This window comes from Anopheles merus, chromosome 2R, assembly GCF_017562075.2.
Source record: "Anopheles merus strain MAF chromosome 2R, AmerM5.1, whole genome shotgun sequence".
Taxonomy (NCBI): Eukaryota; Metazoa; Arthropoda; class Insecta; order Diptera; family Culicidae; genus Anopheles; species Anopheles merus.
Genome location: NC_054082.1, coordinates 16,017,457 through 16,153,248, shown reverse-complemented (window position 1 = coordinate 16,153,248; position 135,792 = coordinate 16,017,457). Strand labels below are relative to the sequence as shown.

At 46.7% G+C, this 135,792-nt stretch overlaps 9 protein-coding genes across 20 annotated transcripts; 5 read left to right on the top strand and 4 right to left on the bottom strand.

Annotated features, from left to right (window-relative positions):
• Positions 1-17,989: 17,989 nt before the first annotated feature.
• LOC121591090 (hormone-sensitive lipase) lies at positions 17,990-23,462 on the top strand. Its single transcript, XM_041911465.1, has 6 exons — positions 17,990-20,628; positions 21,252-21,529; positions 21,605-21,742; positions 21,811-22,048; positions 22,125-22,250; positions 22,336-23,462. The coding sequence occupies exons 1-6, from the start codon at positions 18,901-18,903 to the stop codon at positions 22,444-22,446; spliced, it is 2,619 nt and encodes an 872-aa protein (XP_041767399.1). The 5' UTR covers positions 17,990-18,900; the 3' UTR covers positions 22,447-23,462.
• Positions 23,463-23,987: 525 nt separating this feature from the next.
• LOC121591095 (probable N-acetyltransferase san) lies at positions 23,988-26,200 on the bottom strand. The gene is made up of 2 exons (XM_041911471.1): positions 26,017-26,200; positions 23,988-25,821 (listed from the first exon to the last, which is right to left on the bottom strand). The coding sequence occupies exons 1-2, from the start codon at positions 26,022-26,024 to the stop codon at positions 25,119-25,121; spliced, it is 711 nt and encodes a 236-aa protein (XP_041767405.1). The 5' UTR covers positions 26,025-26,200; the 3' UTR covers positions 23,988-25,118.
• A 244-nt stretch (positions 26,201-26,444) lies between these two features.
• On the top strand, positions 26,445-28,998 carry LOC121591094 (serine incorporator 1). 2 transcript variants are annotated; one of them, XM_041911469.1, is made up of 4 exons: positions 26,445-26,645; positions 26,937-27,951; positions 28,216-28,366; positions 28,429-28,998. In XM_041911469.1, the coding sequence occupies exons 1-4, from the start codon at positions 26,610-26,612 to the stop codon at positions 28,562-28,564; spliced, it is 1,338 nt and encodes a 445-aa protein (XP_041767403.1). In that variant the 5' UTR covers positions 26,445-26,609; the 3' UTR covers positions 28,565-28,998. The 2 variants fall into 2 exon arrangements, with proteins under 2 accessions (XP_041767403.1, XP_041767402.1); XM_041911468.1 differs by having other exon boundaries at positions 28,207-28,366.
• LOC121591092 (probable glutamate--tRNA ligase, mitochondrial) lies at positions 28,803-30,884 on the bottom strand. Its single transcript, XM_041911466.1, has 3 exons — positions 30,588-30,884; positions 29,339-30,523; positions 28,803-29,268 (listed from the first exon to the last, which is right to left on the bottom strand). The coding sequence occupies exons 1-3, from the start codon at positions 30,790-30,792 to the stop codon at positions 29,018-29,020; spliced, it is 1,641 nt and encodes a 546-aa protein (XP_041767400.1). The 5' UTR covers positions 30,793-30,884; the 3' UTR covers positions 28,803-29,017.
• An 87-nt stretch (positions 30,885-30,971) lies between these two features.
• Positions 30,972-33,446, top strand: LOC121591093 (adenosine 3'-phospho 5'-phosphosulfate transporter 1). Its single transcript, XM_041911467.1, has 2 exons — positions 30,972-31,402; positions 31,497-33,446. Exons 1-2 carry the CDS (start codon positions 31,371-31,373, stop codon positions 32,899-32,901), a joined length of 1,437 nt encoding a protein of 478 aa, XP_041767401.1. The 5' UTR covers positions 30,972-31,370; the 3' UTR covers positions 32,902-33,446.
• Positions 33,447-33,726: 280 nt separating this feature from the next.
• On the top strand, positions 33,727-35,712 carry LOC121588351 (integumentary mucin C.1-like). The gene is made up of 8 exons (XM_041906176.1): positions 33,727-33,845; positions 33,931-33,966; positions 34,051-34,101; positions 34,200-34,232; positions 34,311-34,340; positions 34,410-34,448; positions 34,524-34,692; positions 34,780-35,712. Exons 1-8 carry the CDS (start codon positions 33,783-33,785, stop codon positions 35,349-35,351), a joined length of 993 nt encoding a protein of 330 aa, XP_041762110.1. The 5' UTR covers positions 33,727-33,782; the 3' UTR covers positions 35,352-35,712.
• A 6,766-nt stretch (positions 35,713-42,478) lies between these two features.
• LOC121588452 (GTPase-activating Rap/Ran-GAP domain-like protein 3) lies at positions 42,479-121,339 on the top strand. Of its 10 annotated transcripts, none has more exons than XM_041906407.1 (14): positions 42,479-42,608; positions 43,269-43,682; positions 102,533-102,602; positions 108,624-108,710; positions 109,885-109,966; positions 110,634-110,752; positions 112,946-113,177; positions 113,275-113,373; positions 113,555-113,658; positions 114,376-114,490; positions 115,087-115,196; positions 117,043-117,195; positions 117,513-118,428; positions 118,491-121,339. In XM_041906407.1, exons 2-14 carry the CDS (start codon positions 43,654-43,656, stop codon positions 119,753-119,755), a joined length of 3,381 nt encoding a protein of 1,126 aa, XP_041762341.1. In that variant the 5' UTR covers positions 42,479-42,608; positions 43,269-43,653; the 3' UTR covers positions 119,756-121,339. The 10 variants fall into 10 exon arrangements, with proteins under 10 accessions (XP_041762341.1, XP_041762339.1, XP_041762338.1 ...); XM_041906405.1 differs by having other exon boundaries at positions 42,479-42,630; XM_041906404.1 differs by having other exon boundaries at positions 42,479-42,634.
• LOC121588453 lies at positions 102,930-104,467 on the bottom strand. Its single transcript, XM_041906408.1, has 2 exons — positions 103,602-104,467; positions 102,930-103,510 (listed from the first exon to the last, which is right to left on the bottom strand). The coding sequence occupies exons 1-2, from the start codon at positions 104,116-104,118 to the stop codon at positions 103,476-103,478; spliced, it is 552 nt and encodes a 183-aa protein (XP_041762342.1). The 5' UTR covers positions 104,119-104,467; the 3' UTR covers positions 102,930-103,475.
• Positions 121,340-122,319: 980 nt separating the features above from the next.
• Positions 122,320-134,426, bottom strand: LOC121589220 (leucine-rich repeat-containing protein 20). 2 transcript variants are annotated; one of them, XM_041907958.1, is made up of 3 exons: positions 133,688-134,426; positions 123,891-124,034; positions 122,320-123,807 (listed from the first exon to the last, which is right to left on the bottom strand). In XM_041907958.1, exons 1-3 carry the CDS (start codon positions 133,941-133,943, stop codon positions 123,467-123,469), a joined length of 741 nt encoding a protein of 246 aa, XP_041763892.1. In that variant the 5' UTR covers positions 133,944-134,426; the 3' UTR covers positions 122,320-123,466. The 2 variants fall into 2 exon arrangements, with proteins under 2 accessions (XP_041763892.1, XP_041763893.1); XM_041907959.1 differs by lacking the exon at positions 133,688-134,426 and adding an exon at positions 124,133-124,579.
• Between the last annotated feature and the right edge of the window lie 1,366 nt (positions 134,427-135,792).

Below are 135,792 nucleotides of genomic sequence, written 5' to 3'. Positions count from 1 at the left end.
TATTGTACAGCATCTTCCCATCACCAATAAACCAACAAACTGTTAGAGTCACTTGAAAGCTGCCGCCCAATTACTCACACGCATAAAGAAGCAAAACCACACGCGTGACGCTGACGCTTGGATTGCTCCAATAAATCAAACATTCGCACACCTTTTCTGACTCACCCAGCTCGCCGTGTCATGCACCGTGTCTTGTGCGGAGCCAAAAGGTGCAACTGATTTGTTTATGACTGTTATCAATGCAATGTGCACATACCAAGAAGATACCGAAGCATAAATATACTAATTCGTGATTCATTGATCGCTCCTGCTTGCTTTAAGGGGTAAATAGCAATATTAAATTTTGAGTAATCATTAGAAGGTTTCCCTAATTGCCCTGATAACAATCAGGTATCAGGGTTTGTAAACAGTGATTCATCGAGCTCTACACATTCGAACGGAACGGATTCTAGAATTTCCATTTCCATTTTGTTCTCGATGGTTGTGCCACTGGGTAAAATTGGAACAAACCCTATCACCTTGTGACGGTGCCGCACAATCCGCACACTACTGCCAACGACAGATAACAAATTCATACGTCTCGAAAAATAGATCCACCCTTTTCTTATCAACCTTATCCTCTAGAGCTCTTGTACTGCCGGCTTTGGTTCTATCGGTTCAATCCCAATGCCGACTGTGACATCCCACCGGACAGCGCAGCTCGGTCTACTGACCGACTCTGAAGTTCAGAGTTCAGCTTATCAGCAGCCCTTTGTCGCAGCTCGCTCACGTGAAGCAGGTGCGTTTTTTATCGTGCATCGAAAATTAAGCTTCCGATAGGCGGTTTCAATGATTTATTACTTCACTGCAGTGATTTTGCTTGCATTTGTTCAATTGTTCGCTTTTTAAACGGCTAATGGGCCCCGTGTTAAAGGTTGAAGCGAGTACCCGTGCTCGTTAGGGCCCGGTGTCGTGCGTTGCGTTGATTACGGTACTGTTCTGTCAATAGAATTAATTGTCTACCGTTGGCGAGTGGCTAGAAGAAGCATGGAGGGAGAGAGAGAGAGAGAGAGAGAGAGAGAGAGAGAGAGAGAGAGAGAAAATAGCTAATGTCAACTGATACGTCAGCAGCTGCAGTCATTGTGTTTAATCGGATAAGCAGAGGGATTAATCCGTTTTTTGTTTTCCCTAACGAAATGTATACTCTTTGGAAAAGGTTTACTTCAATCGCTGCCCTTTACAAAAAAAATCCGTGCGTACGGCTTCTGCAGTTGATGACACGCATGAAATCTCTATCACAAATTTAATCCACCAAAGCTAATAATTTCCTGGTTTATAGTGATAGCTGTTCGGAATGAACTTGTATGCAAAAGGGCTCAACAAATGACACGTGGTAGCAGTGGGGGAATGCTACTCGATGGATAATCTGATTTGGATGACATTAAGTAGGGAACTGCCGCGATTGATTTCACTTTTATCGTGCACATTTGTGTAGCTTGTTTCGTTTGCATATGTATAAAAGGTAAATATAACATATTTACCCCTTTGATGTGGTATTGGTTTGTCCTTTATGTAATTCAATTACAGCAGCGTATAGTGGCTGTGGCAGTACATTGTGGCTCAGATGAACATATTGATTTTAGGTTTAATAATTTAAATAGCTTTTAAAGGTATTATTCAATCTGGACGTAAAAAATAGCAACACTGTCAAAGGTAAAAAAAGCATCTAGAAAAACGTGCACACCCAGCTGCACTTTATCCCATTTTTATTCATTTCCACCAAGCGCTAACCCACCTGCTAACCCACCTTTAGCGGTGACAGTGGAAAAACGATGTAATAGTTGTGCCGGAAAAGAAACGCACAACAAATCACTTCCCGCTCCGTAGAGCTACACGATAATTCAAACTTAAAGAATGCAACGTTGTGTTCAGGCGCAGGCTTCTAGCTGTCATCCAGCGGCAATGGTAATGAAATCGCGATTTCACAAAAAAAAAAACATTACCACATCCATTGTAGTTTCGCTGTCCAACCAACCAACCAACCACCACTGCCGGCACAAAACACGACTTGGGAAAAGCAATCCTCACAAGCTAACATTTCTTTGCACTTGCCTGCTTCACATCCCGTGGTACACCACGCCGCTCGGTTGCGTTACCGGGAAGCATTTCGTTGCATTTGTCATCTGCCAGATAATACGCTTTATTTCACCAGCTGCTCTCCCCATTCAACCCGCGGGCTGCCTTCCGATTGTGTGCTGGTTGTACATTTCTCCTCCAAAATGGAGCAGTAACAAACAAAAAAAAAAACGGCAACGAACGGAAAACCACGACAACATAACCCACACTCTAGCAGCTGCAAAGTCAGCTAGCGGAGTGGATCTTTCTTGAGCAACATATCCGTGTTGCTACACCAACCGCGAGCAGACAACAACAACAAAAAGTTAGGCGAAACAATTCACACAACAGGAAAAAACCATTAAATTGTTCTCCGTGCTTCGATGAACGGTGGGGCGACAATGCATTGAAGGGAAGCCGTCTAAGCTGGCGTAAATGAGTGTAAAATTTGAATTAATTTAACCGGCAGCTAGAGAGGCAGCAGCTGCTGAGGGAGCGGAGCGGAAAACGTCTCCCCCCGCGCACGTGTTAAGGTTTGCGTGGGAAATGGAAAATGAATTTGTTAAATTTCCCAAAGCTACTAAACAAAAACACACGAAGCGGGTGGGCGGAACAGCGGTGGGCAAACATTCGGAAGGGTAAATGAAGAAGCATTTCCAAATCGCGTATGGCGAAATGGTGGCTTATGTCTTGCCGGGAGTTGTCGCCTCGAACCACGCAGATAATGTCGTGCGAGATGCGATGGATCGTGCAAGGATTGGGCGAAAGTCAAAGTTCGTTCGCACTGCGTGAATTATGAACTGGCTAAATATGTTTGAAAGCGTTTTGGTTTGACATTCGGCAGCTGCTTTCTGGCAGTTTGAGGCAGCAATAAGGCTGCAATTCAATGAGGTTAGAAATGGTTTATTAATTTACGTACATTTTATAGAATTTCAATATAACTTGAATGAGAATGAGAAAATGAGATAATAACTAATCCCTAAACATTTTAGGAAAAGCAATTGAAATGATTTCTCAGCCTTTTAGCTCACTTATTTTACATCATATTAACTTTTCTTGGGTTAATTGTTTTACACAATTATCCTGAAATATTACATACTATATATACATAACTTAGCTAAACAAAAGAGTAAACTTGGTATATGTATTAGTATAGCTCAGGAAAATGATCGTATAAGAATTACTAAATAATTGCACACTTACCTATACTACGAATGTATAGTGGATATTTTCCACTGCTGCCCTCGATGTAATTTGAAATACCACATTTTTCAATGCAAAAAATCATTTTTGCGAAATTGTGTCAACAGGGAAGTCTATATAGCTACCATTTGGACTAGCGGAACAATATGATCGTCCCAATATCTTTGACCTTTAAAATAATTTGGCCACCTCTTTCCTGGAAAGGAACAAATAATTCAATCACGGAGACAAGTTTCCAATATTTGTACGATAGAGCGCAATTACATTTATTACGAACTTGGCTGGCAGTGGCATGAACCATGAAGAATACGCAGCAAAAGTGCGCCAAACACACGCACGCACACATACAGACACACATATATGTGGCACCGTTTGCGTTCGCACGAAAATTCCACCGATCATTTTTCAACTTTACTCAGCATCTGGCAGGTTGCTACGGGCAACAGACACACACTCCAGCCCAATCATGCAGGGCACGCTACTCCCCACTCCCATGCTCACATTTCCCACGTAACGCTGTGTTCATTGTGTTCCGCAAGCTCGCCTCTACGCCATTCGGTTGACATTCTCACCCCGGCCCGGTAAGCCCTCGGGGGCAGATCGGGGCGAGGTTTCCATTTGCTGTATCTTGTCCCTTCCACGCCCTTCCCCGACCCCCCCGACCCCACCCCGCAGAAAGCTTAAATGTTGCCACTCCGTTTCGCCGGCATTTCGGCACGGCGTCGTAGCCCCCGGGGTGGCATCTTTTCCTGCTCGTGTGGTCGGAAATGCTTTTCATCTCTTATCACGCTTCTCTTCGGCAAGGGGAGGGTGTGGTGGAAGGAGTGGGGACGTATGTGTTGCACGCCTCTTTGTTGAAGATGAAACTGCCGGTGGGTCAGAGAAAAGTCAGGAATATTCCAAGTGTAAGCTAATGTGAGAAACACTCACTTCACAGGCACAGAAGCGTCGACTTGGAGGAAAGCTTATTTTCCTTCAAGGTGGCCATGAGGCTGCCCGGCAAGGTAACCGCCCGCCTACTGTCTGGCAATGTTACCGTGGGCCGCATCAAAAATGTAGCCGATATGTTATGCTATTCATGAATTTTTCCAAGCTACGCACTTTGGCCCGCACTTGGTTTTTCTTTACGGCTGCTCTGTATGACTTTTGGCCGGCCAGCACGGCTGCGGCTGCTTTTCTGGAAGTGTTCATTGCGTGCACTTTTTGCGTGCTGGTTCAAATTAACGGGCAAAGCTGGCAGCAGTGGCGAGTGAGCTGATCATGTGGACTTTATTTAGCCTCGTGCAAAGGGACCATACGTTTCTGGCGTACCCCTCCAGGTGGCCAGAACGCTCGAAGAAAAGCGACAGGGCTGGGAGGTGTAATTTTACTTTCATTTCATTACACCCCGAGCGGCACCATTGCCAGTCCAGTGGCCAGTCGGTTACGTGCTGTGAACGGCAACGACGGACGGGACGGACAATTTCTCCCCGGCTCGGGGGTTTCGGGGACGCGAACGGGGCCAGTGTGCCCGTCCTATCCTCCGAAGGAATCAATCAATGCCAAGCGTTAATAATGTGCTCCGTGCGCTTATAGGTTCGTGATAGGTTGTGTCCGTCCACGATGTGTCCCGTCCCTGATGGTCCGCCCAGTTCCTTGACCGATGGAAAGGACACACGGCTCGGTACGGCTTGGTGGTCTCGCAAGAAATCAGCGAGCAGCAGCGGAGGGAAATTGATTCCACAACGCCTTGGTGCACAAACACTGAGAGACAATTAATTGTGCCGATGGGAAGTCGACGGGAGAAAAAGAGTGCGCTGGTACCGGGCAGAGTGCAGTCGGCTCGATACGTTTACTGTTTCCAAGGGCCTCGTCGTCCGCAGCGGACAGTGGACGCAAAGTGAGCTCAAGTACCCGCGGCAAGGGCATAAAACATACGGAGCAAAGTCAAGCCTTTGGCTTGGTTATGGTTTATCGCTTCTCCGGTTGACAAAAGCTTTTGCTGTAATCTTGTGCTTGAACGTGTGCGAACACTTTGTACAAGCAGATACAGATAGCATTAAAAGTAATAAAGAATCAAATTTAATTTAATCAAATATATTACAGAAATCTTTTTTTTAATTCCATTCTATTCCTTCAAAAAGTAGTTCTTTTAATTTTTCTTCTTTTTCTCATCTTTTTAGCTCTTTTTCAGTTTTTTCGCAATTAGTCTGTTTTTTTTTGCTCTTATTGTTTTTTTTTCTTTGCATTTTTCTTTTTTTACCATTATTATAATGTTCTATTTTTACTTGCAATTTCTCTGTTTTATTTCATATTGTTTACCTCTTTCTTCTGTTATCTTTTCATTTGATTTCTTTCTGTTTTCCATTTTCTTGTTAAGCTCATTTCATATCTTGTATTCCTTACCTTTCTTTACTGCTTTGAATGCTAAACTTCATTAGCTGTTTTCAATGAACCGTCTCTTTTACTGCTGATTTATTACAACTTTCTTTTTATCTCATCACTTAGTCGTTTAATGTGTGAATGGTGAACGCATGCAATGCATTTCAAACAATCAGACAAACTTTTTCCAAAATAAAAAAAGACTTCCCAACACAACCCACCCATAGTTCATAATCGGAAAATGACAATTGTGATCGTCCTTCTCACACAGTGCGCACTCGGACGGAGGACACCGACACCATGGCACTGCAAACGGTATGATTTCCCGTTTCCTGCACCATCACCGTCTCATTCCACCGGTCGGTCCAATCCCATTCCACCCCTTCCCCACACGTAGCATGATCTCACCGGACTGATTACTTGCCACACAGCGGGACCGATAAGTGAAAATGCCAAGAATGAAAAACATTTGCATTCACGCTTGTGTCAGCCTTGAACCTGTGGCAGAGAAGGCTGTTTCTCCGTTTCTTCCGTCGTTGCTTCCCATCGTGTGGCAGTCTTGTCGTTGGCCCTTTCGAAGCGGAGGGACGCAGAAAGTCAATCATGCTAAATCCGTCCAACGTAATGCAATCATTGCCACCATCGCGATGTTTATGAGGGATGGTTGGCAGGGGCGGCACACTTTGATGCATGCATACGATTGCGGTGCTGCCACGATACACAAGCCTTCAATTTGCATCTTTTGCTGGAGGAAGGCGGAGGGCACAAGAGCCGGGGAGGGGGTGGGGGAGTAGAAGATGGGCCCGTAACATTAAATCACATACAGTATTGCGCAGGAGAAGGCAACCGTTCGTTGCCGTTGCCGCCGTTGGCGAATGGCCTTGCATAAGTAGGAATGGTTCATTATTAGGGCAATGATAGGAAAGTGTGATAGTTTAACAGAAGTGTACGTTTTACTTTTCTTTTTTTTTGTGGAAAAGAGTTTGCTCTTCTCTTGTTAATTGTTTTTCCGCTTCGTGCCTGGGCGGTTTTGGCCACTTTTTATCACAAACTATACGCTGGCAACTGGGTTACACAAAATGACTAACTTTTTCAACACATCCGCGAAACCTATCAACCGTTTGCTTCCGTACATAATTCCAAGCCAAAAAAAAATGGAAGAGATGCAGAAGAAAATCCTTCCCAAAGTTTACCTCCCACCGTGGCACCGGAGCGTAAACTTTAATCCTCTTTCGCCCAGCACGGCGCAACGCTTCCGGTACCGAGCGCGTTCAATGCACGAGCATCGAACGAAACACTAACCCGCCGAAGCCATCCCAAGCCATACCTCTCCTTCCATTGGGGTCCCAAACCATACGGGCATAGCAAATAGATTTCTTCTTAATTTCCTCCCGAGATTCCCCCACAGGCCGGCGGGAGGTTGGGTTGAGGTTGGCACGCGCGGTGGTGCCTCCGCATGGCGGCAGACTATAACTTTCCCGAAGATGGGAGTTTTACGTTCAAACACGCAACGCACGGTTGCAAGGAATTTTCTTCGCGAAAGGTACATTTTTTGCCCGATTTGTGTTTGAACCGATGCACAGCAAGAAATCAATTGGTTGGTTGGTGTAATAAAATTTATGTTCGTTATTGAGTGAGGCGAAGCCGACTAACTTTGGAACGGTGGGAACGAGACATTCATTACATTCTGTTTGGTTCTGCATTGCTCAATGTACAATGTCAGGGGTAGATCGTACTAAATGTTATAGAGCTTACGAAGTATTACAATGAGGCTAGCTCAAGGAAAAACTTAAATATGTTTGCTTTTGCAAAGGTCATTGCTCAAAACGCTTCATGAATCTTATTATAAAAGCTAAGCTATTAACGTCAGTGAAATGACAACGAAAAGCCTAGTTAACTAAATCTTCTACTGCTGGGGCCCTTTCCGTTTGAAGTTCGTAGGCTGAAATTTCAGCCTGTCAGCTGTTTGCATTGTATAGCAGTTTTCGAGAAGCTATCTATGGGAGTATAATATACAGGTGGGCTTATCCCAAGGTTTATGAATTTAGAAGGCTGATTTTTATCGCTTCTGCTTCTGAATGAAGATTTTAAGAGTGTTTTGAGTATTCGTCAAGCCTCCAGAAAGCTCGTTGGAGCAAAAGTTTTCACTCGTTCTGTCAAAAAGTGATGTTCAAAATTGCTTATAAAAATGCTATGAGACCACCTGGACTACATACACTTTGATTCCAGATTCCACCACCTGATCTCTTTAATGCACCTTGGGATAAATGTAAACAATACCGTGTTTTCGAGCAGGTACCCGAATCTAATTCTAGCTTTGTGGCTAGAATACCCGCTGCGCAAATTCGAGCAGTTTCCAGCGCAGGAAATGTACCAAAATCTGCGCTGGCCAGCGCAGATTTTGGCTGGTCTCCCGCGCTGGACTTCAGCGATTCCTGCGCTGGGTCGAGCAAGTTTAGAGACATCTATTGGCGAAATGGACGAACTATTTGTGGCGGCGGAGCAAAAAAAAAACGGTCAAAAAATTTAAAAATATTGGCGCCCATTTTTTCGTCCGCTTCTTCTCCCTCCCTCACCCTGCCCTGCCTTACTTGCGCTTCTGCCCGTGGCTTCCGCCACCAGCTGATTGGGTGTTGTGGTGAATGCGTTGATACTTATATGTGCATTGCGGTTGTGTATTGTTATTGGTGGGTGTTAGCATTTATTAATTTGTGTGTGACCTTGAGACGCTGTGGGAGAAGCTGGATTGGGATTCAAAGTGTTATCGGTGTATTGATGGTTTATTTTATTTCGTGCCGCTGCTGATGAGACCATTCGATGCCCCTGCCAATCGAGGGTGAAGAAGCCTATTTAAAACAAGCGTGTGAGAACGTCTAACACTATTCTAATATTTTTTTTATTTGAACATGTTTGGTGCTTCAACGACCTTCTAAGCATTATGTAGCACAGTGTATAGTGGTTATAATTTATTTTTTAATTTGCCGAAATCTGTCTCCAGTTTTTGGGTCTCGACACACACACACACGCACACAGCGCGGGGAAAGTGACCGTTCACTCTATCATGTCGCGATTCCCCACCCCGCCCGGCGCTAGGGATGAGGATGCGATACATGATAGCTGAACCAGCCTTTCTTCCGATAAGGTAGCCGTACTCGCTCGTGCGGGAGGGGGGGGGGGTTTAGTGGAGGGAGCGTGATCGCGTGCGCGACTTCGGGGGTGCGTGCTCGCGAGAGCGCTTTCGTGGCTGCGTGCTGGCGTGCGCGCTTTCGTGCGTGCGTGCTCGCGTTCGTGCGTACGTGCATGTGTGCGTGCGTGCATGCGTGCGTACGTGCATGCGTGCGTGCGTGAGTGCGTGCGTGCGTGTGTGTGCGTGTGTGTGCGTATGTGTGTGTGTGTGTGTGTGTGTGTGTGTGTGTGTGTGTGTGTGTGTGTGTGTGTGTGTGTGTGTGTGTGTGTGTGTGTGTGTGTGTGTGTGTGTGTGTGTGTGTGTGTGTGTGTGTGTGTGTGTGTGTGTGTGTGTGTGTGTGTGTGTGTGTGTGTGTGTGTGTGTATGTGTGTTTGTGTGAGTTTGCGCGCGCCTGTTTGTGTGTGAGTTTGTGCGCGCATGTTTGTGTGTGTGCGTGCGTTTGGAAACCCCAAAATTATTTGATTCTGATGCGTACATTTTCATCCACTGCGACTACAAAGTCCATGCATTTTTGATCTCGCTACTTGAGAGACAACACAACCATTGGCATTGGCATCTTTGCGATCGGCTCTTCTGTTGGGGGTATTACACGATCTAAGCAAACGTGCGTGTGATATATTGCACGTTTATTTCTAATTCAGCTAGCGGACGCAAGTGGAAACAACATTTTTAATTGAATTCATACAAAAGAGGATTCTGGATTTGTTTATTACGGTGCGCGTATGGTGCTACACCTGTCCGTCCAGAATCTGGTGGCTTGTTGGTTTGGAGTAGTTATCATGACGCCGATTGACCGGCAATGCCTTGGAATGGGTTCGGATCGGTAGGTTCATGTTTTGATCGAGTGCATTCCGTGCATTTGTCGCGTCACAGCGGTAGCCCGGCAGCAACAAAGTCAAGACAAACTCTTACCCAGGTGTGCACTGCTATGCTAAGTTCTTTTTATTATTATTATTATTTTTATTATTATTGGCGTAATAGCCAACGCGATCATGCTGGCCTTTTCAGGACTTGAGTACCACGTAGTCGGAGCCGGTGACTAACCCCTTGCAACGGCGAACGGTTCATACGCGATTAGAACCCACGACGGGCATGCAGATGTGCGGAATGATGACGGTGCCACGGGCCCGCTCCTATCCAGTGTGCAACTTGCATACTGCCACACTGTCTCCTGCCCGGTGCATACGCAGCAGGCAGGGGGAAGGATGTACCTCCACGATAAAAAAAACACCGTCATGAACCAGCGGCGGATCTAACGGTAGGCGGACTAGGCGGTCACCGAAGATCTCTAGTCTGTGATATGGCGTATGTCTACAAGTAATAGCGACAAAGGCCCCTGGAAAAATGATCGTAGGGGTCCCATGGCCACCCCCCCTCCCCCCCATCCGCCCGCAATTTAAGTATACCGTTCAATCTTCCAACAGCTGTGTGCCAGTACCCCCTGCTCCCGGTCATAAGTTACCATTGACAGGGGCCTCAATTCGTCTTTCCGCCTTTCATGAACACCTTCCTTTCTTAGACCTATGGATCAGAACATTCCGGAAGAGCATAGATTCGGCGACAGTTTTGCATACACACGTACACTCACAACCATGCGCAGGATGCTTAGCATATCTATGTAATCCACAACAGGCGAAAGCAAAATCTTAGTGCTATGCTTACTGCTTAACACGTTCAGCACGATGGCAGGCCCCAGGGACTACCAGTGAACTTTCCAGTATACCGGTTCCACAATCAGCTTGCGTTCTAGATGCCGGCGGAACGGTAAGCTCATGAAAATCAGCGCCGGACTGAACGTGTTAATGCGGATTAGGATTCTGCGCGTTGCACAGCAAACCCTCCTGCGTAAACTAGCGATTCCTTAGTCATTTTTATATTGCAGTGTTTGAACTCATTGCGATTTTTTGGTTTGATTTGTGAAAATGCAACTTCATCGCCGCAATGTTTGTTAACGGCATTTTTAGGCGCCACAACAGCTCGCGAGCATTGACCACACGCGAGAAAGAGATGGCGCTATGGAGGGAAAAAGCACGGACGACGGCTGACAGCGATTGGCCGTCTGACGCACCAACACATCCAAACCTTCGGCAGCGCGCTCAGGCGAGGGGTATGAGGCGGAGCCAGGGACGGGTAGCTCGACGAGCTGCTTGACAAATTTGCCGTTGGAGAGAAAAGGAAGGCATGATAAAATTCTCAGAACTCCATGATTTCTTCCGTCGCTTTGCGCAGCGGGTAATCTGGACTGAAAATTGCAGGCTAGTTTTTTGAGTGGTTTTGTATGAAGTGTTTACATGATTTCAGCCTCCAACTGTCAAACTCCATACGAAAAACTAAATAGAATCATGAAGGCCCCCAATGTCCATAATAAGTGCCTAATCTATTGAAAATAGTTAAAATCATCACCATTAAGGTAAGATCTTCCGTTTGACGGTTGCCAACAAATAACTGGAATGTCTTGCACCAGTTGAACAACTCTCAACCTTAATAGCTTTAGTGTTGTCCTATACTATTTTGTTTTCTTTTAAATAGACACCACACGTACATCACATTCTTGCATCGTACAGTCATTATCCGATGTACGCTATGGTACGGGACCGAGCGCAATAGCGTATCTCGAGTTTTCGCGTATAGCGGATTCATATGGAAAAATAGTTTACACTACCGGTTCGAGGGTTGTAAAATATCGCCACAGAGTTTTGCATTAAAGTTTTTTTTGTTATAAAACAGGTATCTTTTGCTCAAATTTAATGCAACATGCATTAAGAACACTGCGGATAATTGCTGTGCTGTTAGAGGCCGAGTGATGGAAAGGGTAAATTTAAATAATACGTTGACGATTCCCTTTCATTTGAAGCCTGCAAAGCCTGCAAAGTTTCTCCCTTCCGTTGCAACACTACCAATAGCCTATAGCCAGTCTCCACGTGTGTCAGGCGCATTGGATCTGATACGCATTCCCTTTAAAAAGGAAGCCCCTATTCTCGATTGCACAATGAACCAATGAACGCTTACGGTAAAATTCAATTTCCCCATTCAATCTTCGCTTCACACAGCACAGCACAGCACCAATCACACCACCACCACCGCTAGCTGGTGCAGTTGCTGGGAAAAAGCCAAACCAACGCTCCCCTGATAAAGTGGCCCCGATGCACACCGATCACCTAGGCACTGGGCCAGTCCAGTGTGGCGCTGGATGGACACGGTACATAAATCAACAGGAATACTTGTGCAGCCCACCCATCCAGCAGTGTTGCGGAAGGTAGCACGTTGATGAAGAAACCATACCGCACACAATAGGACGGCGCTTTTGTGTCGTTGGCAATGGGAATGATCTTCACCCGGGAAGACGGGGAGGTTTTGTGACGGAAACGAAGCTGACCTGTTTAATGCAGCTCGTCCCTATGCCGGTCCTGTGGTTGAAGCTGTTTGCACCAACATACAGCCACATTTTACTATCATCATTTTAATGACGGTTCAACAGGACAATTCGCCCCGATTGCTGGCTCGTTCGGCACACAATGGTTCAAGTCACATCCTTCATTGAATGCTGCATTAAAATGCTACACCGTACGCTCACTCCGGGTGTGATAGATTATTCATCGAACCAAGGGAAAGGAAAGCTCGGCCGGTTTACGACACAAAAACCCACGGGCCACCAGGCTGCTCCATCGTGTCGGTCGTCGGCGAACGGTGTGTGCCTTTTCCTTTTTTTCCGCTCGCAATTGCATCCCCCAAGTGCGAACACTTTGGGAGCATCAATATGGCAAAATGGACCACTTTACACGGGCACCGTAAAACAATAGGCAAATTCGGGTTTTGAATATACAAGCGCCAAACCGGGATGACCTACCTCTTAGCTGGTCCGCACGGAACGTGACCCGTTTATGGTGGCAGCTTTTACCTTCCCTTCCCGCCGCTGGTGCGCTGTGTTGCAATTTGAGTGTTCAATTAAGCGTTCCGTTACGTGTCCGTATCGTTGCAGACACTCGCTGTGACACGATGGTGCGAGGTTTTAGTGGGCCATTCTCCGGGTGGTCCGTAGCCGGACCGTGCAACCGTGCTCCGCGGCCGTGTTCCGAGCCCGCGTTTACCGATGCCGCATTGTGCAGAGTGTAATCTTACCGTAGCTACCCATTAAAAGGTTATTATACCCTCCACGAGAGCTTGCAAGACAGCGATGCCTTCCGAGCACAGCAAACGATCCCGTTGCCATGGTCAAGGGCGAATGTACCGGTGACAAACGGGGCAACATTGCACGCGCCTGCAACACGCCCAGATCGTCTTGCGTCGTAAAAATGGATCCTTTTCAGCGTCGATTTTAATCGAACCGTGCGGAAGGTAATAAAGCTGCACCGTCGGTAGTAGGGGATATTTCTATAAATTTAAAGCCGTGACCACAGAGACCAGTGTCTGGCGGCTTATGATATACTTTTCCCTTTTTTTCCGTGGGTGGAGAAATGTAAAAGCTATTGAAAAGTTTACTCCACATTTAAAATATGGCTTTTTTTGAGCGGTGTGGAGGGAGCTAAGAATCAATCATCGAGCGTATATTTTGCTGGGTACGTCTTGCTTGGTTTATTTATACTTCTTGGCGAGGAGTCTGGTTCTTAGAAACGCCATTCCAGTTTCACAAACACACTCTCGTACAGCATCTCACCGAATGTACCGTGAAAAGCACAAGCAATCAAAATCTAATTTAATTCCATACGCAAACTCAATTCAATTTTGCCAAATACCGTGCATCAGTAATAGTGAACACACGGGGCGCAAAAAAAAAAGATAACAAAATGTACAGCTTGAATCAAGCTGTCTAATCGTACGAGTCGAGACTTGCGGCGACCGGAGAAGATAAACTTCTGGAATGTCGTACAGCAACTGGAAGCGATGCCGATGTGTGTAATATTAATTATTCACTCAATCGGCTCACTATTGTGATGAGTTTTGGGACAATCCATCGCATACGCCATCCATCTGTGTCGCGTGGCACTCTCCCAGTGGCATCCTACTACACCACTTCTACCATGACCATAAGGCGAACGAGCATTTCGATTCGATTTGGTAGCAGCATCAGTTCTCAACATCTTCCCTTTGCTGGAACAGGTTTCGACAGGCGAGCGAGTCTTTGCTGCAAGAAACTTTCTAATTTTCCCTCTTCTTTTGGCTACTTCACCCAATAACAGCTCTTATCGCCCGTTGTTTCTTGCCCCCGGAACGGCCATCGTCTCTGAGACAAAGGCTCTAACGACCTCTGCACTCCCTCCCCAAAAAAAAACAGTGCTGATCCGTGGCTGCATCTGACGGCGCATATCTGTTCGTTCGGGTGCAACGATAAGCTAGCTTTCCAGCAACTCCAAAGCATTCCAGCACACACACACACATGCTGTTGTAGTAGCACGGCATTTCGCTCACTAGAAAGACAAACTTTTACGCTTGTTTGGCGAAGAGTGTGGCGGCTTCTTAGGACAAACTTTCGCCGAGATTTATCCCTCCCGAAGCACATCCGTTCGTAAACACTGCGCCGGGAACTTTCCTTCGTCCGGTGAAACGAAAGATTTTCCCATTTCTTCGTACCAGAACCGAACCGCGATGCGGGTGTATGTGTGCTGTGCCCTGTTGCCTCATCTCAGCGCTCACTGTTAACCCCCATTCACCCGGTGACACGCGCCTTTTGACGCTCGTAAAACACTACCGGTGCGATAATTTGGTTTGATGTTGTATCAACCAACTTTACAGTCTTATCTGCAACCAGGTTTGGTTAGACGAATATGGCACCAGCCAGCATACCGTATCCTCCACACATGCTGGGGCAGGGTGGAATGTTTTCACAAGGCCCAACTTTTGCTCACATTAGGCTCATCAGGCCTCTCATCTTGGGGTTTGGTTGGTTGGCTTTGATGGGGCCAGCCGATCTGCCTACAGAACATAGTTATTATGCAAAGTTGTTGGAATAATTATTAGCGTTTATGGTACTGCGAAAGAAGGGGAGAAACGTGTACATGTTCAGTTAAAAGCAATCAAGCTAATCTGTAATCAACTTGTTAAGTTTGTGACATTGTTTCATACTCCAGCATGACGTTGAAATATTAACAAAGTTTATAAATGGTTTTCCATTTCCAGGTTGTACGCCTCAAAAATTCATCGATTATCGTAATTAGAAAAGATGGTATGGCATTTTATTTAAATATTGCATACCTTTAGGCGTCTGCAGTGTTCGTAGCGAGTACGCCCAAAAGTATGCAATTTGCTCGTAATCAGGTGTCCAAAAGAATGCTTAGATCGTCTAAATGTGGCTTGTAAAAGTAAATATCATTTAAAATAAAATGTAAAGCCTGCACTGTTTAAAATACTATTTATATAATAAATTGCCCAATATAATTACTATCTTAATCGACACCTCAACAGCATGGGACTGCATTATGCATAGGATGTTAATTGCACGTTATAGTGTGTGTATTATGTTTTCCGTCATATGGAAAGATTCTTCACGAGTTCTTCAAACACACGGTAACGATTACATCCTGCAGGCTAACACTCCATGCACGTCGAGATACACATCGTTTGCAGAAAAATCACCTACATCATTTAACCAGCAGGTATACCCTCATCTTCGTTAGCTTGATTAGTGGAAATTATTTTACTGTAAATTTTGCTCTAATATTTGAAAAATAGCTGTAACAGTCTTCTTGATCAAGTAATGTAAATTTTCTCGAATAAAAAACAAACGACTAAAAGGAGTAAAAGATAGCAAAGTTTCTGGACAATCGTTTGCCGGTGATTGCCATAAATCATACCATGAGAGGTCGACCTTACCTCCGGCAGTGCAATAAACGACATCACACCACACTGCATCTCACGATATGGGTGATCATACAAAGGGTGAGAATCGTTATCTGGCATACAATTTTCTACCGGTTGGCTGCCGTACGTGAAAGCAGCGCCAGCAATGTTGCATCTCCGGTCCGGACAGGCAGGCAGGCATACACGAATGCCTTCGGGGCATGCATGGGTGTACCGGCAACATTTCCCGGCACATTCAGCCCCATGCGTTTGTAGCGCTGCAGAATGAGAAGAATCGGTGCACCGGCGTGGTTGAATCTTTCGGTAGAGCAAGCTCGAGCGATGTGCAAATTCCTCCGACTCAACCATTTGCGACGAGATCAGCCCGCTCGCTCGGCCTCTCTGTCTGCGTATCGTGCATGAGCATGAGCGGGGTTGCATGTCATGGTAGGAATGCATAACTTTTTTAGGCGTAAGATGGAAAGAAATGTAGAATGAAACGCATCAAGGATAAGGGAGTTGGCCTAACAATGGAATTTTCTGTCGTAAGTAGCTTTGTTGGACTTTGCACGCGTGTGCTAGTCTGTGTATGGGTATGTGGTTCTGATTTCATTTCGACACAATAAACAGACGCATAATGAACTGTTTGCTTGCTTTATTATTAGTGACCACATCTCATGCCCAGCTGTGTAGTTCATTAGCGAAGCGAAGACTTACTTTCCTTTGTCCCAAAAATAACACTCACACGGTGGAGATTGTATCGCCGGTACCTGGCGCCAGCTCAATCATAATTCGAGCCAGCTGGAGGCCTCGTCCTCGTCTGAAGGGCAGTGGCGATAGTTTTGCATTGATTTTTTGTGTCTCTCTCCCATTTCCTTTCCCAAACTTTTCCGCCCAAACTCGGTGGTACTGGCGGCTGTACAGTCTTTTAAAATTATACCAACTACGTGAGTGCAGCACATGCCACGTTCCGCGAGCAATAGACAACATTTTATTCGATTCTCAGATGTGACACCAAAAAAAAAGTCAAATCTCAGTACCGTGCAACCGGCTTGCTGGCTGGCTGGCTGGCTGGCGTGCGGACTGGCGTGTAGACGGATGAAAATCGATGACAAAGTTGGCATTGTTCGAGGACACCGGAAAACCTTCCCGAAAACTTTGCTCACCACAAGACCCCTGCCTCAAACGCACACAGGAGAAGGGTGCTGGGGATGGGGGAGGGAGAATGTGTGAAGGGAAGGGTCAGTAGGCAGGATATGGATCCAAGAACGGGCATGCACCCATAACATAAAATGAAGCGACCGGGATGGAGATAGTGAACAAACTGTGCGAAACGGAGGGATCGAATGACACAAGAGTGTATTTTCGGCTGTTCGTACCGTTTTGTCCTGCCGGGGCGGGCATCGTTGCGAAAAAGAGAGCACCTTACAGATTGGATTGTGTGCGGGGTGTTGCTGCTGCTGCTGCCGCTGCTCAGCTGTTTTTGGAATGCGTCCATCGTTCTCTTTTCCGAAGCAAACTCTCACACACACTCACAACATACACTCTAAAAAAAAAAAATAACACAAAATCGTCACGAATAATACTGCCGTAAATCACGACATAAACCAATCGCTTAAAGCTTGTGCAGGATTGTATTCCGGGGCTTTCACTGGCATTCGTGCGGAGTCCATTCCCTTTTGACTGGCTTTTGCGCTATCAGATCAGAAGGACGAAAGCGCTCGGTTTGTGGCAATACATTTGTGGGACGGCTTTGCTGTTGTTAGATTTTATGGTTGATTTATTTTTGGACGCTCGAGACGATCAACCGTTCTGTAAAGCTATCTAAAATAATTCAAACTCCTGTGCAATGGCAGGTAGCGGCATGGCTTAAAATAAAAGTGTTGCGTGCTTGTTGCTAGCGCATCGTAACAGAGTTGGGAGTTGACATGTTTTGCTGGTGAAAGAGTTTAATGTAGCAAAAACTTAAAATACACAATCATATATAATAATATTTACTGTACTTTACACATGATATTTTTTATTAATAATATAAAACAGAAGACAAACTTTAGGAAAAGATCGTTGAATTTACATGCAATTTTAAACTGATTTTTTTTAAGTTTGAGATTTTTTTTCCATTTTTTGGAGCATTTTCAACGTATCTTGAGTTTCAGATACATTTATTAATTTTCATTTGATCTTCAATTCTTCATTTCACCCTCTTGCATTAGGTAAAAAGACAAAATTCATAATGATTATTTCTATGTACTGCGTAACGATGATTTCAAATTGTCAAACCCGCTCAGCTGATTCGAAGTGCAGCTGTCCCGCTCCGTTTTCGAACAGCGCGCCGTTTGACAGCTGTCAGCTCGTCGTGTTGTTGTTGCTGCTGCTGCTGTTGCTGCTGCTGTTATTGCGCCCGCTATCGGTCGCTGCAAACGAAAACACTTTGCGCTGCATTCCGCTTTCCCTTCTGGTTTCGGTGTGCAAATGCGTTTCGCTGGTGAAAGTGCAACCCGTCACAGCGATCGGTGGTCTGAAAATTGCTCCTCGCCAAGTGATAAACTCACTGCAACGTTTTGTGATAGCATTAGGATTTGTGTGTGTGCGTGTGTTTTGTGATTTCGTGTGCTCCCTCCATAACAGCGAACGCAGCGCAGTGCATTCTTGTGATCGTGTGTCGTAAGGCGAAGAAAATCCTTCAAAGCGCCCGTGTGCATGTGCTTGTCGTCCCATTGCATCCTGCCGTGTCTCGTGAGCGTTGAGGCGGAAAACGTGACGTGCCATTTTCCGTACCACACTACAATGCACACACGCGGGCACAGCGAAACGCAGTGAAAATAGGGTAACGAAGGAAGGTGCAAGGTGTACGGGTACAGGTGCACCCGGACTCACTGATGCAACAGACGGTGCACAGCAGGTACGGTACAGCTTGTGTGCGTTTGTGTATCAGTGTGCGCGTTTGTGTTCGTCAGTGCAATCGAGTCATCGTCATCAGCGAATCGGGGAATTGCCTTCATCCGGGTAGGCAAAGTCCAAACAAGCGCAGTGAACCTCTGTTCGTAATAGACAGAAAATAAATAATAATAACACGAGAATGGCCAACTGAATGACCCCCTGCGTTTCCCCGCGTAGCATACCCGCGTCGTTCTCGGGGTGAAGCAACACGATAATGATAAGCCGCAGTGCGGACCGTCGGCGGAATTGTATTTGCTTTCAGTCGTGTGCCAGCCGTGTGTAGGGTAAGATTACGCCACTCGCACGTTCATACCGTCGACCACATTGTTACAATTATCGCAATGGAGCAGCAGCAGCAGGGAGCCGACACCATGGAAGGTGCGTCGGAAGAGCAGCAGAGCTTGATGCTGTTCGACACGCTGATCGATCTTTGCCGCAACAACATCGCCTACTTTGAGGGCGATGATACGGAAACCGGTTTGCGGCTGCACGGCGCATTCGTCGGGCTGATCGATCACATCGAGATGGCCAAACCGCTCGTCCGGACGGTGCAGAGCTTCATGGGCGAGTACGATTTCGACCCGTCCGTCCCGGGGAACGGGTTTCGCAGCTTTCTGTACGTGGTCGAGTGCTGCGTGAAGACGGCGCTGAAGCTGGCCCGCTACGTGATGGAAAACCGCAGCACGATCCTGTTCCGGAAGGCGGTGTACGTGAAGGAGGTCGAAGCGTACAACCACCTGATGGCCAGCCTGTGTACCTGCCTGCAGCACACGCAAACGCTGCGCGAGTGGACCCGCCAGTCGGGCGACCTGTTCCCGGACGAGTCGCACTCGGTCGAGGAGCTGTTTGCGCGCGGCGGCATCATCAACCAGTACTGCTTTTACGGCCGGTGCCTCGGGTTTCAGTTTTGCGACTCGATCAAACCGCTGCTCAAGTTCATCTCGATCGGGATGGCCGGCTTCTCCGAGGGCTACTACTCCGAGGGCGGCCGGATCTCGAAAGCGACCAGCCTGATGTACACCAGCACCAAGTACATGCTCGATCCGGAGCTGCGCGCCCGGCGCATCGTGAACATTTCGCAAAACTCGAACGTGGATTTTTGTAAAGCGTTTTGGTTTCTGGCCGAGTCGGAAATGATGCACACGCTGCCATCGTTTGTCGGCTTCAAGGTGAAGGTGAACCGGGTGATAACGATCCCGCCCGAACCGATACAGCTGAAAACGGCCCGGGCGCCGGCGTCGAATGGCGTACAGCAGCAGGAGCAGGAGCAGGAAGAGGACGTGTTTGTGGACATTCCCATCCCGAAAAGTCACGGCGGGGCGGCCCCGATCAAGGCGCGGCTGATATCGGCCGTCAAGCGGAAGGGCATGATCGGCGAGCGGAGCAACTCGCAGCGCAGCACCATCTACCCGGCGTCCCGCGGCCTGCTGTTCCACTGTCACGGCGGTGGGTTCGTAGCGCAGAGCTCCAAATCGCACGAAACGTACCTGCGCGAGTGGGCCGTCACGCTGAACGTGCCGATACTGTCGATCGACTACAGCCTCGCCCCGGAAGCACCGTTCCCGCGCGCCCTGGAGGAGGTGTTTTACGCGTACTGCTGGGCGCTGCGCAACTGCGAGCTGCTCGGTACGACCGGCGAGCGGATCATACTGGCGGGCGATTCGGCCGGCGCCAACCTTAACCTGGGCTGCGCGATGCGAGCGATCGAGCTGGGCGTACGCCGCCCGGACGGCATCTTTCTGGCGTACTGCCCGGTGCTGATCAGCTTCGTGCCGAGCCCGGCGCGGATGCTTTGCCTGATGGATCCGCTGCTACCGTTCGGGTTCATGATGCGCTGCCTGAAGGCGTACGCCTGTCCGAGTTTGGAGGTGCTGGAGGAAAACCGGAAGCGGCACGAGCAGCGCCAAGCGATCGTGAATGCGGGCCAGCAGATGCGCAACAACAATGTGAGCGTGGTGGTGCCAAGCGACGAGCGAAAGGTGGAGCAGGAGAAGACACCGGATCGGTCGGATTCCGGGGATGATGATAACTCGATGTGGGAGCAGCTGAACAGTGCCAACACAGTGCAGGTAATTTGATTGAAATTGAAAAGAAACACATTCTTTTTCCAGGCAGGGCTTACACACAGCCCCCAAAAAACACAGGAACGTTGTTTCACTGACCTTTGCGATTAGCTGGAATGGCGATAGTGGCGAAAATGAGTGAATGTTGACGGTGCTTTGTGCTAATCAGAATGAATTCTTCCTGATGCTTTAACCTTACGGGTCTTGGTGCCTGCCTGATCCATGATTGCTGCTACCTCTTGAGATGAAGATTGGCCGCCAAGTGCAAAGTTCTGTGCACGCTAGGCGTTGAATCATCTGCTCCCGGATTGCACACTAAACGCGGTGCTGATTCAATGCACCACTACTGACGTTCATTGTACCGGATGTGTAATGAGGAAGGCAGTGTAATTTGGGTGTTATTTTTAGCCGCCCATGCCGATAGAACAAATCAATAAACTCCCAGCAAGACGCTCTGAGTGATGTAACCCTGTCATCTCTCGTTACATCTGCACGAGCAACGTTATGGCGCTTGTGAAGAGCGTGTGATTTCGTAATCAACGCGTTATCGCGTTCTTTGCTTCTTTTGGTGCCAACCGTCTAACCGGAGCTTCCTTGTTACTCTCTCCACCCCTCCTTCCCCACTGCAGCTTCAAAATCAGCACCTCAGCCCGGTAAGCGACACGGCGAGCGATACGCTGGCGCTGCAGAGCCAATCCCTCGGCAATACAATCGACATCATCAGCCCGGACGAGAGCAACACGATCACGTCGCTGGAGGAGGACTCCCAGCCGATCACGCTGCAGCAGGTCAACTTGAACACGGAGCGCAGCAATGTGACCGTGGTCGATGATTTGGATATGGATATGCCGAGCGACATTAGCTCGGAGCAAAACACGAACCAGAATGTGGCGAACTTTATCAATAGGTACGGTGCGAATGGGAAGGGAGTTGCGAGTGGCAATGAGCTAATTAATTACCCCTTGCTTTTCCTTTGCTTCAGCTACGTCCTCGACACGACCACCAATGCTGCCGGTGAGCTGGAACCGATCCTTCGTCCCGCGTCCCGTTCCCAGTCGGAAGAGAACATCGTGCTCGACATTGGCCGGGAAGCGATAAGCGTTCAGAATCTTCAGGAACGGTAATTGAAAGATGAATTCGATTTTAAGCCAAGATTGTAAACAATTTCGTGCGATTTCCTTTGTACAGCGTCACGACGGCTGCAAGTAACTTTGTCAGCAAGGTGTCAAACACGCTCACCAGCATTACCGCCTCGAAACCGATCGCAGCAGGCGGCTCGCAGAACGAGCTGCAAACCAATCTGGATGCACTGATCGCCCGCAGCCCGTCCGACGAGTTCATCTTTCACGTGCCCAAGGATTCCCACCTGTCGCCGTACTGGGCCTCCGATGAGGTGTTGAGTCAATTTCCCCCGACAAAGATACTGGTGCGTGGGGTGGGACTGTGGGTGCGGGAATCCTGTGCGTTAAATTGTGTTCACTTACCTTACCTTCTCGTTGCAGACCGTCGTGCTCGATCCCTGTCTGGATGATTGTGTGATGTTTGCCAAAAGACTGAAGAGCTTACACCGGTCCGTTTCGCTTGACATTTTGCCCGGGCTGCCGCATGGATTCTTAAACTTTGCAACTGTAAGTACACTGTGCAGTGTACGGTTCGGTGATAAGGGAATGTTTACAATTACCATCTTTTTCTGCTTTCCGCCCGAATATATAGATTTCCAAAGAAGCGCACGATGGTTCGAAGCTGTGCGTGAAGCGTATCGCCGAGCTGCTCGAAATACCGACCACGCTGGAAGATCCGGGCACGAAGCAGGGCTGCTGTTAGCGAAAATGCTGGTAAGGCAGTGAGGCGTCGCCGTCGGCTGCCAGGCATTGCCGCCACTCCAGACTGAAAACTGTTGTTCCGTAAAGCCCAACCAAAATTTGAACCCAAAACCAAGCAAACAACAGGCTCTAGAGGCTTTGATTTAGCTCAAATGAAACAAACAAGAGGCTCATATACTTCTGGTGCATTACCGAACAGCTCGACGGAACCGAGTGGACCCAAAACACGTGCATAGAATGCGCAATACACGCGTCGTCGTTAAACGTCCCTTTTTGTGAAGCAAAAAACAACCGATTGGCCTTTGATGCTACATCACACCCCTACCCCCCCATTGTGTGTTTAGTGCGATGCGGCTTTATATTATTGCTATTATTGATGCACCTTTTTGCAATCAGCACCAACAAAACCAAAAGAAGAGAAAAAAAACAAAAACGCTCCGGCGTAGTGCAAACGCGAGCATATTGTGCATGGTGGGGTGTAATTTATTATCTGCCTTGTCCGTTTTGCGCTTACTGAATCTTACTGGATTTATATATACAAATATTTCGTAAAGTTGTGTGCATCTATTTGCTGCTTACTCTACGCGTTACCGATATTCAAACTTAGTATGATTAATGTAAGAGGGTCGCGTTAGGCGAAGTTTGGAGAACAAGCGATAATCCACCGAAACCACCGGTGCTTGGGTAGTACGTAAGTCGAGGTAATTTGTGATTATGTTTTCCCTTTACTTTTGTTGCCCGTGCAACACATTGTTTTGTTACAACAGAATCTCGCTTTGTTGTGCCCCATTTACAAATACTATAACACTCCAACTGAATTGTGAACAAACAAGCAAACAATTGTCTCGTTGTGGCTAGTACAAGGAGATTTGAAAAATATTTAAAACACTCCACAAAGGCAATTAGCGCGTATGTTAGGGTTAGCGAATAAGCGGCAAAACCAGTTTAGCAGCATCACACCATCGCACCTGCCTGAATGGTGAAGTGTAAAAACTCGCGCGTGTTATTTCCTGTTGTTACAAAATGTTAGACTACCAACCTACGGTTAATATTTGAAAGAATGGACAATTGTTTCTAGGAAATGGGAAATTTACAGGGGAAACAATAGCCGAATGAGAGGACAGTCAATCATCATATCCATCCGTTTGTGTGGCATAATGATTCCAAGACAAATCACATCCCATTTTCCGGATACTTACAATCATCTTCAGTAGGTTTTGTTACCATCACCGCAACAAAAAAAGACTGGGTTTTTTCGTCTTTATTATCCTTCCTTGACCCATTTCTTGCAAAATACAAAAACACACACAGATGCAGTGGCAAATGATGTGAAACAATCGCTACGTTCTCGTTCATACTCGTTGGAAAGGGAGGGAAAGTGATAATTAAACTATATTTAAAACAGCATTTAAGCAAAGCAAACAAAGAACAAACTACTCTATGTGTACGAAACTTTACAGTTTACGCAAATAATAAGATGATATTTTTGTGGCGCCGGAGAATGTTACTTGTGTATACAGTCATACATACATACTACTTCTACTGCTATCTAGGTAAAGTCTTTAATTTTTTTTCTCTCAGTATAATGATATATTTAAACAATAGTTTCCCCCCTTTTTAAACAAACCGATTCGAGGATGATTAAAACTAAAATAATCTCGCCAATCCGTCTCAATTGTCCTGGTGAAAACCAATCTAAAGTGCGAAGATTGTTGTAATGGGAAATCAGACCAGAACCGTACCTAAATTTTGTGCGAAATATATATTTAATGTATTTTCTCAACTGACAAAAATGTTTTGTGATGGTTGTTTTAATTGAACAATAGTAACAGAGCTGATCAATAAGAGAGTTTCCTGTTTAATCGCGGAACCGGCTAAGAATAAAATCGATTGCGCAAATGGCAAATCAAACCGAGCTATTTTGGGTTTTGCGATTGACCGTATCGATCCATTGTTGTACAGGGTACAACAGGTTCTTCTTCGTTGGCAATGGTAAAGGGCTGTTCCATTAAGTGAGCAAAAGGAAACCGATAGTCATTCCCGTTACGTTATGTAGTGATTAACTTTATTCGTCCTAAGTTATTCTTTTAGATGTTTCGTTCACTGCATGTGTGTGTGTGTGTAGGTGATTTGGGCGCGCATTCGGTACATTATTACTTCGCTTAACTATTGATGAGTACTGCTACAACAGAAACACAAAACAGAACACAGATTTTTCGACCAACGGGACGCAGCTTTTCCTCCCTTTTCCCCTTTAACACGAAGAAGCAGCATGAGGGTGTGTAGTAGCAACCCCCAAGTACACTGAACCACACAGGATTATTATTTAACACGTTTTTTCGAAAGCGGGCGCATTGGGGATGGGGCCAGGGAGGGGGGGAAAGCTGATTCACAGTCGTGTGTGTGTGTGTGTGTGTGTGTGGTCTCGCACGTGGGATGGGGCCGGTGTGAAGTAAAGAACATGTAGCTCACATGTGTACACAATTTAACAAATATAGAACGAACGAACTCCCATCGCCAACTAGTGAAAACGCGCGCGCAAGAAGAATGCAATGGTTCGCCGTTGCCAATGGTTGCGCTCAACGCCCACTGCCTGCCCACTGCGGTCACTGGTTGCTGCACCCGGGTTGCTCGATGGTGGTAGGCGGGTTACATCTTCAAACCCGACCCGGTTTATCGGTTCTTTTCGGCAGCCTGCGGTGTTTGTTGCGTGGTCGAGTTTTGGATGCTCGAATGATTGTTCGCATTGCCAGCGGCTGCCGCCGGTTGCGGTGCCTCACCCGCCGCCTCATGGCTGTCCCCATTCGCAACCCCCGCCTGGTGTTCTCGATCCGCTTCCGAACTGTGCTGATGGGGGCAGCTCATTGCGGCGGCCGCCGCCACCGCAGCCTTTTTCGTGAGCGTCTTCTGCAGTACGTGCGCATCCGCCGGCTCGATCCGTTTGTAGTAGTGCTGCTTCGTTTCCACGATCTCGAACCCGAACCGTTTGTAAAACTCGATCGCACCCTTGTTGTCGACCTTCACGTGCAGGAATATGCTGTCGAAGTTGCCGTCCCGCTCGACGCAGTTCAGGATGTGCTGCACCATCACCGTGCCGATGCCCAGCCGCCGGTACGGGTACAGGCAGCCGAGCGTCATGATGTACAGCCGGCGCATGTTTTCCGACGTGTCGATCCGGGAGCAGACGGCACCGACGACGACATCGTTGTAGTAGGCAAGCTTGGCCAGTTCGCCCGATTCCAGCACGTCCAGGTAGAATTTGTCATTGTACGACACCGGCAGCACGACCGTGTTGATCTTCTTCAGCTGCTTCAGGTTGTGGTGCGTCACGTCGCCCAGCTCGATGTTGGCCCGGGCCGGAGCTTCACGCGTTAGCCTGGTGGGAGGGGGGGAGATGTAAGAGCATAGCGGAGCAGGGGGTAAGAATAAGAACCAGGGATGCCGTGCCCCATTCAAGCACCGAGTCTCTCTCACACAGAGACACACGACATTGAGGTTAGATGTGGTGTGGAGCGGTCTGATCCGATCGGGCGCCACCGTTCCCGGGTTCCTCCAGTCGGTCCACACTTACCGAGTCATGGGTGAAGGCTGCAAAAGGATCCGCGGGTGGGCTGATTCGTGCTACAAATGAAGAGGCGAATGCAACTACGGACGAGGCGGTGAAGATTTCGAGCCAAAAGTTGGCACAAGACTTAATTATTTTTTTCTCTCTCGTCCGAATGAGCAAAAAAGACGTCTGTATTTGTCAGCCAACTGACGTTTCGGGTCGGGCTGTCAACATGACAGCACGCATGTTAGCAAGTGGTTAGACTCACGGAGTTGCAATATACATTTTTTTGCTATTTAGCGACTTTGAATGCGTAAAATGTATGTGTTGCATAATAATCAATTTTGCAAATATCTTCCAATTCCAAAAAAAAAGCAATTTTCTGGGATAAAAAGCTAATAAATGTATTTTTTTTTCTTCCACAGCTGTAGCTTGGTGTAGCCGCACCCTGACAACTGTCACTTTCCTTTGTTGTTGAAAAAGCGAATCCTACACGGAAGGGTGATTGTTTGTTCGGGCTTCGAGAAAAAGAGTCGTAATTAAAGTGTTCTGTGCAAATTTTCACAAAAAATCCTCCATCGAACGAAACCAAACGATAAACGGGATAAGCGTTTATAATGGGAGCCGTTTTGGGACTGGTTTCAGCGGCCAACGTAAGTGCAGCGAAGCTCTGACCATCGGATCGCTTCCATATCGATTTTCCACACTGGTGTAATGACTCCATCAAGGCCAATCACAAAACACAAGCACAGAATGAAAAAAAAACAGCTCAACTTTCGAGAAGATTTGTTCATTCTCATAATTTGATTAGCCTATCTGCATGACAATTTTGTAGCGTGATTCATCGTACCACGGCGGATCATTTCGTTTGTTTGCTGGAAGATGTCTTCCCATGTTTGTTATCTTGTGTTTATGTTTGTTTGCTTTTTTTCTGTTTTCCCTAGCTGGCCTGCTGCTGCACGGGAACGGCCTGCTCGCTGTGCTGCTCCCTGTGCCCCTCGTCGCTCAAGTCCAACTCGACCGCGACCCGCTTCATGTACGCGCTGATGCTGGTGCTCGGTGCCATCGTGGGGGCCATCATGTTAGCGCCCGGTCTGCAGGACTTCCTGCAGAAGGTACCGTTCTGTGCGAACTCAACGTCGACCGCTTCCGGCTTTGTGCCGGGCGGTGAAACGATCGACTGTAGCTCGGCCGTCGGCTATCTGGCCGTGTATCGCATTTGCTTTGCGCTCGTGTGCTTCTTCGCCCTGTGGGCACTGATGATGATCGGCGTGCGCTCGTCGAAGGACCCGCGGGCCGCACTGCAGAACGGTTTCTGGGGCATCAAGTTTATGATCGTGATCTGCATCGCGATCGGTGCCTTTTTCATCCCGGAAACCGGGTTCGGGCCGGCCTGGATGTGGGTCGGCCTGATCGGAGGGTTCGCCTTCATACTGGTGCAGCTCGTGTACATCATTGACTTTGCGCACAACTGGGCGGAGGCCTGGGTGAGCAACTACGAGGAGGACGAGTCGCGCGGCTGGTTTGCGGCCCTGTGCTGCGCCACCGGCGTGCAGTACGTGCTGTCGCTGACCGGCATCGTGCTGCTGTACGTGTACTTCACGCAGGCGGACGATTGCTCGCTGAACAAGTTCTTCATCACGTTCAATATGCTGCTGTGCATCGCGGTTAGCTTTTTGTCGATTTTGCCCCGCGTACAGGAGTACCAGCCCCGGTCGGGGCTGCTGCAAAGCGCCATGGTAACGCTGTACACGGTCTATCTGACCTGGTCGGCCGTCGCGAACAATCCGGATGCGGAGTGCAATCCCGGCTTCCTGGGCATCATTGGCGAGAAATCGAACAAGGTACACTTTGACAAGACGAGCATCGTGGGGCTGATCATTTGGTTGCTGTGCATCCTGTACTCGTCCCTCCGCTCGGCCAGCAACGTGTCGCGGCTTCCCGATCTGGAAAATCAAGGTAAGAAGCGTGTGGCAGGGTGTAGGAGCGTGCTTATTATTAATGCACCACTAACTTTAGTTTGTAGCAAGGAAGTGGGGGTGTTGTTTAGCAAACTACTAACACTCGATTTCTCTAACTCTTGTATCTTTTATGCGCCTTTTGTGTGGATCCTTCTTTATTTGCACAACCACCGCACGTTGTCGATGTGTATTATGTATCACCATGTTTGGTTCGTTTGATTTCTTGCACTGCAATCCAATCTAATCGAAAAAGATCTTACAGCTAGCGATGATGGATCGAATGCCGGCGGTCGCCATGGCAATGAGGTGCGTGACAACGAGGAGAGTGCCGTCGCGTACAACTGGTCCCTGTTTCACATCGTCTTCATCACGGCCACGCTGTACGTGATGATGACGCTTACCAACTGGTATCAGTAAGTATATTAATTATATTGAGTTGTTTCTCATGATCGCTAAAGCGGAGCGTTCTTTACAGGCCAAATTCTTCACTCGATACGCTGAACGCGAATGCTGCCTCGATGTGGGTGAAGGTGGTTTCCAGCTGGATGTGCGTTGCCCTGTACGGCTGGACGCTGGTGGCCCCGATGGTACTTACCGACCGTGAATTTTAAGCTGGTCTAAATAATGTGCTACACTTTTCCCGCTACAACTATATTACTCATCTTGAACTAACTTTACCCGATAGGAATGTAAGACAAATTATAGTTTTTTTTTTAAATGAATTAATTGTGATATGAATAAGAGAGGGAACTGGAGGAGGATGAAGAATTGGGCGAGAATTGTAGGCAGCATATGAAGCCGGGTGCGGATAATGTGCGTAGGAAAATTAGTTCTGGGAATCACATACTCTTTCAACGCTAATATTAATTCTATATTTTACGCAACATTTGGTTTGAAAGTCTAGTTTTCCCAATGTACATAGCGTCACACATGCACGATCCCAGCCGGTCTATGTGTGTGAGGTTATACATTTAGCAACGATCATCTTCAACTCCCAAAAAACAAACAGCAACTATACGAACCGCCAATAAAGCTAGTGGACTTTAGGGTACTGTCCTCCCAAATTACTTGTGTCGCCCGGCAGCGAGTTCAATCCGCTCGACCGTCTTCTCCCGGCCGAGTATTTCCATCATCTCCGGCACGGACGGACCCTCCTGCAGTCCGCTCAGCCCCGAACGGAGCGCCTTCATCAGCTTCTCAAATGCAAGGTGGTTTCGTTCGGCGAACGATTTAATGAACCGGCTCAGCTCCGATTTGTTAAACTCCGGCACTTCTGCTTCGGCGGCGAGGTTCTTTGCCAGCACGGCTAGAATGTCTGTCCGGTGAGAGAACGCGTTGGGAAAGGTAAGAAAGAGAATACAAAACTACATGCGGGAAGCACCTACCGGCATCGATTATCTGCTGCTTGGTAGGTTTGGGCAGCACCCACAGAAAGGAAAGCTTGCTCTTCACCAGATCCTGCAGCGAGTCTATCCTTGGCAGCGACCAGCTCAGCACATCCCGCACGTGTTCCGGATTGAGCTGCAGGTTTTTCACGTCCTTCGCGAACTCCTTCCGCACCATCTCCGTCACCTCGCGGACAATCCGTTCGGCGGCTTCACTGTCGTGCTGCAGCTTGTACCTAATTTCCACCCGATTGAAGTGCTTCAACAGCTCCGGATTCAACCGGCTCGAGTTGGCATTGATCTTCTTCAGATCAAACTGTCGTATCAGATCGGTCAGCTGTGGTGCGTCGATGTCGAGCAGCTCCCGTCCGAAGCCACCGCCACTCTGCGTGATGTAGTTGAGCAGGGCTTGCGGAAAAACGCCATTGTTGCGGTAATGCTCCAGCTGCACGTCGCCCTGCCGCTTGCTAAGCTTCGACCCGTTCGGGTTCATGATGAGCGGCAGATGGGCGTAATGGGGTGGCCGCCAGCCGAACGCGTGAAACAGCTGTATGTGTTTCGGGGTCGAGATTTGCCACTCCACCCCACGGAGCACGTGCGTGATGCGCATGTAGTGGTCGTCCACCACGTTCGCGAAGTGGTAGGTCGGGAAGCCGTCCGATTTGATGATGACCGGATCGCCCTCCTGCTGTGCGATGAAGTACACGATCTTGCCGTAAATCAGATCGTTAAACTCGTCCCCTTTCGAGTGGAGCTTGAAGCGAATGCAGAACTTATCGTTCTTCGCCAGCCGCTCCGCAATCTGGCCCGGCGTCAGGTGACGACATTTGTTGTCGTACTTCGGCACCTGGCGCAGCCGGAGTGCTTCCTTGCGCAGCAGCTCCAGCCGACGCTCGGTACAGAAGCAGTAGTACGCGCGGCCATCTTCCATCAGCTTTTTCACCTCCTGCTTGTAGATTTCGTACCGCTGGCTCTGGGTGTACGGACCGTGCGGTCCACCTTTGTACGGATCTTCGTCCGGTTCGACGCCGGCCCACTTGAGATCGGCGTACATTTTGTCCGCCGCACCCTCTACGAACCGTTCCCGGTCGGTGTCCTCGATGCGCAGCACAAACTTGCCACCGTGCGCTTTCGCGTACAGATAGTTGTACAGCGCTGTCCGTAGCCCACCGAGATGCATGTAGCCTGAGGCAAAAATGGGGAAAGATTGTTAAAACGATAAGGCACGTAAGCAGATGATGGATCCTACCTGTTGGACTAGGTGCAAAACGAACGCGAACTTCCTGCTCATTGCTGGTTGCCGTGTTGGGTGGTGGTGCTGCTGCTGCGGCCGCGCTCTTGCCTGACGGCTTATCACAGTAGAACCGCCAACATCCTACCGACGATGTCCTCAGGGCGGTAAGCAAACCTACTGGAAGACTCGTTTTTCCAAACTGTCCCGAAATAACGCGCATTTTCTGCTCTACACACACATTCCGTCGATGCGCCTGCAGGATGGTGAAATATATTATTGTTTTGAAGCGTGATTGACGTTTTGCGCAAAACAGTAAACAACTCCCGTCACCCCCTTCCTTCCCCACACTTTCGCTAGAGCTGTCACACGCGAACCCAAACGTCAAGCATCAGCTGTTCCGAGCTGTCACAATTGGTGGTGTTTTGTTTCACGCACGCAAAAGCCTTGTTGGTCCGCTCTCGTTTGGCTCGAGGGACGACGGTGAAAAGTGTAATAAACCCGTGCGCGGAACGAATTATGTGACGAGGGAATTCCATTCCTGAAAGGCGGCCACTATTGTGAGCAGTTCAACGGTGGGGCGTTTTGTTTGCTTTGGGAGAATCTGCCCGGCCCAAACTCCAAACGCGCCAAAGCAAAGGAACGTAAATATTCACGGCACGCGCTCGCTAACGTGTGTGTGCTTTACCGAGAACAACAAATTCGTTGTTTTCCTTCCCGCGTGGATTTAAACACAATCGATGCTACTGTGAGTGGTTCCCGTCGTGTGTCCCCGTCCGCGTCATTCGAGAGCCAGCCACCATGAGGAACTACGTGCCAGACATCATCATTCTGTAAGTGAAAGGCTCGTCCTTGAAGCGTAGCTCTAATGGCAAAAACTAACGCCAAAAACTAACGCCAAAAACGCCTTCACTCCTTTCGCTACAGCTTCATCATCATCGTAACGATTACCATCGTCCGGCTGGTATCGCAAATACTGCACGAAACACTCGCCGATGGACCGCCCGAGCTGGTGCTGCCGCCACCGGCCGAAGGTGCCGCACCGAGGCCCGAACTGTCCCTCAGCCAGCTGATCGATCAAAAGTCGAAAGAGTACTCGTGGCTGCTGCGCCTGCTCGTCAACCTGTTCGGCTACTTCTGCATCTTCATCCCGGGCGTGCTGGTCTACAAGTATGCCAAGCGCACCAAGTACATGGAACGTTCGGACCGTTCCCATCTGTCCGCGCTGGTAAAGTTTTGCTACTCCGGCACGGGCACGGACGGTTTGGACCGGCCGCTGGATGGTCCGCCCGGGGCCGGTAAGGGAGCGACCGGCAACAAGCGCACCACGGCCCAGGAGTGTGCCCTGCTCTGCTACTGTCTGGTGGGGCTGATGGGTTCCTACCTTACCTGGGGCGTGCTGCAGGAGAAAATAATGACCCAAGAGTACGAGGGGCCGGAGAAGCGCAAATCGCACTTCAAAGACTCCCAGTTTCTGGTGTTCTCGAACCGTGTGCTCGGCTTCCTGATAACGGCAGTGTATCTCGTGGCGAAGCGCCAGTTCCGGCACCGTGCCCCACTGTACAAGTATTCGTTCGCGTCGTTTTCCAACATCATGAGCGCCTGGTTCCAGTACGAGGCACTGAAGTTCGTCAACTTCCCCACCCAGGTGTTGGCGAAATCGTGCAAAATCATCCCGGTGATGATCATGGGCAAGATCATATCGCGCAACAAGTACGAGTTTTACGAGTATCTGACCGCGGTCATGATCTCCGTCGGTATGATCTTCTTCCTGACCGGCTCGACCGACGAGTCGAAAGCGTCCGCCATGACCACGCTGACCGGCGTGCTGCTGCTCACGTTCTACATGATCTTCGACAGCTTCACCTCGAACTGGCAGGGCGAGCTGTTCAAATCCTACTCGATGAGCTCGATACAGATGATGTGCGGGGTGAACCTGTTCAGCACACTGTTCACCGGGGCGTCGCTCGCGATGCAGGGCGGCTTCTACAGCTCGCTCGTGTTTGCCGTCGACCATCCGAAGTTTGTGATCGACTGTGTGGTGCTGTCGATCTCGTCCGCCATCGGGCAACTGTTCATCTTCTACACGATCGCAACGTTCGGGGCGGTCGTGTTCACGATCATCATGACGCTCCGGCAGGCCGTTGCCATACTGCTGTCCTGCCTGATCTACCAGCACCGGATCTCGTTCCTCGGTGTGGTCGGGGTGCTGATCGTGTTTTTGGCCATCTTTCTCCGGGTGTACTGCAACCAGCGGCTAAAAGCGATCAAGCAACGGCACCAGAGCGCACAGGGCGGTGGTTCGGGCGGCAAACCGCGCATCAACGTCTAAGGCGGGCGTGCACGTTTTACTTAAGCTATAAGTAGCAGCAACAGTAGCAGTAGTGGCGTTCATAGTCTCGGATTTGCATTTTACAATTTTAGTCGTTCGATTTCGTAGGCGAAATAGTTGCACCGACAGTAGCCAGTTTCGCCTGTGATCGCAGAATCTAATTTTTAGTTTCATCTACCCATAACCCCAGTTAAGATAATAACGTTCCAATTCCAGGGCCAGCCAGCTGTTCTGGGTGTGTTTTAGTTTTAGCGAGATAACAGATGTTTTATTTATAACGACAGTGGATGCATCGAGAGCGCAGATGTGTCGCGATTGCGGTTGTTTGAGACCGGACAGCGGACCGGGGCGGAAGAGTAACCGAACCGATCAACGATCAACGCTTAAACGCTTGTTCTAACCAAAAAGAAAAAAAAGGGTGACGATCGATCGACGATTGTGAATCGCGATCGTAATATGTATGTTTGTCCTGTGTGTATGTGTACCGTTTGGAAAGGCGATAAAATAAAATTGGCGGAAACGAAACGTTGATTGGGTTTCGTTACAATCTTTCCTTTGAGAAAACGACAGTTTTAATCGTTTTTTTTTTGTAAATGTTTGCCTCCGTAAAAGCGTAATACGTGGCCCAAAAGGAGGGTGTTTTGTCGTTTGTACGTTTATAAAATAATTTTTCTTTCTTTTCCAGACCCTCAAAAGGGCAACTATCAGCGAGAATGAATGATGATAGGATTTTAACAGGCCGCCGCAAATTTTAAAGCGATTTTTAATGAACGTCACATTATCGTCCGGTTGTCGCTGGAACGCATAAAAGCCATACGTACGGCAAGGTGGGGTTTAGACTCGTTTGGCACCGACAGCAGCCAAAGTAGAATCCAATCAACATGAGTCGACTCAAAGCATGGATATGGTCGGTACAAATTATTACCATCTCAATGATGCTTCAGGTATGTAAGAGAAAAAGGAGCGGCGGGGGGGGGGGTTTGGTTTGTGGAAATAAATATATATTTTTATTCCTTTTAAATCTTCCAGGAAGCCGTTGGGCAAACGACTTCAGCACCGGTTAAGGTAAGCCATATGCGTTAAACTGTTGCCATTGTTTAAACTGCATAATTTCATAATTTCCATTGTTTCTCTTTGCTGCCGCTCCAGCGAGCACATCGTCTAATTATTATGGATTACGAAAAAATAGGAGCAACGGCGGTAAGTAGCTAGAGCTTAGTAGGAGCGGCTCATGTTTATGCAATAATACGTACGTTATGTTGTGGTTGGGGCGGTTTTTTTTTATTCCTCCATTCCAGGCATCCCAACAGTCGGCTCCGTTGCGTGTGCAGGTAATTATGTGAGTGCAGAATAAATTAGCTTCCCTTTTCTATAATCGGGGTCGAATTTTCTTGTGCTTTTAAATACAGACTACTACAAGACGGCCGGGTGCAACACAGGTTAGTTGAGGGGAGAAAGCTGCCATTTAAAATGTCTTTTTTAAAAAAAGTGTCGTTTTAAAATTCCAGGTCCGAAATCCAGGAGTTCAAGCGAAATCCGGTGGTACGGTAAGCAAGATTTACCCCGGTTTTTGAAGCGACATTCCCGTTGGATTTAACTCGCTTGTATGTTTCAATTTTTAGGTCGCATACAGTGCTGGATTTGGGGCAGCAAGTGTGGTGCCTGAGTGTACGAACTGTACCTCTGTGGACGATGCTTTCGCTACACTCGACTATGACTACGCCAATCTGACTTGGCTCGCGAATGTGAGCTATCCGGAATATACGGCGCTGGAACTGGGTACAGACAAGGGTACGTGGATGTGCTCGCTACTTGCTGCTGAGCTGCAAAGCGCAGTATTTTTTTTTTTTTTTTGCTAAATTGTTTCCCTCTTTCCAGTGACAATGCAACCGATAGTCGTCAGCAATGTTACGATGCTCCCTGTTGGCGTCCCAATATCTTTAGTAGTGACTACTCCCAACGTGCTTCAACCGGTTGTACCGGAAAGTCCTAGCATTGTGGACACAGCGGTCATTAGACCGTTGCCCGTTCCTACCGACGTTAGCGTAAGTACGGAAAGCACAGCAGTTTCCTCTACCACTGTGGCCAGTGTACCATCCCCTACAAAGCGACGCGTGAAAAAGACACGATCTACGACCAAAGCTACCACCACCACCACCACCACTACTACCACGACAACGACCACCCAACCTCCGAGACGTATGAAAACGAAAAAGTCCAAACGTGGTCGAAATATCAAGCAAACGAGCACGGAGCGTACGAGGGGTAAACCATCGCGCCAATCCCCCAAAAAAGGCGCACGCAAGTCCCGGACTACCACCACCACTAAGGCATCGGCCAAGGAGCGCCAAGGCAATATGAAAGGGAAGAATAAAATTGCCTTAATCCGTTATGCTGCGTGCGCAAATGATGTGGTTTTCAGAAGAAGAGCAAACAAAAAGGGAGTGTAGTTTCAACGGAAAAGGTACGCCTTCATTTTAAACAAGCTTCCTGCGTAGCTAATGAGAACAGAATAGTCGCTGGAGTTCGCACTGAGCTAGCTGGTGCACGTGTGTTGTGGCGGTGTGATATTATCGTAGTTCTTATTATGCTGCCCGGTGGAGCCGTTTTTTTCTTTGAAGCTTTTAAAGGCAATTGTTTTACGTTGAAGGTGCACTGAAATGGCCCACTTGAAATAGCAACGGCAAAGGTACGGTAATAGCTAGAAAAGATCTCTCGCCAAACCATGCTTTGCGCCTGTAAGATATGCAATATGATGTTTAACCATTTCTTTCTTTACTTTTCCACAATAAAATACTTGTAATAACACGGAATAAATACTTTATTCATTGTTTATTTTTTAAATGTTAGGGAGGAATGGCTATAAATAATAATTTTAAACTTTGGTAGTTTCAATTTAATATACTTTTATGCACATCTCAGAAAGGTATGCATCCATATTGGTATGCAGCCAGATTGCATACCGTGCAGGCGTTCTGTATAATCGAGCACTAGGAAAATGTTTGTTTCGGCAAACTGGAGTGCGAGACGAAAGAACATTTCGACAGTTTTGCTTTACTTCTTTCTAAAGCTGCTTAAGCACGCTTTTCCTTTTCCGTGGTTTTGAATCATCACCAGCAGTTGCAGTTCAAAATTCATTAGAATCAGAAAGAGAATGTGCAGCTGAGAAAGCTTCTCCACACGGTTGCATGCACACGCTGCAAATAGTGGTGGAGTGCTATAGAAAGAAGCTGTAGCTCACCCAACCTTATTACATTCTTTGAAAACATGAAGTGAAACTGGATTGTCATATGCGCTAAGAACCGAGCAGAACTATTTCACGTGACGTTGATATCTGATTACGTTGGTTTAACCATAAGTGTGTGTGTGCGTGGCACTAGTTGCAAAGGTTTTTCTTCTTTCTTCCATTGTAAAAACGATGATTGCGCTGCAGCTTACCGTTTGTTACGCGAGGCGAACACATGCACACGTGATGCCATCATTTTGACGCGCGAAGTATTGAGCATCCTCACGCTAGCGGGTTATTACTGTTGTTTCGTGTCGAGCAAAACACCTTCCCAGCAACGAACCCGTCAGCAATCATCGTGTGCAAGGGTGTGTAACGGTTGCAATTGTAAGGTAACGGTTGTGGTTAGCAAATTAAAAGAAAAACACCCTAATGGACGGTAATAGTTGAGCCGTTTGGTATGGCGAAACTTGTTCAAACTGTGCACAAAGAACGTTGCGATGGAAATGGAGCAGGCAAGTAAGTTTAAAATGTGATTTTAATGTTGAATGTTGAACGTACCATTAAGACACAATCAGTATGGTGAAGTATGGTAACGAACGTGTTATTTGAGTGTTCTTTCTATTGAAGAAAGTTAAAGCTTATCAAAATCCCGTTCCAAAGCTACACACGTTCACGAGAAAGTAGCACTCTTACCTCCAAAGCTGCACACTTATCGTCCTCACTTTCCCAACCAAACCCGACATGCATTGATTGGGATAAACTTAATTTCCTATCAATTTTTTCCCATTTCCCCGATATGCCTGATGGCACACAGAAACACACACTCACACAAGTCTCGGTCGTCTGAGTCGGAGGCGAGTAACGAAGCAACTATCTCTCTATTTTACACCGCACTGCACTTGTGTCTTGTGTCTTGCGTCTTGTCCTACACGTCCGCCAAAACAGACACTCATAAAAGCATGCAATTTACGAGGGGGCGATACGGGGAGCAGATTGTCTCAAATCGACACTACAGCCACTACATTCCACACTACGCCGGAAGTTGGCACCGGCAGCAGCAGCAGCACCATGTTGCTGCTCTACTTTATGCGCCCAACGCTGAGAGCGGAAGATACTGCCATGCTGTGCTTCCTCCACCGCTCCACTCTTGATGGTTTCACCCACCCGAAACCCCGCTCGGACTAAAGATACAGTGGCACTGTTTTTATTCAGCTCGAAAAAAAAAAAAAATGGATCACCCACTCCCTATCACACTATTATCACACAGCATTGTTTCACGGACTTGTATCCTGGTTTTGACGCGATGCAAGCAATGATAGCCCGAGCGTGGCGTTTGTTGCACAGCTGAATGGTCGTTTGGGTTTTCGAATAATGAAAAGGAATAATGTCCGATTTGTGTTGTTGGTTCTATCAGCCGCACCTCAGCCCGCAAAGATGCTTCGTCATTTGCAGTTCTGCAATCTGCAAACCCGTCTCCCCGTGAAAGCCGCCTGGAATGGTATGGCAAGGGTGGCAAGGGACCCATCATCTACCTTCGTTTGCATGCTTAGAAGGTTTCGGAGGGGGAAATTCTTTTCAAATCTCTTTGCATATCGAAGAGGGAGAAAGAGCAAAACAAAACCCTCGTCCCGGCTGGATAGTTTTCAATTTTCATTGTACAAATGTGTGTGTGTGCGCGCTGCCTGTGTGCGGCGGGTGCAGATGGAGGCGCCTGATTGTTTGTGATTGTAAAGCGCACTGTAAACGTTTATCGTAATGGAAAGTATAGCACACAATAGCACACTCCGGGTCAGCGATAGTGGTCAGTGGGTGCTACGGGAAGATGGTGGTAGCTTCTTTTCTTTGCTGTGTTCACTGCGGCAAAAAAAGGGGAAAGTTCTTTATTGAAATTGTTTTAATGCTTTGCTGCTTCGAGCTTGCGAACAGGGGAGGGAAGCGTGCAGGCGCTTGATTGTTGGTTAGGGAAGCGGAATAACGAGCGGAAGTTTAGAGCAGAATGATTCTCGCGTGGGATTAAATGAGGAATAGCAACTGATAACTTAAGTGGATTCACTTGGTCTGCTGTGAGGTATTGCCATCTTCAAAGACAGTTAAATTGCTTTCAACTGGAAGCTTTTTCTAATGATTTAAAGTATCCGATGTGTGAGCCCTTTTAGTAGCATTTAACTACTTTTTGTCTGATTGAAATAAGAATAATTAAAATTTAAAATACAAAATACATTTTTTCATAGCACGAAATGCTTTGGTTTTGATTAGTTATGACCGTCCAATGCGAAGTTGCTTTGCTTTTTATCCAGCAATGAGTTCCATTCAATGATAAAACCTTCAACCACCACGAATCAGTATGGAAATCGAGCTGTTCATATAGTGTACGGAAAGTCCCTCATCATGTATTACTGTTCAATACTGAAACCTTTTCTCCTTTCTCTAACCCCCCCCCCCCCCCCCGTTTCGCTAGCTTCATTCCGTACGGATCGTTCGGAAATGAGTTGTCCGAAACTGTATGATGATGCTGCCTTCTCGCTATGTTTCCCTCCCGAAAGCAATGGAATGCTTCACATCCCTACTGCAGATCGGTTGAAACAGTGTCCAATCAAATGTCATCCCATTTCGAATGAAATGGACATGAATATTTAAGGGACGCTCAGACGTGTGTCCACGTGGAACCGAAGAAATGCTGGTCCCTCTACGCGGGAGGAAACAAGGAACAGGTTCTGGTAGGAAACTGGGGGAAAATGAATCGTAAAATTTACCACTCCTGCATTGGCATGGATTATGGGTGGGCTTACACACATATTTGCTTCAAGTATTCCATTACCCTGCGAATAACAACTCGGTGCCATATTTAACCGATGTTTGGGATGTGAAGAAGGTGAATCGGACGGGAATTTTAACACCCAAACATACGTGTGTAGCCTTTGGATCCCCGGGCAGCAAATTGGATCACTGGCTTAGCAAGCTGAGCTCCATTAGAATAGGGCCGCGGGCCGGAGGAGCAGCTTCATCCCAAAAATAAAGGGCAACACAAACCGGTGCCGGTACAGCCTGTCCTGGACGGAAATAGCACTGGTCATGAAAGCGTACTTATCCGTCGTATAAATATGTTGCCCCGAACGACCGGCCGGGGCACGGGAGGGAAAGGGTTTACGCCGTTGCTGTTGCTGTCGAACATGAAGCACTGTTCGGGTGGCACCGAGTGCCGCCTCCCGTACGAACCGTTCCAGGTCAATTTACTGCCAGCATAATCATATTCTTCGGCAAACGAGCGTTTCGTCTCGTTTGAGCACTGCAGTCCATTAATCGATCTAGCACCTGGGAACGCGTCGGGCGGCGCAAATAGTACGGCTTTGCGTCACGTTAACAGGGATTGTGTGTGTCTGTGTGTGTGTGTGTGTGTGTGTGTGTGTGTGACTGCTGAAAAATAAAAACAATATTTCACCAGTCAACTGCTTCCGGGCAGGCTTCATACTATTGCCCTTCGCCTGTGCAGGAAAAGTTTGTTTGATCGACGATACATTCGCCGCTCTGCACACACAGCTACACTCGAACCGATTCTTCGGAATCGCAATAACACGCGAAAGTATCGCTCGTTTTTGGATAAGATTTGCGACACCACGGTCGATTGATGGTGGTAGATTGCGGACGCGGAACCCAACACCTCAGTAAGGTTGTGCTCATGATTTAAGAACGGTCAACGGGTTGGATTGAAATTTATGTACAGTTTCCTTTTTTCCTGTTAGGTTGCAGCCATTGATTGGAACCTTTGGTGGAAGGGTGGAACGAGGTAATTCTTTCGGGTAAGCTCGATCAAGCGAAGGTAGTTAGGACAGTTTATAGTTGATTTTGGGTGTTAAGGCGCTTATATTTTTTCTTCGCACGACCTCTTTTAGCCCATATGATGGGCTTACTTTCCATTTTGGTAAGAAAAGAAACAGTATGCTATTTTGGTGACGTTTTTTTCTCACCTTTCTTGGGAAAATTGCACATTGAGTCAAATACATTTTGGTGGCCAAGTAGACAGTTTCCTTGCTGTAAGCATTGCTAAACGCCTAAATGTATGCAATAAGATAACACTGAAATATTATAGCTATAGCTGGAAAGGTGCTGGAAAGGTATGAAATAGCTGAAAAGTAACTTATTATTCTACAAACAATGATAAAAGTTCATTTTTAAACATTAAACCGGTGCCGCTTTCAATAAACTCATTTTTGTGTAACCAAACAATATAGCATTGAATATATTTGACAGACAAATATGCAATTCATTGCATTGTCCGGGACAGCTGAGGTTAATTAAAAACGAACCTGTGTTAAATTGAAAAATCATCCGCTCCCCAGCAATAAAGGAACCAGAAAAAGATGATGCAAAAAACGACAACGACCAAAGGAGTGAAAACACTTACTCTTATTGCAGCGTATTTGCAGTGAATTGAATTAATTCATCACTCTTCCGTTCACCTCTTTGTGCGAGAGTGTGTAATTAAAATCGCTCGTCTCTCTCGCTCACACCAAGCAAACGGAGTTGAGGTTAATTTTTTTGTCTGTATCCTGACAAAGATTTTCTTTTACACACATTTCCCCCCGCCCGCAGAACCATCATTCGCACTTGGCTGGTGTTTTAAAATTCATTTCTCATGTTTTCGGCAATGGAGCATGTAGTGGCGGGCACGTGCGATACGAAATGTCACGAAAAAGCGTGACACCGCGCCGGTTGATGAGAGTCAAAAGCGCCAAGCGCATCCCGTTCCGCTTCCCATCTTCGAATCGATCGTTAATTTGCATATCATCTTTGCGGTGTCGAGTAAGCACAGGCCACAGGAGTAGCGCTTGTTTCGTTCCCTACTTCCCTCGCGTGTGTTTGTGCTTGTGTGTGTGTGTGTGTGTGTGTGTGTGTGTGTATGGTATTTGTGTATTCATAATTCAACGACCGCTCATCGCAGCGGATGAAAAGAAACAATTTAGCGCCGCCGCCCGAAGGCGGGGAAAATAGAGGCAACCATCCACAAAAAGGCGCGGTTAGGAAGGACTGAATCGAATGAAAAATTGTATTCACGTACGTTCGGATGTGCTCTGCGTTTTTTTTTTTCGCCCCATTGGCCATTGACTGCTGTTGTTTCTTCGCATCCGTCTGTGCGCTTTTTGGTGGCTTTTTAGCCTCCCTCCCAAAAACGTTCCCTCCCGGCACGGCCCAGAACACATACATTATGTATGGGTGACAGGCTGCGTCACAGCGTTTTGGGGACTTTGTTTACCGCCAAAAAAAAACGGGGCAGATCCTTCAGTGTGCCCAACGCTCGAAAGTCGAAATAGAACGCCAGAGACAAAGAATGGCTCGACGCAAAACGAGCTCTACGACGGTAGCGACGAAATAGTAAAAGCGTACGCCTGCCACCCCGCATGAGTGTATGCGAGTGTATCGCTTCGCTTCGGCCTGCTTTTGCCGAAAGGAATTCGATTAAAAGCTTCGGTAAATGTTATTACAACCCGGAACAGGGCACTCATTTGTGGTGGTGCTGCTGCTTCTGGGTACTCAAGCGATCTCGCACGGGAGTGTCGGAGTCGCTCAGTGCAGTGGTTGCCATTGCGACGACGACGACGAGGATTACGGCGTCACGTGTGCTACGCGTAAGGCGTGTGCTGTGGGTGGCGGAAGACTGCTTCCATTGTGATGGAAAATTGAGAGAGGAATTCATTATTAAAAAAAAAATGATTTAAATAGGTCAAGCAAAAAGGTTCGTAATTGTTTGAAGCTACATTTTCCAAGGATTATTTGATGGGTTTTAAAAGAACAAATGCATTAAAAGAAGAAATGCATTTTAAAAGAACATTAAATGTGTTGTCGTTTATGATAAGCTCCCCTTTCTTCGGGTTTTTTATTCTCTTTACTCAATCCCTTTACTGTCAGAGCGAAATACACCCCAATCCAATCGCCTCCGTAAGATTTATCGAACGTTTTGTTTTGTCCCTTGCGTTGCGTCGAAAGCATGAATGAAAGGCGTCCGTCTTGAGCGTCAACCGGCATCTTTGTAATTGCTCCATGCGCTCCCACCCAATCTCCTCATTAAAAAAAAAAAAAAACCCAACCCTCTCCGACCGTTCCGGTAACTCGATGAGTGGTACACAAAGCGCCCGACCGGACCGTACCGAACCGACCGAACCGACCCAACCCAAAGCACCCACCAGCCAGCCCGTTTTGACTTCGTCTTTGCCTGCTCCCACAATCGTACACACAGACACACACACACACACACACACACACACACAGACGCACGCGTCCGTTGGTTTCGGTTTCATTTTCGCGCCACCGTTCGGCACTCGGGCTCGGAAGCCCCTTACAGTCACAGATTTCATCATCATTCAGTCTGGTGTGAAAAATCATCTGCTATGGTTTAGTTTCGGCGTGGCTTGCTGGTGGCTTGCTGGGCTTGCGTGAAACTCTCGAAACACGGCGACAACGGAAAAGCCTTTCGCACGGGAAAGTGTGTTTCATCGCGAGTTCAAGTGGGTGTGTAGGACAAGCGTGTGGTGTGTGTGTTGTCGTTGTGGCACGGAAGTTGCGTTCCAGTTTGCAGGTTTGTGCACAGGGACTCACCGGTTACGGTGCAGCCTAAATATTGCATTTCCGTGGCATCAAAGGCTAGAGAAATAGGGACTAAAATTGGCAATAGGAAGTAGTCAACGAATATGGGCCTTCCTCTAGAAGCTGAGCCCCACCCGTGCTTCAAAAAGGGGGTATGTGTGTGCGCTTTATTGTAGGAAGTTCGTGTTCGTTGTTAGTGCAACAATAATCATGATTAGGCAAATGTGCTGATCACAATTAGGAGGTTTCGCGTTCTATTGTATCAAACGGAGTAAAAACGGGGTCACGGCCTCGGCGGAGGGTTCCGAAAAAAAAGGGTTAGGCTCAGGCGTCAGGAAGCGACTCATTGTGGCTTGTTGAGGACCAAATGAAAGGAAGGTTTTGGGCAGTGTAATTGGACGCAAAAACGCAACACGTCCCCGTGGTCGGTCGTGTGGCGTGGTTTCGCGTGTCCCGCGCGTGCTTTCGCGGAAAAGGGTGCCTTTTTTAATCTGATCAAACATTAATTGTTATGGCTATCGTTCTATCCATTTTGTTTTTTCTTCGCCCCTCTCTTTAGGGTCTCTTGTTGTGCAGTGCGTGAGAAGGAAATTGCCCAAAAGCGAGTAAAAACAAACCACGGAAAAACGGATGAAAAAAAAAATTATAATTAAGGCATCATCAGCATATCGAGTGTCGAGCGTTATTGCCTTTATGGTCGTTAAATGTGTGCAGTTGGTCGTTTGGTCGTGTGGCCGTTAGAGAGTGTGGTTGTGCTGGTTGCGGTGAATGTAAATTATGTAATGAAGCAGTGAAACGATAACGTGAGCGTGTGTGTGGTGTCCTGGTTGCTGCCGAGAAGGTGTCAAGTGCAAGAGTACACTAAATCGGTTTTTGTCATCCCGATCGGCCAATTCGAAGGGGCAGCCAGCTCTTCTCCTGATCCGACCGATTGGAGCTGAACCATGGATAAGGATTTAACGACTGCTCAAAGGTAATTTTTACCAACATCTCGTGATAAATAAATGTCCTTTGCGTTCGATTGCCACCCGGCAAACGTTGCTGGCTGGTGGTATATTTTTCAGCAATAAAACTGTGTGTGTGTGTGTGTGTGTGTGTGTGTGTGTGTGTGTGTGTGTGTGTGTGTGTGCCAGCTTTTGATCGGTATCGGTAGGGCAGTTTCCCAATCAGGTGGCCATAAAATGGTTACGAAATGCTGGCCGGCACCTCCCCCTGCAGCACCATTTATCGATTTCGCTCGTGTTATTTGCGTTTAATTTTCCAACACACAGCACAAACACAGCAGCACGACGGGCAAGATGAGCTCTTTGGACTGCTTGCTTCCAGTTTTTATTTGCTTTTGATGTGTTTTGGTCGTAAAATCGATGTTGACGGTTGTTTAGCTACGTGTAAACAGTTATGCTATCTGGGTGTGAATGGTGTTTTTCCTCTCGCTGAGGAAGTGTGAAAGGATATTCTTAAGGGTAGTATAGAGAAATAAAATTTCACTTAAAGTATCCGAACCGTGCAAATGTAATCAGCATTTTGCTCTGCCCCTCGGTACAGCTCGGATCGTTCGTTCTGATCAATAAATCGTTTAATATCGGTATACTTAGCACACAGCACCAAGCGCCCATCGCCGCTCCCAAGCAATCGCAGGTGAAACCGGTGGCTCTATTTACCCACAAGCCAAGGAAGCCTACCCAAACGGCCTATCGAACGAGACCGGGCACCATGGTCGGAACCTGTGTCGAAAAGTACATTTGCTAATTGCTAAATTTGCAGCCTCAACGATAATGTGGGTCATTAGGGTTGGTGCTTAACCGCTTTTCCTTCCCCGCTACACGGTTAGCCGAACGTTCACCAAGGCAGAAACGCTGTACCGTGGTGGAACTGTTCTGTATCAACTGTTGTGTGTTTTTTTTTTCCTGCGACGATTGCACTCTTTGGCACAATCACACAATGTGAAGCGGCTGGGTGGCTGTGTGTGAGTGTTGGGCTTACATCGTCTTGTACATTGGACAGGATGAGGCGGAGAAGTCTTTCGTATTAGGAAGGTGAACGTACTGCCGGTTGGGAGTGCCAGGCAAGGCGGCTGTGCGTGTGCGTACTGATAAGCTTCTCAGTTGTTGTTGCTATTGCTGCTGAATTGCTTTCAAAGTTTTGGGTTTAATTTTGATGCATAAAGAAGGGTTCAATGGTACACAGTTCTGCGGAATCATTTATCAATTGGAGAATTATAAATCGTTCAGTGTACACAGAAAACTTTTTTTACTGAACTTCAGTAAAATTTTACTGATTTTTTTTAACTGAATCTTCAGTAATCCTTTCAGTAAAAAGAATGTTTACTGAATCATTCAGTAATGTCCGGTGCTCACCAAAATGACAGTTCGTTTACTGAAATCCCAGTAAAACCATTCTCATATTACTGATTTTTCAGTAGTTGGTAGCGATAAAAAAATGACGAAATATTTATTTTAAAATGAGTTTTTATTGATGTGCAGATATTGCCTGCCGCTCAGTTTATATTCATACACGTTTTGTATTGTTTTATACAGTTTTTATGCTGTATTTTGCCGCCGCAAGTGTAGATGGTTCAGTAAGCGCTCACAGACACCACGCAATTTCAGCAAGCACAGTGGATTGTAGCAAACATTTTACACACCAACACGGCTGCCAATTGTTTTAAATTAATCCCGTAAGCCGAAATATCACCTGAAATTTCACCAGGGTGCCTGTAAGCGCCTAAAAAATCAACTTTTTGCACATCACGAGCAAGTAGGTACCGCATTGTTTTGTTGATGTTCTCGATGTCGATTTGACAGAATGAATTGCTGCTTTTTCAGTAATTTGTTTTACTGATATCCAGTGAAACGACTAATTTGACACTTATTTTACTGATTTTCAGTAAAATGCGTTTTACTGAAATGAATTCAGTAAATTATTTTGCTGAAAGTCATTCATTCATGCTGAAAATCAGTAAAATATTCTATTACTGAACCGTTTCAGTAAATAACTTTACTGAAGCTGGATGCGAAAATTTGCTGTGTAATGTATTACACTTCATGGAAGTTTGTTTCGCTCAAGTGTGTTTTTCTCCTTTCTGTTTCAACGCCAATCGTTGAATGTAGACAAATGTACGTAGCCTAGAATTTGGCTATTTTTTCCGCTTAGATTAAACTATAACATGATCATTTATTACAACTATTACATCTTAAGTACGGTCAAAGCTGTAATAATGTTATTAAAACTTGAAAAAATACATCTATTATATGACATAGCTAATGGTATCAGCTTTTTAGGAACTGCAAGAGATTAGTGAGAAAATTACTATTCGTGCTAAAATTAAGTTAATTTGTTAAAAAGGCGTAAACGTGTAATGTATAACGTGTAAATGCTGTACTCAATTTTAGAGAAAAAAAACCCCCCAGAAAATATCAATAAACTGAGCATTTCAGAGCAAAATCAACGTTTTGCTACGGGCTACATTTACTTGGACAAGGAAAGGATCAACATTATCATATTGCATACTTTTAGGCGCTTGCTAGATCTTACAGTGTTTCTCTAGCCAGCTGAAGCTTCATTTCAATCTGTAAAATTCCTGTTCAACATTGTTAAATGAATGACGAGCGTATACTGAGCAATCAATTACAGATAATTTGAGTTTCTATTGTTCTTGTTTAAATGTTTTTTTTACGGGATTAAATTGTTCACTTCCGATGTTGAGCTGACTAGAGAAACCCTGTATTACCTTTTTTTAAAATAACAACCCCTATATATTATGAAACCGCTAACAGCTCATGCATGCTAGAATGATTTCAACCCATCATAGAAGCGTGGTTTTTGCTTGTGGCTCATTGGGAAGATTTCTTGAATTTACTTTGAATTTTTCACAATGCATGTTATTCCACCCTCTTCGCAAACTTTCTTTTCTTTGTGTACACATTCTGTTTTTTTGCGCTACCTTTCCGTGGAATAGCTAATGTTTAGTGATTTTCTACGAAATCAACCTCTTCTCGCATCACCTTACAAAAGAAAGATTGCGAAAGAACAATCGTCGGATGCCTATTTTATACGATATTCGAAGCGAAGCTTGAACAGTTCCTCGAATTTGGAGGGCCCGTAAAACCCGTCCACGCTTTCCATTGCTACCCCTTGCCTTTATGATGATGAGTGCAGCAGCACCGGGCAAGCACACACCGTACATTAAAGCTCGGCAAAGCTTAGCAACGAATAATAACTGTGGGCTGAATTGCTGATGTTTCCCGCCCAGCTGCACACGAGTCAGCTTTTTGCTACTGACGCTCACATTGTTTGCTAAAGTTATGTGCAGAGAGTTAGGATGGGTGGAACATTTTCATCCACTTTTAGTATTGGGCAGCGCAGACGGGTAGGCCAAATATTGTAGAACAAGTGGATGCTGTCCCAAATCGGTCTAACCTCTGGCCCCGGGGCTTTGCTAAATGAAACAATTCATCCGCACGGGGAGCCATGTTTGCTCTCGCTTACTCTGCGGATCTCTGCCAGCTAAAATACCTTTTCACTGATCAGGCTGAGCTGCTTTGCCAGACGTGGCGGGAGGGTATAGTCCCCACCGTACATCTCGTGGCAACTGAAACAGATTTATAACCCTACATGGGAGAGTAGGGTGGTGAGCAGAAACGACAGCAGCTGTTGCCTACCGAAATGAAAGATGTTATAGCTTACCATTACCTGAAAGGTGAGCCGCGTGGCTCGGCTAGTGAGATAGTGGTTTCGAAATTCAACCTGGAAATCTGCTGTATGTATGGGTGCATGAGTGTGTGTGTGTGTGTTTCGGTTTGCCACTCTAGTATAAATGAAACGTAATCAAATATGGACGCGTCGTTGCGAAGACACGCGCGTCTCTTCACATGCTGACCACAAATGGTGTGAGAATATATACTTGCTGTGGGACAGTGTATGTGTGTGTGTGTGTGTGTGTGTGTGTGTGTGAGTGCGGTTTTTGTGGTCACCTTTGGGAAAAGGAAAGCGGAGCGTATTAACCTAAGAAAGGCTCAAAGTTTTACCGGGCACGTAAAACAGTTTGCTGCGAACGTTGACATATGGTTTGTGGGGGAAAAAGGGTTCAAAGAAAAATAGCCTCCCGGAGAGGGAGAATGGTCTTAGGAAGCAACAAGATTATTACATTTGTGTATTGTGTGTGTGTGTGTGTGAGAGAGAGAGAAAGTGTGTATTGATAAGTAAATGAGATAAACCATCTATAATATCGGTGAGAATGTACTGATGACACAAACGCTGAATATCTGAATTTTATGCCTGGAATTGAACTAAAGCGGGCGTTGCCACAAACACACCGAGTTACCGATTACACCACCAGCCTGGGACCGCGTGGATAACGCTAAATGTGGCATATAAAGCTGCCAGGCTCAGCAAAAGAACACGTAAAAGCCAAAATAAATGATAATTACTCTTATCGCATCTCATCACAAGTCTACGCCCGCATCTGCTGTATATGAGTGTGCCGTCATTAGCTTAGATCGAAATCAAAATCACACAAATGTCACAACTTGGACGTGCGCTGCTTACACACCGCCCCGAAGGCACACCACAGTCGTTAAGGTAGTGTTATTTATGATTATGAGTCTGACACAGCCTAAACATTCCGTTTTGGGGCGGGATTATCAAAAACTTGCTCCGGAAGTGTACTACGCTGCGGACTTCTTGACACCGCACACACACACACACACACACACACACACGAACACGACGCCCTGCAACTGAAATCCCATTTTGTGTCAAACAGTCCGGGCAATGAGATAATCGCAGTAAAGCTAAGCCGGTTGGCACAGCAACTTTCGGTACCTTTCTACGCTATGCTCCGATAGTCTGACTCTGAGTGCTTAACGTGGGGCGAAAAAAGCAGTCATTTCATGGCTATTTTCCTCCGCCCCCCCCTCTCCTCTACCCTCGGAAACATATACAGAACCACATCGGGCAGATGGGTACAGATGGGCCCGATAAGTCTTGCGCCTGCCACGTATTCAGATCGGACGGTTCCGACAGTACAAAACTTCACCATTTCCCGGTTCGGCCCGACCATAATGCTCGGTGAAGCGTTGTGTGTAAGTATTTTGACGAGTGGGGAGCGGAAAAAAAAGAACGAATCCTGCTGAAGCTCATGAGTAATCTCCCAGCATTGCTTCGCAGCATAGCGAAGCGACGGGAACGACTGCTGGTATGCGATTCTCGTGTCGAGTGCTCCACCAGGAGCACAACATGGGCGACGGTGGATGAAGGACGAAGGGACAGCATGAAATAGTGGGTGTTGTTTCTGGCGGCCATCGTCGAGAACAAGCCGGGCGGTAGTGTGACATGTGCGGAACCTCCCTGACATCGATTCCTGCTCTTGGCGAGCATGGTTGGGTGTATGCTTTTTTGTTTCTTTCACCCTATTCGTTCTGTTCTGCTCTCGGGGTCACCATTACATGTCACTGCTACGCTGACGTGACTTATTCACGTACGAATGGTTCTAATGACTAGGACAAGAGTAAACAAGGACTACCAACTAGTGAGCAGCGGGCTGAGTGTGCAGATAAAAAACTGACATGCAAGCAGAGAGAAAAAAAAAACGGGACAAACGCCCTCATATCCTAACGATTGGATGGATGCGTCGCTGCAATGTCCGCGCTCGGTAAGGCTCCAGAGTCCCATAATCGTTATGTCGAAGTGCGACGTTGTGTGAGAAAAAGGTTGACAGTTGACGGCTGGTCGGATCGGGCCCGATAAGCGCATCCAGCCGTGATTGTACGCCCGGCCCGAACGGGGACGACACACGGACCCGTACGCAACCGCTAGTCGCTGGCTCGTGCTGATGATATTCTCATCACTTTCAATAACCAATATGTCGGAAGTGGACAGCAAATGGAATGTCCCAGCAGTAATATGTCCGAAAATTGCATTCTAAATACGGGCTATATAAACAAACCTCTGCCGCAAACGGTTCGCTCGAAGCTTGGCTCGAAGAGAATCTACAGCATCGTGCTCGTGTCGGGGACGGCGCTAGAGAAGACGACGGTTTCACTTCTCCCGCTTGCACGAGATGTGACTTTGCGCTGTGGGACTTGCCATAAACATCCCAAGAACATGCACAGGAAGGACAGGAAACAATAACATTCTACTTTGATGCTTAACGGAGGAAGAAATGGGGGATGAAGGACGAAAGCACGGTGGAGACTATACTCTTAGGATAAATCGTAAGACACTGTCAGCACACCACTATTCAGGACGCAAGCCAGACGTCCGTGGCATGTACGCTACCGATCTCATCATTCTCGGTAGAAGGCAAGACGGCTGGGTAGGCAAACATGGATCCCCCTTTGGCTTCGCCCTGAAAAGCAAACGGCTGTCGTGTCGCGGAAGGAAATGTGTGTGTTTTTTTTTGTTTGGTTCGTTCGTGTTCCGGTGTATCCGTCCCGAGAGCGTGGTGGAGAGCGCTGAAATCTCTGATCAAACCACTGACGATGGACCGTGTACGGCACGTGGCCGAGGGTGGCGGAATGTTTCAATTTGCTTCCTTGCAGGGGTGAATGATGGGGAAAGGGGGCACACGATACAGGGCGGGGGAATTTATTCACCCGGAGGGGTACGGACAAAAATATTGGACCGAAGCAGAGTAGTTACTTTGGGTGTGTTGTTTGTGTAAGTGTCTATCGGTGTGTGTGTGTGTGAGTTTGTGTTTGTTCACGTTCAGCTGGGACGTTGTTTGCTGATTGTTTGACTGGGTGTGTAGCGCTGGCGGGTTCGGTTTCCTCGATCGTCCATCGGCCCAGCTGCCGATAATGGGTGCGGAAAATCGATATGCCAGACATTTGAATAATGCCCCACAAGGCTGTGTATTCGGAGCTAGTGGTCGCGCTGGGAGTGGGCGCAAAGTACTCTCGATCCAACCAATCGATTCCAGCGTGCTCAGTCGTCAGCAATCAACGCACTATATTCAACAAGTCGCGTTTGCACCTAAAATTCGTAGAAATGTTTTTGAACGCTTGCCATTACTGGTGGTTCGAAATTACTTCCCACACTCAGCGTATGGCATAGCACCATAGCAATCAGCTTCTCGATTGTAATGAAAAGGTTTAATGTCGTTCCGACGAAACTTCCGTTCGAAAATTAAAGGGTAACGAGTGCCCTGTGTCACGTGTATTTAATTACAACCTGTCAAACGGCGCACAAATTTGCGCTCTCCATTTTGCTATTTGCCGGTGTTGGCACGTTTGAGGGAAGCTTTTGAAGCGTGCAAAGGAGAGAAAAACAATCACACACACACACACACACACACACACACACACACACACACACACACACACACATACACGAAGCTTGTGAAGTTTTCCACCGCGCGCTTTTATCAGCCTCCACACGCACAGCCCGCTTCTTTCGTTCGGTAAACAAACAAAGGAGTGCCTCGAGACAAACCTTGCTTACCTCTGCGGCGAGAGCCGCCCTGGTGCGAATAGCTCGAACGTAGAACGTGTGAAGGAGTACTTCACGGCAGCTTTTCACCGCCACCGCAGCAACCGGGATCGGTAAGCGTGTGCAGGGAAGTAGGTCAAGAGTGTATTGAATCGGAAAGCCGGCCTCTTGTTGTCTTATCGAACGCGTGCAGAAAGGACAAAGGAGAAGCGCGGACCGATCTTTGTGGCGAGCAATGAGACACTTTGTAGTTTCCCTTTCTTTCGCTCTCTCTCTCTCTCTCTCTCTCTCTCTCTCTCTCTCTCTCTAGAAAATGTTGTTGTTTCATTGAGTAGGATGGACCGAAAATGGCTGAACATTCTACCCCGTCTGATACCGGGGACATGACCTGGACAGTGCCATATCATGCCGCTTTTGTATTGTGCATTACGCTTCAATAAATATTGCCGCAGTAAGAAGGTGCTTTGTTTTTGCAGGCAAGATCTGTAATTATTACGCACATTGAAGCACAGCACAGATTTAGAGATAATCCATGGGCATAAAGCATCTACTGTATGCGTAACAGCATGCTGTGTCCTGTACGAGCGCTATAAATAGCACGAGCTTGAATTGTAACTTTGTAAATTATGGCAAGCGGGCAGAGCAGCGGCCTTCGATACCTGAATAAAGCTGATGGAATACAAAAACAGCAACACAACAAGCACAACTTCTAAACAGACACCGAGTAAGCCATGTGGCTTTTGATGGTACCCATAAACTGTGCTTTTGCCATTGGCTTACCCACCAGCGCACACACACACAGATAGATCGAATCGCCAGTAACACACGCCCTTAGAGCCGCTGCAGTGTTTGATGGAGTTGTGTAACCTATGAGCTTTAATTTACGACTTGCTCGGTTAGTATGCGCGAGCCGGCTGCAAACAGAATTCCTATCCCCACGCTACGAGAGAGCACTTTTTTTGCTGCTCACAGTGATCGTTTGAACGGAACAAGCTCCAACAAAAAAATATAATAGCCCAAAGTTATATGGTCGGAGCTTATGTCCGAATTTTTATCACTGTTTTTGAGCCACTTTTAATGCTTTATGGAGCAGAAGCTTTGGGCCGAATCGGTTGCCAAATTGTGTCCTGTGTCTTACGTTTAGCTTGTTGTTGTTTTGTTTGGTGCGCGTGGCACAGGCTTTATGTTTACTACCAACGCAAATGTTTTGAGGGCATGTTATGTGTACGTTTATTGCTGCTACTGCTACGAAAAATTAGATACCTTTCGGGTTTGCTTGAAGAGCCGCTTTATTCCTTTCGACCAAATTGTTTCATTTCAGCTTCAGTGGCAATTGCTGCACTGGTATGCATGATTGGAATTTTCCGCAAATATGTGTGTTTTCCAATTATAACTTTTAAAACGAATTTCCACTCCCAATGTAACGTACTGGTATGAGCATGTTTGTGAATGTCACCGCGGTACAGTGCCAGCGGGAGCTTTTCTGCTACGCGCTTACACGGTGCACGGCGAATTCGAAACGCGTTGCATTGTGCTGGGTAAATATGTTTCAATCTCATCCAGGGTAACCTTAAAAGCGCTCTTACTGAAAAGAAGTAGCACTAAGGGTGACACGAACACAAAAAAACTTCTTTACAAACGCGTGCAGTTGACAGTTTGGTGGTTTCAATATTCAATCTACACCCCCGGTGTACGAGAAGTGATGTAAAGCGCCATGGTCCGCATTTGCGTACTCGTGCTTTTGCGTTTGACACAAAGCTTACTCACCAACAAATTGTGTTCTTTCGGGTGATATTACGCGTGCTTTTGCTTCTGCTTGCTTTAAAGCCGTGCCCTGCTCCCCGTGATACCGTAATTCGCAACTGACGAGCTACAGTCACAGAAAAAAACGCCCATCAAGTCGTACCGAGTGATCTTGAGGATCAAATAAACTGTGTCCCTGGCCCTCTGGATTCCTCTTTCTTCCACAGTTCGGGGCGAAGCCGGAACCGGTAGCCAATTGAATGGAGGCAAATTAAATTAAATCGAGCGCTCGGTCATGCCCGACTGATGAAACGCAATGAAACGGTTACATCTTTTTTTTTATTTTTTTTTTTACGAAGTATAGAGTGTCTCTGGGGCTGTGTGGATCGCGAGTTGGGAGCAGTTTTTTTTTTTGTTTCATTTCGGACATGGCCGGTGGTGGTGGTGGATTGTGCTGATGGAGTGCAGTGAGCCGAAACGTTTCGACGGCGGCTTAGATAAATTAGGTCTCCAATGGACTGTTGGTTTGTTGCGTTTCTTTTCCCCTCCTAGGGGTCGTGTGCGGGCTTTTCATCACTGTAATCGAGTGGGACAGTATTGAAAAATGTAAGCTCGCAAAGTGGCAGAAACTGTTTCGTTGCTTTGTTCAATGGTTTAGCGTGAGTGGATTTAGCGAGCCTTCCAGCGGAGTGAAACAGTCGTGAAGGTTGCTAAACCTAATTCATATTAACCCTCTTAGAAGATAGGGCTGTTTATTTGCTTTTTAATCCCTCAAGTGACAGCAAAAGCTAGTTGGTTTACGGGGACTTTCAACTTGGTCACTGCTTGCTGTTGCTTTTAGAGGTGAAATGAATTTCACTTTAATCGTAGATCCTTTAGATTATGAACGAAACTACAGCTACATGACCTGTAGCCGTCGTTCTAAGTGGCCAGCAGCAGCAGCAGAACTTAGTTGTAATGCAGGTGCCATTCCATTAGCTAGCACAGGCTACACAGGTGGGGAAAGAAAACGTGAAAACGACAGCACTGCTCCCTGGGACCCTGGGTGTGCCTGGTGAAGGTGAAATAACTGGTTTATTTATTAGTTGCTCCCAGGTGTACCTTGATGGTGCACCGAGCGCAACAGCCATCTTTCCAACCGGGTGGGTCGTTTAATGCATCTAACTCATACCGGTAAAATATAATTTCATACGAAGTGCTTAACCCAGCTTACTGCTGAACTGTAATTTCACTGTAAATTGAAACGAAAAGCCCATAAACAAAAGGGAAATGTGAAAAGAATAACCGTCCATAAATCTAGTTCCATTCCATTTCGAGTGTCGCGTGGCATATACACAAGCACAAACACCAGCTAGTGAGCTGGAAGGGGCGTGTAACGAACATCAACACATTGCCACAATCAATCAAACAACGGACAGGCCATCCGGGGGGCGCAGTGTGAACGAGCACGTGAACAACTCCGTACAATAAATCTTGCCCACATACTACCCTGTACCTGTACCGGACGGTTTGTAACAGATTTCCACGACGATCGCACACGTCCGGGGCACGAGGCTCGCAAGGATGCGCTTACACTTGACCTCGTTCGATGGCATTTTCTGGCTTGGTGAGGTGAGGGTTGCAAACAGCGCCAGCGGTAAAATCAATTGCCAATATATTAAGCGCCCGGTGATGCTTTCCGAAGGGATGCAGAGGATGTATCGTAAGTGCTGCTTGAAGAGGTTTAGCATGCATGTTCGGAGCGTAAAGTCCGCGTTTAACAATCAGAGAGATATTGAACGGCATCACTGTGTGTGTGTGTGTGTGGGTAATTGCGAACGAACTATGTGGCCACTAGACGCTAAGGTTGTGGTGGTAGATGGAGGCGCCCGGTAGTTTGTAGAATTGCCGTGCAACGATTAGAGCGTTTAGTGTGCTGTTGTTAATGGTTGTTCAGCGTAGCGACTTGCAACCCAGTAGAGTAGAGTAGAAAAATTGAAGCAAATGGGCTATGCACGGGGAGTTTTGTGTAAAAAATATTAAACTGTTTATATTCGATGGGTTTTCAACTGATAAGAGAAACATAAAAAAAAGCCATTAATGAAACCGCTACTCATCACCAACACCATGGCATGAGTGTTTTTCCAACACAAAAATTAAAATACACTTACTTACGGAGCAATTACCGCAACACTCGATGGGGCGTGAAACAACGCGTTAATAAGCCCTGCTGCCCGGCTTGGAAATGACGACCGTCAAACATGGCCGGCACTGACACTTGATATAAAGTATCATCCCGCGTTCCGGCTTGTTGACCTTAAATGGGATGGTTCACTCTCCCCTTCCCCGCCTAGCCCGGTGGGCTAGGTCAGGTCATGGGCATTTTGCAAAAGACTATCCACCCACAGCTTGAGGGCGAACATCATTGTCCCTATTCCGAACAGGCACTTCATTTTCTGGTCTACGACGCACAGTGTGTGTGTGTGTGTGACTGTGTGACGGTGTGACGATTTGTATTATCATTTCGTTTTGTTTACCCCTGAGCCTACCGAAGAGAGACCGGGAGGGTTCGGGTGGCCCGTATCTCGTGCCGGTAAAGCGAAGCGACAAGCGTGTCATGTTAGTCGTGTACCTCATCACGCCCTAACGATGCTCGAGAACGATTCTTCCGTGCCATAAATGGGCCCGTTCCGCCCCCTTTCAATGTAGGTCAGTCAGTGAGGACGTGAGGCGGGTGGAACGTGTTTCGGCAAAGGAAGGAAAATCAATACCTGATCCAGATGTGGGAGAGTTTCTGTCGGTTTGGATGGAGTTTTGTTTTGTAGCGATGCCTCTGCTTTCTGTGGATTTATTTTCTACACAGAATCAAACTGCTTTGCTACACATTTCTAATGAAGGTTCTGTTTTCATCAACAGCAATTAATTACATCATAATTAAGATAAACGTAGAAAAGAAAAGCTTAATGGTCTGATGTAATAATAGCAACCTTTTTTTTTCTTCCATCCCGTTCAGTTGCACCCCAAGAATGACGATTCCTAATGACTTTCACCGTTTTCGGGTCAATAATTCCAACCACTTTCATCCTGCACCGGCCGTGCCTTGTTCAGTATGATCTCTCCAGAAGCGTTCACAGTTCACAGCTCGTTTTCACCGTTCCCTGTTGCTTGTTTACTTTCCTTCCGAGTGAAGGTGCAACTTTGCCATCATTAATCACCTCCAACCTAAAGGACCTCACACGTGGGGGAGAAACCAAGAGCTGCGGGCGGCCGTATGAGTATGTTGCCGTGTGAAGTACAAGGGCAAGTTTCCGAGCTTCACCCGTCTGCATTCCCAGGAATGGATTGATTTGCGAGTTTACCACACTTTATCCCCTTGGCAACGGTCGGTGCACGGGCTCGAGGCTGCAATATACAAAGTGTTGCATTTTCCCAACGCCAGCAAAACTTGAGCCCGTGCTTGTGGAATGTTTACCCAAAACGGTGATGGTATGGCTGCTTGCTTCTGTGTACGACAGTGCAGGTGCTTCTGTGCTGTGTGTATTTGTGTATGTTATTTGTCGGCCTCGACTTGGTGCTTAAATTAACATGTTCTGTTTGCTGTTTGTGCGCTCTAGCAGAGCTGTGTTCTGTTCGGGGTGAGCACCTGGAAGACAGGGAAGGCTAGGTTTGTCGAGTGGTTATTTAATGGTAGTAATCGACCACAGAATCCCGTTCCCGAGATGGCAGACTCGGGCAGCATGGGGAATGAGTTTTTGTTTCCATAAAGTTGGCCGCCAAATTGATTTGATTATGCAAACTTACTGTTTTGCTATCTACGCTCTGAGCGAGCGACGAGCCTCGAGGAGACGGGGTAGTTGATAGGGAAAGGTTTAGAAAACAATGGCCGGGCTTTTTGTGCCGGAAAGCTATTGTAATGAAATTTAGCTCAGTAATAATTACTCAACGTGTAGCTAAGTACAGAGCGAGTGTTCTCGTATGCTAAAGTTACTGAGCTTGAGACAAGTTTGCTGACCTTTTATGTGCCAGGTTACAAACGACCCAGCAAGAGCTCTTTAAAAGTCACCAATTACTCGCTGTGCACGATTTATTGCGTAAGGTTTTGTAGACAACGGCAGGCAGCAAACAACCTCGTCCATTTTTCTAGCTCTTTCCCCCGAGAGATGGCGAGATTTATGACCCCAAGAAGCACATCCATTATGGGCAACATCGAAGTACCATCGCACAATCTCGAGCCCGATGTTTAATGCCGCTAGCTTATGGTCGGGACATGTGGCCCCGACTGTTCAATTCCTGCACCGAGCGCCATCTCGAGAGCATGTGTACCAACAAAAACAAAAAACAGCTAGCCATCCCAAAAACACACATACAAACTCACCATGGTATTGTTTGATTTGCGCATAGCCGTGTCTAGCTGGATAGGAACATCGCTCAAACTGCCTTCTCCCTTATAGCCGACCTCTCGCAGGATAATAAATCGATACAGCACGCCGAACTGCGGCATTCGTTATGATCCGAGAGGCCTATCATTTATCTGTAAACAAGACACGATCTCGTCAGGCGCGGGATTCGATACGATGTTTTCCCATCTGCCGCACACCGCGGGGGACTCTGTGGGAAGTTGTAAAGGGGAATGGATCAGTATCACTCTGCCACTACCGCCGCTACTACTGCTGCTGCTGTACGGATTGCAATTTGACCAAAGTTATACGTGCCAGTAAAGGGGATCGGTCGTTTCGAGTTTCAGCAGCCGACAGACAAAATCATTTCCAATCAATTGGCACTTTATCATTTGTGTGGGAAAGGAGGGGATTCCAGTGAGGCAGTGAACCGAGCAGGCTCGGGTAAGTTGAAGCGGATGATGCGAACGAGCGAAATGCAATTCCGATTGATGATTATGTTTGGTTATTGTTTGTTTGCCACGGCAGCGATAGTAGCAAGCCAATAGTGGTTCCTTGTTGGAGGTTAAGCTGTTACGCTGGGTTGCGATTAAATCAGTGCTTTTGGATGGTTTATTTACATGTTATTTGATTGTACATTAGCTAGGGTCGGGATGGGGTTTAGGGAATGTTTTTGGTGCATAATGTGGTTTAATAGGGATTTATCTCAACGACCGTCCCATCCCATGCCGAACATTTCCATTGCAAGTGAATTAGATGCTCCCTGTAGTAGGTGGAAAATCATAATAATCTTTTCAAATGGCCCATGAAGTGGGTTTTTTTCGGGAATAAAATAGAGAAGGTTGAGATGGAGGCGCCTGGTAGCTGTTGTTGGGAATTACACTCATATGGATATTTGATCCGTTTTATGGATAATTTTCTAAATACCTTTTTGGTACCTTTTTGCTTTAATCTTTTGAGAGGATCATATGGCATCGAAAACGATGTTTAGTTCTTGGTAATTCTAAACGCTTCCATTGCTTTGAAGTTGAGTTAATAGGAGGAGAGAAAGTATTATACGAAAATGTACAATAACGCTTTTCTTATGGTCCCATCTTCAATACCTAGTGCGCTTGAGTCTACTTGCGTGTGTGCCTTCTGATCTTATGGTGGGCATTTTTATATTAAAATTAAAAGCACAACTCAGAAGATAATTACACAAGCGGGCAAGGAATGCAAAAGAAGATTATGCTATGCCTAGCAGTAGAAATTAACACGAAAGCAAAATGCCGATTGTGTAAAAGATATAATAAAGAATGCTACTTTAATGTTTGCTTCTGTATGTTGTGTGCTGGGTATGATGCTATTCGCCTTCAACGAGAATATTTTACGTTTTTTAATAATACCTTGGGAATCATACTCTGAATCTGAATATTTGTATTACGTGCGCGTCTCCACCGAAGATGCTTTCCTTTTATTCCGCTTTTGTTCTTAAATTGAATCCCTTGCGTGTTTTTATTTGTTTATTGAATACAATGACATACTTGATGTTACGCCTACCCCAAAACGATACACGAAAAGAAACCCCTTCTGAAAAGAGAAATTCTCGTTTGCCCCTTCCCACACTAAAGGAGCACAATCCCTTCTGTGAAGCGATAAGGCTTACATAAAACTATACACAAAAGAGACAAGAGCAGCACATGAAAGGGAGAGTGTTTCCTTTCGAGCGTTTATTTAAAATCATATTCAATGCGATGCCGCTTACCGTTGCGAAGGCAAAACACGCACCAGACACTATCGGTATCAGCACTTGCCGGTCCAGCCACCACCACCACCACCACCACCAGCTCACCAACGACTGGTGAGCGATAACGAGAAACTGATTGTTGACGGTACGTTTCGACTCATACGAACGGAGGCTGCACCGGCAAGTGGCCCACTTTCGGGCGTATAAGATTGTTGATGAAGAAATTTTCACCAGTGCTCCGAAAGTTTGCGTCGGCGGTTTTCGCACGAGCGCGAATGTTGGTGAGCGCATTAAAATCAAGCATTAAGGAAATGAAGCTGAAGTCGGGCCCAGCCGGTTGCTTCAGCCTGCCGGGCTCATACACATTGTTCGGTGAGTAAAATGTAAACCCACAGCTTCCAGCTCGTGGTTGCTAAAACAATCTGGGGTTCACGTGTGCAGCACAGCATCAGGGCAGAAGACTGTCTGCGACCGAAAACCACAAGACCGGTAAACGGGTGAAGAAGTTGAAAGAATTGTGCCCGAAAGGTGGAGCGAGCGGCATAGGCAGCACACGATCGATTGGTTTGTTGAAGCGAATCTTCCAAACGTTCTGCAGCGTTTGGCTCAGCTGAACCATTTCCCCGGGCACTTTCTGTCAGCTGGGTCCAGCTTTGGATCCTCTTAGACCAGATTACCGGTTGCGGGATTCAGTTTGCTCCGGTTGAGGACCGGAAAGTTGCAGCATCAGCAGACCGGTGATCGCTCCGCCCTAACTATCTTGTATTATTTTTTTTTTGTTTTCTGCGTTGCTGCAGCAAAGTGCCACAGCGCAAGCGAATAGAATCACGTCCTGCAGAGTGGCAATGCTATTGCCACTTCCGCCCTGCTAGCTTGGTAAGCTGAGAAGTGGGTAGCACCAGGCGGCAGGGATTAAATCTGTCGTCACAGCACAGCATTTGGCAGTGGCGTTCGGGGCAAAGAATGACGATTTAGAAGAGTACGCTTCATTTGCTCATTATGCGATGAGTTCACCTTTCTTCCATTGTGACTGCAGTGAAGATGTTTTGTGACGTTCGTTTCTTTTTTTTTCGACACACTGTACAGAATGCAAATTACTATCCTCAGAAAGGTGGTGGGAGGTTTGAAGTTATGTAACTGTAATGTTGCTACAGTGCGCACAAGCTTTGCATAGCGCTCAGGGCGCTTGGTTATGCAATTTATTACAGCAGCGAGGCTGGGCTAGCAGCTAATCGGCACACCAGATTTATTCTACCTTGCGACAGAGAAGGCTGGCAGAGTTTGGATTTTGTGTTCTCATTTTCCGTCTGCTAGTGTCTCCGGATTGGCAATGTTGACCGGAAAGGTACGTGACGAGAATAAGCGTTGGCGTTGGCATAACCCTTATTTTCCGCAATTCGGTGGAATTGGAAAGTTTTGAACGCTTCCGGGCTCGCTGCAGGGCTCGAAGGATTACGGTGCGGGTGGAAGAATCTGGCCCAAAAGACACTTTGGGCTGAAAGGAGATACGGTTGGAAAGCTTTAAAAGCATGAATGAGGGAGATTATGAGGTGATTGATTGAAGAAAGCCTTTAAATTTATAGGGTTGATTTTCGAATCAGTGTTTGGTATCTTCTCAAACTGTCATTAGCCTTGTATTGTTGGATGAATGCCAAATTCTAATAGTTTTTAGGATTGATTTAATAGGTAGTTACTATCAGGTAGGTTTTAGTACAGCTCAACAGAAGACAAGGGTAATGAGTAAATGGATTTTTTAAGAAGGGTTTACAACAAAAAGAGTTTGCAATGCTAATTGCATACCTCATGGCGTTTAAAACACTGCGGTTTGTATACTTAATACTTAAGGTCAATATACTTAAGGTATACTTAAGGTCAACAAATACACACAAAATAAACACATGTTTCTCCTTCCATTTTATATCTTACTATTGCAAAAGTTTTCAAATAAAGTCAATAAATTAGCATCTCCATTTAATAGCATTTAACGTGCGCCCAAAGGCGCTTTTTCAAATCACTTTTCCTCCCGAAGCCCATTCGATCCTTCGCTACGCTTCATTTCCGAATGGTAGCTGTTATCGTGCATCCGTGCCAAACTTTTTGAGGTCTACCAAAGCCCAAACCCAAACAAGCAGTCCCTATTTCATCCAAAATTGATCCATCCAGTAGAACAGCAAGTGAACCTTTGGTAGGTAGGAAAAATTCGTACCGATCTATATGGTTCCGGTTTTTTTGGTGATGGTTGTTGTTGTTGTTGTTGTTACTGATGTCAGAACTTAAGATCAAAGAGCTACGATATACGATGTGCGGTTGGTAGTGAACCGCCAGGAAGCTAATCTACCTCTGCATACACACCTACACATACACGCGTGTTAACGTGCCGGCATGCCAACCGACATACCTGAACGTACTGGGCATGTGCGTGTGTTTGTGTGTGAGTGTGACTCAACGTGTTAGGAGCAAGCAGCCCACGGGCTATTTATTTAGCAGCTTTTGCCGGTCTACCGTACCGGTGCTGTTTTCTTCCGCCGCCTGATAAAGTGACAATCTGTAGGGACTATCTGTTATTTCAGGAAATTATAATCTACCCTGCGGGGTATTACTTCTTTGTGAGTTGTTTGGGCCCATCCTTGCTAACTTTTAGAATGATGAGAAAGTCCTGGTGTGGGATACTATAAGACAATATTTATTTTAGGTGAATAAAATATTTAAATTAAACAACAAACAACAAATACAACATTGAGTACATTACAGCACCATTACAGCATGCTACCGGTTGATGGCGAAACTCATTCAAAAGCTACTTCAAACGTGCCATCAACCTTGCAACTGATTTCAAACCACAACAAAAAGCACTCATCAGTGGGAAAACGCTTCAACGACCTCTCAAACGAGCACTCACGAGTTACCGTTTTGTGTTGCGCAACACGTTACACGCTCGCTCACCGAAAGCTCACCGGAACACCCTGTCGAAAAGCTTCGTTCTGACGCGCTAGCTTCCACCCGACACTGTTGCTCGAGCACGTGAGCAGTGTGATGCGTTTGTTTCACAGTAACACTGTCACACCGCACACCATATTACACTGGGTGTTTCATCCCGCCGTCTTGCTGCTTGCCCTGAGGTTTTCTGCCCATTGTATCCTTTGTGTACATAACGAGATGTTTTTGTTTTGCTCCGTCCGTCGATTTAAGTCGGGCCACTCAGCGTGAGAGCGAGAGAGAGAGAGAGAGTGGCTGATAAAAACAGGGAGAGAAAGGCTCCGGTGCGTCACTTCACGTGATTATACGGGCCAAATTTTGGCATGTTGCGAAGATATCGCTCGCCCAGTCAGTATGGGCTGCTGGTGGCAGCTTTGTTGGCGTTGCTGCGAGCCGAGAACAGTTTCCCATACCGTTTGCAGCATAGCGTACCGTAGCAGATGGCATTCGCGTTCGATCGGTAAGCGGTAACGGTTGTGTTTTTGTGCGCCCAGTCCTCGAGCACGGTAAAGGATTCCGGAAATGTGCTTTCGACCCATGGGGTCGAACAGTGGTCCCATTCCAGTTAACAGGGACAGATTGTGTGTGTGTGTTTGTGATTTTTTCTTGTGTTCTTTGATGGTTGTGATCTGAACACAAAAAAGCCAGCTCTAGTGTCCGACTTTTCTCGTGTTGTTCTGCACCCGAACGCAGTTCACACTATTATTTGCCCGCAGAGGATAACGGGCGCGAACCGGTGGTTATATTTCTTTCCGGTCTACCACAGCTGTTGCTCGTACACGCCTAGACCGTTTGGAGCTCGTTTTTACTTCTTTCTTCTTTTTTTTGTAATTTAATTTATTTCCCTTTTCCGGTTCATTGCAAACGCTTGCGGGATGATTTTTTGCTACTGTTTGTGGTGTCCACCATGAACCGTTGTAACTTTCGTCTTTGCTTGATAAACCGCATGACATAAAAAACAAAACGCTTCCGTCGACGAAGAGAGTTGGAAAAGCGAAGAGAGAAAATACAAACCAAAGTATCTTGTGCAACTCGTGCGCGCAGTCTATTGCGCGAGCTGGTGGTTTATGGTTATTACTTTCGGCCGCAGCGGGAAGTGTTGGAATTTTATGTGTGTTTTTGTGTACTGTGCCTGTGTTTGAGAGCGTTTTGTGTGTTTCGGTGGTGCAAAAGCTGGTGCAGGATTTAGAAACGAATGCTGTGGCTGTGCTTGATGCAGCTGTGGTTTTTGTCTCGGTTCGATTAGTGACCACGCAGGCCGCTTTAGCTGCTTCTCGTAAGCGTAATGCAGGGCGCTGCTTGGTAAGGCGTGTGCTCTAGTTTATGCTTCGCCCGCCTGTATTAATCACCACGACATCATACCGACAATGCACGAGCAGTCATTGTGTAATCTTAGCTCCCGCTCCGGGAATCGTTTGATGCAGCGAAGCGAATTGATGATTGAGTAGCAAGCCGCAGCTAATTGCAAACGTTGCGCTGCACCGACCAACCGAGGGCACATTTGTTTGCTGCTACAGCAGCAGTAGCAAGCATTGCCACACGAGCACCAGGACATCCGGTGGTATAGCAAAGCTTGATCCGTGCACGGTACAGCTTTTCCCATTGGGACTGGAGAGAGGTGGTTTGCACAGGGAAAAAAGCAAGCCACCTAAAAAGGCACAAGACCACGTGAGGTTGCGTTTGCGTGGGGCGCACAGTGAGCCAAAACGCACGTGTGTTTACTCTGCTACGTTTTCATTTTGTGTCGAGTTTTTTTTTTTGCTTTGTTTTTGAAGGGCCCTACTTACCCCCGTTATAATAACAGCTGTGTTACATTCGGTGGGCAACATTATTCAACAATTGTTGTAACAGTTTCGTTTACCCAAAAGCAGTGGTGTTTTGATTTTTTTTTGTGTATATGTGTCTGTATGTGTGCTTGACTGACAATCATCTGCAAGCGGTGACAGTGTTCAGCGTGCCATTAAGCAGCAACCAGCGCTCCCGGGTGGCAGGGTAGGAAGGGAGCCGGAGCGAGCCGCAACTCTGCAGTGCGTCGCGCTACGCGTTATCACAAGATGGCGAGCGGCGGTGAATCGAGCACGGTGCCCTCGTTGCTCTCTCCCACCACCACCGGCACAGCGCTAAGCGCCGGAAGTTATGCAACACGCCAGCAACTGGCAGCTAACGGCGGTGGCACCGTTCAGCCCGCTCAACCTGTTGCGGTCACAGCCGGCAACCCGCCTAATGGGCCGGCTGGTACGGGCCAGCAAAGCTCACTGTCACCCCGGCGGCGGGCCCGGCTGCAACGGTCCGAGCGGCTCCAGTCCGACCACTCCCAGTCCTCCCAGTCGCCGTCCTACTCGTCCTGGGAGGCGCTGATACGGGACAGCTTCGGTCAGATCGTTTGGCCCATCCGCATCACCAGCTGGGAGATGGTGCAGAGCGACCGGATGGGTGGTGGCGGTGCGGCGACCGGAGCCGGCGGCTTTATGGCCGGGGGTCGTAATGCGTCCTACCATGCGCCCGATTGCGTAGCAGCGAGGTAAGTTCGAGCGTCGGCCGAGCGCCGGTTTAGCAAAACACCCTCCAAATTAAAACGGTGGGCCACGGGATGAAGCGAAAAGGCAAGTACACTTTCCGCCTGTGTAGGGTATGCTGGGAAAATGCGAAATCAAACACTGGATGGATGGAAAAGCCTGGCGGGGTGGCTGTAAAAAACTGAACAAAACAGCTAGGAAGCGGTGTCCTCTTGTTTGAAGATTGCCATCAATGGCGGGATGAGAGGCGTATAATTGTGTCCTTCTCCCCATTGGGGGAGTTCGCCTCAACTGGTTTTGCATTCAAGGGGTATTTTCACTCCCATTTCACCGTAAATTTCTCTTTTGCACTCATTCACGGGAAGTCTCGGTTTCTTTCTTTTCACTCCATTCGCGCGTTTGAAGTGCTCCCCAGCTTTTGTGGTTTGCGGGTGATTCATTGCCCAGCAGGAAAGCAGTTATCGTTTTCATCTCCACCGCTCGAATCGACCAACAGCCGCAGCCGGTGGGTTCGGCGATTGCATAATGGAATTATGGGGCAAAAACACCTGTAACAATTAAATCCTGGGGAGACTGGAGAACGTTTTTTATCCGCCATTTTCTCTGCCACCCCTGAGCACGTTCCACCGTTCAAGTTTTGGGCTGAACACTGCAGGGAACAGGGTGTTGGTGAGTTTTGTCTCTTCTTTTTGTTTGTCTCTGTTCCTTCTCTTTTGAAACAAAACTGCCATCCATTTTAGCGTACCGGAGCTTCTTACGGTCCAGTTTTTGGACCTTTCTCCGGGGTTTTCAGTGCCAGCTGCCGGTAGCACCTGTAGATGACAAGCATTGTAAGAGACATCTGTGTGCAGATAGGAAGGAGCCTGCAGAACAAGCAAAAGAAACTCACAGTAATGATGCTAATGAGTTCTTAGCTTCAAAAGTCAACTGCCGCTGGACAAAAGCAGCGAACGTCTAGCAGCTTGCTACGGCGGTTTAAAGCGCGCAATCAATTTTCATTATATCTACACAATTCTAGTTCATTCTTTATACTACCGCTTCTTATCATTATTGCTGTCTGCAGTTGGTTTTGGTGACTTTGCAAAAGTAGATCATTATATTTAATTTTTTTTCTCCCCGCATTAGTGACATTTTTTTTTTGTTAATTTACAACATGCTTACGAGAACTTCCAGCCATTACCAATAAACAAACCATCTCAGTGATTGGATCGAGGTCGCCCATTTCACCGCCACCGTAACGCAAACGTAACGCTTTTGGGGCGGAGGAAGGCAAAGTTTTTATGTAAACAACAAAAAAAAAGGAAAACTTCCCATCCCGATTCCGCGCTCTCAATTATAACTTTGACAGTTTAGGTACGCACATTGACGACTGGCTCAGCCGTTGAGTGCGTTCAATTACATCAGCCACCGATTCGCTTCCAACCAATTGCCATTCCACGATGCTGCTCGAAGCGATGGCTTTTATTGTTTAAATGAATTGCTCGATAGGAAGAGGGCCCGAGCGCTTGACGTGAGTTTTGCGTGAAGATGTTTGATGTTGTCTGTGTGGGGGTTTTTTTTTGTTCTATTCTGCTGTGCGTTGCTGTCGGTACGAGCTACTGTCACAGTTAAATGTCATACTCGAGCCGTGTTTGCTAAGGAGATAGAGAAGCGCTCTTGGTTGAAATAATATTCCGACCCCGACCGCTCGTCTCCCCCTTTTCGATGTATGTGTGCCGGCAGCCGAAAAGAAACATTACGCGACGGGTTGGCATGTTGCTGGTTGAACGCCAGCAACAGAAGAGCAATGATGCCGGCAAGCAACAAATGCAATAAAGTACCGGCTTCGTACATATTCGCATGGTTTTGGAGGAATTTTTGGCATACTTTTGCGCTCTCGGGTATTTTTGTTGGGGTGGATGGGTGAATGGGCGGCAGTGTGAGTACGTTTGGTTGAGATGTGTGTTTTTGTGTAAGTGTGTATATGTGTGTTTATGTATCCGAAGAATCAGCTACCCCGAGGCAGCTGCTGGCTTCGCTCCGATGGTGGAGATGGATGGTTTCTTGAAGGCTACTTTTACAATATATTTTATCGGGGGTAAAATTATGATGCTGCGTGACATGTGATTCAGATAGTTGTATTACCGTTAACCCATTAGTAACAGGTTGAATTTAATATATGTTTAATGGTCCATAAAATAATGTGAAGATAAATCAGCATCCAGAACAGCAAGAAGCTAACGAGATTGCGATGAAATATGTATTTGTTATAAATTCGGTTTCAAAAAATTATTTATACAATACTTTGAAAGAAAAATCACAAGTTCAAAACATGAGCATTTCTTAAAGGAGCTTTCAGAACATAAAACATTCGTGTTTGTTGACAGTTTCCACTTTACCACACACTATCTACCGGTACAGATCGTCGATGTGGGATGCTTTTTTTTGAGCCAACTTTCTACAAAAACAGGCCCCTTTTTCCGTTCTAAATCCTAATGATACCGTTTCGGTTCGATGAATCGCACTGAACCACGATATTCCGCCCGCCATTACTGCCATCACGGTCAATATTTTCTCATGGTGTGCTAACGAGTCCGAGCGCTGATGTTGTTTATCACTGGCTTGGCAATATTTCGATCGCAGATAACGGAGGTGTAACCTTCCTTACCGTTCCCGGTAACCTTAATTGGAGCGAAATACCATGCGTCTCCATGGCGCGTTGAGCAAAACGGACCTACCGACGACCATGCGTCTCCATTGGGCGGTTTACTAAAAAGTGGAATAAAAACACATTTTTGCTGAGTAGCAACGCAATACTCACTACTGCTCGTTATAATCGTGCAGTCAATAGATAATTTCAAGCTCCCTCATGTGTATCATCAACATGCGTTGTTCATGCATTACCGGATAATAGAATTGCTCTCTTCCGTGTGGACGATTCTTTCTACTGCAAAAAGCGATAAGTACAAAAGCAAATATTACCTTCGTCATTGCTCAATGATTGGGTCAATTTGAATCCTTTTGATGAAGCACCCTTCCGTGTGTGCCAGCGCTCCGACGTTACTTTGACCCAGCTCGTTGCTCGGCTTTGTTTCACGCACGTGTGCGGGTTGTGTGGTTGTGACGAGGGTTTCCTTTTATCACTAATGTCACTGTAGATAACAATCGTTAATGCTCCTTTCATAGCCGTTCGATATGCTGTCGACCACAAAAGGGGTTCGGTACGAAATGTCAATCGACAAAATCATTATCAGTACAACACCACCCAAAAGCCGTTGATAAATTGTGCTGCTAGCAAAGTAAAGGGAAAATAAAGGAAAATATCACCTTTCTCGAATGTATTGAGGGGAGCCAGCTGCTTGTGGTGTCACAAAACATTCTACACTACAATGCTACCAAAAACGAAAGGGAGCATGCTGGAAAAACAAAACGACCTCCGGACGGAAAAGAGCGAAAGGACTCTTCGACACCTCTCATGCTGATCTAATTATTCGCGTCACGGATACGGGCCCGGATAAATATTTAATTTCCGACGCGTTACATCTATTTGATACGCTTCGTCGCAGCCTTTTGCTGAGCAAGGGAAAGCAAATCCGTGCCGTAGCCGCCGTGTCTAATTACAAGACAAATATAGCGCTAGCTTACGCTTGAGATTGGCAAAAGGGGGCAAGCAAATCCAGCGTCGTTGCTTGAGGGAATAAAGTGGATCAAAATGGGAGGGAAGAAGAGATAGAACATAAATGGATTGGATGGACAGCAGGTGTAGACATGGATTTCATTTGATGGTGTATTAAATAACGTAAAACGAAGAATCAGCTATCCCTTGTCTTGCACACGATTCAGTTTATTAAATTTCTCGATTGTTTGACTCCAACGCCTACATTTAGGCAATGTTTTTAGGTGAGGAAATGTTTCGACATGAAACGCTCGTTGCTCATCAAGGGTCTGCTGGATGGATACGTTATTGTACGCTTTCCTTTGTTGGTTGCTTGCCTCGCTTTGGTCGGATCGGTTTGCTGTTGAATGGTTGTAAAAGAAGATGTCCCATTACGATTCATCTACTGGCCTTGACATACCGCAGCGTGCGCGGACAAAGCATGACACGGCAAACAGTGAGGACCGCAGTAATGTGCTGCATTGTGGGCGAGCGTTGTGGTATGTTTTTGCTAGCGGATTTGTCTTTGATGTAGCATCGGAAAAAAGGGATGCGATACTAGACTGACAAAGAGCATCGACAAAGTAGTGTACGAAATTTACATCCGAAATTGTACCTTTTCCTTTTCCAAGTTTTACTCAAACAATCATTTTCTACCATTTTTAAGACTAGCATTGAACGCCAAATGATCACTTACTTTATTGCAATCGAGAAAATGGTAAACTCGCGAAAGGATTGTAAAGATTCTAAACTTTTTATCGATCACGCCGTCATTTCCCCCTTTTGCCTCGTTCGTTTACTTTGTCTAATGATGGATGATTTGTGCAGAAACAGTAAAAAAGCACACGAATTGTTAGTACAGCGTGCCGAAGAGAAGGGATTAGTATTCCACCGGTTGATGCTGTCCATTGTCAGAAGGCGGGATGGACCATTCCCAGAAGAACCAGCCTACATTTGCTGTACCTTTTTCGTTCCTTTTTGCTAACGCAGCCAAGCCACCCAGACAAGCGGCAGAAGCGGAAACATTGCGGCAAACAAAAAAAACCCCACCATTCCTCCACCGACCGGCCTATTTGGCTTGGATCGGGATGTTGAAACTTTGTTGAATGTTTGGAATCACTTTGTTGGCTTGCGCGGCTGTTTTTCTTTTGCCTTTCCCTCGTCGCTGTTGCTGCATCGGTTCGGTTTGGTATTGATTTGTGACTCGTCGCTTTCCGGTTTCTTCGCACACTGTTTGTCTTTTAGCACATTGTTTGCTTGCGTCGAACTGTTGACGTGACCCTGGGAGCAGAATCCATTCATACCACAATGTTTGGTTGAAGTTTTTCCCATTTATTTTTTCTTTCACCCATTTTGGTTCTATAACTTCGCACTTACACAATCCTACCGGCACGGGTGTAGTGGAAAGACAGCAAGCACAAAAAAATGGGAAACGTGTTCGTGTTCGCTGTGGTGACATGATGAGAAATTTTATGATCCAATGCGTTTCGGTCCAGTAATCGCATACAGGTTTTGTGTGTTTGTATGTGTGCGTGTGTGTACCATTTGGTAGATGGATCCTTTGCACAGCTTCCACAGCCCACCCAAGCACCACTTGAAACGAAGTGTTAATTTTTGATCCTAGAAATGTTGCTCTTTCAGCGATAAGGGCGACGGCAATGGTTGAGGTTAAATTTAACGGTCGTGTTACGACCGACATCTTTTCGTGGCTGATTTTCCGCCCCAGTTGGGCGTCGGTAAATGAGCGGCACTATATTCTAGCGGATTAGATCGGCCCATGTCAGTGGGCTGGTGGAGAACGGGTCCCGTTTTGCCTCTTTTGCCGAGACTGGAGGCGGCCGTTCGCTTTAGACCTTCCCCCCCACCCAAAACCTTCATCGACAGGGAGATAGGGCAAGTGTGCACGCACCGTGTGTAGTTGGCAGGGATTTGGAGGTTTTGTCGTTGGCTTTGGGTGGCCCATCGCGGCCCACTCACCGTTGTTACCATCACCAAACCTTTTGAAGCTTGCGAGGCAACGTTACGAAGCGAAGTGGTTAGCATGATGGAAAATCGGTTTGCACGGGAAAGCTGGTGAACACACTCCAACACACACACACACACACACACACACACACACACACACACACACACACACACACACACACAGACACACACACACATGGGTTGCTACATTGTTAAGTAGCCCGCATGGTTTGGCAGACGGTTTCTGCCACGGTAGGGGAGGATGGGTTTTTGAGCGCGCGTGTGGTTTCTTCTCTTGCTTGCCAGAACCGCACGCATCGCACTGTAAGCTGTCTTTGTTTGTACCGCAGCGAGGTTAGTCTGCTGCACGCCAGATGCATTCTCGGGTGTAGATTACAGTACACACACACACACACCTACACGATCCAAAAAGCAGAGCTCAGTTACTTACCGGCGCAGTTTGGCTGGAGTGGCAAATGCTTCACTCTGGCTCGGAAGCTTTAATCAAACTTTATGAGTTAAAAGTTGCACGATGCACACCTGCACCGGTTTGGTAAGAATGCACGGAGGACGTACCGAATGGTGGAGGGTGAGAAAGCGGCGCTCGCACTTTTCGGTCGGTGCCGTGTAATAAAGAGACTTATAATTAATTTACGTGAGAAGCATTAAAACCATTCGGCGGCACGAACCCAAGCACCAAATTCTTACTTTATGCACGGATTGGGGTGGCATGCAAGTAAATGCAATGTTTGCGATGCACCCGAGACCAACAACTACTGAAGCGCGTGGATGTGTTGGGAATAGCAATGCAAGGCGGAGTTTGGTTTGCAAACATTGCGATCTAGTTCACTCATTTATGCAAAGCAAATCCATATCGAATATCCTCTTTGTTTGCATAATGCTCAGCTCAGAGTTACAGGTGAGCAGCATTGCCAGGCCACCACGCGTTTTGTTTTGCGGTCTCATGAATCACAAATAGCGCAAACAACAAGCCGGAAACCCCCGCATCATACATACATGACCACGCACACCAAACATAACGCACACACAATAACAACTTGTGGCAATTCGCCCCGCTCGTCGGTTCGGTTCGTGGTGACGGCGCTTAAAGTGGTTCAATAAAATGTAAAACACTAATTAGCATACAAATGAACATTTTGCTTTCGTCCGTGCAACGGGCAACAAGTCAGTTGTTGCGTACGCTTGGCTGTGTAAGCTCGCATAACAAAAAAAAACATTCTCAATAGAGATTTGGATGGGGAAAAAGTGTACCATTTTTCCGTGATTCCATTCCGATTCGATTGCATTCGAGGTTCACATTCTGAGCGAGATTGGTGCACACGGCAAACGCTACTGTACACACGCACACAGTACGTGTGCATACTACACACACGCACACACACACACCTAGCCCTTTGATGAAGGAAACTGCAACACATTACTCTTAATGCACTTTATCCCGACCATGCTCCACCATTGCATTGGGTTTGTGTGTGCTCCATGTTGTGCGCACCGTTCGTAGGTATCGAAGAACGACGGACTGCTGAAACGGAGTCGGTAGCATTTTACATACATTGCATTTTTAAACACGCTCACCCACCACGCAACAGTGTGCCAGTGCGGTGCAAGGACGGTGGCCGGAAAAACGAAGCACCTTGCACCATTCGCTTTGGCTCGCTGGGCGAAAGGATCCGATCCTCGTTCGCCTGGGAAAAGTTTTCTCATTCCGGCGCACTCATCTTGGTGCTGTCGTTTTCAAAATATATTGTGGATTGCTTTTTTGTCTCGTCCTTTCTATCTATCTATCTATCTCTTTCTCTCTCACTGCGTAATTTTTACAATTCTAGTGCACTGCAGCGCGTAGTGTCGGTTACAGGCAAGCTGTAAACTATTGTGTAGCCGTCAGTATGCATGGATTAACTTTTCATCTTATGAATAGCGGGTAAAATAGCGGAAGGGAAGGGAGTAAAAAAATTGGTCCCTTGTTTTTCCTGTCGTGCAAATTTTTACCAGCTCTACGCTTCAATCGTTTGTGGCGGCAATTATGGTGAATGGGTCACTGAAGCTCGTCTGTACGGTGCTCTAGCACACAAAGAATAGAACGAAGCCAAATGGAGAACACAGTTCCGTTGTGAAAAAAAAAAAAAAAAAACAACAAAAAACATACCACACCATAAAGTTTTAATCATGAGCACATTAAGCACACAACTTTAAGACCGATCCCGGTGCAGAACGTTACCTTTCTTTCCAATCACCCTGGCGGCAGGATAGATCTCAACACGATACGGGAATACCTTTTCACGGTCGAAAAGTAGCCCCGGGAGGGATGATAAATTATTCACATGCTTCCTTAAATGGTTTACCTCCTTACGATGGTACGTTGCGCTCCCGGAAAGCTCCACTCGCACAAGCCAAGCCTTAAGGCAGAAGGGAATCATCAACCTGGCCGTCACCGCTAACTTGACTTTATCCCTCATAAAGCCAACATGGGACGAGTTCCATGTGCTCGACGTTCTTGAACCTTCCCCTCGTTACCCGTCCCTTATCGCTAGTTTGGAGGCAAATTCAATTGCACGTACAAAAAAAACCACCGTACACACTTTAATAATGTTATGCTTTCCTCTTTTTTTCCCGCTTTTGCCTTGCTCTCACCCATTCGCTGTCTCTCGGGGGAAAGAAAAACATCCCACCCAGATTGTCAGCGTTTGAAGTATCGTGAGCCCATGCTTTGGGTATGGGAATAAATCGACCCTACAACACTGTACAGCAAAACCTCCCACCATTACACTGTGCGAGACTTTAACCCCGAACATTTCGGGATAGCCATAATTTCGCACCGACTAATCGCATTCTTTCAAGCGCTCGCGCAACCGACGGCGTTTTTGCCTTCATGTATATATCACCAAGAAGCCGGTCGTTGGTACAGTCATTCGTTGCTGTTTTTTTTTGTGTTTTGTTTTTATCCCCCTCCTGTACCGGTTTTTGCAGACGATGTTTTGATGGAGGTTGCGAGGAAATGGTGTTAAAAATTAATATGAACATAATTCGTTTCACACTGGTTCTTCCTATTTTTTTGCCTTCCAATTGACCACAAGCCGGAGGGGGAGCGAAGTGTAAGATTAAATTTAATGCGTTTGCCTGTCATTACGCAGCCCAATGGCCGTGCGTGACTGGCCGCGGGTTGTGCTGTTTACGCTCGAGCGCACATTAAAAGGAATTAATTTTGTGTGAAACCGTCGATCCAGGGGCGGCCGCCCGGCGAGTCGCGTGCGATAAATGATAGCACAGGTCTTTCTTTTTTGCCTAGCATGCAGATAAAAAACTATGGCTTCAGTGAGTTGGCGATTAAAAGTTTCGTGATTAGTGGGTGATGAGAGACAAAAAAATTAGAAATAATAATTACTTTAAGCAACAACTGATGAAATTGTTTGCCACTTGATTGCTTGATCCCTGCGTCGGTGTGTTTTATTTGCTCTTGTGGTGCTCCTAAAAATAAACAAGATTAATGCACCTTTCAGCTTAATCCCACCCACAAGCAAGGCGTAATAAAGGATTAGGTCCATCGCCCGGAAGGAGGTTGTGTTTTAATCCGCTCATGTCGAAATAAAACCCCAACGCACACACGCCGTAGTCTAATTAATCAGAGGGCACGGGTAGACACGCACCCATACACACACACACACACCCACAAGGACAAAACCTCGTTGTAATGGGAATAAAATGTAAGCCTCCGCAAATAAGCCAACCAGCAACAAGGCGAAGAAGCGATCAATCTAATTTGCTTCCCGGGTGCGGTGGCCATAAATCAATCATCAGCGTTCAGCGCTCAGTTCGGCTCGGTTAAGCATTCGAGTATGTCGATGACATTACGCTGGGCTGCGCATTTCCCATAAATACGTACGTGCGATATATGTACACAGCGTCTCCCCTTCCAGCTTGCACGCGGGAAAGCACAGAGAAAGAGGGGTGGTTACTTCCCTTCCCCCTTTTTTTGTTGTTAATATCGTTTCGCTTCAACGGGTGGCACTCTCATTTCATGGAGTGTGTTAGCACGGAACCGATGTATCGATTCCAGCGAACCGGAAACCGGTAGCTTCCGACGCCGGAAGAAGCCAAAGATCGATCGATGGGAATGCTGGCATGCTTCCGTGGATGACGGGCGGGGTGTAATATGACCTGTGGAGGGGATTGGGTGTGGGGGGAGTCGACTGCCGCCAACGATTGATTGAAATCAATCGTGGAAAATTGTGCGATAGTTGACAGGGTGCATGGAGAAGGCTGTGGCGGTGTAATTGATTCGATTTGTTTGGGGTTATGTTTTCGTGCGATGGGGCATTGTGCCGTCGCGACCATAAGCATTCGGGCAGGTGAGCACGGCGACACACAGCTGACCATATAGGGCTGAGGTTAGGGGTTGGGAAAATAGTAGAACGATTATTACACTTGGTGGTTCGGCACTGTGACGTTAAGGGTACGTTTTGCTATCGCGAGATAAGCCCAGAATATTGAATGAAAATATCAAGTTGAAATAATATTTAAAATAAATTTAATGATTTATATTTTTTATATCTTTCCAGGTAAGAAAAACAATGACAGAATATAATATTTACACCTCTAGCAACAAGAAGTAAGTGTTTTGATATGGATTTTTTTAAATTTCTGATTCAACTTTGATAGTTCTTAGAACGAATTGTATGACCTTCCTATGGAAGGTTTTATGTACAAAACATTGTATTGTTCTTGATGTTTTAAATTCATTTAACAACAAAATATGCAAATTTAATGTTTTGTATAAATCTATCGCTACTTACATTGCCACAAGTTTAAGAAATATGTTGTTTCAGGATCTCTGTATTTACTTCTACGGATGTTAGAGATACCGTTCGATCTATAAAAGTGTGCCTGAAGTGTGTAATCCTGTATAGATAATAGAAAATGTCAAGAAGCAGAGCAAAACACATAAGAATTCACGGATCATTTACGGATTTAGAAAGTTTCTTAATTTTTATTATGGTAGTTGACACTTTTTTTCGATAATACGTTGAACGAAAATTATGTTCTAAAATAGTAGCGTAAGTAGACTACCGTCAAAAACAGAACACCCTGCATAAATATATCCAATATCGTGAAATTCCAGCAATCACACAAACTCTCGCATAATCCAATCATTTTACAGTACCAATCAATTGCGCCAAAAAGAAGTTCGTTAGTGACTGTCTCTCTGCGAACGGGAGGTGACGTTTCCTGCTTACAAGCTTGATGGTTCATGCAAGATTTATGTAAATGTAATGTGCTCATTGGCATGAGGCTGAAACCAAACAAAAAAAAAAAAAAAAAACACTCACACTCTGATTTATTTCAATTACGACAGGAAAGTCCATTTCGAAGGGCTTGTTCCCGCTCTTCTGCATAGCTTTTTCCTCCCAACATGTACCACAGCAGGTCGTACGGAAATAGACCAACCAAAGCCTTCCAGTTCATGCCATCATTTCAACACCGGGTCTGTAATCCCGTGAATGGAACGGAGCAGTTCCTGGAGTGATGCGTTCCCTTCTTTAATTTAGAACACACTGCGGGAAGCGTGTGAAAGCCACCTTCGGAACCTTTGGCACAAAGTGGCTTTAAAAGCTTCATCCGCGCTGCAGGAACCCTAGAACACACAAACATCAAAGCAGTGGTCCGGTGGCTTATCATTCCGCAGCAATTTCTCATGTTGCCTCTCTACCCGGAGCGGAAAATCACCTATTTGGCACATCAATATGGTTCTCAGCTGAGCAGTTTTTCGCAAATTGGTTGTGAAAACGGTTAAATTAGATTTCCTGTCGTGTCGTGTCGGGGTTCTGGCATCCAGCCGCAGCAGATCTGCTCGTTCCGGTCAGTGTTTGTTCTATTGATTCTCGGGCTCACAGTTGTATTGTCTGGAGATTTTGAACTCGGGCTCGGGGTCCGTTAAAAGCACCACTAAAATCCGCTTGCTGGAAGCCCTCCTTAATGGAAAATGCCTTTGCCGAGGCGAGTCGGCCAGGGGGTTTGATTTATGTTTGGGGCCGCACCGGCCAAACACCGCCCCGCAAGTGGCACAAAACGAACGTGACAGCGAGTCAACAGTGGAGTGATGGAGCGGGCGGAAAGCAGAGGAAGCAGAGAGAAACAATTAAAGTAAACTAGCAAAACTCGGGACTGCGGTGGCTCTGGAAAAGGTTTCCGTCCAATGGCACACCTTGCGTAGACGAAGGCAATGTAAGATCGAACCTTTTTTGCTTGCGGAGCAAGCGGTACACTCAATGCTTGAGGATGCCGCTCAAAGTCGAAGAGCTTACACGGCAGCTCGGTACGGGACGAGGAAGAAAACGACAAAAGCCGTCAGTCACCGCCATTCCGACGTGCTGTTGGCCTCCAACAAGATTCCAGCAATGCCGGGCTGAATGCTGAAGGATTCCAATTTCTCTCACTCTCGGCAAATCCTCGTCCCATACGTGTGGGTTTATTTGATCTCCTTCGCTCGGCGGCACCGGGTTTCCCTTTTGTCGCTTTGGCCACGGTGTCGGTAGGAGACGGACGAAACGAGGCGATATCAACAAGTATCGTACTACTGCCTTTCCATACGACGCGCAAAGTTCGGTGAACTCTTTCTCCGCGTGCAGGAACCGATCCGCCCGGTATGGGATTGCGAAGGCACGTATCAACATTGCCTCAATCGAAACGATCCCCGGCAACATGCCGAGCGGATGGGGTTAGCTTGATGTAATTCCTGTTTGATGAAAACTTTCTGCCCAACTTCTTGAAGGCTTTGTGCGAGTGTCGCTTGAGTTGGGGCAACTTCACGCCGGCACGTTCCAATTTGACATGCGTCCGCCGGCCCAAAACTCCGGTGCCCACGGAAACCCGGCGTCTGTAGTAATTAAGATAATTTCTCTCCAATTTGCGTACTGCGTACGCTCCACGGGGGCAAAGGTGCCGTGAAAGTGATTAGCAAAGTGGTGCTCGTGCTGATTGTGAACTTTTTGATTTGCATGATTTATAACGATAGCAGCCTGCGGTGGGGCGTTTCGCGCTGAAGCGTTGGGAATGGTTGAGTGCTGGCCGCTTGAGGTGCGTTTCGCCGGCAGCTTGACCTGCGCCAGACGATGAATGTTTGATAAGCAATTAGCGCAAATGAGCATCGCATTTGGATGACGATTTTTGAATGTCAAAAGGTAGAAGTGATTACTCGGAACTCAAGAGCTGTTGCGCTGTGGGAAGAGTGTTTTAACACTGTCAGTGTTGCTGCAAACTGGGAGACATTATTGACAATCATTGGAGGAGAATGGGCTAGCTGCCAATCATGCTTAGACACTGTTGGAATTCATATTTCAGAAAACGTCTAGAAGAACTGAAAAAAAACTATCCAACTCACGCTGACAGCTTGCTCGCTGTCCAACCATAAGAAAGAGAAACACGAAAATAGAATTCAAAATTTCTGCCACCGCGTACCTTGGTAGCGGTTGGCATCCGAGCAAGCCACCAAACATACCAACCACGAGCGTCCCACAGTTGCAGATTGCGCTTAATGGACAGCGCAACAACCAGGCAGAGTGTCCAACCAGACCAGACATGTCGCCGTGTCGATTGAATCCGAAACCTTCGGTGGAAAACCCACGCCAGCTGTACGCTTGACACTCTCCCGCTCCCGCGATTGCCGGATGTGTCAGACCGGTGTCGATGTCGCCGGCACTGACATGGGGAAGCTTGCCACGGCTGCCATAATCCCGGCTGCGGCGATGGATGGATGCTGCAAGCGTTGTTGTCGGTACGGCTTAAAGTCATCTGCCGTTTGCCAAAAGTGGGGGAGTAATGGATCCCATTGTCATGGAAAGGGAGAGAGAAGAGCAAAAGAAAGAGCTGAGCGAGAATGAAAGGGAGAGCAGGAGCGAAAGAAGGAGCGAACAGGATCGACTTAAAAGTCCCGAAGCACCAAATCGGGTAAAGGAGAAGAGAAAATGGTACAGAAAAAAATAAACAAACAGTTGAGCCGCGGAACGGCCGGTGGCAGCTGCAGCAGCAGCAACAGCAACAGCAACAGCAAGTACAACAATAATAATAACAATGCTGCTGCCAGCGGGGTTGCTGTATATGGTCGTGGTGCGATAAAAATATGCTTTCGAATTGCCGCCCTCGACGGTCGCCATGCTGTCTGCCTGTTGTGCCGTTGGCCTGAGGTTTGTGGAGAGAAGGCGATGGAGTAGGACGCACGGTGCGGGGATTTAAGCGCGAAGATTCGCCCGAAGGAACACAAGATGGATAGGAAGGAAGGGTAGTGTGGGTATGGGAACGGGTGACAGTGGGTGAAAAATGGGCTACGAGAAGAGCGAGACGGAACCGGGATCTGCATAAGAATGATGCAGGAAGAAACAACAGCATGTAGCGTAATGAACCGATTTAGGGTTGAACGAGACTTTACCGGGACACGAAGATTTAAAATTTTGGGTTTAAATTTAACGGTTACTAAAAACAAAATATCATTCATGACGATCAGATTCATGCTTTTGTTATACTTTCATTAATTGTTTTTGTATCACACTTTTAAGTGACTTTTGAGCGTTCATTGATCATACATGTATCTTGTTGTTGACAGAAAATTTGACAGAAAACAAACTCTGTAAGCTCTGTTGCATGCGTGTCTTTAAGGATGATACGTTATAGGAAGCAATTTTCATAAAGAACGTGTACAAAATTGAATATTTAAACCAATCTTAAAGGCGTTGAGCTACGTAGAACCTTCAATTCCCTTTTGTAGTTGAGTTTAGCCTCATATCTTCTCTTTCAAAAGAGCATCTCAAGTCTTTAAAAAAGGCTAAAATGATTATATGTATGAGAAACCCTGTAAGTACAGTCAAAATGCTGTTATGAAGCACGCTTTAACACTCACATTCCTTTGTTGGGTTAACCTTTTTTTGGTGAAGCATCCCTTTTTTCTCCACAAACACACACTTTAATTCCCCACAAGTGCATGTAATCCATGATTGCTCCCCCGGCCGTATATAGGCCAACCGTGTAAAGCAAGGGAACTGTAAAGTTGACATTGCATTACTGATAATTGATTCCATAATAATCCTCCCCCCCACTACTGGTACGGTTCGGACACTGGTACGCTTGACTGAATTGTTATGTGCTTTATCTCGGCCCACCAGACGCCAGCCTCTGCGCCATAAGGCCATCTTTTTTTTGTTGTTGTTAGCTGTGTGGGTGAATAGTTTTTCGCTCTTCCCTTTTTTGCACCGTCCCGCAAAGGAATGAAAGGGATCAGCAGGTGATGCGTTCTTCGCTTCCCTGGCTATCTGCAAAAATGAGCTCAATTACCGGAAGTTAAACAAAACCCTTCGCCCTTGGTCCGGGGGTTGTTTGCATTGATGTGGATGCGCCACCGCTACTGGGTGCCACCGTTTTCGATCATAAACTCGCTGCTCGTTAGTGTCAGTTGGGCATGGGCGGGTGCCCAAAAACCCAAATCACGACTCGATTCACCCACCAGCAGCAACAGTGGAAGCGCGGAAGGAAACGAGAAACAAATAAAAAAAGAAAGCGTAACGGGCAACAGGCAAGAATTGCTCATTCCAATGGATTTACTCTCTCCCCCCCCTCCCCCCCACACACTCACACACACAGACTCATACACAACGGACTATAGACTGTGTGTGTGTGCGTGTCGAAGGGACAGAGACAGCGAGGGGACACATTGTCGCCATTTCGGGATAATACAGTGGCACAGTGGTTGGATTTTGATCCTTTTTCTACTCCGGCTTCTTCCTATTTTTCTTTGTATCGGCCTCATGATCGTGCCATCCAACCGTGTGTACGTGTGAGAGAGTGGCTGTACTATAGTGTGAGTGCTCGAAAGCAACAGGATACATAAAGCGGTGTATGGTGTGGGAAGGCGTACGGCAAATAGATCAACCTGAGCATTCGTACCAGATGCGGGATGGTGGTCGTGGTCGACGGCCAAAGACAACGTGTGCGCAGCGTTCTCTATGTGTGCCAGCAGCAGCATCATCATCATCATCATCATCGTCGTCGCTGTCCTCGTCGTGGTCGCTGTTGTCGTCGGCGTCGGGCCACAGTCGGTTGCAGTCGATGCTGCTGGCAGGACCGTGGGAGTTTCGTTTTTAGCCGCGGAGATATTTAGCGAAAGGATTACCGCACGGAATCGCGGGACAGTGATTTTTGTGTTTGTTGTGCGTGTGTGTGTGCCTTGTACGCCGCCAAGAGTTTTGTGTGGAATGTTTCGTGATGGTGGAGGTCATGGGATTTGTTAAACGGTCGCAGAATTACAGAGCTCTAAAACGACCCGTTGGACAGTGAATAATGCACTTCAGTGAGCGGAAGTGTGCTTGTACGCAAACGTGGATCTAAAGAAAGGAGAAAACGTTCACGGATAGCGTGGATTTAGAACGGCAATAGGGTTAGGCTTTGAGGCTTTGAGGAATTTCTTCCGGTCGGATGCGGCCAACTGTAAGGAGAGAAGCATTACATGACTTATCCCGTTTTTTTTTTATTTCAATAAAGATGCTGTAGCGGCACGACTTTCAACAGCCTGGTTTGTGTCGTAATAGAATCTGTTTGTCAAATTCCACTCACTCACACGCAAACACGCAAAATGGTTACAAAATCGAGAGCTGTTCCGCTAGATTTATAGCTTTTCTATTGATTTTACTGCTGGCACGGGTTGTGCCCACCATTCGCCATCCCCGGCAACGGTTTTGAAGCGTCTCAATTTGAGACGACCTTGCTCATCCGGAAATGATGTTGGCAATTTCCCGGAACAGCCCGGCTACGGCGAACAAACAGACCAGGCACAGCAAAGGGAAGGAGAAAAAAAACCAACGCAAAACTGGAATCGCGAAGCCTCCCACTTCACAATCAGCAACGAGCGAGCGCTCGCGCGCCTCATAAGACAAACTAGTTTTCCGCTTCGCATGTCAACTGCATGCCACGGTTCATTAAAGTTCACGGAAAACCCATCAAGATGCTATTTGCACACGCTCTCGCCTGCCCTGCCTTTCGCTCGCCCGCCCCATCCGGGCCGGACAATCGGCCTGGCAGCGTGTCAAACACACATGCAAAAGCCCGGACTCCCAGAAAAGCTCCTCCCCTCCGGGAGGCGGAAGCAAACTACCACGGCGAAGGAGCAATTAATGGAAATTTGCTGTTGAAAGCATGCAGGCACTTAATGTGTGCGCCCTGCCCGGCCTGCAAGTGAGTGGTGCTTTGGAGGATTAGCATTTTTTTCTTTGCATTCGATTTTTTTTTCTCCTTTTTGCCATAACAAACAAAAACTGGGAAAACTGCAATTGGCATGCCGGCACGTACGTGTCATGTAAAAGCCGTACTTGCGCGAACGGGGCAAATATCGATTACTTCCGTGGTGGTAGGGCGTAGTGTTTAAACGCTCGAGTAGCTGTTGTTGTTGAGTGTAAAGCCATTTCGCTTCAAGCCGGGGTACTCAATAATTCTTAAGCCAAATCGGTGGGGCGAACGAAGCTTCCCGGGTGTTAGACAGGGCTTTGCGAACCACTTTTCTGTTTGAAAAATGCTTTTTTAATCCGTTTCTTCTGTTAAAGAAGAGTATTTGTTAAATATTAAAATAAATATTCACGGTCAATCCGATGGCACATTAGTGTTTTACAACAATCCCGATAGAGGACGCTATCGAAGTGGAGTCGTGTGGACAACTGCTGATAACGATCGGGCCAAGTCGTCCCGATTGCACGAAAATTTCCGATTGCGGGACAGGTTACGATCGTGAGCCATTCTTTCACGTATCCCCGAGCCAAGCGACTGAATTTTTAGCCTCAAACAATAAATTAACGTTGCTTAAAAACCGCTTGTTTTACATATTTCGCGTGAAAGAAAGAATCCTGTTGATAACGTCTCAACAGTATTATTGGTGTTATTTTGATTAAATCTTGCTCTTATTTTCGTATTCCAACACTTACATAGTTTTTGTTTACAGTTAGATTGCTAAAAATAAAACCTTTTTTCCTCTTTAAACAGTCATTAGGTGTAGGGCTCCCAAAATTGCATAATATATTGTTGCATTAGAGACATTTGCATCAAATTTTTCTGTTTTAATTTATTTGTTTATGTTTATTTATTGCTTTAAATTCGGCCTAGGTATTTAATGCTTCAAAAACCAATTGGCCTTTGACATGCATTAGAACTTGAAAGGGGTCGTTTGAATAATGCGTTTGAATTATTATCATATTAAGTCTAAAGTTAATACTTTTTTAATTTTTTTTTAGTTCTCTCGTTATACATTTGACTACTGCATACCATCAGGCGTTTATAAAGGTTGGATTATATTGTTATTGATTTGTAACGTATGCATACCGATGCTGGTTGGTGATCAATTCTTTTTCTTGGTACTATACTTAAACTAGAATGCCTGGATAGACTGGAAAGATGAAATAAGCTAGTTTGGCTTGAACATGTATAAATTGTAGTCACGTTTGACTAGAATTTGATGCAATTCTTCATGGAATATTGCGTTAGCTAAGATTGAACACAACTTACTGCTGTTGCTTGAGAAAATAACTTTGTCCACTGTGGACGAATCCACTTTGCACAGAAAATGATCTCCAACCAACAAATCATCAGAAACAATATTATTTGACTTTAGCTGAACTATACATCAGCATCCTGCCTGGCGGGAAGATATGAAATCATAAACCCTGTCCATAAAATCCCTATCCCGAGCGATGCTTCCTACCAACCGGGCTCCTGTCCCGTCGCGTCACAAACGTCCGCGAAAGACAATAACGGCACGGCTGAAGCGACAATCGATACCGTCGTCTGTGCACGGTTGCCTGTGGGATGGCAGCACATAAAACGGCACCAATAAACGAGTTAACAATGAGCCACTGTACCGGGCGACGATCGATCGTTGCACTGATGAAGCCCGAGCGCTAAAACAAAAGCTCGCTAGATTGAGTTTATAGGTAGAAAGAGAGAGAGAGAGGGAGAGAAAACCAAAAACGAAAAAGAAAAAGAATTATGAGCCAAGGATGAAGGTGTAATGAAAATCTTAATCGAACCCACACGACAGACGAGGGGGTGTATGATGTATGGGGTTCGATGTAAACAAAGGGCGAAGCATAGATGGGTGCCCATAACACGTCCAAGTCGCTTCAGGAAGACAAAATCTCCGCCGAGAAGTGGTTGATGGATCGACAAACTTGTTCATTATCTCAAGCATTCTCTGGAAGCACGCGCGTGTGTGTGCGCTCGGTTGTGTGATGTTTGTTGAGTAGCCGTGTTCGATTATTTACAGCTCACTGTGTTTGCTGAGTCGCAGTCGGGCGACCGCTTCCTGGAAGGCAGCAGACGCTTCCCTACCGTCCGGAAGCTGGGTCGTGTGTGTTTGACGGTGTGCCAGTGTTTGAGTGATTCTAAGTGGGGATAAATCAATAGTGCTGCGATTATAAACACTTTTCTAACACGGAAAATGTCTCGCTCGGTAAGGCCGTCGGTGAAGTCGGGCCTGCTGCACGAACCATCATCGCCGTCGGCGTCCCCAACGAGCGCCGGCCGGCGTAAAAGTGTGGCGCTTCGGGCCGAAAGCTTCGACGAGCAGCAGCTGCTCCGGGTGCAGCAACCTTCCCGTCCGGCCGGTTCGACCCCCGGCGGCTCCCTCTCTTCCTCCAGCGTGCGGCCCCAGTCATCGCCCAAGTTTTTTCGGACGCAAAGTTTCGGCGATCGGCTGCTCGCTTCCGCCTCGCCCAAGTTTGTCAAGTCGAAGAAAATGTTTCACTCCATCGGGCAGAAATCGTCCTCCTCGACGGTGCTATTTTACCCGCCCGAGACGCCATCAGCTGGAGCGGGATCGGCACGCCAGCCGGAGTCGAACAGCCGCGCACGGGAGCCGCCGGCCGGCCACGATCCGCTCGGTGCGTACCGGGAGGAACTGCGCCAACTGCGCCAGCTGCAGAAGGAACGGTTCCGATCGCGCAGCAGCAGCATTTCGATCGAGCGGTGGAACGAAAGCGCCACCGGGCCGAGGTAAGTCCCCGCGGTCACCGGGTGTAACATCGTTCGAATGTAAAATTAATGGCCAGTCGATGGTCGGTGGGGCTGGGTTCGCCAGGTGCTATCGATTTGCGATTGCCCGGGTAGGCTCAGAGGGTGTTCGCACGCGCGCTCCCTAATTTATTGCATACCATTAGTCATCAAGCTCAATTGAGTTTTCCAGCTTGAACGGGGAGGGGGAGTCGTGTAGGCCGTGAAATGACAAAAATGTAGGAATGTCCCTCACTCTATCTCTCTCTCTCTCTTTTTCATCCTCCGCTCACCATCTCAATGGCATAGTTTACAAATTTGCACCCGCACAAAAACCTGACGACTCATCGGTGAGCCCCGGTGTTGGAATGATGTAGTGTCGTTCAAAATACTAGATTGATAAATGGAATTCCTTTCCCGATGGACAGCTCGAGCTGAGCGGGATAGCGCGAGCGTGATTGTTGTCCCGCTTGTTCCTGCATTCGATCGGACGATGGTGGCTCGGCGAGCGTGTCAGTTGTGTGGCTCGGGAATGGCTCGTACACCGAATCCGTTAATCATCGCCGCTGATAAATGGGACAGAAGATTTGTGTGATTTGCGGGCTTCGGTCTAGCTTTTGGGGCATTGGTTTTGTGAGGGTATGGGTGTTTTTTTTTTTACATTTGCACGGTATCATCATCATTCCGTCGGGGGTATTTTCACAAATTTGAGCTATTCCGGTGCGTGTGCGGTGCCACAATGGCGGTTGATGGGGAACGTGTCAGCGAAAGTGGGACAAAGTGGGACAAGAGTGTATCATTAGCGATTTTGTTTTTTTCGTTAACGTTGGTTACACACGTTTGGACGTGTTTTTTTGGTGTTTTGATAATAGTTCAAAATGATTTGCTGCGTTCATAATGCGCTGAAAATGTATTATATGACATAAATCTTGTATGATTAATTAATCAACTCATAAATTTCGCAGATGATTCATTTATTTTGTTTACTTTTAATTGCCAAAATAACACCGTGTTTCGATTTTTCATGAAACAAATGCAAAAACAAACAAGAACGTAGTTTTTGTCAGACACGAAGCATGAACAGATAGAATAGCAGACTTTTCTCTTTTTGGTGTGAATTATTCGCACCCACCTGTTTGTCTATCAATTTACATCTACCACTCACTCCCTATCGCAACGATGTTGAACTAAAAGTCCTGTTTGCATACACAGCGAACAGAGATAAATGCTGTCAATTTCGCGTGACGTTGGCATTTCACTTGATCACCAGCGGCAGCTAACAAGCCGCCGTGCCCGCGTGCGCTTTTCACGATAAATCAATTATCGGCGCGACGGAACAATTACTCACGATCATCGCTCGATGCCTACCGCATCGGTAGTTGGCGTGCCGTTGTGTGTGTGTGTTCATCAGGTGATGTGTAGTGATGATTACACTTTGTTGTGCCGTCGGACGGAAACACAGCTTCATCAGCCGGCTTTGCCGACTAACGAACACGTGTCCGCGTTTTCGCCAATTGAGCACCTCTCCGCTACGGGCTGGCGTATGCAGCACAGGCTCACTCATACTGACAGGCGTATGAACCTAATTTAATCATCAGACATCAGTGTGCGGACTGGTGGCTGACAAACGACAATACATGGCATGACTAACAGAGTCAAGTTCAGTTGTTTGTTATGGTGCTGCTGAATAGAGTCGCCTCTGTAGTGCAGATACGGCAGCGAGGCAGGTTCAATGGATGTAAAATTATAATCACATCGGATTGAAGTGAAAGCAAATTATTGTACGGGATACATATAATACACTTTGTCTAGCGAAGGCGCTTAAGAACTGAGGCAAATATGGTATCGACCGACCGACGCGTGGAGTTTCTTTGGACATGTTGGGCTACATGTTAATGCTTTAGTTATTGAATATATTGAATAAAAAATACTGTGCCTAACACCAGTCATAATTCAAAAAGTTTGCCATGAAAATTCAATTTAGGTAAATCCAATATATTCGAACAATATAGTCTTTTGTTTTTTGTGGGCTTTTTGTTAATATCATTTTTGGGCATCACGATTAAATGGATGCGCGAACTGTTCTATATAGTGTCAAGGTGACAAAATTGAACGAGACAATGATAGATATTACTGCAGTATCGAACCTAATAAACCTGAATATTGAGAATCTCTGTAAAACGGAAGAAGAAACGGAACAAAATGAAATTAAATTCTGAGTAGCGAAAATACCTAAATCTTTGAAGTATTTTGTAGTCAACTTACAATGTTTGACATATAATCTCATATGTATTTTTTTATTTCTATTGCAGGTAAGCTTGGTACATTGGTAAATCGAATAATTGAACTAATTCATCGAGATTTTGTAAGTATGTAAGTGTTGAATGCTTTATGGTCTCAATTCATTGGGGACTTAAGGCCATTATAAGGATAAATCATAAAAAGTTACAAAATCTATAAATAAGGATGGTAAATGTAATTAAATTGAAGATTTTTATTGATTGTTGGGCTTTTGGAGGAGTTAAAATTTGAGAACTTTTGTTAATCATTCGTTCGAAACGTTCGTACGACAAGCTGAAACTTTTCTCATCTCGTCGAAATATTTCATCCCGTACTAAACGGACGAAACAGTTCTCATCATCCTCAGCCTACTAAGCACAGCATGCGATGAAAGCTCACGCAAGCGAAAGCTTTCCCACTCGGCGTAATATTTCACCGCACAATCCTTGCCGACTGGTGCGAAGGTTTGTTTTTTTTCATCCATTTTCCCACATTTTTCCCTCGTAAAAAGCACGTGTTTCGCTTCGTGCTTGAGAAAGGGCACGTTTGTTTACAAACCACTCCGCTCGGTAGCTAACGCCAACGGCACGCTCATCAGGACGAACGAGTCTCATGTGTGCGTGTGTGTGTGTGGCTGCGTGTTGATGAAAACGGTTCCCAAACGTTCGTCTGTGTGTGTTCCTGTTCGCTGCGTTAGTATGGCGAGAAGCAGCGATAAACGATATGAATGAAAAGCACCCCATGTTCAACACAGCAAGCGAGGAGATGGAAAGCGCTTCTCCTCCCCTACCTCCCTCCACTTGTAGAGACGGCTTCGGGGTTTGGCATGCTAAGCAAGGAGCTTTTCTATCCTACTTTAACACACCGCGGGCTCGTGAAGGCTCGAAAGACAACGTAGTTCGAAAGCATGCTCTCGGTTGTTCGGATGATTTTATTATTTCCTTTTGTTCGTATATACATCTGTCGTAGCGTCTCTGACCGCCTCTCCTCTGCCGCTGGCCAGAAGTTTACGCCAACCGCACGCCAATCGATGACGTTTCAGTCGCCTTCTCCGTGACGTGTCTGAAGCACGCGTTGCTTGCGACAACCGAACAATGGGATGGGGGGGGGGGGAGGATGCTTTTGGGAAAATGGGGATGCTGGCGGGCAGGGGAAGCGATATATTTCGGCAAGCGCTGGCGCTGGCTTCGGGATATCATTTCGTGCCAGTTTTCCTCGAGCTTTCGACCGGTATGGTTCGGTGTTTTGGTGCGGTACGAGCGCGTTTGTCGAGAGGTTTTCGTACGTAGCAGACACACGGTTCGGTTTCGATGCTGTGGCGTTGTGTTGTGGGGCCGTTTGAGTGTTTGGGGAGGTGTGCGCTGAGCTGGGGGAGAAACACTTTCTCTACGACGATGTACTAATCGATGTGCATATATTGTGCGGTTTTGTTATCTGCTTTCGATACGTGCAAACAAACACAGTCAATATGGTGTGCAAGGGCAGCTCCGTGTGTTGGTGTTCGGTGTTGTTTTATCACTGCAAGAAGTGAAGCGTGTGCAGCCACACCTTCTTCCGGCTGGGTGATTGTGAAATTTATGGAATAAGTCGAAGCGAACGTGTAAAAATGTGCCCAACCACTAAGAATCACATTGTCGATAGTGAAGTACACATAAAGCGGTTTTTACATCGTACTCCTTTTGTCAGGCAGCAGCAGAGCAGACGAGAAAGCGATCCGTCGAAGGAGAAGTTTTCTTCGAACGCTATCCACACTTCTTCCTTTCCCCTGACCGTGGTCTCTGTGCTTCGATAATGGAGAGTAAAATAGTAAAAGGATCACCACAAGAGCACACTGAAACTCATGAATGAGATCCGCTCGCATGGTTTTCGATGCAGCAGCACCCAACAGTACAGCTGAATTAATAATCATCGAACAAAAGGCAACATAATTTCGCGAAGAATTACGGCACACGGGCACCGCTGAACGAGTGCGGTTTGTCCGTCTCGGTCCGCCCACGACGGCTCGGGGCAGGACTTCTTGCCGGTGATGCCGGGAGCCCCAAAATTGGCTCTATGTAATTGAGTAAATATAATTTATTCACTACCGCCATCATCGTTCGCGACCGCGCCGGCCGCACATGCCCGGATGCTGAACGGATTTCAATTAACCATCGCATAATTTAATCAGCAGTTGTGCATGAACCCATTCCCGCGTTGCTTGACACAGCACGAGGGAGCAAGCATTTCCCCCTGCGCTCTCAGAAGCTAGCCTGAAGCCATGGGCTGTTCATAATTCATGTTGTCCCGATTTACTGTCTTCTTTGTGCATTGTCTCGCACCAAGTGACCCCGTTACCGTGAACTTCACCCACAGCGTGTTTCTTAAATCGTGGCCCTATGCAGCAGCATGAGAAGGAGGAGGAAAAAAAAATGTACATACTGATATGTTTGTTGATGCGATTAATTAACGCCAGTGCACTACGGCGTGCAATCGAACGTGATTGATTTTGACCCTTCCGGAGGTTGGCTCTACCCTTTGGGCCCTCTGTTTGCAAAACATATTAAAATGCCGCACCGTTCCGGCGCATCCGAGCGGTGTAATTGAAGCCCTTATAATGGCTAGAGAGCAGTAGGTGATAACGCGATGCCAACCTCAAACATCGTACCTGCGTGCCGACGGGTTAATGGGAAAGTGTGGTCTCGTGTACGCCTTCCAGTATGTGTATGGGGTGTTGTGACATTTTTTTTGCCGTTTTGTTTCCGTGAAGCTAGAGAGCAAGGGAAATCGATTAGCATTCGCAAACTAATTATACATGCAGCAAGCAAACAGTTGATATTGGAGAACGGTGTTGTGGTTTGCGGGAATCACTGTTCACGTGATTTATCTAAAAAAATAGACGGCGTTAGAGCAACACATGAGCAATGGTTTACTGGGAAGAATTAAAGCGCAAACGTGTAATATGTTGAACTGTAACGGTTTCAATATCTTTACTAAAAGAATTAACTGTTTCACAAAATATTCAAAGAAAGTTCCAAAGCAATCAAAAAGGGGAGAGTGTTCAATATTAAAGATATCTTGTTCGCTTAAAACATATTTAAAGCATTAAGGTATAGCCGTTCCTCTACTTGCTTTGTTATCCTGCTTCGTAAAGTTTACCGTAGAAAAGGCTCCTTCATTTCGATATGCTTTTTCCGCCTTCTGGAGGGTATATTTTCCCAAAATCCCCTATCTCGATCTCATTACCATGCTTAATCAAATACTTTCTACTACCAAACAAACAAAAAACGCCTCTCGTATGGCAGATGTAAAACACTTCGCTGCACATTGGAGAACCCAACAATCTTGCCTAAATCAACTGTTTGAAGGCTTCATTTTTTCTTGTTACTTCCGTTAATCTCAGCCCCATTCTACCGTACCGGGGAATACCTTCCCCGAAAGCCGTAAATATTCTTCGATCCCATTGAACGATGCTGTCCGTGCGCAGCTTTGATGCTGCTCAATGAGTGTGTGCGTGTGGGAAGTGTGGTAAGGCGCCGTTGCTACATGTGATGGGTCAAAGTTTTAATTACCTTCGGCGAAGCACGCGCTCCAAAAAAACTGCCAAATAAAAGCTGTTCGTTTGCGTTTGGTTCACGCGTAAAGCATTCGCTTCCCCGGTGTCTCACCATCTCCTCCCCTCGGGTTGCGTTGGTTGAGGAATCGCTTTTGACAGGAGCCGTAAAAAGGCGTACGGTGCTCGTTTGAGGCAGCGCTGGTGTTTGGTTGGCTAGAGCAAAAGTTTCACACCCGTTCAAAGTGATTGCTTTCATTGAATACGGGCGAAAATAGAAGGTTGTAGGAAAAACAACAGTACCGACACACACACACACACACACACACACACACACACACACACACACACACACCACACACACACACACACACCACACACACACACACACACACACACACACACACACACACACACACACACACACACACACACACACACACACACACACACACACACACACACACACACACACACACACACACACACACACACACACACACACACACACACACCACACACACACACACACACCACACCACACACACACACACACACACACACACACACACACACACACACACACACACACACACACACACACACACACACACACACACACACACACACACAAAGCGGACAAACTTTTCACACACCAGAACATGAACGGGAAAAGCGGGAACGATCGGTGAGACTTTTTGCAGCGCCATCCGGGGACTTGCCTTGTGCGCTCGCACTAATGGACGTTTGATCGAGCATGTGACGGAAGAAAGACGAAAGTGTCAGACCACACCCACTCATCCGAAACCACAACCTCCGTGCTCTGCTGGCTTAGCGCTTGAAAAGCGCTTGATTGAAGAGTAATCGCACCGTTTGGCGAAAGGTGCCCCCCCTCCACTGCCCCGGATGCTGGATGTAAAATCAATTTCGTGCCGTTGAGACGGCCGGGATTTACACGCTTACTGTACGGCACTGCCCCGGTGCCGGCCCAGGCTGTCCGCTTCGTGCGCTTCGGATGCCAACATCAGATTCGATTAGTTTCCAGCGCGCCAGTCGCGCAGCGAACAGCTTGTGCTTTTATTTTGGGAATCCATTAGCTTTTTGTCCCCAGTTGCATTACGCTCTTCGGTTGGTTAAGGTTCCGCATTCCGTTCGCTTTAGGTGATAATTTGCGCGCAAAATGGGTTTGTTTGTAGCGGCTCTGTGCGGCCAGCACTCAGACATTCATTTATGAATATTAAATTAATCATCATTCTTCTGGCAAAAATGCGTACTCCCGAGCGGCACGAGCACCAATTGTGTGCGGCTTTTTAAAGCGAATCCGTGTGTCGAGCGGTGTGAAGTTAAACTCGAGCGCACACAAACACGACACAGTGCTGTGTTTCTGCCCTGGTGCTGCACTGTACAAAAGTTAGAAGTTTCAGCACAGGCAGTGTGTTGCTTTTTTGTGTGTTTGCACGAAAAACGGCAACCAAACCATGCCACAGTTGAAAACGGAGAGCGAGTTTTTGTACCACTCGCGCGGCGCAACACCGGATGTCAAAAAATGGCAGCGATCAACCACTTTCACCGACCACAAGAACACACCGACCATGGTTTTCGGGAGCTTTCGGGGCAGCTTTAATGCAAAGGCGGTTTTTCGTAGTGTCTGGGGACGTCTTGGGAAAAGAAAGCATCGCGTCTGGGCTGGGCGGTGCAGTATGAAGCATGTGATTTATTTTTAGGTACTCCCCGAGTGGCTCGGATGTCCATTTCAGCTGTCAAATGGTGACCAGTACCTTCCCAAATATAAAACTGCTTGTGCTTTGTGTGTAAAAAAGAACACACCGATTGGTATAACTGGTTACTGGGGCGTTTCACTGTTTGACCCATTCGATCAATATTGGGAGGGCAAGAATTCCCTGTACATGTTCCGACTTGCAACTGGACAGCGCAAGTGAAGTGTCTTCTGGCCTGTTGGCAGTAGAACCTTTCTAGATCTGTTTCGAGAGACGGGAGTTCTGATCGAAAGTTATTACTATTCAAATAGAGGGTGAAGTTGAACAATATTTCACATCCTTTCGTGCTCGATTTCATCTCATGAATAATTTTTATCCTGTAGTATTGCTTTTTCGAGTGTGATCATGTTCATCTCTTGTACTACAAGCTTTCCTTTAAATGTATTGTTATTTTCCTTTTGAAAATAGAAACGCAATGGCAAATAAACCCTCCTTTGCTTCAAAAGACAGTTTCAATTTTCATTAGGAACAGAACCAACAAATCCAACTTAATGAATCATCATTCATAACAGAGTGGGTTGCCATCACAGCATAAGTCACACCTTATCGTAGGCGTTTTTCCGGGACCTTTCCAGCATCCAGATCACACTGTTAATTACCCACATTCGCCTATACGCTGCAGCTGAGCTCCCATTCATCGGAAGCAGTTAAAAACACCACAAAGTAAGCCATGCAACGTGTAATCGTTTGCCAGACGCGCGTCACATTGCGTCATCATCGCGATGTTGCGCCAAGCGTCGTACCTGTCGTCATAAGCTGTCGTCCATTATGTGCATCACGTGGCCTAGACAACGCGCGCGCACACGCAAGCAGTGCTGAAGGATGGGCCGTTCCTTCAATCATATGTCACTGCGAGAAGTCTGGATGCCACCAGGACAAGCGTAGCCGAGTGAGGGGAGTGGGAGTTATGTGTAAAAAATACACCCAACTACCTGTCGGCGACACGACTCACGTTTCATCACGATTGGCTTTTCTTCGATCGACGTTCAATCTCGGCACACGGACCAGCGGCAAATGGTAGCAAAGCGTTTGCGTAGGATTGAAAGCTTCTTTTGGTGTTCCCTTTGTCCCGTTGCGCTTGGGCGGGGTGTACGCGATGTGAAAGATTTAAATTCCCCTGCTGGTAAGAAATGCTCGAATGGACGCAGACAGGTGAGCGCCGCAGGGAAAGTTAATACTGTGATAAAAATGAATTGAAGATGAAATCAAATTGTGATTGAAATTGCTATAAAACAGTCACTCGATGTGTCTTTATTTGGGTGGTTTCTTTTCTCATGCTTTCTTAAATTAATATTTTCCATCGCGTTTAACAAACTGAAAACGATTCACTCCATCTTCGTTGTACGCTGGAAGGGAAGGAAAAGTGAATGAAATAGTTGCGTTTTGTGCTACATCAAAGCAAGAAATTTGTGCTCGGGGAAAAGTTAAGCTTTTCCGCTTCTTCTCAACTTTCAAGCGGGGAATCTAACTTGCTCAACACTTTTTACCTGTTTTGTGTAAAATGTGCTCCCCAGAGACAATACTGTGCGTCATGATAGTGAAAACTATTTGCTCGAGTTAAATCAGTATAATAAACGAGGGTCGTTAATAATCTGTCCCCAATACGTATTTATTATGAAATATGGGCCTTTTCCCCTAAAGTACAGCAGTAGCTGTGATTGTGTGGGTTTCATTAACATTTGTATGGGGATCAGGCTACACCACAGTAGTATTAATTATATCCAATATTAACACAGCATCGCGCGCAAGAAATTCATCTGAAAAAGCTTAACCCTAATCTTTTCTTAATTTGTACGATCCTACCAACGCACCTTGGCGCGTTTCGTAACACGAGCTGCTGATGATGGGTGAGCATTCCTCCCTCCCTCATGCTACCCTACCTCTTCCAACCGCGTTACTTTCTGTTGTGGTTAGGCAGGAATTAAATTAAATGAAAACAACCATGATTGAGGTTTAATTGAGACGGATGAATTTGACTCACCATGTCCTCCGTGGGTTGTTTGAGCCCTCCTTCAGTGCTTCATTGGTTTGATGGCGAATCCGATTACGTTCGCATTATGGTACGAATAACACCCCAGCAGAACGATTTGACACGCAGTTGGTGCGCAGTTATTGAGTTGATTCGGAGGGGTTTTAATGAGCAGCGGCCTGCTGTAGCAGCCTGCGATGGTGGTTCTGGCCGTCTCAGATCGAAACATCACAGTCACACAACGTTGATGGGCTAGGAGTTAGGTTGGCAGTCCTTTCCATTTCAACGTGCAGATGACTTCTACGGCTAATTGAATAAACGGTTCTGTTCTGTTGTGACACCAGCTCAACACAAAGCAAGCAGAGGCGTTTAAGTCAATGAAATTGCTATCGTTTGATGCTTTGGAATTGTTTCCATCGCTTAAATGTGAGCTTCGGCTTGTTATGTGAAACAACATAGGATATACGAACGAAACCCTGCAACAAAGGCTCTCCATCAAAAGACCTTCTTTCGAACCCACTCTTGAACGGTTACAATAAAAAAAACACACCAAAAACCAACCCTCGGTTCTGATCACGGATCATACAAGCATCGCATCGATAATCGCTCAATAACAATGCCCCATGCCCCAGGAAAGGTACGGCACGATACATTTTATCGTTCCTTTTTTCCGATAACTCTCAACCATCGCAAAAGGGGTAACAGCGCCAACAGCAATCAATAAACGGTAGACCAACACAGCCCAGACAGCCGTATCGCTCTTCGTTATTACAAGCAGCCGGCAATAGCAGCACCAGCAAAGTCTATCGATATCACTTTCACAGGGAGCGCATGACCAACACTAGCTGAAGGAATTATACACACTTTCGCATACCTTTTGCCAATCCATCAATTCGGCTGGCCGGCTGCTAGCCGAAGTACCCCAAGCCGGGGGGCAACTCGAGCACTTAATGGATGGGTAGTGAGCGAAACTGAAGAAGTCTTGGCATCGATCGTACGCTTCCTTTCATCCTTTCGCGTTGTGTAGCTCGAATGCATCGAACGAAGAACAAGAAAGGGTCAGGTGAAGTTTCGTTCGATTGGTTTTGAGCGTATCCGTAGAGGAGAGGGAAGATGGTAAGCATGATAGGTAGCTATCAATATTGCTGTTATTACTTTATCCTTCCGACGCCGTGCTCCGGTGCTCCATGGGCAGTGATTGTTGTATCCGTGCTGGTGGAAGAACTTTGCACCATCGTGAAGCTTCTTGCAAAAGCGTTCTCGGAACGAAAAGTTTGCCGGAACTATTTTTCATAGCGCTGTTTGGTGAAGTAACGATTGACGATCATTTTTACAATTGGTTTTGTTTCGAAGCGAGTACAGAGAACGATTGCGAATGATTTTTTGTTGTTGCTGTTTTTCAGCTTTGAATCATTAAATTGAAAATGTAATTATTATACTGTTTGTTAGATTTTGGTTTCAGCTTACATTCAATTTAAACACTATCGACCAGCAGGACATCATAGCACACACTCACACACACCAATGCACGCCAAACTGGGCAGTTAACTTTCATTTGCTTTCCCTAGCCCAAACATACAGTGACGTAAAAAACATTCCAACAAGAAGGGGTTCCCTCAGTTCCTTAGGGTGCCGCCAGTAGGTCGTTGTACTTTACGACTCCCAGCCCTTTTCCCCCACTGACTATCGAGGTCATGGGGTGCCACAGTTGGGCTCGTAGCGGCCTGCCGAAACCCCGTTCCCCTATTCCAGTTTGAAGACTCAATTCCAGCCGATGCCCAAAACCCCATTTCGGGAAGCATAATAAAAACTTGACTTCGCAATGACCTCACTCCTGAACGCGCGCTCGCCGTTCGAAAGCATGCAGCTCCTTTTCGGATAAGATAAGAAGCCCCAAACACAATGCTAGTGAAGTTAAGCATGAGCTTTCGTGGTGGAACGAAGCGTCGAATACTGTACCGGAGCCGCATTATCGATCCAGTGCGCGTAAATACGGTGAAAATGGGTGCTTCTGATGAAGTAAACGCAACGGTGCGAAAAACCGGACCCGCTTGCTGATGCTAATGGTGAAAGAGTTATGGGATTTTGTACTCATCTCGCTCTACTGACACCATTTCGGGCCGATTGTTTTTTGGCTGCATGTCAACGGAGACGGCGCGGTTTGAGATCGCCAAACGGGAATGACAATATATTGCATGTAAGGTTTACCGAGCTGTCTGGACAGTGGAGCTTGGTTCTTTTTTATTTATTCCAGCCTTTTGTTTTCGGTCATAAGTGACTGTAAATTAAAAAAGAGATTTTGAGAAAGTAAGGGTTGGAGCATACATTTAGGCGTTTCTCAATTCAGATTGCACACTTTGAGGCGTCGTTTTTTTCAATAGCTAGCTTACAACGTTGTACTATTACGAGCTATTTCATAAAAAAAGATAACACTTTCCAGAAACTCTTCCTACTGAGCCAAACAACATTTCTTTAACACACATCCCAATATACCGTCAATGCACAACCATTCACTACAGCTATTTGAATATTTGTTTAAAGGATTACTCATCCGCAAACAATATTCACATTAGCAACTAACTAGCTGACACGTTCCAACACGACGAAGAGATTGTTATTATCGCTTGGGTCGCAACAAAGCAAAGATTATGCCGACACAGCTGATTGTGTGCGAGAAAGGCGAACAGACAGCGCGTGTGTCCGTCCGGGCTGACCTGCCCGGAACTTCCGCAGGGGAAATTGAAAGCATAATGTGCCCATGTGTCGCTTAACCTCTACGCATACACCCCGAACCTGACGGCTGTTATCATTTCCAATTTGCCGGAACCTTATGATCTGTTTGCTCTGCTTGTTTCGCCCCGGTAATTCTCTCCCCTCTTTGTGCCGTTCACAACGTACTGTCGCTGCTGCTGCTTGAATGATCCTGGCTAAGAACATCGATCGGTGAAGGGTAAACAGTGCACGGTATGCATTTAGAGAAGCGAGACATTTTCCGACACAGTGGATGAGGTACAAGCTGGCCATACAAAGCATCCACGCCGCCGACTCAAAGCACACATGAAACTGTCTTTGTGCATCACTTGGCGTTCGATCACCGCTCGAGCCGTATTAGACGTTACCGTGGTGATATTGAAATGAAGCGTTCGATTTGCACTGTAAACAGTGAGGAAACCAATGTAAGAAGAAACCTCGCGTTAAATTGGCGCATATTATGCAAGCATGCAGTCTAGCGAGCAGGAAGAGAATGGTGCGAACTTCACCATCACCATGGTAGTGAGGTGAATTGTGCCGTAAAATTGGCTCAAACATTGATTTTGCTCAGGTTTTTTTTTTTGTTGCTTTTTGCTCATCTTTATGCGTCTCCATGATCTATGGACAGTACGGGGAGCGAATGATGGCAACTGGTGGCCAGATGCGTGGAACGATCGAAAAGTAAAAATATAATGATTTGGCAGTGGCGATACCGGATGCCTACGGAGTGGCAAAGGTGGCTGTAAAAATGTGTTTCCCTGAAAACAAACTTATTCCATGTCGGGCCGTTCCTGGAAAAAGTAATAACAATTAAAGTTTAGCGAATGGTAGGGAAGTTTTCGGGAGTGCTTTAAAGAAGAGGCCGAGCTTGAAGGGTTTCTTGAGAGTTTTCATCTTCTTTGATTTAAACGTTAAAAGCATTCAAAAATCTGGTTAGTAGCTTACCTTACTCTGCTTTGTGTTGAGTTATGAAGGTAGTTGGAAACGCCTAAAAGTATGTTAAATAAAATTCTCATCTACAAACGTTGTAATACTTTACAGTGCCCCTTGACGGCGTTTCTTAGCACATGCTGGTGTGTTAATTGATACTCCAAAACCATTTTTGAATTGTTCTTTGCTACTTAAACGAAATTAAAATATAAATTTCAGACATGATGTATTAATATTTGATAAAAGAATTTTGCATATGTTTAAGCGCTCTGTGCTGCTTAAGGATGCGAGTAAGATTGTATCATAAAGAGGATCAATAATAGAAGCTTTAACACTGTTTCAAGAAACACAAAAAGCCAATCTGTTCAGCTATTTAAAGCCCTACGTTCATGTCTCCATCTGTCGATTTCAACCTCAAAGAACAGCATCGTTAATAGTCATTAGCAATTGATTAAACTATTCAGCATTTAATTGCCGCTGCTGGGGTCGCGTATCTCATAAATTTGCCGCAATTTACCACCCATAATTACTCTCTCTTACACACGGACAAACATATTCCTCTGCTACCTAGCATTATTATCTCGTTCACTCCAAGCGGTATCCCTTTTTGAGTGTACATCAACCGAGACTAACCTGCCACTAATCACATCCGGGACCGGTGGGAATTGCATACTGGTAGGCGGCTTGTTGCAATAGTAACATATCCCTGCAGACCATGCCTTCTGCTCACTGCAGTTAATTACAGCCGAGTAATCGAACCGTTTTGCGGAAGTGCATTCGAGATTGCACCAGAGAAGATGGCACATGTTGTATGGAGCTGGATTTGACGCACGCCGGCGGAAAACCGACCCGCTCACAGACGGTGCGCACTCGACCGCACGGTGCCAGGGATAATCGGTTTTCTCTCCTCTGATCCGTACCGTCTGCTAGTGACAGCAGCGTGCAGCGCGCTGGTATGCGGCGGTGGTAGTTAATGAGAAAGACAAAGTTTTCCTTCACCCTTTACGCACGTCATTGCATCGGGTGGAAGTTTTCCGTCGCCCGATTTGCTGCCTGCGTGTAAATGGCGAACATTGCGGCTTATTGCGGCTTAGCATGAAATGTACGGCCCGAAATGGCTGTCAGCAGCTTACTGTTGGAGTTTGTTTGTTTTCTTTTCTCCCGTGCATTAGGCACGCTGTGCGTGAGGCAGGTATCGTGTGCGACCGTCACTAGTCAGCAGACATTGACAGCTTTATGAAGTGGGCGGTGCGCCCCGCCAGTTGGTTTTCTTTCGGCACCTGAAATTGAAGGGAAAGCTCGATCGGATCAGGTTCATCAAAGTTTTACTTGTTCTTGTAGAGAATGCGACGGAGAATCTTGTTCATTAGATAGTTTGGGTGATAGGCGATGAGGTTTTATGATATTACTGGGCAAACTATATTTAACGTTTAAACGACGAACATTCATCTACGGTTTGTAAACTTAAAAAGAACTTGCCGCTCAAAGTCCATACCGCTCGACTGTCGTATACCTCGAACGCCTAAAAGTATGCAGTGTAGCAAAATGTATGTTTTTGAACAATCGTGGCTGTTTGGTATGGCTAGATAGGGAGCAAATTATTTTCGTTGATTGCATTTAAACTCGCTCATAAATGTAAGCTAACACACCGCTTTACATTGTCAGATTCATGATAAAAGAGTTAGCCACCTAATCCCAGCACGACCACCACTGCTGGAGATTGACGGTGTGATGTGCGCAGTGCAGCGTTGACCGGCAATCGCAAACTGTGACAGAGAATGTTCAAAACCTCGCTACAAAAATGCTCTCCGTACCCACATTAGAACACTAACAGCGTGATATTACACAGTGAAATTGGTTCCGTAAGTAAACAACCATGTTAAAGTGATTCCGACCATAAATCGTCCCCCGTGGAGCGTAAAACAAGTGTCCCCGTGTGCAACTGGGTGTTTTAGTGGTCAAGTGGTGACAAGTGGCAGTTCCCCGAGCAACCGAACCCGGGAAAGGCTAAATTGAACCGCCACCATTCGCAGTGACGAACACCCGTCAGCACGCAGTCGTTGGCTGTGGGCGTAACGGGCCACCTAAAAACCGGCAGCCAGAAACCATTTCCATCCCTAGCACGCCGTCCTGCTGCGAGCTCGATAATGAGCAGTGTACGTATGTAATGGGTGGCAACGGGCCGCCCAACGGGTGCTAGAGAGCTGATCGGTGCATGCGATCCCGCCACACGCACACATTCGGATGGACAATGTTGTGCTTCAATCTCAAGATAGCGACCATCTTTCGTACGTACCGGGACTCGGATCCGGTGCGCGACCGGAGCCAGAGTTTGTTCACGCCGCCACCGCGCGCCCCGCACCGGGACATCGGGGCGCTGCGGGTTCTGCAGCGACGGGCGTCCAGCGTAATGTAAGTGCAAGCGGTTGCTAACAATTATCCGGTAGCTCCTTAACCGTGGGGAAGGGCGCAAACCCAAATGGGACTGTTTGGAAGGGAAACATTGTAAACTAACGCTCGAGCATTTAGAGCGTTGCCTTGTGTTCTTGATTGAAAAGTAAATAGATCGAACTTTGCTACGATTAAAGCAATTCATTTAACTAACCGTACCACTAATAGCCTATTATAAATTTGATTTAACATATTTTTATCGTGAATAACCCCATAGCTGGCCATACATTAGCGGCCCATGGCTACCTTTTCCCCTGCAATTCCTTCATACAATAAGAAACCAGGCCGTACAGTCATAAGTACGTATCATTCTCATTCCTGTCCGAAGGTTCTCACAGCAATAGTCCGCACGAAAGCGCCCTATAGGTACTCCTCTCAGTATCCTGCATATCGTTCAACCGCCAGCAATCGCTTCCATCAACCTATCCAAACCATTAAAATAAAGACGAGCAAAGTTGTTACGGAGTTGTTTGTTTTACGTCATGAACATCGAACACGAGCTGCATGCGCTGCTCAAGATGCACTGTTGAGTAAGAAGTTTAGCGATCGCTATTGTTGATACGGTTATGTCCGGCACAAAGACACACGTCAAAGTTTATTTCCGTTTCCTTACACTACACACACTGCGCCGCAAGGGGCCCGCTGTTACGTGCTCGGTAAAAGAGAACACCTAAAGAGAGCGTTTGCCAACTTTTATCAGACAGTGCTCGGAACGGAGGGCACGTAGTTGATTGGCTTTCCAGACATTTGCACCGATTTAAGATGTGCAGTTCGAACGCGCACGAGCTCGGAAATCAATTCCTACGTTCCTTCCCGAACGCACTGCACACATCGTGCAACTTCAAACGTACTGTCAGCAACCATCGTTTTGGGACTGTTCTGATTCATCCTGCCTGGTGAAGCAAACGTAAACCGTCACAGTTTGGGTGTGTAAATAAGATGCATGCAACGGTGATGCCTGTGTTTATGTGTGTGTATTTTTGTAACCTGCCTGGGCGGCTTCTGACCTTCCAAAACCGGTGCAAACATAGACCAGAACATCAAAGCACACGTACATCGAACTTTCGTCCATTAGCTGGTCCGAGGAGAGGGTAAGGAAACCCTTTTGGAAAACCCTTTTCGGTGGAGTTCACGTGAGGGCGCCTCGAACCGGAGCCCCCAAAAGCGTATTATTGTTTTGGCTTCTCTCATGGTGGTGCTGTTTGTGTTCGTTTAACGGTCGAAGATAAACAGTGGGCGTTACGTTTTGGAGGTTGGTCGGGGCCTGTTATTTCTATTGCGCCGGAAAGTTTTGTATCATCGTTGAAGGTGTATCACGGTTGGTGGTGGGTGTGGACAACATGGTTCATGCAATGTGAACCTGCCATTTGCTCAACTCATAGCACAACTCATCAACGATAACTATTAATTTGCACTGTTTATCTAGCCTCAAAAAAACTGCAAATCAATAGAAATCAAGTGCAGATGATAATTCGTAAGCACATAACCACGAATTAATTCAAAGTCATCATTAAGTCAATAACAATGATGTAGTAACAAACTGAAAAGTTTTTATTTAATACTTTTTGAAAAGCTGATTGCATACATCGAGGCGATATTGTATCAGCCCTCCGAAAGAATCCAATATTCTGTGATGGTGAAGCGCCTGATGATATGAAAGAGGTGTTTTTTTTTTTCTAATTTGGGTCTATCAGTGATAATACTTCAGTTATCAAACGAAAATATATTTCTTTGGTAATGTTTGGTAAACATTTTACACGACCCATACAGAACCACTGCATACCTTCAGGCGCGCTAGGCCCAATGCACAAACGCCGTTTTCAAAAAAGCCGCATGAAAATAATTGCATTAAATTTTATGGGAAAAAATTCTCCCAGCCCCATACATAAGCTGTTGCATTCACGTTTACCGTCTTATTTATGTGCCTCTTAATCATCCCACTACCTTCCAAATCTCAACTCTCGCGATCGTAAGCAGCAGCCCAACTAGCGAGCAAATCAAGATTTTCCAAAAATTAGATTCAGCTCAACCATTAAACCCTAAAAAGAGCGTTCTCGCCAGTTTCGGTCACCGGTTTTAATACTCTTAAACTGGAAAATGAAATGAAACACTCCAGGCCAAAAAAAAAATTCCACCAGCTCGGGGCGACTGAGCTGCTTTTCGAGCATCTCGAAAGCATTCGAATCACACCCAAGCGCAAAATCTGCCGCATAGCACAATTTTATTTCATTCATTTCGAGCGCGTCGTCTCGTACTGAAAACGTGCCCTGGTTTATGTTTTGTTCACCATCTCCAACTCATCATCGTGACCATCGAGCAAACGGCATTCCCCTTGGAAGAGGCGGTCCGTCGGTTCACGCGACCGTATCATTACCAGGAACTCGGCATTTCCCCTGGCAACGCCTGGTGACACTGATTAATGGTTTTCGTTCCCGTAATGGTACCCCGAACTTGGCAGCGGAGGTTAAAGCAGCAGTTTGTTTATATGTTTGTTTGCACATTTACGTGAGGGCAGTCGGTGGGCGGGAGGGAGGGGGTTTTGAATTTTTGATCTGTGCAAGTGTCTATTTAGTACCAATTAGCGCAGCAGTGCGGTTTTTCGTCGATATGATCGCAACTCGAGCACAATTCCGTACCAAAACCGGAGTTGAGCACTGTTTTCAGAAATAACTCACAATAGAATGAAACCTTGTTAAAACCTCCATTCTTATTGTTTTCTTTAATTCTGTTCCTTCCAGTACTTCGGCGACAGAGCTCATCTCGAGGCGAGGCGTCTTCTCCCGGCGTCATTATGGATCAGTGGACCAGGTAAGGCTTATCAATGTGTTATAATTAAGACGAAAATGTACCATAGTATCCCCGCGAGACCGTTTTTATAAAAGGTGTGCATAATTAACCCGTGCTTTGGTTCGACTACTGCTGACACTGTGGGAAATGGGGTAGAGATCGAGAAGAGAAAACCTTGAAAGAATATTCATTACCTCGAGCAAAATGTTACTTAAAATGTATGCTAGTTCCATGGTTTCCCCTTATTCATCGCACCTCTTTTTTAAACCATTTCCAATGAACTTCCATTAGTTTCTTTCGATTAAAGCCAATTCATTTTCGTCCCACTTTTTATCAAAGAAAGAGAGCAAGAAGTGTGAATAATTACCTTCCAAGAGGGAACTTTTATTTGTGTCCTTTCGTGCCCGGTTTTCATTTAAGCACGGAAAGTGCCCCGACAACGACATTGAAGAGCGTGTCGATTAATTTAAACCACTCGGGACAAGCTTAAACGGGATGTTCAAATATATCCAATTGGATGGGGCGGCCCTAAAGTGGCTCGAACGTTTGAGATAAATCCTTATAAATGATCCCTTTTTGCTCGTACCCTTGAGCGCGTCGCGAGATAAGGAAGGCCTCGGATGGTTGCTGGTAAGCCGGGTGAAATCACCTGAGCCTGAGCTTCATCGAAGTGGCCTGGAAAGGAGAAGAGCTTCGAGATTGTAAGATAATCCTACTGAAACGAAAGAAATGGGTTAATAATTTATATCGAACATAGCGACTGAAATTAATCGACAAAGTCTGAAATAAAGGTCAAAGATAAACGTTAGGTAAACTGGAAAGGAAATAATTAATATTCAAAATGTATTATATCCCCAGGTGCTTAAAATTCTAATCTTAAAAACTAAAAACGCTTTATGATTCGAGTGTTTTCGGTCGGTTTGCTTTTCCTGAAACATTAAACAATCAACGGTTTGGAAAGAAATAAAGAGACAAGGAGCCGTTAGTGGATGCGTTCAGTTCACTTCGCACACTACTCACGTTTCGCCAGAATGTAGATCTTGTTCGTGATCGGATAGTAGTCAAAGTCCTCCTCGATCTCCTCCACGCCGGCGGACGGTTCGTCCGCCATGTAGTCCGTATCGCGCACCATGCTGGGCGAGTGCAGGGGCACACCCTCCTGCCTGGTGAAGCTTTCCAAAATGTGGCGCGGTATCTTCGGGTACTGCGTCCTGTTCGGCATGGATTCAATGCCGAGCTTCATCAGTACGTGCGCTTGGATCGATTTGAGCGAAGCCATCGCGTACACGTTCCGGAACTGGCAGGCCTGACAGTGGCTCCGGAAGGCTGTGTGGATGGTCTCCGGACCACCATGGCTGTAGCCGGTCGTTAGGTCCTCCGCAATGTCCGTAAACACATCGCTAAAGTTGAGATGCTCTTCATAGCTGCTGTCGTACTCCTGGCCGTTGGTGGATGATAGCAGCAGTGTGGAAGCGTGCAGCAGCCACACCATCACCATTGCCTGCGCCAGATGACCGCAGGAGCTGCGTGACTTCATCGCTGACAGAAACCCTTCGAGGCTGGGACTGTTTTTAGCGACGGTTGCTTGTCGAGTTGAGCTGGTTTCACAATCACAACGCTACACTGCCGCTACAGGCTACACTGCCCCAATATTGGTCCACTGTTATAACACCTCTAGATTGGAAGGTTCTATCCAGAGCGATAATATTCTAAACTGCACGCCACCAGTATCGATCTGGCGCTTCCAAACACACCACAAGCAGCAAAGCAAACGCTTTCGGTTAACGCTATTCACAGCCCAAACGGAACAGTCTGGAGATTTGCACAGAACGGCGCTGTTCGCTAGCCAGAGCGAGTTACACACTGCGCCAAGTCACCACCGCAAATACAATGTTGTCCCGCCGGCGAAGGCTTATCATACTTATATACGGCACGTGGTTTGGCCCGGGCCGGCCAACGGTGTGGGAAGTGGGGTAAAAGCGGCGCCAGGCCCACCATTGACCGAGTCTTTCCAGTTGCCAATGTGAAGCGACCGCGTGTCAATCAATTGGCATCAATGAGCGGTGCTGGAATGGCGCCATTTTTTCGCGAGCGCTCCAAGCATTGCTCCCTGTCCGCCACTACCACCGCGTTCCATGCCCTTCAGCATCGGATCAAGTCCGGCGGGACCCCGAGGGGTTAAATGGTTTCAATTAAAATTGATTTTAATCGGACACCAGTGCCCACTGACTGTGTCTGTGCCGGTTGCTAGCGGTTTTTTTTTGTTGCGGTTTGTATATATGTGTGTGTGTGTGTTTATGTGTCGTATAGGATGATGTCGCTGAACTCTTTATGGTGCATCTTGTGTGACACGATTGGCATCAGATTGCTCGCCGGGGTTCATGTTGGCAGCCGTCAAATTAGTTCATTGTTTAGACAGTCATGGAATTGATCGTGAGTGTGGTTTGCATTTTGCAAATTTGTGCTTAATGTTGCAAACTATGGTGTTTAATAAAATGAATAATGGTTTTAATTAACTTTGCTTTTTCAATTGAGTAACTCTAAACATTTCTTTAAGAATGGAGAAAAATTCATCGAAGCACGAATGAACGAAGCAAAAGATCGCACGGCTCTAAAGATTTCAAATAATTGCATTAATAGTCATGCTATAACTTGTATTATTATTTTTTTTCTTTCAATAAAGTCATCACGCTTTCTTAGGCTTTAATAACAATAGCAAATAAATTAAATAACAATAGCAATACATTTTAAAGCCTAGAATGCTTTGGAGGACAGTCACTAGACCAAACCGCCTTTAATTATGTGATCCGCTTTACAAATGAGCTGCTATTAGCTGACAATTTTAGTCTAAAGTGTGACACAGCGTAAAGGATGATGATCTAGATTAACTTCTGCAACAAAAGAGAGATTTTATTTATACTTACTAACATGTTCATTCCATTCATTCCATTCAAAGCTTGAACTCATGACGTGTTGCATAAGTTGCACGAGTTGATGATTATACCACGAGATCGCCGATTTTACAACTAAGTTGAGTTAAATTTGTTTCAATTATTACACTAATGGTTTCATGGCATACGAAAAGTTTTTCATTTCTTGGCAACAGTTATCAAGGGGCAAATTATTGATAATCTGAATTTGACTGTTTTTTCGTGTTTTCGTTTTTTCGGTTTGTACGCAAAACTTTAATTCTTTTTACAACCACAGTTGATGGTAAAAAACACAAAAAACCTCCCATTACGCATTCGTTTTTTTTAGTCTCCCACAAACACAGCCGACCTGTTGACAAGCTTCTCCTCCTACACACCATACTAAGCGTACCGAACCCGTACACAGGCTCTTGAAGCTGGAAGCAATCCAACATTTTTAAAATGCCATATTTGACATGTTTTAAGCAGCGAGTAGAGAAAACTTACGACCCCGAAATGGGCGAATATGCACGAACTGCTACAACAGAAGTCTTTTTGTCGCTGTTTTCTGTGTGACCGAACAAGAGCTAGAGATTATATCGTGGCACACATCAAACTACAGCGCTGCGGCTCGATAGTTTGCTCGTTTGGTGTCTTTTCTTTGTCGTTTTCGTAAAGAGCGAGGACGGAGTTGTTTTTTTCTGCCATACCAGACTCTTCCCGTATGAGGTTGTTTCAAGGGTTTTTTTCCCACCACCACATCGTTCGCTGTTGGGGGTGCAGTTTCTATTGGCAGCTCGAGATAACGTTTGCTGAAGGCCTCTTGTCCGTTACGGCGAACCATGGCCAAGACCACTTGTTGTGACGTTTAACGACGCTTTTCCTATCTATGTTTAATTCATGTGTCGTGGTTCTGTCGCATTTGGCCTGCCTTCCATGCTGTGCTGTGAGGGAATTCGTTTACCGTGTTCACAAACTAGTGGCTTTAGTTTTATGGTTATATATTTTTGTTTTTTTTTGCCAATGCGTTGATCAAATTAAATATTAGGCTCTATAGAATTGTAAATTTGTTGTATCCTCTTGTTCCAATAGCAACGAAACAAAACAATATTAGTTTTATATGTACGTGTATGTGTGTGTGTGTGTGTAACAAATGTTCATTGGTGTGTGTGAACGTGTTTTTTTTTCTGCGGAATGAAATCGTACGATATCAATGCTCGTCCGCCAAACAAACAGCGACGGCGGTTCGCATCTGCCAGCAACCCCACACCTGCAGGGTTTCTGTTTCCACGAATTTGCGCTACGCTTCACCGACATTTCAAAGCAAGAAAAACAATCAATTGTCTCCCGCCGCACGTGTCTGCCGGGGCGCAGGTGATGCTGAAGCTAGCAGCCGTCGCTGCCATGCTGAAAAGTGTCCGTGTATCTGCGCTCCGGCTGAAGCTGCACAAGGGTGACACAGAAGGAAGAAATTTACGACCATAACCTAATAGCCTCATCGGGGCACGTTTTCACATCCGGAGGATTTTCCAATAAACGGATCACGGCACCGGCACGAGTCGAGTCGAGTGGTACGGCTACGCTTGCGGTAAGGTTGCCTTGTGCTCCTTGTGATGTGATGTTTGAGCGCTGAAATCCGATACCTGTACGAGTTGGCACAAAACTTCATCCGATTTCTAACGCTGGGAAGTACCAACACGAAGGACGAGGTGTGGCAAATCATTAGCCTCGCACATGCACCGAGCCACCTGGTAACGATATCGTAACGTGAAGCAAATGGCCATCGATGAAAATGAACGGAAAATTGAACGCCCGACCTTTACATATTCTCCTGGGCGTATCAATTGTACACCGCAAAACATGAAACATACCACAGCACCGTGTCCTACCTTTGCCCAACCTGACCTGGGGCACAGCAAGAAGGTGCTGAAAAACTGCTGAGCCAGCATCGTGCTAAAGAGTGCTAGCTTTCGCCTAGTTTCACCGTCCATGCCGAAAACGGTTCTTGATGCCGCGGTGTAGAAGTTTGGGGTACAAGTGGTGTACTTCAGTTCGAGCAGTAGTAACATTCCGTCCAGCGGTTACATACACACAACGAATTTCCTTCGCGAAAGGGCAATCTTCCAGTTTAATGAATTATGCATTCTGCGATGGATAGTTGGGACCGCGCGTTGTTTGCTATCGAAGCGCTTCGGCGAAGTGGTGTGCACAGTCAGCGGAAAGTAAAAGACTCGACTCGCGTGAAGAACCTAGTGCGCTTGCCTAGTACACTGTACGCGCCTGTAACCTGGGGAGGTTTGAACCATACGAACTATGAAAAAGAAAATATGACAAAAAGAAGGAAAAACATACACACACACACATAAGAATTGGAAGGAATGCTATGGAAACTGTTACGGTTAAGGTGCCTATTCATGGTAAATATGTAGATAGTATACTTCAAATAGTTTTAAAATATATGAATTATCTCATAAATTTTCATATTTTACGTCTTCAGCATAAGCAAAAGAAATTAACAATTCTGTATCTTAAAGGTTACACCGAGCTATGTGCTTGAAGCGCCTAAAGGTATACATAATATTAAAAACTAAAAAACTTATTTGCATAAGTTCAGGCGCATAACATCGTACGACGGGAAAAATGTGAATGTTTCTGTTACAATAATCATTTAAAAATTGTTATTAAAAATGTAGCAATTCGTGCACTACCCGCTTCAGCATTATTTTGTGCTCTCTCTCATGACCAAGACTAGCATCGTGAGGAGATCAACATCATAATTGCAGAAGCGGCGATGGCCTGCATCGCTTTAGGACAATAGTTTTTAATTATTCACCACAAGTTCCAGGCTAGCCGTGTTGTTTGCCCAGGTCGTGCATATTCCAAAGTGCACGCTACACCGCACACTGCGAAACCGTACACATCTATCCTGGCAAACGAAACAAGAAACCAACCTAGCTTACAGCATATGACGCATTCGCAAGCGAGTGAAGCGTGCTTGCCACTTTAGGGAAATGTGGTCTTTCCGTGTTACGCGGCTAATATGATTGACGGAAGCTGGAAGCAAAATCAAATCGCTTATCTTATCTTGACGGGTTTTGACATATCTCCATCTCTTCTATCTCTTCCTACGCAGCTGCCACAGTCGGAGATTGATGGATTGGATCCAAACTGTCGCCGGTTTCGGCTGGAGAATGGCGAGTCATTAGCCGAGAAGGACGAGGTAAGTAATTTAGCATTCATCTGTTTGGCAGTTAGCTCCACCAGTGGGTCATGCTGTTTTTTTTTACTGGGGGAGGTGAACGGTTTTGTGACTTAATTAATATTTTAAAGCAATTTGTAAAGTGTAGGAAATGTAAGAACATCTTTTGACTTACTTGCTAGAGCGAAAGTACAACCTTTTCTCCTAGCTTAATGCACAAAGTTATCCCCTTTTAATGAATATCTGCAATTCAAAATGTATACATTGCCACACCAAAGCGTTCAGGAAACTTTCACTTCCACACCACAGAGCTTCGGGGCTTTCCCACGCAATTGAAATCAATTTACTCGATCCGAGCATGACTTCGCTGTCTGCAACCACCCTACCAGTTTGAAAATGGCTTTCGCTTCAATCTTGTTACTTCACCCAAATTCGAGAAGGTGACGGATAAAAATCTCAGCCCATGATGATCAATTTTGCTGAAACTTTGTCGGTAATTTGAATGAATTACGTCTCGCTTTGTGTCGCCTCCTGCCGGTTCGGGGGCCCACCACCACCGATAAGGGTCTCGAGCAATCGCTCCCTTTGGCCGGATGTCAACAAATTGGCATCGATGGCACCCTTAAAAGTGAGGGAAGTTTCGTGTTGGGGATGACCAGGCTAGTGACGAGCTATCGCAGTTTTAAACCCACCAAAGACACACCACTCGAGGGCTGTTTTCGAGAGTCTTTCGTATCGATTAAGCGTCAGTTGTGGAGGAAGCTGTTTTACCCTCGTTCTCCGACAAGTAACGTTGAGCGGAGTTTAAAGCAGGCGAGCATAAACACACACACACACACACACACACACACACACACACACACACACACACACACACACACACACACACACACACAAGGGTGTGCCAGTATCTCGGGACAAGACATGGGAAGATAGGCCCCCTGTCCGGTGGGAATCAAAATATTCCAATTTTCATTCTCCCGCCTGCCATATCTTTATTTTACTTTCTTTCTTTCCCGTTTCATCGCCATTTTCTATGCGCAACACACCATCCCCGAACCCCAAACACGTGCGGTCCGTACGCTACCCATTATAACTTCTGCACAACTCAACTCAACTCAACTGCAACGATTTTGATGGGCCGTCGATGGATGGAATGGACACACGGACACACAAAACAACGACAAAAAAAAAGGTTTTCGGATCCCCTAGCATCCCCATTCTGGAGAACCCGGAACATCAAACACGATGGTACTTCAAGTATTTTCTGGGAAAGCGTAAGTATGATGCAGCATTTAGCATGCTTTTTTCTACCTTTTTTCTGCCAGCCTGTCTCTAGCGATAAAGTTGGGGCATCTGGGAACTCGTTTTTTATTGATGAGAAGAAGAAGCTATATTTACATTGATTAGATCGGAAAATGTAACCTTTTTCCCGACGATCTATCTCCAGTCCGTCTGGTTCGTATATTTTCTCTCGTGATATTTTCGCTCCAATTGATTGATGACCTATGGGATTTATTTCCCACCTCGTAGAAGAGCTCACTTGGAATATATCTTGCTTTACAATCCGGACTTTTAACGTTTCATTGTACAAATCAATCGTAAAATCAGTTTGTTGCGCCTGAAGGTATGCAATCCTGCAAGAAATCAGATCAGAGAAAGATTATACAGATGTTTTTTGTTATACAATACATATCATTAAAAAGCCCATAACCTCCGATAGCTCATCCATTTCACATTAATCTCCTTACTCCAAACGGTTTAATAAGGCTCAAATAATAATAATTTCATGTTCGCAATGCATTGCCTACCTTTAGGCGATAACTACGCTTAGCATTTTTTTGTTGCATTTTCACCTTTTTTCGTGGCCGTTTTCAAAATGAAAGAATCAACCACTGAATTTGCTAAACCGTTCTAATACAAAAAAAAACACTTTCATTTCAGTGCATCAAAACTACGTCGGAATGGATTCGGAGAAAAGCCCCTACTTCCTATCGATCGTTTCGCAAGACTCGGGCAGCAAATGTATGCCCCTGTACCGTGTGATGCTGTTCCGGAAACAGGTATACAGACACAAAAAATCTATCACCGTGTCAATCGAGTTTGTGTGTTAAACGATACGTACGGGAAGCTAAATTATATCCTATTCCCGGAAGGTTCAAAAGGCAAATCAACCAGCGATAGAACAGAGAGCTGTAGGCATCGTGCACTAGGCAACAAATGTGATCGTTGACACGATTGCTCATGAAGTGCTCTCCTCTTTGCCGAGGGAGAGGTTTTGTTGAAAACTGATCGGCCACAAATCGGCACTGCTGAAGTGGAACTAATTAATTCTAGCTCGCCGTACGTCTTTTGCGTAACATAGGCACTTTGTGAATGGCACACTGGAGTGAGTTCTTCCATCACTTCAATTAAGCTACGATGCACAGCACACAAAGGAACCGAATTCTGTTCCCGGAGCTTCAATCCCCGAAAAAGACCATTACAGACAGCACACAGAGGATGGTGCGTTGATGCGGTGTGCGTGCGGATTCTGTTTGCTGCTCTATCAGCATCAGCATTTCTCTGTGCTGCGTGAGAATCGAATAAAAGACCTTCTCAAGTGGCGTACTTACGCATTGTCACAGACTCAGGTACGGCAGATTAGTTGCCCACTGTCGGAGACTTTATGACCGGAAGCCCTATTCACGCACACCGTAAGCTGCTGTGTTTCCCTTCCTGTGTCGATTCTTCTTGTCAGGACAAATTTGATCTTTCCCCACCGCCCACTTTTCCAACTCTCCCACTCTCCACGCATCCCTCCGAGCAAAAAAAACCTATTTTACTGTGTTCTAAAGTTACAAAGTTCCATACCTTTCCCGGTCCGTTTGCAGAGTGCATTATTGGGCTCGTTTCGCTTTCCCTCGTGGGGAAACCGGTCATGAATCGACAAACGAATGAGCCATTATTTGCGCCTAAATGTCGGCATTGCGATGGTTGGGGACGGCAGGAAGGCAACACGACAGCAAATGTCGATAAACGCTTCGGCAACCGGAAGCGGCAGGTCAACAGTTCGGTGCTTTTGGGAGTCACACGGTGGCTCTCTATTTTAAGGTGCTTATCCGGAGTGTACCAAAACCGCCCGGCGGCCCATAGGGGAGTCCTAAAATATCCTGCCTGTGTGTAGTTTGTGTAGGTTTGTGCAGAACATACGCCCCGAGGAGGGACAGGAATTGGAAATAGAAATATTGAATCATCCCTCGGGCCTGTTTCTTCCATCATTCGTACAGCACATTCAAAATGTGTCGTTTTTTATAGGCTTTTTCGCTTTCTGTATATTCTAATCGTACCTTTTAAAGCCACGTTCAACCGGAAAACAAATCACTAAATATTAATATTTTGTTGTCTCCTGCTGCATCGCATCAAAACAAAGGCACGTTTGCCTTGTCTCATTTTATTTGCGACTTGCTTTTATCACCCCAATTCATCCATTGATTTATAGTCCGCACGTTTGTGCTACACATTTTTGCATATCCGCCCCAGCGGGACAACAAACGAATCGGCCGGAAATGGTAGCCAGAAATGTGATTTGTTTTCAATGCACGGATTGGCAATCCCTTACCTGCGTGTGCGGGGTGCGTGCTGGGTTTGGCTCTGGAGCTACTTTGTTTATGCTTTGCAAAGAGTTGAATGTTTTTATTCCCACGCTATGCATGCCGCGAAACATGGCGCAACAAACACGCCAGAAGCTTCGAGTGATGCCCGAGATTGTAGGTTGAATCTTTGAACGTTGTGCGCTTGCTTTGATGTTTCCTCGTCGGTTTGCCGTGACATGTACAACATACACGCGGGTGTGTGTGTGTGTGTGAGTGTATGTTTGTTGAGCAATGTTTGAAAGAAACGGCTGCAGCCTCGGTTCCCTAGTCAACGGCACAACGAAATGCCATCGAAGCGTAAGCTGTAAGCACATGGTGAATGTGCCGGGGGTGAATGTACATTCTTTGTGCCGAATTCATCCCGTTGCGCAAAAAATGAACGCATCATGTATTTCGTTTCGTTGTTTGCGTGGGTTGTGCGAAGTTGTACAACATATTTTTCATTCTAATCCCAACCATCCCCCCGTGTCAGGATGTTTAATTGCGGAAAAGTGCTATCACCCCCCCCCCCCCCGCCCCCCAGCGTGCTTATCAGAGATCGCGATAAAGGGAGATATACAGACCGGAGTGACTAATATTAACCTTTACCCGCTTGCTTTCCCCATGCGCCAACCGTAACAGGGTGCCCAGAAGCTGGCACTGCCGTACAACCCGCAGCAGAAGCTGACGGTGAAACAGATCCTATCCAACTTCACGCTGATGGACTCGAACAAATCGCCAAAGGAAATCTTTGCCGCCGACATCCAGAAGGATCTGCTGCTGCTCGAGGAGCAGGAGGGCTCGGTAAACTTCAAGTTCGGCGTGGTGTACATGAAGGCCGGCCAAAAGTTGGACGACGAAATGCTGAGCAATGGTAAGGTTCACGCAACACGCTGCGTTGCGGCCTCTTTTGCGACGCCGTTTTTCCCCTCCCCATTCATTGCCCCGTATTTAATTGCCCTTCCCAACAGAAACCGGAAGTCCGGAGTTTGACGATTTTCTTGCGCTGCTGGGTGAAAAGATACGGTTAAAGGACTGGGAGCGGTACCGTGGTGGGCTGGATGTGAAAGGTACGCACGTGTTTCGCACGGTCGGTCAATAAAAAGCGCTGCCTCGCTAGCACGGGCACGAGCAAATAACAGCTCATTCCGTTGCTGCTGGGGGTGCTAAATTACAACACACACACAAGCGTTACTGTCTCTGGCAGCGCATTACGAGCTTATCTTTCCATGTTTTCCATGCATTTACCAGGTGACATGACGGGCAAGTACTCCATCTACACGCTGTACGAGGGGCACGAGATAATGTTCCACGTATCGACGCTGCTACCATTTAGCCGTGATAATCGACAGCAGGTGAGGAAACGGCACCGTCCGTGTGCTTTAATTTATGTGCTAATTAGCTTGCCTCCTCACCACAACAAAAGAAAGAAAAAATCCACTTGCCTAAAGTGAGCGCGATAAGCCTGCACACGCTCGGGTGCAATTTACGCAGCAAACAGTTGGACCCGCTGTAGGCGCGATCCATACATTGTAGGCGATGGAATTCGTGTGTAGCTTTGATTGGAATGAAGCTATGGATTGTTTGGTGCGACCGTTTTGAAAGGCAAATTGCATACTTGGCAGGAGTTCTTAACAGCTACGCCTAAAAGTATGCAATTTGCTTTAAAAGAGAATGTAATAGATGTTTGTAACTTATTGATTAGCGTCTTGGCTAAAATGTGAAGACAAATGTTGATCTTTTAATGCCATTACTTTGCATACGATCTTTTTAAATGCTTGTCAAAGGTTAATGTCAAACATATTTCGCTTTTCACATTGAAATATTAACATAATTGCTAATCTAAAACCAACATAATGCGCGATGACTTTGCTTCTAATGAACTTGCTTCTTGTATTCTATTCCTCAATACCATTTCTGCACCTGATCCTACACACCTGAATCAAATTTCTTTGTATTCGCGTTGTAAATCAACACAACTTTCAAAACACGGGTTGACAAAAAAAAACACGCAATACACGTGTCGATTGATCTCGACAACACATTTCCCGGCAACACCCCACCCCCGACAGGTCGAGCGGAAACGACACATCGGGAACGATATCGTCAACATCATTTTCATCGACGAGGCATCCTCGGGCGAAGAGACCGAGTTCATACCGAACAACGTAAAGAGTCAATTTACGCGTAAGTACACACACGCACACCTGGGTGGGCAGAGATAGATTGCGTTTACTTTGATGCGGCGTACGCTAATCCTACTGACGCACTGGCAACAACACGTTCTAGGCATTGAAATTAAATTTCATCATGGACTACTTAAAACCATGTTATGTGTGCATGGGTGGTGGTGCACGTGCCGTAGAGTGTTTTTTGCCCATGATGCGCTTAATCAATTACTTGTTCGTTCGATGAAGAGGGAAGACCGTGTGCAACTAAGAACATTAAAAGCATGAGCATTCATTTGAGAGATTAAATTTAAATATATTTTAGGATGAATAAAAATGAAGGATTGCCGCTACTCTTTGAAGCAACAACTGTAATTACCTACATTTAGGCGTTTTCCTTAATTTTTAGTACATACTCAAAATGACCTTCATTGACAGTTTGCAATCCAATTAAAAAGGAAAAAAAATCATCAATAGCTAAAAAACACTAATGCAAATCATTAAAAAAAAAGCTCAACTACAAAAGAAACAAATCATTCCACATCGCTCATCGCTCGACCCATAAATCATATTCGCCACGCTTGCTAACCCCATGCTCGCTTCTCCACCCTGCAGATGTGTTCGCCGTCGTTACCAAGCGTGGGACGCGCTACCGGTTAGCCGTGTACTGCGACGAAACGGTTCCACCCTTTGGCCCAACGCTGCCCAATCCGCCCGAGTTTGAGGTAAGTCCGCACCGGCGCACCATCGTATGGCATTTTTACGACCATCGCCATGACCCGGTTCGATGATTAAATTCCCAAAGCCAGAGAGCAACCCCACCTTTAAGGCTGCAAGAATGTCCGCTGCTTTGTATCGGTCAGCTACCGTTTTTAGTGAAAATGTAACACATTGTCAAAGCAGATGCTATGAAGAAAAGGAAGGGGCCAGACAGTCCAACTAAATTCTCCCCATCACGGAGAATGCAAATCTCATCGTCGTTAATTGACCATTTCTAGCACGCTCGAGTGTGTTCTGCTTCATTGTATGTGTGTGTGTGTGTGTGTGTGTGCTAGCGGACCGCTCACGTTTTGTCCATTCCGAGCTGTCCCCATAATAATTACAAGGGCGTTGCGCTGCTGTAAGCATTTCGAAGCTTATTACACTTTGAACACAGTGAAGAGAGGGGGGGGGGGAAACAGTCCACCAAACAGGACACAAACACAGATAAACGTGTGCCCCTAAATGGAAGAAAAACTACGCATCACGTGACTCGTAAATCGTTACCAAGAGTTCCGAGCAAATGGTTCCGTGGGGCGCGTCCCACACGCTTTGGAGAAACAGGGCGTAGGAAGGACGACCGAGTTCACGCTCGAACGGACAGGGCCAGGGAAATACAAAAAAAAACAAGTATAACCACAACAAATTGACTGACACCTACCGAAATGGAAAGCTTGACTATTCACCTACTCCTTCCTCCCCTTCCTCCCCTTCCCGAGTCGTCCCCAAAAACCTGACAATCAGCCGGCGGGTGAAGCCTCTAAGTCAGCTTGATGGATTATTACAGATTATTACCGCTTTGCCCGTACGGGCGCCCGCGGATGAGCAGCTGACGACAAAGGTAACAACGCCAGCAAACACCGTACGAAGGACGTCGATAAAACGGGTCAAACGACGACGCAACAAACGGGATAATGGAAAACCGTCCGCGAGCAGGCCTGGACTGTTGTATACCGTTGCTCTCCATAGCCAGTGCCCCTGACGGACGGACCGAACGGACCGACGAATGGCGGTATAAATGAATATGAAATATCCGCCGGAATACGGGGAAAAGGCAAATATGAGGTGGGGGAAGCATAACAGCAAAGCACCATAACTCGGCACCGGCCAGCTACCGCCGACTCGTGGGCTTCTAGGCGGAAGCTACAAGTACAGTTTTTTATGCTCGGTTGTTCGGTTAGAGGTGGGTTAGCTTGTACTAATTGTTCGGGAAATTGGGTCCGGATGGAAGGATGAAAATTTGATTTTCTGTGTGAAGCTTTTTTTTTGTACTACTCACAACTCTTTTTTTTGCAGAGGTTAATTGTTCTTTGCATGTATAACAGTTTGTATAACAGAACAATTCTGGATTTATTTTCATCAAAATGTATACCTTTAAGGGAACTCGCAAAAAAAGCATTGTTTCCCATACACATTTGAACAGTGTTTACGAGCGTTGACCAGTGACCCTTCGTCTCGAAGCTATTAAAATGATGAAAAGGTCCCTGCTCGGCCATTTGGAACGTTGATAGGCACCGGAGAAAGCAGCAAAAACGCAAAATAGCAGCTTAATAAAACCGAAATCCAACATCCAAACCGGTTCATTTCTACGCTAGGCCTTACCATTTCGTGTACGAATCACCCGGAATGGCTAGTAAAAGTTCTTCCTTCACTTCTTCTCTCACGCTTCTTTGATGCGCCTCCAAACGCCGAACTCGGATGACAATGTTATACGCTTGCACGGGCTAACAAAACCTCTCTGGGTTGGTCCGGATCGGGCTGGACTGCACTGGACTGGATCGGGTGCAAACATCACCTAACATCCCACCCCAGGATCCGGCCGTCTTCCGGGACTTTCTGCTGGTGAAGCTGATCAACGGCGAGAAGGCCACCTTCCAAACGCCGACCTTTGCGCGGAAGCGCGAACGGACGCTGGAAATGTTGATAAAGGACCTGTACGAGGAGTATGTGCACGACAATAAAATGGTAAGTATGGGGAGAAGGTGTTTCCACCGTGTTGCGATGGGGTCAATGTTTTGCTATGTAGGAGGGTTCCAAAAGGGCACATGAATGTCCAAGTCGGAACGGTTTGTTTATTTGAAAATGGCCTTCAGTCACTTCAAGAGACGACTGTGATAGAGAAACCCTTTTCATTCCGAGCTTAATTGCACTACTTCTGGGATGAATGTCTACCAGCTGCTCACTGTTTACCGACCAAACAGTCGTGGCAATTAATCCTTTCGCCGCTCATGCTTCGGGTAATGCGTCGGAAAGCTACATCGTTCTCCATTTTCTCGCCCCAGAATATGCTTAACAGACGAGCCTTCTCGGAGGTGCTGTACGATGCGCCCCGCACCTCGAAGCTGAAGGAGGACGCCCGGCAGGTGGAGTTTGTGCGCATCGGTCAAGCCCTCAAGCTGGAGGCGATCGTGCGCGGGGACGCCCCGACCAGCATCGCGTCGGCCGGTACCGTCTTCAAGCGTCCGCCCTGGGAGCCGCACTGCTTCTATCCGACGTTCCAGCCCCGGAACGAGCTGGTCGGGGACAGCTGGGGCCAGGATCAGCTGTTTCTCGCCTCGGACGAAGGTACATATCTGATCAGGGAGGACCAAACGCACCGGGTCGTGTTCGACAAGACGCTGTGCGTGCGGCAGCTGAACGTGGTGGAGGACCACGGCATCATGCTGGTGCGGGGCGGCAGCGCGATGCAGAAGGACGGCCACCGGATACACGTGTTTCGGCTGAACGAGTTTACGGACGACCGGCTGGTGCAGCGGTCGCGCGTCGACGTGAAGGAGCGCCGGATTGAGAAGACGCGCGGCTGCCATCTGTACGCGATATCGCGGGCCGGCGAGGCCCACCTGCGAATGGCGGTGGCGGTCGGGCGGAAGCTGCTCATCTACCAGTGGAAGCATACGGCCGCGTGGACCTCCTGGTGCCCGAACAGCGACAACGACACGGTGGAGGGTTTCCTGTTCCTGAAGGAGATCCACCTGCACGACTCGCCGACGATCATGACGATTCTGGAGGGTTCGTGCCCGAATGCGGGCCTGCTGATTTGCGTCGGCTATCGACACCATTTCGAGATCGTGTCCGAGCTGACGGGGCACGGGACGAAGCTGCACGAAACGGACACGACCAAGCGCACGCAGACGCATCTCGTGGCGGCGCTCGATCTGTACGACGGGCAGGACACGGAGCTGCTGCTGTGCTACAACCGTAAGTTGGTTCCGCGGAGTTCGATCGCGTTGGCTAACGTTGTTCGCTTTTCCCCCTTTCAGACACCTGCCACTTTCAGAAGCTGTCGGAGGAGTGCAACAACAGCACCGAGTTTGACTTCCAGTTCAACACGCCACCGTCGTCGGTTGTGTGCGCCTTCCCGTACATTATCGCGTTCACGCCCGACACGATGGAGATCCGGCTGCTGGTGAACGGCAACCTGGTGCACACGGTCACGATGGCCGAGCTGCAGCTGATCACGTCCAAGAAGGACATCTTCTTCGTCACGACCGCGCCCGAGTTCATTCCCAAAGGTGCCAAACTGCGCGGGCTCGATGCGGAGGACCACGAGCAGATGAACAAACCGCGGATCGAGGAGAGCCGGGTCGTGCCGGAGGACGACGCGTCGACGAGCCCGGCCCGCAGCCGGCTCAGCTCGGACGAGGACAATTCGGGCGGTGCGCCGTCCACGGCCGAATCGGACCCGAACGGGGCCGAGTCGGCAGGTGGGCAGCTTACCACGCCCCAGATTCAGCGCGCCAAATCGCTGCAAAACCCCAACCCGGTGGGGGAGGCGGCCAAACCGAAGGAGGTGTCCCTGTCGGTGGACGAGCTGAAGCGACCGATCGCCAAGAGCAACTCGTACGGCGAAGCCGGCACGTCCTTTTCCATCCCGACGACGACGTGCAGCAAAGATCTGGCGAAGCACTTTGGCGCTCAGCCCCTGCCGAACACGAAGGACCTCTGCCGGCACTTTGGCGAAGCGTCCGTACCGCCCAACTCGCCCCGGAACAGCACGATCGTGAAGGGCACGTCGCCCAGTTCCCCCACGCGCAAATCGTTCATCCGCCAGCCGACGCTCAACCTGGGCAAAGCGCAAACGAGCGAGGGTGAAACGTCCCCCTCGAATGGGTCCGCGTCCAGCAGCAAACCGCTGCGCGTGTACCGCATCCCGCTCACGAACCTGACCGGTACGCACGTGCAGTCGCACCACTACCACTACCCGAGCAACGATCCGGCCAAGAAGCCGATCGCGATCGCGACCAAGATGCACCCGAGCGCGGCGATCGCGGCCGCGGTCGTTACCCGCCCGAGCGAAGGCGCCCAGGAGCGGGTCCGCCAGCTGCAGTCGTCGAACGAGGAGGACGAGGAGGGCCTGTCGCCGTCGGACGAGTCGCGCGGCGAGCTGGCGGGAGCGGCCGAGGTGGCGCCGGTACCGCCCGCGCTCAGCATCTTCGACCAGATCCAGCAGGACCTGCAGGAGCTCAGCATGAAGGATAAGCTCGAGCAGGGCGAGCTGTGCAGCTCGGTGCTGACGCCACTGTAGGCGGCAGCGCTAGACGCGGCCAGGTATACCTGAGGCTATACGCATACACCCAGCCAGTAAGCAAATGGTTTCATCATTGAACGCGCGTGCTCGCGTTTTGTTGATGTTTAAGTAAATTGTAAAGTGGAACCGCGTTGCGGTGCGTGTTGTTTTTGCGAGGGGGGATGAGAAGTTGACTGTTAGTTGGTACGCTGAAATCGGTTTTTTTGGTTCGGATGTTCGGCCGAGCCGTGGCGCGATGGTCAATTCAACTGAGCCCCTTGCATTGGTCCCGCCATTGCCGGAGCATCTGAACCAAGAATGAATTTCGGGCGAAGTAAGTTTTTGCGTTAGTATGTGAATAGTCGCAGGGGGGATCATTAATGCGCCATGCAGATGACAGTGTGTGTGAGAGAGAGGGAGAGAATTGTTCATTATTGCAACTAAATACTGCTGTAGCTCTTAAATACCCTACCATATACTAAGCCAGGATGCTGCTACACCTATCCACGTGTTATCGTACGTGTGTGTGTGCGTGAGCGTGTGCGTGTTGAACCCAATATATCACTGTTTGAGGGCCTGACTGCCGATTATTAGGATTATTTAAAACAAGGTGCGAACGAGTAACGCACAAACAAACAAACAAACACACACACATACGGAAGCCTACTTAGAGGAAAGCGTGCGCAGGAAGCACGTGTTTGTGTGCGCAAAACACAAAGCCCAGTGCTCATCACAAAGTATTAATTAGAAGAAAGCAAGGCGTACGAAACATAATCATGCTCTACACATGACCATTAGCCGATACTGAAACAAATACGTTACGGCAAAGTGACAGCAAGGCATAGATCACGCCGCCAAACTCCTCCCCCCGAGAGATCCTGATTGCGGATGTAACGCGCATGGAGGAGCATACCAACGCCGGCGTTAACTTGTACACTTGCTCGCGTGACACCATGCACAGATGGGAGAGAAAGTGTGCATGTTGTTTTCCCTTGTTTTCTTGTGCTGTGAATAATAAAAAACAAAACCGAGAGATTAATGTTAGCATAAACACAAGCGCGCGCACACACACACACACAACCGTTAGAAAGTTGAATAGCAATTGTGACCCCTAGCCGCAAACCAAGCAGTTGCTGAACCCCCGGCAGTGGAATCTATTTCGTCCGTTCTGTGTTGGTATCATGTTGAAACTGAGATATACAGAGAGATAGAGAGAGAGAGAGCGAGAAAAGGCCACAAAACAGGATAGCACAGAGGACAAAAAGGCATTAAAACAAGCATAAAACACAAATAAAGCTATAATGTTAAACACAAACACAAACACGCCGTTGAAATGACAGCAAAACCAAAGAGCCGCAACCCAGAAGCACATATAACGGAACTGTATTTACTTGCTACTAGCACTATCACTATACTATTATTTACAAACGGCCTGCTAGGCGCGACCGAAGGACAGCATTGTGAGCAAGTGGCGTGCGCCGTTGGGTTGGGTTTCGGAGGGAGGGGATCAATGAGGGATCAGACTTTTATGACGGGTGGTATCACCGCACAGAATGTGCCACAGAACAAAGCAAATAAAGTTTTTAGTTTAGTTGAAAACAACTTACCGCTTTTTACAGTCAATTTAATGCACTTCCCTTCCGATAAACTGATCTTCTCTGATTGCATTAACAACAAAAACTGGACAATTGTCGATTTTCATGGGGTTATCTTCACATTCACCAGCGAAACGTTAATTGCACTTTCAATAATAGTATGCCATGAGTGAGCAGACAAACATTTGACACCTCTATCAGTCGAACTCTAACCGTGATGGCCGCAAAAAGGGAAGCTACTTCGTTCCCAAGCTTTCTCGGCCAAAAACCAGCGTCTAAAACGGACTCCGTGCGGAAGCCTGTGGACGCCGTATAAGCCTGATCGGGCATTAACAAAATCTTGGTACTATTAGACAACAAACAGAGCATTGAAAGAAAGCACAGTTCCAAATGATCGACCACCCTGAGTGTCTTGAGGTTCCAAAGGAAGCTGAAAATGAAGATCGGTGCGTTCGCTTACCTGCGAGGTCGATGCAATCGGCCAAACAGTGAAATAGTACATGGGGAACATGAACAAACATATCAGGAAGCAGAAATCGCGTCCTCTGGTTTCGTAGTGGTAAGTAATGACGCCAAAGCTCGATGCGATCATTTTGGGCGAATTTCGGCGGAATTTCGATATGACACCCTAGTCCGCAAACCGGTCCAACCGCACTCCTGCAGCGTCCCGTCGAAATTTTCTGGACCAACATGATTCAAAAGCTCTAGCTCCAATAGTTTTGTCGCGAAAATTGAGGAGGAATTGATAAAATTCGGAAATCGAAGAAATTGATCTTAAAAACATGTCGTCCGCCATGGCGAAAATTCTGAATAACTGACGCAAGGCACCTCGCAAGCTCGAAGGTTAATTTTTGCAAGAAAGTTTGAATAATTACCTTTTAAAGAATGTTAATGGAAAGAAATTAATTTTCTCAGTTTTTCTGCTACAGGCAGCAGAAAAAAATCCTTTTTTAATGTAAAAGTAAAGCCTTTTGGATGAGGAATTTGTTTTTTTTTATCAAAGCACAAATTTATTATTCCGTTTTTTGCCAACTGGTACAGGGGATCTTAACAAATGTTTCTTTGTGTTTAGTTTTCTCCTTGCTATATCAACAATTGCACTCGATCTTTTCTTTTTTTTTTACTACCAAAAAAAGGTATTTACCCTGCTATTGAATTCAAAATTCTCAAAAATATACGGAATTTCACTTAACAAAAAGGACAACTGTGTCCACACTTTGTTCCACCTGTGTCCACAGTTTTGTTTTTTTTTTCAGCGTGGGTTTTTGCATGTACACAAAATTGACTTATTTAATATCACTCTCGTTTATGATAGCAGCAAATCACACCACTCTGGCGTGTTAGTGCCGCCACTGCTCGTTCTGCTGCTCACTCTTCTCCGCATCGCTCTCACCCCGCTTGAATTCTCATCGTGTCGTTGCGTTTGGGGGAGGGGGGGGGGATTATTTCCGTTCCTCAGTGGTCCTAGAGAGACATGTGTTTTGATCCATTCCTATCGCTACCTCCCAAAAGTCCTGATTGTCCTTGTGCGTGTGCACAACTCACATCGCTTCAGTCAGACGGATTGCAGATGACTAATGACTAGATCAAAATCTCATTTTTCTTGTATGCAAAGGTTGGGTACAGAAATCTTGGGCACCACGAACACACATAATCACTGCGCTGGCATGCTGTTTTCCCCACTTTTCCCTACAGCAGAATATCCAAACCAAACACCAAAAGAGAGCGAGAGACGTACGATGCACGGCGAGAGAGAGAGAGGGAGAGAGCGAGAGCCTTAATAGCTAAGGGAACGGGGAAAACGGGTAGGGTTAATATGGGTACGGGGGGTTTGGTTTTGTATAATACAGCATCGCTTAAGTACAATTCACAACATACTGGTCGGACTGGCCGGTAGCTGCGGTTGGTTAGTATCAAAATAAGTAGCTTGAGCGTGGGCGCCATCAGCCTTAAAATAACGATTGCGCCAACGCAATCGGGCCGGTTGAAGCCGTTTCAGCTAGCTAAACAGAAAATACCACGCTAACGTACGACGACGCACGACGTCCCCGTTCTGTGCGCTACTAAAGCTAATGATTTGAAGGCAGGAAAAAAAGCACCGAACCGGCGCCGACACCCTCGGCCGCGCCCGGCCTCATTCACATTCCGTCAAATCTTCCCAATCCTCCTTCACCCGCTCGGACAGCTCGATCCGGAAGGAGAGGACGGCGTGCTTGAGCAGATCGTGGCACATCGGCGTGAGCGGATTGTGCCGCAGGTCGACCAGCTCGAGCGAGTCGGACGCAATGATCTCGTCCCGGTCGATGTCGATGATGGCATTGTTGTTGGCCTTCAGTTCGCGCAGCTTGGGCATCTTGAACACGACGGCGGGCAGTGTGATGAAGGTGTTGTGCGAAATGTCCAGCATCTCCAGCGAGTGCAGATCGGCCAGCTCGTCCGGTAGCCGGGCCATCTGGTTGTGGGACAGGTTGAGATCTGGTTGGTGAGGAAAGCGAGGAAAGGGGTATAGCGTTAAAACGGGGGTTCAATTTGTGCGACAATGGAGAGGGATTGCTTACCTGTGATGAGGCTAAACTTGACGGCGAATTTGGGCGATATCTTTGTGATAACGTTGCTGCTCAAATCGCACGTCTTCAGCTCGGTATGTCTCATCAGATGGTAAACGGCATCGGGCACCTGGATCAGCTCGCATTCCGAGAGATCTGCGAGAAAGTGGAGAACGAGAAGGGTAATCGTTAGAGACAAATCTTTTCAAAGCAACACCCCTTACAAATTTATTCGTCTTGTGATAAAATATTACTTAAATGTTTAGTTTCTAGTGCCTCTTCGCACCGTGTCACAACTTTTGCTACAAACGAAGCCATCGATGTTCTAGGAGCAACTCCACTTTTTTCTATAAATGTCACTGTATCGGCTTCAGCTGGTGGTGGTTTAGCAAAAACCGGGGATTTCCAATGATTAGTGGAAGAAAGTGAAGCTAAAAATAGGACTGACTTCACCGCCCACCACCGGTCTAATTCGGTGCTGATTCTTTACCCACGATGATGCAATTCATCAATGACAAGTGTACGAAGTTGCGTGCAGAAAGGGCTTAGCGTACTTCTGATAACGTTGCACAACTTTTGTTATTATATTTGGAATATTTGAACACTAAATAATAATCAAAAAAGTGAAATGAAATGAGAATTTGCAAGCAAAGTAATTTTCCCGAGCAAGGTTTGTTTACGTTTCATCAGATGGTTTTGACACATAAACAAATGCGCAAGCTGTCAAAAGAGCGAGAAACGCTTCAAGGTATATGATAGCGGGTTGAGGAGTTCACTTTGGATTGTGAATGAAGCGTTTGTGGGTTTTGAACTGAAAATGTTATGAGATATGATACAATTTTCGCTAATTTACTGTAAAATGCTGTGCCAGGGCTGTTATTTAAGATCCACCCTAATTACTGCATGCTTCAGATGTTCTGATGATAACTTTGTTGAGGAAATCAAGCCGTTTATCCACGAATTCGACATGGAAGCGCATGAAACATTTCCGCATAAATATTTCAACCTCCGCAACGGCTTATCAACCCCACATGCTGACCTACATAAAGCCTCCCTCCTGGCCCATACGCCACCGGGACTGATCTAGCCCAATAATAGACGGAAGTAATGCTGGTTCATGCGCACGATGCTAAACAAAGCGACGATAGGCACATGTTCGTTCACAGCTCAGTGCGTTCAACCTTAACACAACGGATTCTAAACCAACCATTCAACTCCCACGGCGTGTTATCATCTGTGCCCCTCTTCCACCCTTTGCACGGACTACCGATATCACATGTTCACGGTACCAGCCGATTGGCGCGTAATTAACAAGGGCACTTGTTTACACCAGACTAGACGGAGTCTTTGTCGCAACATCTTAACTGTTGCGCTCGAGCAAAGACCACTGCCGCCGCCACCGCCGTGACCACTCGAGAGGGACAGTGCACGATGCGCACTAATGCGATACTCATCGTGATAACGTAATATTGCGTGCTTTCTTCCATCCCAATCCCCGGGAGGCGCATTGAGCTGCGCACCGCGTAACATTGCCTCAATCATCAATGGCGCATCATTTGGATCCGGTTGCAAAGAAAATCGGCGTGTGGGGAGGGCCCACAAACAAGACGATACTCAAATAATCATTTCGTAAAAAAACACACTTTTCCACGCGATACCGAAATAACGATCCGTCGTTGTTGGGCCACCACGATGCCGACTGCGGTTATAACGCGCACAACCACACTCGGAAGTGGCCAGTGTGGATTGAAGTAAGCGGGGCATGCGGAGCACCGGAAAAGTGGCAGGCAAAACATAACAAAAAGAGTGGCATCGCGCACCACCAAACAGGATGTACCGGCGGCATCCATCATCCGCGCGCGCTCGCGCGCTTGTTCCACCGAAATTGATCGCTTCGACTCATGCACGGCATGAGTGCTAATGTTCCGTATGCATTGTTGGGGCGTGTTACATCACCACGTGTGTGAGAAGCTACCAAATGCTCCACGTGCACGGGAATGAATGCGAATGCGGTCGATATGCAGCGCTACCTGCGCCAGTAACGCACACGCGCGCCCCCGTGCGCATTGCGCAGCGCGTTCGAATGCATGACAGCTGGATAGCTGCATTGTTCCCTCTGGCGGTGAAAATAAACTGCGGAAAACTGTACAGCACACGCGTGAGTGTGTGGACGGGTGTACAAAACACGTCAATGGAAAATCCAATTTTCTAGAAGATGCGTCAAAAAGACGGGATGGCGTTAAGTCGATCGCCGCCGAGTTGAGTTTTCCGCAAGTGCGCAATCCGATCGGTTGGTCACCGGAAAAAATCATAAATCACGCTACGAGAATGTACTGCCAGACCCCCTATCCCCGGGGTGTGGGATGAGCAAAAAACGTCAACAACAGCGTCCACTGACAGACGGCTAGACGGAACGGGAACACCATGCGCCAGAACATTTCCCAAGCGACCCAGCTAGTGGGGATGGGGACGGGGTAGAATTTTCCGAACTCAATGCCAAACCCCCCCCTCCCGGCCGGTGTGGACAAAGAAACGGACGTCCCGGATCGAGTTTATTTACACAGCACCACACTGCAACAAGATGGGGCGAACGGTTTTGCTTCCCATTACGGTTTAAGCAAGCAAGCGCTAGAACGCAAATTGGCAGACCTTGAAGCAGGGTGCTTCTGCGTAAAATGTAGTTTATTGCATCCCTTTTTTCCCCTCCCGGGGTAATTTTCCTTTCGGTTACATTTGCACAAAGACGACGACATTCGCTTGGTTCGGTGGGAGTGTGTGCGCCCGTTTGAGGTGAGCCAGCGACGGTTGTGAAAGCGCCAGCGGCAGTACGAATGGGAAAAACAAAGTCCCCCATAATCGATCAACGATGGACAAGGAAAATGCAACCGGGAAATTGTGTTGTTTTGTGTGTACATTTATTAATTTATTGCAGTGTGACGCGTGACCTGCATATTGTGTTGGTGGTGGTGGTGATGGTGATGTTGCAATTCGTGCCGTGATCGTGATCGCGTTTTTGCTTGGTTGCGACTGTTTGGAGAGCAGCACGCGCCCTTTACTGCCCCAGCGCTCCACTGCAAATGGAGCGTACAATTTACTTATGAAAGTATGCGGTAACGCTTAGTGCCTTTGCCCGTTTTGTAAAGGCTAGGAAAACATTATCCTCCAGCGACGAGCTGCGGACGGTTCGACTGTCTCTTACCCACTCCGCCGCTTAATTATGCTGTATATGAAGATATGAACGATCATAAGCATGAGCAGAGCCGCCTAAAAGTGTTAACGCCATTATCGCACACCATCTTGGCAAAGGACGTTCGCGGCGTTAATTCACCAGACATTTAAATTTACCGTCTCAATCAACATGGCGGGGGGAAGTGATTTCAACAACGGATCGGCCCCACACCGGACCAGCTGCTGATGTTGATTTAATCGCACCAAAATGGCCAAAATCGCGATAGCAGCCGCGTGCAGCGAAAACGCCTTGACCGTTTGACACACCGCGAGAGGACATCACGCATCGCAAAAGTGCACCGGGTGATGCTTGCGGTTGATTAGACTGATTAATAGCGAGAAATAGAAACTAGCTATTTGCACGGGATCGGCTCGGAGGTAAATGATCACGGAAGACCTCTTTAAGATGGCAAACGCAAATGGAGAGGACCGGCGATCAGATAACGCACTGTGGACGGCGCCGGGGAGGCTTAAGATTGACCAAACAATTCACGTTTTGTGGCATCGGTGAATAATTATGGACATTCACCAGGGGGAACATAGACACACACACACACGACATTGTATGTACGGGGGATCACGTTTGTTGCGCTTTCTTCGCGGGGATAAAGTCATTGCGCATAAAGGGCGCATGCAAGAAGGGCAATGCGCAGCCAATGAATTGCTATTGATTAATGATGTTAAAATCATTTGTTGCGTAGAAAATGTAGTTTGAAGCAAATTAGATACTCACAAGGTTTTCCGAATCAGATTCGAATGTGCATATAATTATTCACCCCCTATACGATGATTTTCAACAGCTGTCACACACTCCATTTGCATCACAATAAAAGTTTCAGTTCTTACACATGATTTTCAACACATCACATAGATTTGTCAAACTCTAACTAGATTGAGACGCGATGAAAATCATGTGAAAGAACTTATAAATTATTGTGATGCAAATACAACATTTGACAGCTGTTGAAAAACATCTCGCAAGCAATGGAAAAAGTGGTTGACATTTTAAATTGACTCGGAAAACCCTGTATGATGGATCTTCATTAAATAGCACTACAGGGGTTTCCAAGTCAGTTTCGAATGTAAACGTTGTTATTCACCGCGTGTAAGATGTTAATCCACATCAATCTGTTATTTCATTTCAATCATTATTATTTTTAATTTCTTCAGCATGATTTTCAACACGTCTCAAGCTGAATTGAGTTCGACAGTTCTTTGTGATGTGTTGAAAATCAAGAATAAAAACTGAAATTTCATAATGAAGCTAATACACCAGCTTTGGCAGCTGTTGAAAAACATCTTGAAGGCGGTAAATAATTATGTCCCCATTTGAAGGTATATAATTTGAAAGTGAATAAATTTGTCCACATTTTTCGACTCAGAAAACCCTGTATTAGGATGCAAATACAACATTTGGCAGCCGTTAAAACACATCTTGCCAGCAATCAAAAATGTTGCAGACATTGGAAATTGACTCGGAAACCCTGTAATCATAAAGTTCAAATTAGATTACCAAAATGTAGGCAATACAACGTTTCAAACAATTTATTAGCTCCATTAAATATGGCCTTCAGCAAGAGAAATAGTGCATGTTTAGTGTATCTAAGCACTTCTGCAAACCACTTCATTGGTTTACGATTTGCAGAGTTCCCATTGCAGCAAGACAAGCCAGAAAAATAGTTGAGCTTTCTTACATTGCTGCAGCTTTACTGTTACTCATATCCTCTCTGTTATTAAAAAATACAACACCCAACACTGCAGTGCAAAAGCAATCACTTTCCTAATCATTATACGATGCCCGAAACGAATCAAAGAAAATCAATAACATCAATAATTTACACTGCCGGGAGAAAAGGAAGCCACTGCCCGGGTGCGGGCGCATCTTAAGTGAAACCACTTTCCACTGCACCGAAACGTCTTACTAAGTAGTTTAAGGTCAGACAGAATGATTCGGTATGAGCCTCCCTCGCCACCGCACAGCACACCATTACCACAGATGGTGTGGAAAGAAACGCAACAAAAAAAGTCCCACTCACGAACCCTTTTATCATCAAATTCGTCCGACCAGCAGCGGCAGCGTGGAAAACTGGGCCACTTGGTTAAACTTCAGCGCAGCGAATGGTGGGACGGTGTGGTGGTGGTGCATGGTGGCTCCGGTGGTGTTTTTCCTTTTGTTTTGATGCTTTTACTTTCTCGCTCTCGCGAGGGTGGGTGATGCAATCGGAAAAGCAGCGGTGGCTGGCCAGGTGCTTCACCGCCGCTAACGCTACGCTTAAGTCACCTTATTCAACCGTTGGATTTTTCGTCGTGCCAGCAAGCGCGAATAAGGATGGTTGTGCGCGCAATATGGCTTAAGCCGGCCTGGTGCTACAGTAAGTCAATAAATAAATGTATAAATGGAGCTTTGAGTGGCAGAGAAAAAGGCAGAAAGTCGCCGTTCGTCGCCTGCACTTCGGTGGTGCGAAACCATTGCCAAATGGGGTTCAAAAGGGCATTATGCAAGGGGTGGGTGCTGGTCTGTGTGCATGTGTGCCATTTGGTCCCTTCGCCGCATCGGCCTGCATGCGCACAATCGAAACAATCGAACGCAGAATATGATGGGTGGGGACGGGTGGAAAGCATTGAATCATTGCCACACCGTTCCCATATCGTTCGTGTTTGCCAAGCTCGGGTCTCGGATCGGGTGCGCCATCTCACCCGCGTTTTTAGCAAATCGCGCCAATGGAGGAATTGCCGCTTACTGAAGCATTAATTTGTTAAACGGCGCGATTGAGGATAATTTAATTTACAATTATCGCACATTCATTATTTCTTTTATTGCCATTTTTCCATCTCTCTCTACCAAATGTAGGTGAAATGGTGCACCATTTGCCGTCGAATGACAGACAGCTGGCAAAAAATCTACCCAATGGTAACAAATTGAGCCGAACCGATCGTATCGAACGGTGGATTGAGCGTTACGTGAAAAAGGGAATTCAGAAAAATGGTAGGAAATCGCATAAGGTGGCGCACACCAAGATTCGATTCCGTTCATTAGATTAAAGATACTGTGCAATAATTGAGCTCGATCGGTACAGTTACAGCACAGCGTTTGTACGCGTTACACTGCCCGGTATAGACATTAAATAAATACAACATGTGAAGGTGCAAAAAAAAAAGAACCAAATTTTATTCAACCAAAGTTCGATGCAAAACAACAGGTGCACCTGCTGGAGAGGATGGCTGGGCCGGCGGCGGGACTCATCATCATAAATCATCACCGAAACCGCATTGAGCCACTAAATCATTCGTGACTCGTCGCTCGCGGCTTTGATCCCGTAAAAGGGGAATCCACTGCACTGCAAGCCACGGGCCGAGATGTCTTAATCGGCGTAGACATGTGTCATGCCCTGGGACATGAGCACTGGCACACGTTATGATTTTGTATCCCTTTTGTGCGCTTTCACCCCACCAAGTGAGGGTGGGAGCTATGGGAGGGATTTATACATGGGAGAGATATGAATTATGAGTTGTCCGCATGATCACGACTTTTGCGACACATCTCCAAACGGGCGCGGACGGACACCTCTTCTCACCAGTACCGGACACATTAGCATACCCTCCATTACCTGGTTGTGTCTCTGCGCGCGCACGTGTGTGTGTCCGTGTGTTTATGGGGTTGGCTTTACCTTAAAAGGGCTAATTCTTACTGTGGGGCGACTACTGGCGCTTCAGCACACCCGGCCAGCCGCAAACGGATCAACGATCACAACCCGGCTGACCTCGCTCTCGAGCGGGGCAAAAGCAGGAAGCCGGTCCGCAGGAGCGTTTCGAGAGCGTTCGTCTCCGTCGTTTCAAAGAAGAGGAAGGCGCCTGTACAGTTTGAGGTGGGCTTTTTGTGTTTGCTCTCTCTGTCTCTCCCCCGTTGTTCCTTTTCTTACGCTGAAGGTAAGAGAGCCCAAGCCCGGCATCAACAGTAGCGTACGTGTAGGGTGTGCGCGCATACGAACGCCACACGCCACACGGCAAAGTGCTTTGATTGTGTTATGCATTATGCAAGCCCAAAAAACGGGGGAAAAAAGGCACAGAAAAACCGAATAGTATGTTGTTTGTAAATAAACAAAACCATTTGGCTGGCCCGCCGGATGGAGGAAGATCGGATAAAACATAAAGAGGAAAGAGAAAAAGAAATGAGCAACTGAAGCGCAGATTGGTCCTATCACGTTAGTGCGTTATTATATCAGCGTGCTGTTACATCAAGCGCATTTACAATCACACACACACACATAAATACGTCCAAAACACAGTCCAGCGTCCAGTGAACGACTTGACCCAGTTATGTTAATATGCCTTTACACCCCTGAAAACGCGATCGCGCAGCATAACATACACAGACACACAGCATCACCGCACGGCACAGAAGACAGAATGGCGCGAAGCGACACGTTTGCGACCGGATTCGCCGACCTAATGCACAATGGCTGTCCAACGCTGGCACCGGAAGGTGATCGTGTGCTATTTTTTTTTTCGTCTTCGGGAAGGTAATTTTAGGTCAAACGAGAAAAGCCCGACACGAGACGGTATCACCCTTCTCACGCTGGTGATTCATGGCGGATTCGTCCACAAAACACTTCACGTGCTGCTGCTGCTGCTGCTGCTGCTCTCTTGGCTGCAAGCTGCAAGACGATCGTGGCAGTGGTGCATGAGCGATGGAGCTGGTGGGGCTTGCACGGGGGTTTGCGGTGAATTTCACTTTCATTTTCATCGCGATCGCGCCGCCGAAAAAAGAAAAAAACAGCAGACGGGCGGCCACTACGGGTCGAAGGAAAAGCGAAAGCGGAAGCTGTTTTTGGTTTGCTGTTTTTATCTTGGCACACAGGGTCGGCTGTTGGCCATTTGATTACAATTTAATTACCACCGCATTACGACACGCTCGGTAGGGAAAACGAGATGTGCAAAATAAATTCCACCCCGTGGTGAGGAGTTCGATGGGAATCAATTTTCTCAAAGTCGCTCCCCTCCGGGGGAATACAGCTTAAAAGCCGCACACACTTCAACGATTTCGATCGAACACGGCGCGCTCGATGATCATCATGACGATTTAGTGTGCGTTTACTGTACTATAAAAACCCCGTCCTCCCTCACCCCTCCGTCCATGCTGGTTAAGTTAATTCACTTACAGCTCAGCGACCGTAAAAGCTGTCCAATCCGTTCGCTCGCTCAGCACGGTGGCACCGGTGCGCGCGACGTGACGTGAAGATCACCAATTTAAAGTCCAACCCCAGTAACCTCGAAACTTTGGAAACGTTTGCACCTGTCTCTCTCTCTCTCTCTCTTCTTCTTCTTTTCGCTTCTGACACTTTGACGGAAAACTGGACGACTTTTGGAGGTTCGAAAGAGGCGGCGAAAATGCTCACTGTTGTTCAGCTGGGTTGGGAAATGTGGTGGTTCGCTTAGCTAATCCAACACACACATGGTTCAGTAGTGCCGGTGGAGATGGTTGAATGAACGCGAGACAGAAAGAACAATCACCACCACCCTCGCCATCACCACCAAGAGATCCCACCACCCTTCCTGTGTGTCTTTGGAACCGAAGGCACAATGCGCAACCGCAGGCTTTTGGATGGCCGTGCGCAACGCAACGAACTACGCAACGGACCTGGCGCACGCGGGCTAGCTTTGGGCGCTATCAGCGGCGGTTTGAGGCGGCTGAGCCTACTTTGACGAAATGAGGACCGACTTGCTTGGCATATTGGCATACACGCCTGCTAGTGCTGGACGGCTTTTGTGACGTGTTGGGACAAATTATTGTGACTATTGTAAAAAGCGTCTCCAAATGTAATATTGTAAAACAGTTGCTAAAATAAAATACAAGATCCTCTTCTTCTTCTTTTGGCTCAACAACCGTTGCCGGTCAAGGCCTGCCTGTACCACACTACTTGTGGGTTTGGCTTTCAGTGACTTATTGATCCCCCCATAGCAGGATAGTCAGTCCTACGTATGGCGGCACGGTCCATTTGGGGCTTGAACCCATGACGGGCATGTTGTTAAGTCGTACGAGTTGACGACTGTACTACGAGACCGGCTAAAATACAAGATACAGACAGTTTAATGATATCTGGAGAGTTCTCATCAAGTCCAGCTGGATATTAAGGCTTCTGAGGGAGGGTTCGCTCCAAACCAAAAGATCACCTCCAAAATTGCTCGGTGTAATGCACATAACAAGTCAGTCAATGAGATACAACTTTGAAGCCAAACTCATTCAATGGATCAGCTTCAAATAAATCTTCAATGTTCCGAAGATATCTAGGACGTAAATGGATTTAAATCCCAAGTTACTAGTGCAATGGACTTGTTGGATCATTAGTTCAGAAATTAAGCAAAGCTCAATTGGTTGATGCATCTGCAAGGACCAAGAATCTTCGTCTAAGATTCCTAATTAATTCACACTATTTCCCAGTCTTTCCTCCATCGATCATCACTCCACTTGGCTTAGGAGCAAACTACATTCCAAGTCTTGTTTAATGCACCATACATCAACACTGCCTCCAATCAAATCCCAAACCAACCAATATCTTCACCAAATCACCAACTCCACTCACCCAGATTGTTGTTCTCCTTCGCATCGTCACACCGCTCCACGACCCGGATGATGCCGCGGCCCGCCACCTTCGGGAAGTTAATCGTGGCGCCCATCTGCGTCAACCGCTCGACGATGTGGTCCGCGTGGTTGCTGTTGTTGTTGTTGCCTCCATTTCCTCCACCACCGTTGTTGTTGTTGTTGTTGTTATTCTGCTGATCATCACCGTTCGCTTCGGTGTTGGTAATATCATTACCGAAATGCGTTGGGGGCCTCATCTTTGGGGTAGAGAGGGATGCGCGCGAGGTGGTAAAGCTTGCACTTGATTTGTTCGGGCGAAAGCAAAAGCACTAATTTCACACAGTTCACACGGCAGCCGAAAAGCTTGTATTTGTCTCTTCGCTTATTATCGCTCTTTCTCAGATCAGAACTCAGAGCAGAAGATCACTGCAGATGCACTTTGCTGCCGTTTGGACCACTGTTTGGGCGATTGCACTTTGTAATATTCAATCGAAGACGCTAAGCTACACTTTAGAAAGGAGCCCACACCAAGCGACGTTTGCGGTCCGCTTTGCCGACACGCTAGCTTTGGTGCTCTTTGTCGCGAAGAAGTGGCGAGGGCGTTAGGGTATAGGAAGTATGGTTGCAGCACTGCACAAACCGATGTGTGCACCGTTCCACCGTCCGAACGCGAATGATTGCTGCTCTCCGAGCGAACCACGGCCACGGCGATCCGCGTCAAGCGATGGGGCGAAAAACCGCGCAATTCAACCCCACTCTCGTGGTAGCTCCGCTGATCCGTCCGCACCATATGACCGCCGGTCGGACACGCTAACGACCGCGTGTGTGGTTGTGTGTGTGTGGTTGTGTGTGTAGTGCGATGGGAGGTTGTATGGGTGTTGAAAAGGGTTCGCGTGCCGCATGCTGCTTACTGCCGCCGCCAGCGTTGGACGCGTTTAAATGTCCGCGTTGCTTTGTCATGATGGTTGCCGCACCTGTGCCCTCCCTTCTCAAGGGGCAACTGTCGATTAATAAACCCCCCTTTAGGGTTTAGTACAAGCATGCACAATAACACAAGATGACTGACTGTTGCTTTCTTCTCCAAATTTACACTCCAAAAAGACAAAGGAAAAACAGAGCGGGCAACAAAGCGTTCCCGTGTCTTGTTGTTTCCGCATGCTAACCGGGAGGGTGGTTGGAAGGGTTATTTGCGACAGTTTGGACAGGATGGAAAACTGTGTTTCCTCCCTTTTGCGCTCCATACGCGTTCTAGAGGAAGTTTACCATTTTTGTTGGTTGGATGTTGTTTGGGGTGAAAACTGTTGTTGTTGTTGTTGGCGAAATATCGCAAACGCTGCCATGAGACGAGATGAGGGAAAAACTGCGCACTAGCACATTGGAGGGATGGAAAATCGTGCACCACATTCGTGCTCGGCGTGCAACGCAATTGAAAATCCATTGCGGATGTAGCACAATGTTTCGAGTGTTTGTGGAATTATCGCTTTTTTGCGCTGGATTACAATGTATTTTTGTAAAAAAATTAACAAATTTATCATTTAAACTTAAGTTCAATGAACAAAATATAGCTAACAAAGCATTGTAATAAAAGTAATAACCCAATAATGAATATCAGACGTAGAGTAAAAAAAAATAAATGAATAATAACTGACAATAAACTAAATCATATTACAAATAATTGAAAATAGGTAAGATTTAAAGAAAAGACAGTAATAAAAACATTGAATTTAATAATAATAATGAAATATGTATTAAAAAACAAAAACAAAACTCAATAAAAAAATGGCTAAAAAAATATAAATTAGCACACGACATCATTATAGCAAAAAGGGCACAGCAAGTGAAATAAAGAAAGAAAAAAAAACCCAACCTCAAAAACAAGGACGCCCTCGTCACGGCCAGCTGCCCATCCGGGTTCATTTTCCCGGTTTTGTTTTGCTTTCCTCTCGCGACGAAGGAAAATAAGAACGACCCTTTGTGTGAGTGTGTGTGTGCTTCGTTCTCGATTTCCTCTCGCCTGTGTTTGCGTTCCAGTGCATGCCTCAATTCCCCCCTCCCCCCCCCCCCTTCCAACAACAAACTAATTGCGCGGTGGAAAACCGGTGTGGA

What these genes read in the sequence shown, in the direction of transcription:
- LOC121591094 (XM_041911468.1), top strand. Translation starts at nt 26,610, where the DNA reads ATGGGAGCCGTTTTGGGACTGGTTTCAGCGGCCAAC. An exon ending in GACTGGTTTCAGCGGCCAAC is followed by an intron (nt 26,646 to 26,936) that starts GTAAGTGCAGCG and finishes TGTTTTCCCTAG; the next exon opens with CTGGCCTGCTGCTGCACGGG. An exon ending in ACGCTTACCAACTGGTATCA is followed by an intron (nt 28,367 to 28,428) that starts GTAAGTATATTA and finishes CGTTCTTTACAG; the next exon opens with GCCAAATTCTTCACTCGATA.
- LOC121588453 (XM_041906408.1), bottom strand. Translation starts at nt 104,118, where the DNA reads ATGAAGTCACGCAGCTCCTGCGGTCATCTGGCGCAGGCAATGGTGATG. An exon ending in GATCTACATTCTGGCGAAAC is followed by an intron (nt 103,511 to 103,601) that starts GTGAGTAGTGTG and finishes TTAATGTTTCAG; the next exon opens with GAAAAGCAAACCGACCGAAA.
- LOC121591090 (XM_041911465.1), top strand. Translation starts at nt 18,901, where the DNA reads ATGGAGCAGCAGCAGCAGGGAGCCGACACCATGGAAGGTGCGTCGGAA. An exon ending in ACAGTGCCAACACAGTGCAG is followed by an intron (nt 20,629 to 21,251) that starts GTAATTTGATTG and finishes TCCCCACTGCAG; the next exon opens with CTTCAAAATCAGCACCTCAG. An exon ending in GATTCTTAAACTTTGCAACT is followed by an intron (nt 22,251 to 22,335) that starts GTAAGTACACTG and finishes CCGAATATATAG; the next exon opens with ATTTCCAAAGAAGCGCACGA.
- LOC121591093 (XM_041911467.1), top strand. Translation starts at nt 31,371, where the DNA reads ATGAGGAACTACGTGCCAGACATCATCATTCT. An exon ending in GTGCCAGACATCATCATTCT is followed by an intron (nt 31,403 to 31,496) that starts GTAAGTGAAAGG and finishes CTTTCGCTACAG; the next exon opens with CTTCATCATCATCGTAACGA.
- LOC121588452 (XM_041906397.1), top strand. Translation starts at nt 64,015, where the DNA reads ATGGCGAGCGGCGGTGAATCGAGCACGGTGCCCTCGTTGCTCTCTCCC. An exon ending in ATTATGGATCAGTGGACCAG is followed by an intron (nt 102,603 to 108,623) that starts GTAAGGCTTATC and finishes CTTCCTACGCAG; the next exon opens with CTGCCACAGTCGGAGATTGA. An exon ending in CATTAGCCGAGAAGGACGAG is followed by an intron (nt 108,711 to 109,884) that starts GTAAGTAATTTA and finishes ACAAAAAAAAAG; the next exon opens with GTTTTCGGATCCCCTAGCAT.
- LOC121588351 (XM_041906176.1), top strand. Translation starts at nt 33,783, where the DNA reads ATGAGTCGACTCAAAGCATGGATATGGTCGGTACAAATTATTACCATC. An exon ending in AAAAAATAGGAGCAACGGCG is followed by an intron (nt 34,102 to 34,199) that starts GTAAGTAGCTAG and finishes CCTCCATTCCAG; the next exon opens with GCATCCCAACAGTCGGCTCC. An exon ending in CGGCTCCGTTGCGTGTGCAG is followed by an intron (nt 34,233 to 34,310) that starts GTAATTATGTGA and finishes TTTTAAATACAG; the next exon opens with ACTACTACAAGACGGCCGGG.
- LOC121591092 (XM_041911466.1), bottom strand. Translation starts at nt 30,792, where the DNA reads ATGCGCGTTATTTCGGGACAGTTTGGAAAAACGAGTCTTCCAGTAGGT. An exon ending in TTTTGCACCTAGTCCAACAG is followed by an intron (nt 30,524 to 30,587) that starts GTAGGATCCATC and finishes TTTTTGCCTCAG; the next exon opens with GCTACATGCATCTCGGTGGG. An exon ending in GCAGCAGATAATCGATGCCG is followed by an intron (nt 29,269 to 29,338) that starts GTAGGTGCTTCC and finishes CTCACCGGACAG; the next exon opens with ACATTCTAGCCGTGCTGGCA.
- LOC121589220 (XM_041907958.1), bottom strand. Translation starts at nt 133,943, where the DNA reads ATGAGGCCCCCAACGCATTTCGGTAATGATATTACCAACACCGAAGCG. An exon ending in GAAGGAGAACAACAATCTGG is followed by an intron (nt 124,035 to 133,687) that starts GTGAGTGGAGTT and finishes ACTTTCTCGCAG; the next exon opens with ATCTCTCGGAATGCGAGCTG. An exon ending in CAAGTTTAGCCTCATCACAG is followed by an intron (nt 123,808 to 123,890) that starts GTAAGCAATCCC and finishes CTCACCAACCAG; the next exon opens with ATCTCAACCTGTCCCACAAC.